This window comes from Cuculus canorus, chromosome 3, assembly GCF_017976375.1.
Source record: "Cuculus canorus isolate bCucCan1 chromosome 3, bCucCan1.pri, whole genome shotgun sequence".
Taxonomy (NCBI): domain Eukaryota; kingdom Metazoa; phylum Chordata; class Aves; order Cuculiformes; family Cuculidae; genus Cuculus; species Cuculus canorus.
In genome coordinates this window covers 74590379-74734557 of record NC_071403.1, presented here as the reverse complement: position 1 = coordinate 74734557, position 144179 = coordinate 74590379, and the positions used below count along the sequence as shown (strand labels likewise).

At 45.1% G+C, this 144179-nt stretch overlaps 2 protein-coding genes across 9 annotated transcripts in view; both read right to left on the bottom strand.

Moving 5' to 3' along the window:
- SLC22A7 (solute carrier family 22 member 7) overlaps positions 1-17182 on the bottom strand; it is a 19697-nt gene extending 2515 nt beyond the window's left edge. For 2 of the 3 annotated variants that reach the window (XR_008449349.1, XM_009562525.2), the window contains exons 1-8: positions 16676-17181; positions 11892-11995; positions 9577-9731; positions 6666-6834; positions 2522-2639; positions 1263-1372; positions 961-1175; positions 128-236 (exon numbers count right to left, since the gene is read on the bottom strand). Coding sequence is in view for 2 of the 3 variants with exons in the window: in XM_009562525.2 (XP_009560820.1) it covers positions 128-236; positions 961-1175; positions 1263-1372; positions 2522-2639; positions 6666-6834; positions 9577-9731; positions 11892-11995; positions 16676-17053 (1358 nt within the window). In the remaining variant the exon portion in view is untranslated. Of the gene's footprint in view, positions 1-127; positions 237-960; positions 1176-1262; positions 1373-2521; positions 2640-6665; positions 6835-9576; positions 9770-11891; positions 11996-16675 lie in introns of all 3 variants that reach the window. The other variant, XM_054063777.1, reaches the window with a different exon arrangement.
- Positions 17183-24792: 7610 nt separating this feature from the next.
- TTBK1 (tau tubulin kinase 1) lies at positions 24793-140836 on the bottom strand. Of its 6 annotated transcripts, XM_054061894.1 has the most exons (16): positions 126839-126978; positions 126039-126140; positions 121286-121444; positions 108612-108759; positions 98356-98429; positions 94103-94243; positions 92340-92444; positions 77182-77247; positions 75522-75614; positions 74358-74483; positions 71861-72015; positions 70425-70644; positions 66447-66622; positions 61504-62062; positions 33994-35582; positions 24793-33111 (listed from the first exon to the last, which is right to left on the bottom strand). In XM_054061894.1, exons 2-16 carry the CDS (start codon positions 126039-126041, stop codon positions 32685-32687), a joined length of 4041 nt encoding a protein of 1346 aa, XP_053917869.1. In that variant the 5' UTR covers positions 126042-126140; positions 126839-126978; the 3' UTR covers positions 24793-32684. The 6 variants fall into 6 exon arrangements, with proteins under 6 accessions (XP_053917869.1, XP_053917870.1, XP_053917871.1 ...); XM_054061895.1 differs by lacking the exons at positions 126039-126140; positions 126839-126978 and adding an exon at positions 140210-140836; XM_054061896.1 differs by lacking the exon at positions 126039-126140 and having other exon boundaries at positions 126839-126922.
- Positions 140837-144179: the final 3343 nt, after the last annotated feature.

Below are 144179 nucleotides of genomic sequence, written 5' to 3'. Positions count from 1 at the left end.
TTCTAGAGTTAAGGCGTCAGTCCTGCAGTATATCCGACAGCACGTCTTGCTGTGCTGATGTGGAAACCCTAAGGGTGACATCCCACCCAGGCTCTGCTTATGTATTCAGACGAGGGGCATCTCTTACCTCAGCACCGTGGGGTAAAGTTCTGACGTGTACAAGTAGACAGTAGTGAATGCAGCTTCTGAGAAGCCTTTGCCCATAACAGCTACTACAGAGCGCAAGGAGGTGAAGGCTAGGAGGAAAGAAAATATGTTTATGATGATGGTCAAAGAGTAGCCACTAGGAAAAAGCTTCTTCTCAGGTACAAGAAGGTTCAATGCTCCTACAAACAAAACAGGGAAGTTCATAGGTCTGGACCTGCTGCCTCCAACGTCTGTTTCAGGAAGTCTGGTAACTATTAGCACAGGTGGGAGCTGAACTGATGAAGAGGTAGGTCCCAACATTTCCCATTGGACAATGTTTATAATAAAGGTAAGCATTTCACCTCATCATGACTGGACCCTTACTAGTCACTTCACAGTGACTGGAGGCCATCTGTTGCCACCAGATGTTAGAGTTATCTCACATTAGCAGCCCTGTCCCACAGGTGCTCTTTAGGTGAAAGACAGGAAGGCTGAGGAGGAGTTCTTTATCTGGGAGTGCAGGGATAGGATGAGGGGGAGTGGTTTTAAGCTGAAAGAGGGGAGACTTAGATGAGATATCAGGAAGAAATGTTTTCCTGTGAGGGTGGTGAGGCAGTGGCACAGGTTGCCCAGAGAAGTCGTGGATGCCCCATCCCTGAAGGTGTTCAAGGCCAGGCTGGATGAGGCTTCTAGCACCCTGGTGCAGTGGGAGGTGTCCCTGCCTTCTATACAGAATTTCCTGTGGGCAAGATCCACAATTCCCCTTCTCTAGCACTGCACAGAATGGCAACCACCCCTTTAGCAAATACTGCATAGAGCAGAAAGGCATCTCACGCTTGGGAATGATGACATTGGCTCCTATGCATAGTCCAGTCAGGATGAGTGTCCACGCCTGACTCTGCCGTCGTCCAGCTCGATTCACCAGCACATATATGATCATCTTGGCTGGAATCTCAATGACACCAAAGACAAACTGGGAGAGGTACATGTTGAGCCCAAAGCCAGTTAGGTTCAGGCTCATGCCATAATAAGAGAAGGCAACACCAAACCTGCAAGGAATTTGTGGAGGTGAGGGTTAGGGAGATCCAGCTGGGAAACTGCAGGACAAATGCCCTATGTGAAGTGACACTGCTTACCACACAACCCCAGAACACAGAGAGATCTTCCGCAGGACTGGTGTCCTGAACAAGCTGATGTAGGAGTAACTCTCTCCTGGCTTTTTGTCTGTTGTCATCCTTCTGAGGGCCTGAGAGGGGTGGAAAGAAGGAAATAGCTCAGCTACTGTACTTTTAGGATCTAGACATGAAATTCTAGATAGGCTGGGGCTTTTGCCTTCCCCAGTCCTGGCTCCACCATGTATAATCCATGCGAAGGAGACTCCAGACAGTCATGATATAGACACCTAATACTGGGAGAGACTAATTCCTCTCAGGACCACCTTGCTTCATCATGTCCAACCAATAGATTAAGTTATGAATCATAGGAAGTCTTGAGGAGAGAGTCCGGTTAACTAGGTACATGTATTCTCAAATCAGCATCCTCTTCAGAGAAAGCAAAGCCAAAGCCTTTTCATAAACATTTAATCCCAGCCACAGAGCTACAGAGAGGGAATCTACAACTTAGATGGATTAAGAGGGCCTGCAGTCTCGTACCAGAGGATCATCTTCACCAGTGCCTTGTCTCCAACAGCATCTTGCAGTGGAGCCTACAGAAGAGCTAGGCAAGCAAGTAGAGATGGTCCCCTAGCAATGTCACTGCCTCCAGCTGTTCAGGGACTTTCTGAGCAAGGCATGTTGTCTGTTTCACATTTTGGTGATTCCTTCCCACATTATCTTGTGGTTTGTTGAACTCACAGTTTTCTTTTATTTCTGTACACCCATGTCTGGATCTGGTAACTTCTGTTAATGCCACAGCATATCTCAAGTACGATATGAGAGAAAATATGTTAACCCTGTGCTATTAATGTTTCGCTTTCTGCTTGCACTGTACCAGCACTTGGAAAACAATACAGCAAGCAAGAAGGCAAACACCAAGCTGCAGAACATGCTTGTGCACCTGCACACACTCCTCTCTGTTATGGGAGTAATGTCTTGCCTTGTTTTTTTTTTCAGGCTGTGCTTCTCTGTCATTGCATATTTAGTCCAGTGCCCAGTGCATGGAAACACAATCCATCTATTGAAGGGACTTTCTTGCCTTCTGGGAGCTGGGCTGCTGCGTTATCTTTAGGAGTTGATGTAGCTGCTTTCTAGACTAAAATGGAGCATGGCATCCTGTGGACCACAGTGCCCCACAGATCACATTGCAGGCTGAGCATTTCTTCAGGTACCAAATAGAAGTATAACAGTGAGAGAAAATGAGAGAGGAAGAACATGTGTCTGGATCTTCAGTTTCTCACCTCTTGTGAGACAGTGAAGTCTTTCCTTCCGTTCATTCTTGCACATCTAAGCAGATTCCTGTGAGCTTGTTTCACTTTGTTGTTGGCTATGAGCCATCGGGCAGACTCTGGGACCCACCTGGTGTGAGGAGAGAAGACAGTGGTCCTCTTGAGTCTCCATGTTTTCCACCCCAGATACATGGCCCTGGCCAAAGAGAGGTGTTCTCCTCAATGAGACTTCAACCTCAGCTAAAAATTGCATCTGTGGTGCGTGAGAATAAGAGTAATGGGCCACCCTTGTTACATGTGCATGCTGTTCTACACTTAAAGTAGACCAGCTGGCTACTTGAAGTATGTCAAGCTAAAATGTTTATTGTGTGATATTTGATCAAAGCTTGACTTTTCTCAGCTGGTTGATATTCAAAACTCTTATCAATTAAAATTGACCCCAGAAAGTTTATATTTAAAGTGTCATGCTTTTAGGGGACTCCTTCAACTTTGAAATTGTGAGGTATAAAAAATTATGATGTAGAAGGGGTTTAGTGAGCTTTATACTTACTTTGTTATTTGCTAAAATTATTTGATTTTCACAATAGGCTTATAGAGTCATAGAATATCCTGAGTTGGAAGGGACTCACAAGCATCATCGAATCCAACTCCTATCCCTGCACAGGACAAACCCAGCATTCACACCGTGTACCTGAGGGCATTGTCCAAATACTTCTGGAATATTGTTAGGCTTGGCACTCTGGCTGCTTCCCTCGGGAGCTGTTCTAGTGCTCCACCACCCTCTGGGTGAAGAACCTTTTCCTAGCATGCAATCTAACCCTCCCTTGGGACATCCTCCTGCCATTCCCTTGGGTCCTGTCATTGGTCACCAGAGAGAACAATAATCAAAGCCTTCAGCACAAGACAGTCAATTTGGGTCTAAGTCATTGCAGCTGTGGCCCCCACTGAAGTATCCATGCTAGTCATTGAGAAACAAGGGATGCTGTACTGCTGTAGAGCTAATTAGCAACTCTGAGACGTTGACTGACTCTTTTATGTCTGTTCCAGCATAAGATCTAGCACTTGTCATAAACCAACTTCTGCAACTCCCTCTCCTTGGACTTCTCCCTGATCTTGCATCTGGCTACAATTCATGGCCCTGTTTGGCCCAGAGATTCCCAGGCCACAATACAGCCCATCTGATCTAAAAAGGATATAGTGTTTTGTGGGTCCTCATAGCAGTTAGGCTCCAGAAGGCATTGGGAATACACCATGATAGTTACATCCTGCTAGAGCAGCCAATGCCTGCCTCCTACTACCCAAACCTTCCCCCAGAGAGAAGTAGGAGACATAATTGGCTGTTCTCATGGAGACTTTCAGCTGGGCATCGTGTGTGGTCAGTGAGAAGACTTACAACCTTGAAGAAGTATATGGGTATGACGTCTACTGAGGTCACGCTATTGTCTAAAACTGTCATAGGAGTCTCCCACTGGAGTGGTCCAAAACCAGATTCCTGTAACCCATTGGTGGTTAATGTGCCTTAAATCAGGTTACAATAAAACTAGTGAACACTATTCAAGCAGTAGATGAAAAGGATGTGTAGAGTAGAAATATTTGCAGAACTGAACTTCTGCAAACTTTTCCACTCCTCCCCAACGTTAATAACCCAATGCACCTTGGGAAATACAAAGTATGAAAGATGGCATTTAGGACTCATTGCAGCCATCTCCAGAGTATAATATTACATCTTTTGTTTGTCTAATGCCTCAACTGAGTTCTGATGCTGTGTCAACAATATCCATAGAGTGTGCTAAATTAGAATTTAATTCTGTACTTCAGGGACTTTCAATTATCTAACAAACACTGACCTCTTGGGTGCATCAAGTTTGATCAGATGGCAGTATAATTTATTGGAGAATTATAATCTCCATAAAAGGCATTAACATAAAAAAGAAAAAAGTCAGCTCTCATGGAAAGGGTGGGTCCAAATATATCTGTGAATTATACCCTTCCCAGAACTCATTTTTTTTATGGCTGGTTGTTCTAGAAAAAGAGCAAAATGACTCAAACTAAAAAAGGTCAGCAGAGCACATAGGATCATAGAATGGTTTGGGTCAAAAGGGACCTTAAAGACCATCCAATTCTAACCTTCCTGCCATTGGCAAGGACACCTTCCACTGGATCAGGTTGCTCAAAGCCCCATCCAACCTGGCCTTGAACACCTTCAGGGATGGGTAAGCCATGACAGGCTGCCCAGGGAGGTGGTTGAGTCACCTTCCCTGAAGGTGTCTAAGGGACGGGTGGATGAGGTGCAGAGAATTAGGGAGTGTTAGGAGTGGTTGGACTCGTTGATCCAGTGGGTCCCTTCCAACCTAGTGCTTCTATGATCTCTGGGTCAGCCTGTGCCAGTGCCTATCTATCTATCTATCTATCTATCTATCTATCATCTAATTTTAGTTGCTTTGGACTTAACCATCAAGAAAACAGATGTTACTTTTTGCCAGAAAACTCTAATCACCAGCAAAAAAATACATCTTTTTTTAGCCATTAATTAACAGCATCATCGGTTTATATACCATCTTTTGGTATTATTTGAGTTTCTTGTGCTAGATCCGTGCAGCAATTTAATCTACTGCTGCATGCTGATAGATAGACATAGTAAGCAAGAAAACCATAGTCTCTAGAAGCCTCTTTGATGGCAAAAATTACTTTGTTGTGTGGTTCAACACCACACCAATGTCCGAGAGGAACTAAACAACCACCCTAAGGAGACCCAGACCTCCATTTGTGGATGTTTTCAGTGTGGTGGTTGTGGGAATACCTGCTTGCTTATTTCAACATGGAACACAGACAGGAAATGGAACTGCTCATTCAAAGAGCTGTTTTGGATCATGGAACAAGTCGATCCAAGACACTTCACATTACAGCCACAGTGTCAGTGAGTGGATCCTGTATACTAATCTGCGTTACTACATGAAAAAAGAAGAAGGAAAATTAGTTTCTTTGATTAAATGAACCATCTCCCATGTTAAGGCTTAAGAGATGTCAAGTGTTTTCCAAATAACACTACTGGGGGGAAATAGTCCAGAGAAAGCGGATCTGTTTGACCCATCAGGATGTTTACACAGCTAAGAAAGGCCATGGGACGTGTAGAGATAAATGCACCTGCAGATGTCCTTGGCTTCTGTTGAAAAACTGGTGCCAAAGGTATCGTCCCCAGTGAGGTGTGGACCGAGGATAACATTGCATATCTTGAGTCTACCAGGGATTAAAGTCGTGAATCTGGCTTGGTCCTGCCTGTCTTTATTGGGATCTCTTTTCTTGCTCTAAGCCACATCTGACAGTGCTTGCAGCACCAAATCCTGTTCTTTTGTGTTGTAACCTGTCCTCCAAATGTCTGGCTCCAGCCCCATCCGAGCTCCTCCTTGTCTCCAAAGACATTATATGACCTTGGCTCTTGGCCTTGTTGGTGGTGAGGAAGACAAATCCTAGGCCACTCCAGTTTTCATAAGCTGCCATGCCTGAACGTGCAGGACGCAGACAAGGCCTGCTTCTCTTTGGGTTGATGCAGCCAATCCTAGTAACAGCCTTGCAATGTTTGCTATGCTTACAGAGCAGAGAAGGCAAATCATAGAATAGTTTGGTTGGAAAAGACCTCTGAGATCATCAAGTCCAACCATACCTGTCTACTACTAAACCATACCCCTGAGCATCTTGTCTACCCATCTTTTAAATACCCCCAGGGATGGTGACTCAGTCATTCTTTGGGCAGCTTTTTCCAGTGCCCGAGAACCTCTTCAGTGAAGAAATTTTTCCTAATATTGAATCTAAACCTCCCCTGGCACCACTTGAGGCCATTTCCTCTTGTCCTATCGCTTGTTACTTGGAAACAGAGACCAGCACCCACCTTACCACAACCTCCTTTTAGGCAGTTGTAGAGAGTGATGAAGTCTTCCCTCAGCCTCCTCTTCTCCAGACTAAACAACCCCAGCTCCCTCAGATGCTCCTCATAAGACTTGTTCTCCAACCCCTTCCCAAGCTCAGTTGCCCTTCTCTGGACACGCTCCCAGCCCCTCAATGTCCTTCTTGTAGCAAAGAGCCGAAAACTGAACACAGGATTTGAGGTGCAGCCCTCTTCCTCCCCACTAGCTGTCAGGCTGCAGGTCACTGCACTCACCACAGGCAGACCATACTCAGGAGACAAGGTGCCGTTACAGCTACTAATAGCCAGTGCCATTCCCGCACAAGGTACGCTACTGTGGCCAGCAGCATGTTCCCAATGCTCCAGAAGATGCTAGTCAGGATCGCAGAGAAGGTGCGGTGCTGTATGTCCACCCACTCCATCCCTGCAAAAGTGAAGCAACGTTCAGCTGGGACACACAGGACTTCTCCAGGAAGGGATCTGCGGGGCTTTTTAACAAAGGACAAAGTAAGGTAACATCTCGTCTTCTCCTGCAGGAAAGTTCCACTGTTTGGCTGACAACTGGCACATTCAGAATATTCATCCGCAATGCTTAACCTCTTGCAAAGCTGTAAGCAACTAAAATAAAACTTTAAAAGAAGACATACTGGACACACAGTAAGAAATAGTGCTAAAACCAACTTAGGTTATGCCTTTTACTTTTTTTCATAGAATCGTAGAATCATAGAATCACTAGGTTGGAAGGGACCCACTGGGTCATCGAATCCAACCATTCCTAACACTTCCTAAACCATGCCCCTCAGCACCTCATCCACCTCATCCACCCGTTCCTTAAACACCTCCAGAGAAAGTGACTCAACCACCTCCCTGGGCAGCCTATTCCAGTGCCCAATGACCCTTTCCGTGAAAAATCTTTTCCTGATGTCAAGCCTGAATCTCCCCTGGTTGAGCTTGAGGCCATTCCCCCTTGTCCTGTCCCCTGTCACTTGGGAGAAAAGGCCAGCTCTCCTCTTCTCCTACCTCCTTTCAGGTAGTTGTAGAAAGCAATAAGGTCTCCCCTCAGCCTCCTCTTCTCCAGGCTAAACAACCCCAGCTCTCTCAGCCGCTCCTCATAAGAGTTGTTCTCCAGCCCCCTCACCAGCTTTGTTGCTCTTCTCTGGACACGCTCCAGAGCCTCAACATCCTTATTGTGGTGAGGGTCCCAGAACTGAACACAGTACTCAAGGTGCAGTCTCACCAGTGCCGAGTACAGAGGGAGAATAACCTCCCTGGACCTGCTGGTCGCGTCGTTTCTGATACAAGCCAAGATGCCATTGGCCTTCTTGGCCACCTGGGCACATTGCTGGCTCATGTTCAGTCGGCTGTCAACCAACACCCCCAGGTCCTTCTCCTCTAGGCAGCTTTCTAGCCAGACTTCTCCTAGTCTGTAGCGCTGCATAGGGTTGTTGTGCCCCAAGTGCAGGACCCGGCATTTGGCCTTGTTAAACCTCATGCCATTGGTCTCAGCCCAGTGGTCCAGCCTGTTCAGATCCCTTTGCAGAGCCTCCCTACCCTCCAGCAGATGCACTCAATGCCTTCATCCAGGTCATTGATAAAGACATTGAACAGAGCTGGACCCAGTACCGAGCCCTGAGGAACCCCACTTGTAACTGGCCTCCAGCTGGAGTTAACTCCATTTACCACCACTCTCTGGGCCCAGCCATCAGCATCATAGAATGGTTTGAGTTGGAAGAAACCTCAAAGCCCATCCAATTCCAACCCCCCTGCCATGGGCAGGGACATCTTCCACTGGATGGTGTTGCTCAAAGCTCCATCCAACCTGGCCTTGAACACCTCCAGGGACAGGGCAGCCACGACTTCTCTGGGCAACCTCTGCCACTGCCTCACCACTCTCACAGGACAAAATTTCTTCCTAAGATCTCATTTAAGTCTTCCCTCTTCCAGCTTAAAACCATTACCCCACATCCTATCCCTGCACTCACTGATAAAGAGCCCCTTCCTAGCTTTCCTGCAGCCCCTTTTCAGTACTGGAAGGCTGCTATAAGGTCTCCCAGAACCTTCTGTTCTCCAGGCTGAACAACCTCAACTCTCTCAGTCTTTCCTCTTATGGGAGGTGCTCCGGCTCTTGGATCATCTTTGTGGCCTCCTCTGGACTCACTCCAACAGATCCATGTCCTTCCCGTGCTGTGCTTTTCTCCTAGTCAATAGAATTCCAATGGTCTTCTTTATCAAACAGATTATTTTTTTCCCTAACCATCTTGCCTGCACAGTTCCCGTTTCTTTGCCCACTTGTTATTCCTGATTAAAGAAATATATTAAGGTGAATTATCATTCATGTAGAATCTATCTGGAGTAGACACTAATGCACATGTGAAGCCAGAACAGATGGTGGTCTCCTTGTTTGCGTGGGCTTTTCCAGTATTGAAACAGTTTTGGGTCGATTTGTCTATATTGGCAAAAATCCTGGAAATCTGCCCTCTTAACTTGCTCTTGGGTACAATGAGTCTTGCCTAGGGCATACCAACTGTATTTACGGAATCATCCAGTGCTTTGTTGGCTACCCTGAGCTTTGAAGCTTGTTTCTATTACATAGTTACCTAAATTCTTCATCTTCAGTTTTGCCTAGCTCTGTATGATATTTTTTCGGGGGAGTTCTTCCCCTCCTTTCTTTCTAAAAATACAAATTGGGAACTTAAGAGAACTGTGAGAAAACTGGGGAGGTAGAAACACCTCGTGAATGATACACTATCCTCCTCCTGCTGGGGGCAAGTCAATGCTGGTGAATTTTCTTAACAGGATGTATGAAGGATAACTTGGGATACTGAATTGAGTATCAGAGGAAAGGGGCAGATACTTCGGTCTCTGGCTTTTATTTTTCTACTGATGATCCTTTATAGGAATTGGGTGGCATGAATTGCAAGTGTTAATGTTGCAATGGAAGTGCTAGTAAGTGATTGTTATATTTTGAAGCATTAATTAGACTAATAGGAAATTGTAATGCTTGAATCCTCCCAAAAGGGATGCTCTTTTGGCTGCCTGTAGTGAAACTGCACGCATAACAAGTTCCAAACTCCCTGCCCTGTCTGGTAGACAAGTTGCTACCTATCCACTGCCTGTCAAAAGTCCCCCATTACAACCGGGTATCCACAAACCCCCATGTACTTACCCAAAGGCAATACAATAAGGGAGACGCCGCTCAGGGCCACCCCAGTGAGGGTCCGTGTGATGGCCATCATGATGTAGGAGACGGAGGCAGCGCTTAGCATCCCAAATATGATAGAGAACATAAGTGAGAGCAGGAGCATGGCTTTTCGTCCGAACCTGCCAGGAGCACAAGCTGGGTTGCAGCAGCTGGAAACCTGTCCCAGGAGTAGGGTTTAAAATGGGACAAACCAGAGTCTTGAGAAGGAAAATGAAAATATTGCCTGTTCTGCAAGGAATGCAAGATGGAATGCCCCTGAGAGGAGGAAATGTCTCCGGATATAGCCAGTGCCACAGTGATGCAATTCTATTCGTAGGGCCATCCTCCCTCATGAGCCTTGGGCCCGGGGCTCTCCCATGGAAAGAACAGCACCAATCAAAACAGTATATTGAGCTCCCCTGTTCCACACCACCATCAAAAGCAGTGTTGGCAGCTTGAAATCCCAGGCTTCTGGCAAACTCTGCTCCCTCCACTGGTTGTCCCTGTGCCTGACTCAGCATGTCCTCCTTCTGTGGCTCACTCGGGACCAGCCACTGCCACCTCTCTCAAAGAGGAGAGAGAACTGTGACACTTTCACCTTGATTCTTGGAAGGAAAACAAAGATCCCAAAGGAAAATAAAAGAATTCCAATTGTCAGCCCATATGGGCAAATAGCCCTGATGCCCTAAGGGGTCTGTGAGGAATCTGCTAGGAGGTTGTTCCCGAAGCATTTTGGAAGTTGTAGAACCATCTCACGCCTGGTGCAGAGTGTGGAGACTATGAAGAAAGACGAGAAGATGTGTGCAGAAGATCAAATACACAGAAATGCACGTGTACAAACACACACAGAGAAAAATATGTGTGTATTTCTATACAACCTATGAAAGTCTAAATGTCAAAATGGAGCACAAGGCCTCAGTCTTCTCTTGGACATCTGCACTGCATGTCACAAAACCTTAGGTTCAAACTGGAGTAGCAAATTAACCCTGTCAAGAGGTAATATTCAGTGTATAGGGACTGAAATCTTGGTCTGATTCTGGCATTAGCACCCTTTTAGTGGCCACCTAAGGAGGATAGTGGTAAGAATGATTGTTCCAGGGGAAAAAGTGGTGTGCTGGGACATAATGCCACAATAATATTCCTAAAACCGATCATAAATGATTTAATCAATCATAGAATCCTAGAATCTTTAAGGCTAGGAAAGACCTATAAGGCCATCCAGTCCAATGTTTGATTGTCAATGCAGCAGCTAGTTAATGAATCTACTGGAGGAAAAAGAAACCCTTGTGGCTTGGGCACAGGCAGTTTGCTGGATCTACTTTGAAATTTAAGCAGAGCCAGTTTGCAAAAGTCATTGTAATGCACCTGAGTTGGAGCAGGAATCACCCACAAACACACCAGAGCTGGAGCTGGCTTCCAGTAGAGTTTAACTGCCTAAGAAAGAAGATACAATTTTTAAATGAAGATTTTTCTTGAAAATAGAGCAAGAAGTATATAAAGCCTTCAGATTCCCTGCAGGGCACAAGGCAGCTATTTATGGACCCATTACTAAGACTCTCTCAGCGATTGCATGCCACCTGCTAGGGAAACCAGAGGCAAGCTGGCAGAATTGAACGGCAGGCTACAGGGAGGCTGCTGGAAATAATGCTGTTAAAACTGTCTTCAAATGGAGAGGCAGAAAAGCACCAATTCTGAAAGATGAAATGTAGAAAATGTGATAAAAGGAGCAAACTGCACAAGTGCAGAAGTTGTTAAAAAAGCCATTTTCATAGATACCCCAATCTGGAAGTCTGCCAAAGCATCATACAGCCAATTCAGTACAAGGACAAGATACAAAAGGAGTGTTTGGTAAAGAGCAGACAATAGCAGAAAATTCCTGCTCTGGAGCGGCTTTGGGCAGCTCAGAGGCCTCTGTTTTAAATCGTAGGATCATAGAATGGTTTGGGCTAGAAGGGACCTTTAAAGCCCATCAGGTTCCAATCTCCAGAGATGTTAAAAAAGTGTGTAGGTGTGGCACTTTGGCACATGATTTAATAGGCATGGTGGTGTTGGGCTGATGGTTGGACAGGCTCACCTCAGAGGTCTTTTCCAGCCTTAATGATGGGCTGCTAACTGGCTGATCAATGAAACATTTAGACCCTGCATTGCTTCCCCATTTGATTTTAACCCATTTTCAAGTGAGAGGTTGGATTCTCCCTTTGTGATCATGTTTCCCTCTGATTGCCTCTGGCAGGTCATAGATTTGTGAAGTCTTGTCATGAAACTGAAGCCCTGGAGGAACAGCCTGAAAGGAGTCAAACCTGTCTGAAAGGTATCCGAATACCACAGCCCCCATCGTAACACCAATGAAGAAGAAGGTTGCGGTTGCCTGGTTCAGTCCACGCTGCTCGCACACAAGGTCCCACTGAAACAGAAGGCCAAGATGACACTTATTGCCTAATTTAGTCTCTGTTGCCTTTTCACACCCCTGACGACACATGGTCGTCAGCCATGGTGTCTTTCAATTTATATTGGCTGAATCTGATTGAGGAGTTAGAATCCTGCACTAAACTGCACACAGTGCCGGAGTTCTGAAAAATGTAAAGCTGCATCTTACAAAACTCGGAGACCTCCCATTTATCTAACCCCACTGTGACAGATTGTCTGTGGGTGCTTGCTGGGCATCAGGAAGCTTTCCTGGCTACCGCTTCTTATGAAGAGTACCCCTTTTTCCTCTCTGGACCCCTGTGATAGCTGTTCGAAACCTGCCCAGGTCCATGTCTCCCCCAGCTCCCTCTGTGGTGCCCCTGGGACTTCCAGGGTGGGCATTTGCATGGTACCACACTGCAGTGAGCTGTAAGATGTGGCTCAACCTTCATTAGAGAATGTCATGTTGATATCCAGTTATTGTTGCCTTGACCTTTGAAGTTGTCCATGCAGGGAGAGGAGTCAGACCATGTCCTTGCCCTTGATGCTAGCTTACTGGTTTCTTACTGAGGAGTTGGTTGAGGCATTCTTCCTAATTAAGTTAATGAGCACTCTTTTACTTTCATGGAGGTGCAAATGTCGCTAATCATTACAGAATGCTGTGACCAAGCTGTAGATTTTATTTTCTATATGCACAACCTTGGCAGAACCCGATTTAATCATCAGCCCAGCCTTGCAGCCTCTCTGACGTGGCCAGCCAGACCTTGAACAACCTTTCTTACTGCAAAAGCAAGAGACTACAGAGAAAGTCCTGGCCCCTTGAACATGTCCTAAGGCCGCTGCACTGTGGGTGCAGCATCCTGAAGCTCCGTGCTCAACATCTGTACTGCAGAGTATCTCCCCTGCTTCCCGCAAGGGTACTTTACAGCTTTCTTCCTGAAGCAGTGTAGAAATCAGGTACAGACCAAGTGCACATCTGATCCTCACCTCCATGCCTGCCAAAAAAACAGTCTGGATTTATGAGCCCAGTTAAATTGTATGAGGTTTAACAAGGCAAAGTGCCTGCACATGGGTCACAACAACTCTACGCAATGCTACAGGCTTGGGGAAACATGGCTGGAATGTTGCCCTGTGGAAAAGGACCTGGGGGTGCTGGTCAACAGTGGCTGAACATGAGCCAGCAGTGTGCCCAGGTAGCCAAGAAGGCCGACAGCATCTTGTCTTGTATCAGAATGGTGTGGCCAGCAGGAGTAGGGAAGGGATCGTTTACCAGTAAGCGGCACTTTAAATCATATGTTCAGTTTTGGTCCTGTCACTACAAGAAGGACATCAAGTTGCTGGAGCATGTCCAGAGAAGGGCAATGGAACTGGGGAAGGGTCTGGAGCACAGTGGTTATGAGGAGCAGCTGTGGGAACCGGTAGTGTTTAGTCTGGAGAAGAGGAGGATGAGAGGAGACCTCGCCACCCTCTGCAACTACCTGAAAGGAGGTTGTAGCAAGGCAGGTGTTGGTCTCTTCTCCCAAGTAACAAGTGATAGGATGAGAGGGAATGGTCTCGAGTTGGACTAAGGAAGGTTTAGACTGGGTATTAGTAAAAATATTTTTACTGAAAGAGTGGTGAAGCATTGGAAGAGGCTGCCGAGGGAAGTGGTGGAGTCTTCATCCTTGTGGATGTTCAAAAAACATGTGGACATGGCATTTTGGAACATATTTTTCCTCCGGAAAAGGAGCCGGCGGGGGGAAAAGCCAGCTTGGTGGAGCAGGGATATCTCAAGAGGTGTCAATAATAAGAAAAAGCTCTATGTGCTTTGGAGGAAAGGACAGGCATCTTGGGTGGACTACAAGGACGAAGTGAGATCGTGCAGGGAAAAAATCAGGAGGGCCAAGGCCCAACTAGAAATAAAACTCGCTAAGTCTGTGAAAGACAACAAAAAGTCTTTCTACAAGTACATTAACAGGAAAAGGAGGACGAGGGAGAATATCCAGTCTCTATTGGATGCAGAAGGAATAACAGTGACAGGGGATAAGGACAAGGCTGAGGTACTTAATGCCTTCTTCGCCTCAGTCTTTAATAGCAAAGAAAGTTGTTCCTTCTGTTTACAAATCCAAGAGTTAGAGGGGCAGATTGAGGCTCCCATGATCCAAGAGGAGGCGGTTAGACACTTGCTTGCCCAGCTAGATGCCCACAAATCTATGGGGCGGGATGGGATCCACCCAAGAGTATTGAAGGAGCTGGCGGATGTCCTTTCCAAACCCCTATCCATCATCTTCCAGAGGTTCTGGCTGACTGGGGAAGTTCCACTAGACTGGAGGCTGGCTGATGTTGTGCCCATCTACAAGAAGGGTTGCAGAGAGGATCCGGGGAACTACAGGTCTGTCAGTCTCATCTCAGTGCCAGGGAAAGTCATGGAACAGGTAATCTTGAGTGCTATCATGAAGCACATGCAAGACAACCGGGTGATCAGGCCCAGTCAACATGGGTTTACAAAAGGCAGATCTTGCCAAACTAACCTGATCACCTTCTATGACAAAATCACTCGACTACTGGATGGGGGAAAGGCTGTGGATGTAGTCTTCTTGGACTTCAGTAAAGCCTTTGACACAGTTTCTCACAGCATTCTGCTTCAGAAACTGTCAGCCTCTGGCCTGGACAGGCGCACACTCTCCTGGGTTGAAAACTGGTTGGATGGCCGGGCCCAGAGAGTGGTGGTCAATGGAGTTAACTCCAGCTGGAGGCCAGTCACAAGTGGAGTTCCTCAGGGCTCAGTACTGGGTCCAGCTCTGTTCAATGTCTTTATCAATGACCTGGATGAAGGCATTGAGTGCACCCTCAGCAAGTTTGCAGATGACACTAAGCTGGGAGGAAGTGTCGATCTGCTGGAGGGTAGAGAGGCTCTGCAAAGGGATCTGAACAGGCTGGACTGCTGGGCCGAGACCAATGGGATGAGGTTTAACAAGGCCAAATGCCGGGTCCTGCACTTGGGGCACAACAACCCTATGCAGCGCTACAGACTGGGGGAAGAATGGCTGGAGAGCTGCACGGAAGAGAAGGACCTGGGGGTGCTGGTTGACAGCCGACTGAACATGAGCCAGCAATGTGCCCAGGTGGCCAAGAAGGCCAACGGCATCTTGGCTTGTATCAGAAATGGGGTCACCAGCAGGTCCAGGGAGGTTATTCTCCCTCTGTACTCAGCACTGGTGAGACCGCACCTCGAATACTGTGTTCAGTTCTGGACCCCTCACCACAAGAAGGACGTTGAGGCTCTGGAGCGTGTCCAGAGAAGAGCAACAAAGCTGGTGAGGGGGCTGGAGAACAAGTCTTACGAGGAGCAGCTGAGAGAGCTGGGGTTGTTTAGCCTGGAGAAGAGGAGGCTGAGGGGAGACCTTATTACTCTCTACAACTACCTGAAAGGAGGTTGTGGAGAGGAGGGAGCTGGCCTCTTCTCCCAAGTGACAGGGGACAGGACAAGAGGGAATGGCCTGAAGCTCCGTCAGGGGAGGTTCAGGTTGGATATCAGAAAACAATTCTTCACAGTAAGAGTCATTGGGTACTGGAACAGGCTGCCCAGGGAGGTGGTCGAGTCGCCTTCCCTGGAGGTGTTTAGGGAACGGGTGGATGAAGTGCTGAGGGACATGGTTTAGGGAGTGTTAGGAATGGTTGGACTCGATGATCCAATGGGTCCTTTCCAACCTTGTGATTCTGTGATTCTGTGATTCTGTGATATTTTAGTAGGCCCAGCGGTGTTGTATGACCATTGGACGGGCTGATCTTAGAGGTCTTTCCAACCTTAATGGTTCTATGAAAAGCAGGGTGGTATGGAGAAGGCACCAGCTCTAGGTTAAGACTTGGCCCTGCTCCCACTGAGACAGCACTATCATTTCCAATACAACTGAGCCCTTTTTGTCTCACCAAGCTGTCTCTTTCCCTAAGAGCTCCTGTGATTTGGACTACTTTTCAAGAAAGGTAAAGCATTAACACCCAGAGGTACCACTGTTAGTCCTAGCTAAGTGTTTCAGAATGTGGACAGTTAATGTTTGATGGGCAGGGACCTTGGGCAGGCTCAAGGTTATGCCTGGCCAGCATGCTGCATCTCAGCGGGAGGCCCATGGAGAGCACATTTGGCTTGACAGCAAGGCACTGGTAGTAAGAGGAGAGAAGCAGCATGATCTTGGGGAGAAAAGGAGGAAGCTGGACATCATTGAGGAGGGGTGGCCAAGGGAATAGAAGTTATTGAAGTGTTTGGAAAATCAAGAAAGCAAATCATGGGCTCATGTGAAATCCTGACAGGGTGCAAGCCTGTGCAAACGCCATGTGGCCAAACAGATAAAATCCTATATGTTTGTCTTCCTCCCCTCCCTATTTCTCAATGACCTGGAGAAATTAATATGCTTATAACAAGAAATTATGACTTCTAACTATCAAGCTACACAAGATGATGATGGTGATGATACTACTACTACTTCTTCCTCTTAAAAAAAAAAAAAAAGTTGGCTTACAACTCTAAGCTTCAGAGAGCTTCCCCATCCCAGGAAACCTCTAAGCAAATAATTTCCACTGGTTAAAAGGCGAAAAGGTGAAGATTCCTTTCTGATTCTGTGCACCCAGCTAACACCTCTCATCTGCTCCCCAAAATACTGAACTAATTATGTTTTTGGCCAGATCACAGGCCAGGTGTTACCTGGGTGGAGATGGTGGAGGTGAACTGTGAGTGGTCATAGACCCATCCATGCTGGCAGTGCTGGATGATGGAGTTGTTCTCCGGTTGCAGAGAGGAGTTGAGCAGCAGGTGGAACTGAGGCTGTGAGAACATCTCACAGGACTTGAAAGTGCCATCGGGCTCCCGAGGGATGCTGATGAGCAGAATTTCTTCCATCGTGAGATTCACAAATGCCTCTTGGTGTGGAATTGCACAGTGATGAGAGGGGGTAGCAGCAAGAAAATTGTGCAGCAGGAAATGCATAGGAAGGTTGATTCTTGGGAGGCAGAGGATAAACAAAATCAAGATCTGGAACCTGCCAAACCCCCCAATTTCCAGCAAGAGATCCTCAAATTTCATCTTTTCTGTGGAGTTTGCTCATTCAGAGCAGCTATGTACCAAGGAGCAGCAACATGAGCATGATAAATGGTCTGTGCCCTTGGAGCCCGTCTTCCTGTGGCTTTTCATACAACCACATTGTTGGACTTTGAGACCTTGCTGAAAGGTTGTCAAAAGCCGCAGTGAAACTCTCCATTTGGGTTAGAGCCAAAGAAATTATCCTTTGTGCACACTACACATCCATTTTTAGTGGACCTAGCACAAGACACCTTCTCTTTTTAGACTCCTTTCCTCCTGTTGTGGCTTTTGAAAAGGAGATCTACATTAGGAAATGAGGCTGTGAGAAGAGTGCTGTGAAAGCACTGTCATTTCTAGTGTAGGGGTACTGTTCTAGTGTGGGTGTCTGTTAGAGTGAGTCCAGAGGGAAACAGAGATGATCTGAAGGCTGGAGCACCTCCCATACGAGGTTAAACTGAGACAGATGGGCTTGTCCAGCCTGGAGAAGAGAAGGCTTGGAGGAGACCTTAGAGCAGCCTTCCAGTACTGAAAGGGGCTGCAGGAAAGCTGAGGAGAGGCTCTGTATCAGGGAGTGCAGGGATAGAATGAAGTGGAATGGTTTTATGCTGGAAGAGGGGAAACTTAGATGAGATCTTAGGAAGAAATGTTTACATGAGAGGGTGGTGAGGCAGTGGCAGAGGTTGCCCAGAGAAGTCATGGCTGCCCCATCACTGGAGGTGTTTGAGGCCAGGCTGGATGGGGCTTTGAGCATCCTAATGGAGTGGAAGGTGTCCCTGCATATGGCAGAGGGTTGAAACTGGATGGGCTTTGATGTCCCTTCCAACCAAAACCATTATATGATTCCATGACTCTACGATACCATGCAGCTTTTCAGGCATTGCAGCAAACTCTGTCTACCATGAGGGTCACCTGCTCATGAGTGTGCTCCAAAGGATGGAAGAATTGAAAATGTTTCCACACAAAGTCCTTTTTTCCACCTGTGAATGTGCTTTCCCAGAACACACACAAGGAAGCGTTGCGAGTTGCAGTGCTGGTACACAGAGGCTGCCTCTGCCATGTGGGGGCCATGACTTGCTCCTGCACCATCACAGCCATGATCTGTTGTGCTCTGGGGACTGATGTGACAGCCAAAGCAGTGAGTGTACAGCCCCTACCAGGGCCAGAGGTACTGCCACCACTGCACAGGCCTTGTGCCATTGTTCTTCCACTGCCTGCTTCAGGGGGTGGTTTCCTGTGACATGCTCTGCTTTGAAGTAGCTCTAATTTGGCCATCCACTTAGAAAGTGGTGATGTTTGACATTCGATGCAGGCACATCAAGAGGACTGGCACAGATGAAGTACCGGTGTTGCCAGCTGCTGGGCACTGCCAAGCATGGCCTGTCCGCACTGCCTCTGCTGCCGGCCTCAGTCCTTGCAGCAGAGGGCTAGCAAGAAAGGGCTGTAGTGCAGCAGGTAGAGATAAAGAGGTCTGAAAAGCTTTCCATTGTGCCTCCTGCAGTGGCTGAATGCCTAGGCTGAGTGTCACCCAGATATTAACTGCTGCAAGGGTAGAAAGCACACTGAGCAGGATAATACCATGGGCTCATGCTTACAAGGCAAAGGATGCCGTGATGTGACCTTAGGAGATCTTCGCTTTTTTCAACAGCATTCCTGGCTGTTCTTGTATGACAAATGTGCTACCCTAGTCTTTGCTATGAACCATTCCAAAGCTCATCCTGAGTTGAGCATACAGAAATGCAGTGGGGGCATCTGACAGCACTGTGCTTTCAGGGTTACAGTTTAATCTGAAGTTGAACTACAGGACAAATTATTTTTCTTCACCACTGGTCTTCTAAGAGCATGGAACAGAAACTCTCATTGACATGCTGTTGCATGTTTAAACCGCAAAGCAGTTCCAGCCTCATTGTCAGAAACAACATTATAGGTCATTGCTTTGCCGCTCCTGGGCTCTGCTGTTCTTTCTGCAATTGCTTAACATGTACATCTTTTGGTTGCTGTATTTCTCAAATCCAAAAGTGTTCATTTAACCAGTCACCAGGTTTAGTTAATGACCAACACGCATACAAATGCTGTGGCTGACTATGCTAACTTGGTTAATTTGACCCAGGACCTGACTCAACCGGCTTGGACTTTACTGGCAGCGGTGAAGGCAGGACTCTTCTGCTGCTGTTTTCATGTATAAAGCTGTGAAGAAGAGTTTAATTTTACTTCACACCTGCACAATTTTCTTTTGCAATCTTTCTTTCTTCTCCTTGTCGTGATGTCAACTACTTGATGATTGGGAAGATTATTAAATAACTTGATCACTAATCATAGAATCATATCATCCTATCCCTGCACTCCCTGATAAAGAGCCCCTCCCCAGCTTTCCTGTAGCCCCCTTTAAGTACTAGAAGGCTGCTATAAGGTCTCCCCAGAGCTTCCTCTTCTTGAGGCTGAACAATCCCAACTCTCTCAGCCTGTCCTTGAATGGGAGGTGCTCCAGCCCTTGGATCCTCTTTGTGGCCTCACCAAGTTTTGTGCCTCAGTTGAAGAAAGCAGAGGAGAGGCCAACAAAGAGGTCCTGGGGCTCCTGAAGGTCCTTATTTGGTGTCAGAAGAAAATTACTTGTGTCATTCTGACTTGATTCCACATTAACAAGACTCTAAAACTTACCATTATTTGCAGGTTTTTTTGCATGCAGACATTTTACTCAGTCAAACATGAAAATAACAACTATTTTGTAAGTAAACTGGTTCTTGCCAAAGCTTCTTTTCTTGCCTGTCAGAAATACAGACATTGATTCTTCTTTAATGTGAAACCATGTGAGCACTCCTACGTCTTCTGCCATGAGTGATTGTGGGTCCAGAGCCAACGCTCGCATCCTGTCTGCACCCTCACCAGAACCCACAAACCTGTCTCATGCCCCTTCCTATCATCATCATATGGAACTATTTTCTTTATATTTTCATCTCCCATATTTTGGGATGTTTAGATTGGAAGTTAGAAAAAAATTCTTTACTCAAGGAGTGGTAAAGCATTGGCACAGGCTACCCAGGGAAGGGGTGGAGTCTCCATCCTTGGAGGTGTTCAAAAAATGTGTAGATGTAGCACTTTGTGAAATGGTTTAGTAGGCACGGTAGTGTTGGTTTGGCGGTTGGACTGGATGATCTTAGGGGTCTTTTCCAACCTCAAGATTCTATAAGTCTATGATTCTATCTCACCAGTGCTGCTGGGAAACTGTGGCCAGGCAGAAATTCAGCCCAAATTATTCGTCTGGGTTTTACTGAGGGAAGGGCAAACCCAAATAACTCCTTCAAGAGCTCAAGGCAGATGCTCGCTAGTTCACGGAGCCACATGAGGAGGTGATGAGCCAGGAGCATGGGGGACCATGGTGCTGGCCATGCCCTCCTTAACAAGATACAGTCCCAAGGGATCTCAACATGGCCGGTAGAGCTAGGAGTGGGACAGGGTCCATCAACAGCCCCAGACACAGCAAGGCAATGAACTAGGACCGAGTTCTGAACCAGTCCGGAGATGGAGCAAGAGACAAGGCAACAAGGCAGGTCCAAGTTCCATGGAGCAGACAGGGCTGGAGGCGGGGGCATAGCTAACACAGCTCAGACAAGGATAGGGGACTCAGGCCTCAGATGAGGTCCTGGCCATAAGGAGGAGGTGCATGGGTTGCAGGTGCAGGGCAGCTACCACCCTTAGTGCCCTTGAGGCTCTAAGATGCTCTATCTTATACAAAACCACAGCATTTTACATAAAAAAATCGGGCATTGCTGCCTGGGGAGCTAGGAGCAGGTTTTAGCTCTGACTGGAATACTGTTTTTGGAAAACCTGTGCAGGCAGTAAAGGTGTGGGAGTGAAAGCACACAGTTACACACTTTCTTCCTCTGAAAGTGGAGGCAGAGCACCTAAATGCTGAGAGTCATTTGTAGGTAATAACTGAGTGGGTGAAGTGGGGTCTAACACTCACCCTGCCGATGTTTCTCTGCCCATATGGCTGTGTGCTCATCACATCCCAGCAGCTTCACAGCTCTGTCTTGCCCTCACTTCCCCTACCAGGCCATTCCAAATGGCTTCCTCCCCAAAAGGAGAAAAGAAAAGCTGCAGTGTGTCATGGGGAGCTGCCTTCACCATACAGCACTGGACCTCCAGCACTGGAACCGCTCTGCCTTCTTGCTCTGATCTCTGGTCGGTGGTAAATGGAACACGAGCCAGCAGTGCCCTGGCAGCCAAGAGTGCCAACTATTTCCTGGGGGCATCCAGCACAGCATTGCCAGCCGGTGGAGGGAGGTGATTGTCCTGCTCTGCTACACACTGATGTGGCCCCACCTTGAGTACTGGATGCAGTTTGGGCACCAGAGGATGAAAAGCTACTGAAGAGTGTCCAGAGGAGGCCACAATGCTGATGAAGGGTTTAGAGAGGAAGCCGCATGAGGAAAGGCTAAAGTCACTTGATCTGTTCAACCTGGAGAAGAGGAGGCTAAGGGGAGACCTCATTGCAGTCTGCAGCTTCCTCACAAGTGGAGGAAGAGGAGCAGGCACTGATCCTTCCTCTCTGGTGACCAATGATGGGACCTGAGGGAATGGCAGGAAGATGTGCCATTAGGGTTAGGTTGGATATTAGGAAAATGTTCTTCACTCAGAGGGTGGTGGAACACTGGAACAGCTCCCCAGGGAAGCAGTCGTGGTGCCAAGCCTGACAATATTCCAGAAGCAGCTGGACAATGCCCTCAGACACATGGTGTCCCCTCAGCAAGTTTGCAGATGACACTAAGCTGGGAGGAAGTGTCGATCTGCTGGAGGGTAGGGAGGCTCTGCAAAGGGATCTGAACAGGCTGGACTGCTGGGCTGAGACCAATGGGATGAGGTTTAACAAGGCCAAATGCCGGGTCCTGCACTTGGGGCACAACAACCCTATGCAGCGCTACAGACTGGGGGAAGAATGGCTGGAGAGCTGCACGGAAGAGAAGGACCTGGGGGTGCTGGTTGACAGCCGACTGAACATGAGCCAGCAATGTGCCCAGGTGGCCAAGAAGGCCAATGGCATCTTGGCTTGTATCAGAAACAACGTGACCAGCAGGTCCAGGGAGGTTATTCTCCCTCTGTACTCGGCACTGGTGAGACCACACCTCGAATACTGTGTTCAGTTCTGGACCCCTCACCACAAGAAGGATGTTGAGGCTCTGGAGCGTGTCCAGAGAAGAGCAACGAAGCTGGTGAAGGGGCTGGAGAACAAGTCATACGAGGAGCGGCTGAGAGCTGGGGTTGTTTAGCCTGGAGAAGAGGAGGCTGAGGGGAGACCTTATCGCTCTCTACAACTACCTGAAAGGAGGTTGTGGAGAGGAGGGAGCTGGCCTCTTCTCCCAAGTGACAGGGGACAGGACAAGAGGGAATGGCCTGAAGCTCTGCCAGGGGAGGTTCAGGTTGGATATCAGAAAACAATTCTTCACAGTAAGAGTCATTGGGCACTGGAACAGGCTGCCCAGGGAGGTGGTCGAGTCGCCTTCCCTGGAGGTGTTTAGGGAACGGGTGGATGAAGTGCTGAGGGACATGGTTTAGGGAGTGTTAGGAATGGTTGGACTCGATGATCCAATGGGTCCTTTCCAACCTTGTGATTCTGTGATTCTGTGATTCTGTGTGAATGTTGGGGTTGTCCTATGCAGGGACAGGAGTTGGACTCAATTATCCTTGTGGGTCCCTTCCAGCTTAGGACATTCTATGATTCTATGAACTGTCTCATGTAAATCTAAGCTTCTCTTAGCTATTGTCTCACATAACGGAGATTTCAGTTTTGATTTTTCTGCCCTGTGTTTGGGTAGGGATCCTCTGCACTTGGCACTTTCAGCAATATGGGAACTGACTTGTGCTTCAATAAGACACTCACATGATACTCCATCTCCAACGCTAGCAAGAAGACTGGGAAAGGATATAGGAACAAGGCATTTATCTAGTACTATTTTTCTAGATGGTCTTCTTGCCTCCAACCTATTCCTTGTTTGAGGATGCATTTTTTTGTGGCTCCTATTAGATGCGTTGTCCCAAACTGGATGCTAAATGATAGCTTTTAATTTACATCTCTGGTCTGGATTAAAATTCCAACATAATTTTATTTTAAGGTAATCTTATATGTTTGCAAACAGGTTGTGTTGTCATGTGTGTAATTGCTGAGAGTAGTGTCATGTAATATAATGTATGTTATTACTGACATGCAATTCATGTCTTTTTATCTGTTCATCCCAGTACTCAAGTTTCTGAATTTCCTTAATTCATGTCTTTTTTAACTGTGTCTTCTGAGCCATGCATTAAAACTTTGCACTCCCTGTCCTTCTGCCTGTCTATCTGTCCCGCATGTGGCATGGAGAATATGTCAGAAAGCTTGGCTGTAGGGAGCTCTTCAGTGCAAGTGTAGTGTGGCCCTTCCTTGGCAATGCTGGCTGTTCCAAAATGTTCTTCCTGCCCTCACCAGCTCCATGTCCACCTGCTCACAGGATGTCCCCTTAAGTAGCTGCTGGGATTACAGAGGTGGAGGCTGTGCAGGGAAGATATTCAGCTGCCTGCAGCATGCGCAGTCCATCCATTGCAGGAGTGCTCATCAGCTCTTGTAGGTTACCAACTCTGCAGATCCCAGCTTTTGCTGGACTCCTTCCTATCATCAGCCTTACCTGCATGGAAAGTTGTTGCTTTGGTCTGCACCTCGTGAAACTGGTCTCTTTTTTTTATTCTTCTTTTTAATTTTCCTTTGTTGCTGAAATGAGAGCTTGGTGGCCTCTTTACAGCACAGACAAACTTCCCTGGGCCTTGTTGGTCCATGCATTTACAAGACTCATGGTGATGCCATGTCTGGGTTTGCAGGGATGGCCCCATTTCAGCCGGCATCTCCCACATGAAGAGTGGGAGACGCTGGATCCTGAGGCCTTTCTCCTTTGGGGAAGACTGCAGGAGAGTGTCTTGGCTTGTTTGCCCTCATTGTAGGATGAACTCCTTGGCTGCTGTTGTGCTCTGCACTGCCACCCCAGTCTCAGAGGCTGGGGGTCACACCTGCAGCCTCCCCGCAGTCTATTGACCAACCTGATGGGACCTCAGCGATGACCGCGCTCTGAGCAGCGGCCTGGACTAGAGACCTCCCGAGGTCTTGTCCAGACAGAATTATCCTATGAGCCTAATAACATTATAACACAAGGTTTAGGACTAGTTTAGCATGTTATTTTAAATCATAGAATCATGGAATGGTTTGGGTTGGAAGGGACCTTAAAGCTCATCCAGTTCCAACTCCCTGCCATGGGCACAGACTTCTTCCACTGGATCAGGTTGCTCAAAGCCCCATCCAGCTTGGCTTTGAACACCTCCAGGGAGGTGTAGTCAATATGTTATTCTCTTAGTCTTTGAGCTTTTTTTTTGTAACCAATGACCACATTAATAATCATAGTAATCATATCGAAACTAGGGTATGTTCCTGGTCCTTGCCAGTATATGTTTTGGCGTTGGTCACAGCCAGCTGAGTTGTTATGATGCAGGAAAAGATAATGGACCTTGGGGGGGGTGGATTTTATGGCAACCTGGGACACAAGTCTGCAGGAGGTTTCAGAGGAAGAATGGGGGCCACAGCTGCCACACAGCTGGAATGAAACCCAAGCACAATCATCACCAAGCTCAGGTAGTATTTCTTGCCAGCAATTTCAGGTGGTATTTCTGCTTCACATGTGGCAACACCAATAAATGGGAGAACACACCAATGAAAAGGTAGACTGGCTTTTAATGGCATGATCAAGAATCCCCTTGTAATAACAAACCTAATGACAACTGTGTCTGATATGAACAAGAAATGGCATCATCATTTATTTTTTTTAAGATGTGATCTGTAGTTATGACAAATGCCAGGTGGATCTGTACACAGACAGGGCTTCTGTGATGCATGCCAGATTTTTATGGCCAAGAAAGTTGCCATGCAGTTGAACCGGATTGTGGTTCCTCGGTCGGAATTGTACATTCTGTTTGCAGTGTGTAAACATTCTCCAGCTGCTTTCCTAAAGAATGCAAAGAAGATATGTAGAGAGATTTAGCCTTGGGACCCAGTCACATTTCCGAGGAGTGGAAGTCCTGCCTCCAGGCCAAAAGACTTTGTCAGACTGTGCCAGAGGCAAAGGAAAACAGCGTTGGTGTGTCAGATAAAATGTCTGAGTGTAGAGTCACATGCTATTGTGTGAAAAGGAGATATACAAAATTATCTGTGTTTCCAGCTTCAATTCCTGTCCAGAGAAGAAGCAGCTCAGGTCCCATAGCACAGCAGTGATGCTGACACTGGTTTTCACTGTTATGCCTGGACTCCTCACATAAACCCCCACGTTCTGCAGAGCTCATCACACCATCTTGCAGGTGATGGTACAGGAGCCTCTGCCTCATCGAAGTGCTGAGTAAATGTCAGCCCTTGCCTCCTCCAGTGACCCTGTGTCAGACCTCCCTACACTCAGGGCAGAGGAAATACAAGGCACGCCAGAGGCAGAGCAGCTACTGGCATGCCCCATGCTGATACCAGCCCAGCAGTACCCTTACCAAAGCTGAGATCCCACTCCTGCAGCCCCCTCTGGTTTAGAACTAAGAACAGGAGGAGTTCTCACCTTGGTCCCTACTGGTAACCAACAACTGGATTTGCTGTGGTAGCTCCCTTCCTCCTTTTAGCACAGAGGACATCAATGCATAAGTCAAACCTGCTTTTCAGACATGTGCAGCTCCAGAAATAAAAGGAATAATATTCCTTCTTATAACCTGGAGCACCAGCCTGCATGGTGCAGGGTCTGCTGTGTAGGCTGATGGCCAAGTCTTCTTCAAGCTTTGCTTCAAGGCCCCAGCCAAAGAGGAACTGACCTGCAGGGAGTACACAGTGACTTTGAAGACAAGGTTTGCTAGAGGAGGTACCTTAGGAATGAGAGGACAAGAGTGTTATGGAGTACAAATTGCTGTCATTTCGTGGGATCCTGGCTGTGCTCAGCATCACGACTCACCACAGCCTGCAACCAAGGCTGTTCTCTGGCCTTGCAAAGACAGAAACCCCAACGCTCACAGAGATGCTGCCAACCTGTCTTAACATCAGCTGGCTCTGCTGCTACTATCAGCATGGTCCCAGCCCCTCAGAGCACAGCAACAGGCTGAAGAAGAGCAAAAGAAGCATCCAGGGTTCTGCAGAGGACCTTGGGCATCCACCCTATGTCAGTAGTATGCCACACACCACAAGAAAAAAGGGCCTGACCAGAAGCCCAAGCTCTCTCCCTTGTGCACAGCTGTTGGAGTAGGTGGAAAACAGATAGAATCAAAGGTGGTTGCAAACTCTCGAGTGGTCCCCATGTACTTTGTGAAACAAGCCTAGGTGGATCAGGGGTACGTTTCAGTTGAGCCAGAAAAAATTAATTGGAAACCAAACTCATGTCCACAACAGGACTTTTACTGTGTTCACAAGGTTAATTTAACAGCAGTTGATTGATGTGTGGGACAAAGCCTTAGATAGGCATCAGTGTCTGTGCACAAAGAATAGTGGTGGGATCATGCCATGGGTCAGCACACTATCCAGAGAAGAAAAAAGTGTGCTAAGGGATCATTAAGCTGCTACTGGTGCTGGTCAGGCTATCAATAGATACTTAGCCCTCTTCTTACAGGGGATCTATATTGAGAAAGTACATCTGTGTTGGAAAGGAATAACATCAAAGGTTTTCTTGCCCCAAACCAACTTGCTTTGGATCAAAGTGTTTCACTAGTGAATGAGGCTTGTTATTAGTGAGGGGCAGCTATGTTAGCAGGGATTCTCCAGCCTCTGATCCATGCCACGCAAAGATGTATGGCAGTCCAGCAGTTACTACAAATCTGATGGCAATCACGATGGCTGCCAACTATCCAGGCTGGTGTGTTTTGCTCCTGGTTCATGCTCAGGTGAGCAGAGCCTCATAGCCTACATGCACTTTGGTAGAGTCATACCCTGTTCCTCCATCCACATCCACTGCACGCAGCAGTTAGTCCTGCACACATCAGAAGTCACATAGCATCAGGGCACTTCTTTGAAGGTAGCAGGATCCTTTTCAACCTTTAGCCACTATATATAATGGGCACTACTAATATTGTATTGTTATAATAATATATATTTTATAATATTCTTTACTTAGAAAAGGCAAGCAAAGTCTCCTGCCTCTCATAGATTCCAAGCACAACTGACTCAGAGAGGTCTGTTACTGAAACACCAAAACAAGCAGAAGTGTTTGTGCTGCCAACCAGATGAATCAGTGAAGCAGCTCCATCCATGTGTTCAAGCCCCTCCATGGCATTAGTCTGGCGCCATCAGTCCTTTTGCTCTCTCTGCTCACATAACCTCTCCTCGCACTGGCTTAGCACTGAGAAGTGTCTGAACTTCAGATTTGTCACTTAGCACATCCCTGCCGTATCCCTGCTTCTTTGCAAAACCTCCTGGCTAGACAGCAGCCACCGACTCGTTTTTACCAGCCAGTGTGCCACCTTCTCAGCTGGCAGATAAGAAAGCAGGCAGGACCTTCACAGACCCCAGCAAAGCAAAGACTCTCAGCAGAGCGTTTGTTTTATCTTATGATACCAGGCACTCCCACAGACACTTACGTTCCTCCCCCTGCTCCCTCCCCAGACACCACAGCATGCACCTCATAGCAAGTCCTATCCGTTCCTACCACCCACGCACAGACACAGGCATGATGACAGCTTGGCCCATGAGTCCCCTCAAAACACCCATGGGCACAACCATCTGCGTCTGACCAGGACAGACCCTGCAGCGTACACTGACGGGAAACCATGAAGCATCAGGGTGCTCCCAGAAATTCCCACAAATATGGGAAAGTGCTGGGAAGCCTGCTTTCTCCTCCCTTGACCCCCAAAAGTTTTCTTTATTCTTCCTAGCCATTTCCTCTGCTCTGGTCAGCTTGATCTTCTCCTCAATCTTCTCTTCTCTGGAGTGAAGCAAGGATGCAGCCACACACATCGCAGTGTTTGAGCAGCCTTGTGTGTCCTCAAGGCCTGACAGAGCTTGCATGCTCTCTTTCGTGGCAGAGAACTGCAAGATTTGGCATTTCATGCCTTTCTGGGATGGGACAGCCCACCATGGCCTGTGTTCCTAGAACTGGATCATGTGGCATCACTCAACAACCTAACTTCTCCCTAATATCCCAGGCCTTGGGCTCTCCTACCCACAGACATGATCTCCTGCGTTTGCTCCAGTTACGGCAGGTGCTCTTCCAGCCCTACCCCTGCAGGGCAGAGGAAGAGAGGATGAGAGGACTCAGAGGAGCTGTTGTCCCTTTCACAGTAGCACTAGCAGAGAACATCACTCTTGGTCCACCTGCCTGCCAGAAAATCCCTTCAGAGAGACACACAACAGGAATGGGAACCTCTGCAATCAGAGTGTGCTCAGCAACCCAGTGACAGGAATACGCTGGGGTCACACTCACCACTGATCAATTGAAGGGACAGAACTTTGAAAATCAGAGTCAAGGAGGAGATCAAGAGTAGCACCACATGACAGGGGCTTTCCCAAGTTCCTCTGCTGACACTTGAAATAGGGACTAGGGCATTACCTCCTGCAGCACGTGGGCTACTAATGGGCTTATAATCTTGCTTGGGCTGGGCAGCACCCTGTGACCAGCTCTACTAGCAAAACCTGGTTCTGAGGACCACCTCTTGCTATGAAATTTTTGATAGCCACTCGACCGGAAGAGTCTGGCACTGAAACTCCTGGAATAATAACTTCAGTGAAGGCAGGGAAGAGTTTATGTGATATCCAGCCAAGATTACAGCATCACTTTTCACTGGGAAAGGAAGCAGGTTTAGAGACCCAAACTTGTGAGATACATTCGGACAGTCAGGTCTTGCAGGAACGACCTTTAGAAACCTTTCAGTGACCGCGCCTGCACAGGCTCTCTGGGGAGAAAGCATCACTGGGGTCAGCCAGCTTTCTGGCACCTGATGCCACAGCCCACCCTCATCCAAAATGACCCAGGGTGCACCATGCTGTTGAAGCACTCTCCTGCTCCCCTCTGTGCCAGGGACAGCTCGGAAGCAGGGTTGTACTGGGGCAGGGAGACTGCTAGCACAACCATGACGAAAGACCACTCATGCTAGTCCCAGATCTCTGTGAATCCAGCTGTTCCTTCAGCCCAGCCCTGTCAAACAACACTGGGAACGGCTGTCATTTTCCACGCTGGAAATCTTTCACTGGCTTTCTGAAATCTGTGGGACCTGTCTGGTGGCTCTCCAATGTGTGACAGCTTTGGCATGTGTTCGGCAGGACTGGGAAAATACTGCACCACAAAGAGAGATGATTCATCGGTGTCCTCAGCATCCTGCCTGGTACTTGTGGTTGAGTCATGGCAGGAAGACTTCATAGAAGACAGCTAGGTTTCTCATAAAACCTTTTAATAAAAGCAAGTCCCCACATTCCTGTGAAAGATTTCACTGGACAGGTGCTTCATAACTAAAAGCCTTCTGATGTCTTCATCTGCCATTCTCAGCTGCTCTGTCTTCCCTGCTTTCCTGTGCCAGATGGAAGATCTCTGCCCTGGAGCTTCCTTTCTTACATGGGTATAACAGTGGCATGGAAAACTCTCCTTTAAACTTTCTCTTGAACAAATACATTGATTGTGCTTTATCGACCTCTCGTGGTAAGGCAGGTTTGCTAACCCTGTTAATAGTCCTGTAGCCCTCTTGCCAAGCTCTTTCAATGTAATTTTTGGCATGAGCATCTAAGACCTTGATGAAGCATCTGGTAAAGGCTCCATGACAAACGCTTACCATCTGAGCACTCTAAAATGAACAGTCCCCAACAAATCAATAGGAGAGCCATTATAATTTACATTTCTGGAAAGAATCTGTGTTTGGGACTATTCTGTTTTCTAGTTTCTAAACATGCAGGGAATATTTAAGTGGCAGTTTGACCCACACTTCAAACTCACATGAAGTTATAGTGCCACCAGACGATGCAGGCACAGTCTCTTGTCCTCTCCTCCCCCCACGTCTTTGGTGTGACCAGTGCTGAACCAGACTGATGAACTGAACCAGATGAAAACTCAACCAGCAAACCAGAGCACTTGGTATCATGCTGGATCACCATTTCCAGCCAATTAACAAAATCATGGAATCATTAAGGTTGGAAAAGACGTCCAAAAAAATCAAGTCAAGCCATCAACACAATACCGACATGCCCACTAAACCATGTCCCAAAGCATCACATCTACATAGTTTTTGAACACCTCCAGGGATGGAGACTCCACCACTCCCCCGAGCAGCCTGTTCCAATGCTTCACCACTCTTCCAGTAAAAACGTTTTTCCTAATATCCAATCTAAACCTCTCTGGTGCAACTTGAGGCCATTTCTTCTCATCCCATCACTTGTTATGTGGGAGAAGAGACCAACACCCACCTCGCTACAGCCTTCTTTCAGGGAGGTATGCAGAGCAACGAGGTCTCCCCTCAGCTTCCTTTTCTCCAGGTTAAACAATCCCAATTCTCTCAGCCACTCCTAATAACCACTGTGCTCCAGACCCTTCACCAGCCTTGTTGCTCTCCTCTGGACACGTCAAATAGCTGCCCCAATATAAGGGTGAGTGACAGTGCAAAAAAAGCAGCTGGAACTTGGAGGCATCACTGCCTTTTGGTGGCATCATCAGCTCAGTCCATCAAACCACAACCTGACCCTGGAGTTCCCAATGCTCCTCTGCAAAGCTGAGGGCACATTTTCAGACTAGAAGCTGTGCTTCTTACTCTATACCAGGGTGAGAGGCATCAATGGAAAACAGCAAACACTTTGAGCTAGATCAAAAAAATTCTTAGCATTGCCAACACTGAGACTGTCTTATAAGGAGGTAATTCCTGTCACCTATTTCTAGACATTTCCCTGTTCAAATGTCCAAGGAATACTCTGTTCTCCCACCTACCCTGTCACAGCTCTCACACTCGCTTCCAGAACAGTTCCTGAAGATGTGAACAACTTCAGGATTCCTTGAACTCGATGGCCACCAGCGTGACTGTTTGTATCTATGTTCAAATAAATCAAGTTTACTACAGTCCCGATTCCTCTATCAAGCTTTTTTTGTCTGCAAATATTATAGTTAAGTATAATATTTGAAGACACATATAACAGCAGCAGTTGCAGCTGTGGGAATGGGTGTACAGAGCAGCTGTATTTTTGTTCCGTCTCATGCAAAACTTTTTTCAGGCATGACAATTGTGTGAAGCCCAAAGTATTTGGGTCCGGAGCATTTCCTCCTGTGCGATGCAGGGAACATTTTGTGAATACTTGGAAGATCTCATCAAACTCAGACAGGTATCAGTCCTCCTGGCTTTAACTTTCAAAATTTACTAATTAATCTAGGGGCTAAAATGTTGGTTGATTTACTTCTAGCTGAGCACTAAGCTTCTGCTTTGATACTATTACTTGAAGAGCACAGCCCTGGCTTTTATGTTCACATTGTTAGTTCTCATTCAACGTGTGAGCTGAGCACCGAGAAAGACACAGACCCGACCTCTGCAACTCAACCCGCTCTGCTCTCAGGTAGAAATGCCCAAGGTACCCACCACGTGTCAGCTTACTTCTCCTCGCAAAGCAGCAGCTTTTGAGTATACTACAAGATAATAATTTCCCACCCTGCCATGTAGGGGAACTTTCAACCACGTGCCAAAATTCACAAACACCAAGAGCGTGACAATAAAGCACAAGGAATTTAGGTGCAAGGGGCACCCAAGCTAAAGGCATCCAGTGACTATTCACATCTTCAGGATGGAGCTGTGTTTGGTGAACTATGGGTCTGTGGCACCGACCATGCTCAGGTCGATTGGAACCACCCATGTTGGGAGATGTGGTCTCCACAGATCACAGTTTAGTATTTGAGACAGAAGCGGCTTAAGTGTGCTCCCTTCTACATCAATTAGCAAGTGCTCTTGATTTCCTAGCAAGCATCCCTACTTCTATCTAAATACCCAATACACAGGCAACTGCTGAAACTGCAGCAGTGCCAGATGGCCTCCTCTGTGGGACATACTGGAGCAGGCAGGAGCATCCAGCGAGACCTGCCCGTCTCCCATTCCCACCTGCACACAAGGACGTATCCATCCCTCTTGGCTGAGCTGGTGACAATCCCTTCCTAACACAGGTAGCAGGAGGTGAGCCAACACTCAGTTAGATGGTGGTGGTCAAGGCTGGCGTTTTCCCAGCAAGGAGAGAGGAGGGAGCTGCCTGGAGGACAGGAACCTCCCACTCCAGCAGGCCTTGTTCTCATCACCTCTGCTCCTCTTTCCAAAGCCAGGGGTGGTGTTGGTGACCGGTATTGCTAACAGAGAGAAGGGAATGCCTGGGGAGGGAGGAGGGTCAGGCACTAGGCAGGCTGCCTGGGTCGCTGCTTGGTGCTGTGCGTTAGCAAGCGTGAGCTGCGGGCTGGATGTCTCCCTTGAAGAAGGCTCCGTGGCTCAGAGGGTTTCAGGCCCATGGGAGCGGATCGCGACGGTGTGGGGTGAGAGTGAGTGAAGCATTGAAGTACAGCTACTGCTATACACTCGTGGGTCCAGCATGGAAGGCTGTGCTGCAGCATCTCAAGTGTATACTATATGCAGAAATTACCCAGTCCGTTGGGCTGGCAAAAGAAGATCATTATCTGGCAGCTGCCTTACTTTCCAGGGACACCTGCTTTCCTTTGGTTGCTGGACTCTGAGTCTGGGTTTTTCCTCTTTGTCGTTTTTTGGCCACACCAGGAGAGGGCAGGGAATCTCCTGTCGGACCCAGGGCCTGAGCTGTGGGCTGAGGTCGGGGGGAAGGAGGAACTCGCTGCAGAGCAGTCCCCGGCTTATGCTGTCGGCAGGGAGAAGGACTTTCCTTCCGAGGTGGCAGCTGGCTTCTAGGGGAAGCACTGGGGTTTCTTGAAGGAAGGACAGGGCTTCGAGGGGATGCACAGCTGGACCTCCGTGAGCTGCTCCGTGGAGGAAGAGAAGTGGAGCTTGGTGAAGAAGGAAGCCGACTTTGTATCTGTGTTGTTCGGCACTCGTTTGGGACACTTCCAGCTGTTCTCTGTGCCTGAAGCCTGCAGGGGAAGAGAATAGGGACGATGAAGGGAAATTTTAGCTTGTGAGTGCTTGTCCCTGATCATCCAGCACCCTCTGGGACAATGTACAGGTATGGCTTGGCCAACAGCACATATCTGGGGCTTTTAACCCACAGCCCAGATGCAGCAACCTCTTTCAAAGCAGGAGATACAATCTGAGAATGTAGGCACGAGCTGAATTGCACCAGTTGGCCTCTGATGGTAACTGTGCTGGGATATAAACCAACCCACAGGGCTGCCCCACACAGATGCCCTCCTTTTACCCCTGTCTCTGAAAGATCAGATTTTGCTGCAACTGTGGCAGCGCTCTGCTCTTGAGTTGGACTTACACCCCCAAGGCCAGGCAGAAAAGCCAAACACTGGTGAATTAAGAAGGTCCACCTCCACTTACTTAAATCTCTGTGCTTATTTGACAGAGAGCCAGGTACCTCCAAAAAAAATCAAGGCACAGAGATGTGTAAGGAATTCACACTGTGCAGAGGTGGCCCATGCCGTTCCAGTTCCCTGGCAAAGCTCATGTGTGTTCACCTCCCTCTCTCCAGCTCTTTGCATGCTGGCCATCTTCTGAGGCAACCACAATTGGCATGCAGCCCTTGCAGCTCTAATCACAATAGCCAGGCCAGGTCTCCCTGCAGGGACATGGCCTAGCATGCTGAGGGCTCAAAACCCTTTGGCCAGACTGAGCCAAGGGAGACAGAGGTGGGTGTTTCACACACCAGTGAGCTGAAATGACTGTAGGAAACAGGGATGGACCACGCATTCAAGAGAAGGCAAGGGTAAAGCAGTGGGAGGCGAGCAAAGTCTTGGCTGTACCTCCTTAACAAATTCAATATTTTGCATTGCTCACTGTTGTGGTCTTACCTGGAGGCAACACCCGCATCCTGCGGAGAGCTACATAGCACTGCCATGGCCATGGAGCTTTCAGACTTCGCTGCCTCTAGTGGTGTTTTCACTGGCGTAATGGGCCGAGGAATTCTGCTCTTTGTGCTTATGGGTCTCTCTTCTTTCCCGAGGAGGGCAAACTTAGTCTTCCCTGCCTTTCTTGGAATGGAGTCATCGGAGTCATGGGTGTCCTCCTCAGAACCAGTGGCTGACAGGGTTTCTGAGGCCCGTCGCCTCTCCTCACTGGAGGATGCTGAGGAGGAGGCTCCTGAGGCCAGCCGCAGGAGGCGGTTTTGCCTCTTCTCCATCACTAGGCGAGCCAAGTCAGGTTGCTTTGCCCTTTTATAAAACCTCTCTTTGGCTGAGAGTGAAGTTGAAAGGTCTGAGCCAGTGTCCTCCTCGGAGAATAAGATGGGTATCCTACTTCGATACCTGGAGCCCAGAGGTCTCCTGGGGCCCTGCTGCGGTGTGTCGAGGAGAGTCTCTGCTCGCTTAAGATGTTCTGCCACTGATGCTGATTTTGCAAGGTCAGGCTCCTTTGTAACCAGCTTGCCAGGCTCTTCCAAATCCAGTGAGAGTGCCACTTTGTCAGAGAGCTCCAGCTTGTCCTCAGAAGGCTTTGCTATGCCACTGCGAAGGGCCGGCTGCTCCCCTGTTGTGTCTGAGGTGGCTTCAATGGGATTAGCTGAAAGCGCACAGCTCTCCGTCTCTGCCCCTTCTAGCCCCGAATGTATGCTTCCATTCTCTACCAGCACCAGGTTGTCCTCCAGCTCTTCTTCGATAATGACCTCCTCAAACTGGCCTGGAGGGCAGTATTCCTCGTGCCTCATCAGCTGGCCACTGGAAGACATGACATTTAAGTGGGTCTTTTCAGCAATATGAACAAATGTGCGCTCAACTTTGGTAAAGGGGGAGGAAGCTGTAGCCACTGCCACGGGAGGCTTTGGTTCAGATTTAAGGACTGAGGACAGAGTCCCTGGCTCAGATACATCCAGTTGGCTACCCATAGGCTGCGGCCGCTCGCTCTGAGGTGTCAGTGCAGCAAGAGTGCCCAGATCAACTTCTGGAGCCAAGTCTGTGGTCACCGGAGACTTTTTCAAATCACCTGGTGAAAACAGCACTAGTGTCTTTGAGCCTTCCTCCAGCTCCAGGTCCCCATCAGCAGTGGATGCTCGACCCTTGGATCCCTTCTGATCATCAGCCAGGAGTGTGGATGCTGCACACTCCTGGCTGCGTTCTGTGCTTTTTTGACTCAGGTCACTGCTGGAACCACTCTGCATATCAATCTCATCCCCCTCCTCTTCCACCTCCTCTTCCTCATCTTCCTCCTCCTCCTCTTCTTCCTCATCTTCCTCCTCCTCCTCTTTTCCATTAATTTCCAGATAAGGTTCCAGAGGTTTGCAAGGAGCAGTCAAGACAACATTTGAGAAATCAACTTTCTTTATCCGCTGGGACACCCTAGGCTTTTCCCAGTAGTCTGACAAATCTTTTCTGAAGTCTTGATAAGGCAAACTTAAAGGCACCGCCTTGGGCAGACCATTCATTTCAAATGACCTCAGCATGTAGGCCTGCAAGAAGACAGATGTGACAAGAGAGTTAATAGTCAGACATCACACTGACAAAGAAGGCAGCAGGATCAACAGCAGAGGAAAGCATCTAGACCATCCAAAATACATTCTTGAGCAGTGATCACTTGATCATTAAAGAGGGCCTACAGGAAAGCTGGGGAGCGGCTCTTTATCAGGGAGTGCAGGGGTAAAATGAGAGGGGACAGTTTCAAGCTGAAAAATGGGAGATTTAGATGAGATCTTAGGAAGAAATCTGTTCCTGTGAGGGTGGAGAGGCACTGGCACAGGCTGCCCAGAGAAGTCATGGCTGCCCCAGCCCTGGAGGTGTTCAAGGCCAGGTTGGAGAAACCTGATGCAGTGGAAGATGTCCCTACCCATGGCAGCAGGGACTTTCTTATTGGAACCATTCAGCAACTCTCTTTTATGCTCAGGTTATTCATCCCTCTCTTCCGCTCCCATGTCTCTCCAGCATCTCCCAGTTCTGGCTTCTACAGGATTCTGTTTTCACTAAAATGATCAGCAAGTCCTGAAAGCTAACAGTATCATTGTTAGACTCTGGGGTGTCCAACCATGGAAAGCAATAGGAGGAGAGGAGAGTTGGTGGAAGCAGTGTTTCTGAAGCAGTGGTCCATGATGGAGAGACTGCCTGTAAGGTGCCACGAGCAATGGAAAAGCAGCAGCTCATACACACATGAACACACTTGACCAAACAAGCAAAAAAGGGCAAAATAAATATGAAATGTTCATTGACATTTGGCCTAATTAACAACTGGTTGTGAATGAAAAACCACATCAGCACCACTCTGCTAAATGGATTTAAAGAAAACCATTTAGGTCACCCTTCTATTAAGAGGGCTGGAAAATGAAAGCCTTTCCGCGAACTCAATCAATCAATAACGTATCACGTTAACCTTGAAAAGTCCTAATTGTGAGTAATAGGGATCCAAACATCTGCATTTTGACAGCAGCAGAGGATATTTAGGCTACAGGACTAAAGAAGCACCCATTGAACTGTATGGTCTGTGGAGCTGCCAACAGCTCACACGTTCACCTGGCTATGGGAAAGGATCTTTTTTCTCCAAGGGTGGGAGGAAAAGCCCTCAATAGCTTTTTAGTCCAATTACATTCTCACATTGCACTGATCATTTGCATGTTATGCTGTGCAGAGCAATCGCCCTATTAGTATGCCTGAAAAATCTAAGATCTTCATGCTCATGTATAACAGGGATATTCCAAATAGCTTGATGGGCAGCATCAAGCTGTCATGCATGGTTATAAGTTGTTATCCATTTGATATTTGGCTTTATATCTTACAAATTAAAACACAGGCTGGTTTTGGCAATGCCTCTGGAGTCTAAAACTGCTTCTCTTCCTTCATTAAAGCTGAAGCCTGTCCCTGAAGATGGCCCTGTATTAGCCTGGTTTGGGCTTTCACTGACCCACTCTACCTTTTGTATCAGGACCACAGATGTGGAACTTCGACAGGTAGGAGGCACTTACCACACTTTAGAAAGGAAATTACCCACTTGGCTTCCTCCCTCAGGCATTTCTGGCAAACTGGTCCATTCAGAAGCCTAAGATGGAATTCTGCCTGTTGGCTGGATTTGGTTTTCCCAGGAAATACCTCCCTAGAGTCCTAATCAAATAGATGTGCTTCCCCAGTGGGAGTGGTACCTGATAAAGAAGCCATGACCAACATCTTGTCTTATGCTGGGCCTGCCACTGGAAAGAGTACCCCACCTCCAACAACAGTGCACCTGCTGCTCTACTTCCATTTTCTAGATGCTGTGGTTAATGGTACAGTTGTAGGATTACCATTTTCTCTTTGCACATGTAAACCTTCAAATCTCTCAGCTCTTAGGAGCTTGTGTCATATCGTCTGCTTTTTGGTCAAGGAGAACTGAATCCAGTCCTGCAGTGCACACCCTATAGAGGCCAGAGATATGGTTTCTGTGCCCTGCAGCCTGTCCCACCCACAACCCTGTCCCCAGCAACCCCTTCTTCCTCAACAGCTCTTTCCCTTGCAAGACATCAGGAATTTTTCTGAGATGAGATTGCACTAAGGAATAAGGTATGACATGAGCTGGACAGCATGGCCAAGCATTGGAAGAGGCTGCCCAGGGAAGTGGTGGAGTCTCCTCTCCTGGAGGTGTTTAAAAAAAAGAGTAGATGTGGCGCTTTGGGACATGGTTTAGTAGGCACAGTGGTGCTGGGCTGATGGTTGGCCTGGATTGATCTTAGAGGTGTTTTCCAGTCTTAATGATTCTATGATGTTGCTGTAATAAAAAAAATGGTTCTTTCCTTCTTCTGCTCTGATGCCCCTTTGCTTTCATCGAGTTGTGTAGTAGATACCTTTCTAACCCCCACATACTTCTACTCCTGGCTCTACAAATTCCTTGTGGTATTTAGCAAATGGACTGCCTTTCTGCCTCTCATTTAATTTTCCCCATGTATTTTCTACTGCTCTGGGTGGACACCACATCCTAAGCACAACAGGGATTGCTTGGCTTCTACTGACCCTTTGGAGACTCATATTGCTAAAGCTGTTGCATGGAGTACCCCAAAATTGCCAGAATGCATTTATTAAAGCAGCCTGAGACTCTGATTGTTTTGCCACTGGAAATGCACCATGGAGAAAAATCCAAAGAACGAAAATATGCCAAAAAATATGAAGGACAGAAGCCATCTACAAATTCAACTAAAAGAAACTTTGTTGAAATGTCTTTTGGGTCAAATATTATCTTAACACATATTTTCTTACCTTCATTACTATCATCACCAGAAGCTATTAACAATGAAGACTGTCCTAGGTCATCAAAGTCTGAAACTGTCTTCATTGTGGGGTTAATGTGAGCAGGAGCTGGCTGAAAGTGGACACCCTGCTGAACAAGGAGTTACCAGTTTGAACCTCTCACTAGAGAAGCTTCTGTCCTCTCTTAAGAGCACAATCATAGCTCTTCCTCCCAGACAGTCACCTCCCTGTACAAAGCACTTTTTGCCTTTGAGGAGGTGGGAGTCTGTGCTTCTCCTGCAAGGGGGAGTTTCCTTTTCAAGGTACCAGAGCCTTTGCATGCACCTAGTGCCTGCAGCCTTGCTCTCCAGCAGATTTTACAAAACCAATGGATTAGTAACTGTGCACTTCACACCAAGGCAGACAGAGTCTATTGCCATCTTTCCTCTTCCAACCTGACACCAGCCAGACCAACGGCAATTGGGGTTGAACCACGTGTTGCTCCACAGCAGAGGCTGCTTTCAAATGAGTCACGTTGAAAAGTGGACCATGGTCAGATTCATCGAGCAGGAATCTGTTACCTGCAGGACAGCCAAAATTTTGCATCCATCTCCCTGGAGTTTTGTAAGGGTGGGTGGGCTGGAAGTTTTCCAAACGTTCTTAAACACCTTGTCTCCCTTAGGGGAGACAGTGATCCACCTACCCTATGCACAGTGGGCTGCCAGCCAGGAGAAGATGCCCAGTGTGAGAAACCAAGAGAAATGGGATAAAGTGTTTTTGCTGCATTCATAGGTGTTGAATTGTAACAGCTTAAGCATAGACAGTTTGGATGCTTGTAACCATCAAGGCAGAGCTCTAGAAACTTAGATAAGGTGGGGCTGTGATGATATGACCACTGCAGCCAACGATAGGACTCAAGGGAAGTCCTTGCCAGGAAGATGTGCTGGGGAGAGTTAGGTTGGATATTAGGAAAAGGTTCTTTACCCAGAGGGCAGTGGAGCACTGGAACAGTTCCCCAGGGAAGCAGTCATGGTATCAAGCCTGACAATATTCCAGAAGCATTTGGACAATGCCCTCAGACATACAGTGTGAATGTTGGAGTTGTTCTATGTAGGGATGGGAGTTGGACTCAGTGATCCTTGTGAGTCCCTTGCAGCTCAGGACATTCTATAATTCTATGACTGGGTTCAAGTCAGTGAAACTGGTATTAGCCTTAACTTACATAAACTGAACTCACACTATGGCCTTCCCAAAGTGCATGGAACACATCTCCAACAGTCACAGAACTTTGTTTCTATTCCCAGATCTGTTTTAACTGCAAGTTTTCAGTGATCACATTAGTAAACAATAATTCCCTGTTCTACCAGAGCTCCTTCATCTCCCTGCCTGGTGCTCCCATGTACCCAAGGATGAGCAGGGAACACCTTCCCAGAGCTGCAAAGCAAAGGGAATAGAAAAACAAAGCAAGGAACCAAACAAAAAACCCAGCCATAACCAAGGTGCTGCCTTTGATTCTTTAATAAGATTTTGGTAGTATACAAGCTTTTTTTTCCTTTTCTTTTTTCTTTTCCCGATTGTCTGGATTAACATACATGGATTTAAAAAAGGCACAAAATCCATTGCACAGCTTCTGTTTTGTTTGTTTCTGATGACACTGCCTGTTCATTGTGGTTTCAAGTGTAGGATTTTACAGTACTCTGCAGCATTTACAGCATGGTCTACATACAGGTAATCAATGCATGCTTTTATACAGGAGACAGAATTCCAATTCTCTCTCAGTATTTCTATATACACAATAATACAGTGTTTTTTCTTCTGAAAAAAAGCTTTAAATTGGTCTTGCATGCTCGGTGTGCCAGAAGAATTAGTGCAAGCATATATTACAGTGTTATTGCAGTACAAAAAGGGGTTGACCTTAGGCTCTAGAGGGATTGGATACAGGAAGAATAAAAAGACTCAAGGAAAACAAGCTTTGGATCCCTTTAATCAACTACATCCTTCCAAATGGATCCCTACTCAGTACCGCCTTTAAAGCTACAGCAGGCTGCTTCCCCTGTCTCCCTGCTGCCCTCCCTCTCAGACGAACTTCCACAGCTTCTTCAAAGCTTCTGTCCCAAGCGATGAGGACTTCTGGCAACTCGAGGAAGCCCTTCTGCTGCACCTCCTAATGCTGGAGATCTGCTTGAAGGGGACTTCCCTGAGATCCACTCCTTCAAGCTAACTCAAGTCCCAGCAGATGAAGTTTCTCAAGCAAACCTGGAAGTACAACCAGGTTACCTACTGCTTTTGTCTCAGTCAAAATGACTCCAGAAACCACATTCACCTACTACTTGGATAGCATTTGGTTAAACGTGATTTGGAATCTCTCTTGCTTAGCAGCAACAGAAGTCTAACAGATGACACAAGGTAATGCAAAGGAAGGATATGCTGGTCCCTGAGATTCTTCATGGGAGCTGGGAAGTCCAAGAAGCAGAAATCAAGTTCCCAATATGACATTAATTGTTCCATTGGGAATGGGAAGAGGCCTTTAGTCCTGAGAGATGCAGATGGCACACAGACAGCAAGAGCCGTAGTCCGGTCTTCCCTGTAACAGCTTTGATTTGGATACTATCAGGACCTTAGCATATCCTGTAAGTGACATTATCCTCTGCCAACATAGACTAAGCTTTGTGGGACTGGGAGACCTAGCAGGATTGGCAACAATGAGTGGAAAAAACCCTAAAATCTGTGTTTCTGAAGCAGCTCTTTCTTCAAACCAGCATCAGATGAGGTAAAAGTAGCAGGGGTCTTAGAGCTGCCACACTTGCTTGCAGGATCAGCACGTTCCAAGAATCAGCACCATAAATGTCAGAGAGATGTTCTTCTTTCCAGCATCTTTACCATCAAATGCTCCACAGCGCTTCTCTTCCTTTTTTCCTTACCAAGGTGAGTAGGACAGTCCAGTCCTATGCTGGATAAGTGCTCTGCTCCTCCTTATTTGTGCTTTCAGATGTTATTAGGTTTGTGCCAGTTTTCCTAGCGTCTTGGATGGAAGCAATAGCTCTGTAAAGGTGGAATGCCTGCCATTTCGCTTCCCACCTTTAGACCCACCAGTGTCTCCAGCAAGAGTCAAATGCAGAGCTCCCTGTCTGAGCAGACACAGAGACCACCTTGTTTTTACCACTTCTATGAGACTCAGGAAATGACAAGCAAAGTGGAAGGAAATGATAATCCAAAAATTGTTGTACTCCCTAATTGTAAAGGCAACTTAATAGCAGCAAGAAAGAAGAAGAAGGAGATTCTGAAAGCTAAACATCTTCCTTAGTCATATAAATAACCAGAAGTCAGCAGTGCTGAATAAGGACCTGATCTGGCTTGCTTTTAGAAAGGACCAAGCTGAAGGGGCAAAAGTCCCACATAAATCCTCTTTATTGGACTTGTTTAGAGGAAATTTGCCATTTCTGTGTTTTGCGTTGCCAGATCAATTAATTGCACTCATAATTAAACTGAGAAACTTGTTGGAGTTCTTGGAGGAAGCCCTGGGGATTCTTATGAGGCAAGTGCCCTAGATGAGGTAACCGACTTGAAAACATTTTGCATATGAAAAAATAAAACCTCCAAACATAAAGCAATTTTCTTTTCAAACACTTGAAGACATGCAAGTAGGGGATTGCTTCCAATCCCCAAGTAACATGGTTAGCAGCTTGTTTAAAATATACATTCATCATAACATCATTTTTCCCATGGCAGATGTAATACAAAGGAGTTGCAATACATCAAATAATACCTCAAAATATTGCCCAGAAATTAATCTTGGCGCTGTCCTAGGGAACTGTGAATACAGGTCTGTGTTACAGCAACCCAAACACAAGACACGTGGTATAAAAACGCAACAGAAAGGAAGGTAGGACTGCAATGATCAGCCTTTACATATTTTATTCAATGTTTTACTATTACCCAAAATAGGCATTTGCATACTAATAAATTATGTCCCAAGTGGCAGCACCATTCCTGTCACCAGAATGCTCTGCCACCAGCTGATGGCGAACGGAGGGATATGTTTGCTACAAGACACTGAATTAAGAAAACCGGGCTGGGCCAGGTTGCCGGAATCAGATCTTTAAGGTGAAAGGAGGCCAGGTGTGCCTTTTCAACCAGACACCATGAGGATACCTTCTGTAACTGACTGAGGTTTGTTCTTTGTAATTGCCTTTTGAGCACTTGGATGGCCCATTGGATGGGCACTTTTGAGCACTTGGAGAACACAAAGTTGCCCATTACCGGCACAGAAACACATCTGTAAGGCATGACCGTGTGTGGCCATTCACACTCCACATGCGGGTCATGAACACATAGAAACATACATACAATCAGAAATGGAAGCTCCAGCAAAAACCATCCCAATGCCACTATGGGGACAAGAGCGACATCAGGAAGCACATCTGGCTTACTTTGGTCAGCCCCTCCAGAAAATGTTATCTTGTCCAGTCACTCTGGGGAGAGTTGGCAACTTCAGGGGAAGCAGGTCAAGAAGAAAAGCACCCTATGTTCTCCAGCTGAGAAATATCTGGGGTAATTTATTCACTATAAATACTCACAGGAGTTTAGGGATTTGCAAATTATCCATGATTTTCAAAGCTTCAGACCTTGTTTGCTAAGAAATATAATCTTATTCTCTTCAGCTGGCCTCTGGAAGCCCATCTGTTACTGCCAAGCAGAGCTACACAAATATACGACCGCTATCTCTAAATAGTTCTTACCCATTTGTCACCAAAGGAAAAAACAGCAAAGGAAAAATAAAAGCTTCTCTTTTGAGTAGATTGGGATTAAAGAGCCCTTTCTTATTCAATATGAAAGTCACAAAATGGTTTCAGCTCCACATAAAGTGAATAAATCTCCACTGACAACCACTGATAAAATGTGTCATTCATCTAACACAGCAGTTTACAATGAAAATAAATCAGGTCATTTGTGCAGTGTTATGGGGCTGTAATACAAACGTGACTGGATAAAACAGACTCCACCTCACCTAAGGAAGAGATGCTAGACCCACTGGACAAACGCGGTGGCTATCTGTCACCAATCCCTCCTGATGAGCAGTAAAAAGTCTCCTTAGATTTTTAAGAATAATCTTTTGCCACTGCCAGGCACTCAAAATTCCACATACACACATCATGGACGATTAATTGGCAGAGGTGTGAGAGGAAGGACACTAGAAAACAGGAAAAGGACTGAACACGTCTTTCCATGCTTCCTGATCTCCAGTCTCACAGTGCATCTCATTGTTGAGCTATTTTACAATGCAGGACTAAACTAGCAATGGTTATGTTTTCTGGCCTTGATTTATTTACATATGATCACAGCACCAGATTCAAATAGTGCATTTTTCACATGAGAGAGCAAGTGAAGTTCCTGGGAACTTGCAGTCAAAGAAATGCCTCCATGATATTGTATTTGGTATAAAGGTCCCACCCACTGTCCTGACAATTTACAGATAATGAAACAATATTCTGACTCCTGAAATTCTCTCTGTGCAATCAAACTCTCATGTCTGGCTTCATCCTGAAAAGGCTTTATTTGCTGCTGACTTCCACTAACGGTCCTGCATGCCTAACAGCAGGGAAGTGCCTCACAGGGAAAATAAAGCACTTGGGGAATCTGTTGGGTTAAGAGGCCAAACAAAGGTGCAAGTACTGTTTATCTGTGGAGGTGTTCAAGGCCAGGCTGGATGAGGCTTTGAACAACCTGATGCAGTGGAAGGTGTCCCTGCCCATGGCAGGGGGGTTGGAACTGGATGAGCTTTAATGTCCCGTCCAACCCAAACCATTCTAGGATTCTATATATTAACTATTCATATATTAACTATTATAAACTCTGGAAAAGCTAAATTGAGGTGTTTGCCCTAATCTACCATCTGACTGCAGAAGACTTCTGCTACGAAACAAATGATCAACCCTCTCAGAAGAGGCCTTGGGGCAGCGTAGCTAATGATAAAGATGGTACCAAAGCCTGGAACAAAAGACAAATGCTGCTGGAACAAAAGACAAATGAGGTAGTTAAACATTCCAAAGTGAACCCTTTGGAAGAAATGGTTGAAGCAGGGAGCAGAGAAATGTCCCAAACAACATTTGTTTTGCTAGAAAAGAAGGAGTATGTTAACTGGCTTTGAAGTCACCTTGGGAAAACAAACACAGCCCAACTCCTTAAGAGTCACTCAACCTCTCTGCCTTGTGAGCAGCTGAAGGAAGCTCCTGCGGTCACCTTTGCTTATTATCGCTGATCAGCTGGAAACAATAGGCCTCTTTCCAGAAGTCCTATATACAAAAAATGTAACAAAATTGATTTTTTTTCACTTCAAAAAGGAAAAAAAGATTGTTGACTGGTTCTTAAAGGCACGCTGCTTTCTCACATAACACCTGGGTTTGACTTCCACAGAAGCAGCTGGGGAGAGCTACCTGCCAAATGGGATTGCAGGAGAAACACTGAGCTTGTTTAAAACAACAAGACACTTCTATGGCCTAATGCCAGTGGGACAGGCTGGATAAGGAAAGAACTGTCATTGTACATGCCAAAGGAAAGAACACCAATCCCCAAGACAAAAATCCACTATTCTGCCATACCTCCAGATAAGACAGGCAATGAGAGGAAACACCAGTGAGATAAAGTTTAGAACTAATTAACAAAGTGTCAGCTTCATTGCACTTAAAATTGCAAAGTGTCCTGTCATGGCTGTTTGAAATATCCTATTTTATTTCTATTTTCATCTGGATCCCTGCCCTGCTCCCCATCTCCCAGGTCAGAGAATGGGGACGGCCACTTTTACCAGCCCAGAAAAGATCCAGTTGGAAGAGCTTGTGCTATTTGCAACTGTAATTGAGGCATTTGCTCACTCTCAGAGACTTTGATGGCCATTTAAATGGACCTTGGGAGACAAAGTCACAACAAAAGAAGTGGTGCTTAATCAGCTAGTTGTATGGTTTGCAATCATAGATGGTAGCTCTATCTTAAGGCAAAGAGCATTGCCAGCTAGCTAAATTTAGCCCCTCGTGTACACAATAGTTTTTGGGAGTTTGCCAAGTCCTAAGCATTACAGGATTTGAAACTCAAGGAACTGTCCTGAAAATGGAGGGCATCTCCCATTACCAGATGACCTGAGGTCTGGGGCACCTCCCATATGAGGACAAGCTGAAAGAGTTGGGGTTGTTCAGTTTGAAGAAGAAAAGGCTCCAGGGAGACCTTAGAGCAGCCTTCCAGTACTGAAAGGAGCTACAGGAAAGCTGGAGAGGGGCTCTTTATCAGGGAGTGAAGGGATAGGACAAGGGGTAATGGTTTTAAGCTGAAAGAGGGCAGATTTAGATGAGATCTTAGGAAGAAATGTTTTCCTGTGAGGTTGGTGCGGTACTGGCCTCAGTTGCCCAGAGAAATTGTGGCTGCCCCATCCCTGGAGGTGTTCAAGGCCAGGCTGGATGAGGCTTTACACAACCTGCTGCAGTGGAAGATGTCCCTGCCCATGACAGGGGAATTGGAACCGGAGGATCTTTAAGGTCTCTTCCAACCCAAACCATTCTAGGATTCTATGATTTTTGAAATCAAACTGCCTTTAAACAACATGATCACTATTCCTCACACAGACTCCATGTAGAGCTGAGACTGCTCCAAGTGCCAAAATATGCCTTTTTTCTGTTTTCTCCAAGGAAATTAGAGGGAGAGAGATCAAAGAGAGGACGATCAAACTGCTATTGGGACTACATGGAGCAACATGAGATATGCAATGCAAAGGAAAGTGGTGCAGATTCTTGGGAAGAGCAAAGGCAGGAGGTAGTGCAGATATCCAGGGACACAATAAGGATGCAAGGGATGAAATATCATGAATGGCAATAAGGTAAATCACGGGAGCAGGTGAATATGTGGACTGGGACATGCATTGGCAACCATGGTAGAGTAAAAAGTTTTGTCATATGGGAAAGAGAAGAAATAGGCAAAGGAGAAAAAAGAGGCTGCTAGGTCTAAAAGAGCTTCTCAAGCAGTGAGGTAAAGATGAGGAGATTCTGCTTCCTCATCACATTGTACGTGAAGCCTACCAACAACTCAGGGCTACAGCTGACTGCTGCTGTTCTTCCATCCAGATTCAGGTTTAAACATAAGCTCAGCAGCAATATCTCTTGTTATGGAGCAGTGGACAAGATCCCAAAGGAGAATGTCAGCCAGTTCTGGAGTCAGCTGCCTTATCTCAACCCAGTCTGGAGGTCAACTGTTCAAGTACAGGTTCTTCCTTCTGGGCTGGGAAGGTGGCAAATGTCAACATTCTTCACAGCTCAGGCAGCACCTACTGCTTCCCTGCAATGGAAAGGAGAAGGGGTGCTCCAACTCTTACCCTCAGCTGAAGATAGAGTAACTGAAAGGCAGCTAGAACAGCTTTCTATACGCTCCTCAAAAGTAATCTGGACACAGGATTTGAGAGGTGGGTTGATCTGCCTCTGTTCTTGGGGTCCCTTAAAGAATCACTTTATGAACTACAGGAAATGAGCTAAAGGTCTTGCAGTCAACATCTACCATGCGGAAAGGAAAGCATCAGTCCAAGTCGGGAGTCTCTAGGAACCACAAAGACATTTAGCCCAAGAAATAAACTTTTGAAACAGTTTGCACCTTTCAGAGTGACAGTCTTGCAGCAGCCTTGACCACCACAATGTCCAGGTTCAGATCCACAACAAAGAGAAGGAGTGGAAGAGCAAGAGGGACTTTCATCATGAAGAGGTAGCATAGGAATGGGACCATATCATCCGTATAGGGCATTTCTACCTTACATTTTGTCATCACTGTAACAAAAGAGACTTCAAACAGTGAAAGAGGTGATGCAACATAACTCTTCCACTTACCTGGTCCTCAACACTGGCGAAAAAGAACAGGAATGACGGACAAAGTCAAGTTCACACCAAGGGACTTGTGTCTATGTGGGTATATCTACAGGATACTCATAATGCAGATGCATTAGCATCTGCAAAATCGTACATTTATCAATATAGTTTATATACAGCCACCCCGTCCCACCAAACCTTCCTCCACTGAAAGTGGATGTGCGCTGGCGTAACTGCCTTTACTCAATTCACGGTAGCTTAACCCAAGCATTTACAGTAACGTTATCACAGAAATCTCATCTCATTAGTTCCTCCCTGGGGAAAGGACATTGGGGAGAGAGTGATAAATTGGACACATCTCCCATTCTGCATAGAAAGAAAGTGAATCGAACCAAGAGACCAAGATATAAAAAGATGGCTTTTGTATGTATGTATATAATTGGTATGCATTTGCTCGCTGAAGGAGAGTATGAGATCCTAGCAACAGCTACCTGTCCTTCTGAGGTATCCTCTCTGTATTGTAAAGGAGGGGAAAATGCTCATTCCAAGCCTTATTTTAGATTCTGAGGAGAAGTGCTATGTACAATGGGAAGTAAACCCAAGAACATCTCTTTCAGGATGCAAACCCTGGTTTTGGATTCACCTAAGAGACTGATGCTGAAAGGGAATTTAATTTCACTAGTATTGATTTACACTGACTTAACCCAGCTGAAGTATTTAAGGAATCTTATCATGCCCCATCCCTGGAGGTGTTCAAGGCCAGGCTGGATGGGTCTTTGAGCAACCTGATCCAGTGGGAGATGACCCTGCCCCATGGTGGGGGGTTGGAACTGGATGAGCTTTAAGGACTCTTCCAACCCAAATCATTCTGTGATTCAGTGATTATAAAATGAAAAATAACTAGGGCAACTAAGTTTTCAGCCCCATGACCACTTTTCGCATTGACAGCCCTCCATCAGACGATTTTCCCTGCTATCCCTGCTTTGCCAGTGCTGTTAGTTGTGCAAATGGAACCAAAACAGGAAACAAACTAAAGTCGAAAACAACTTTCCTTCTCCCTGTGTAGGTCCATGCGGCCACGTGAACATCAGCACTGGTACTGGGGAAGGGGCTGGATGGGATGGGGTGGGGGTAGGAGGGCACCTCTTGGAGAAACGACGCTTCTGCTCCCCTAACTTGACCACAATAGCGCAGCCTTCCGTGGGAAATGGCTGTTTGCCACTTCCTTTAAGCTTTCTAGTAGTTCAGTGGGGTTTTTTTGACAACTGTTTTTGGACATATTTACATTTATAATTGCAGTCATTATAAATGAAACACAATAAATAAATGCAATATAAATGTAATCTACAGAGGTGGTTTTTAGAATTGCACTGTAACTAGTTTTAATATTAATTTATTACACTTCCATATATATAAAAAAAGAGCTATTTTCACATTTCTTTAATTTGCCAACTGTTCCTCAACAATATAGTGGATTCCAGAGCAATTATTACAGCATTAGATAAAGATGTTAAAAAAATAATCTGCAAATTGACTATTTTTAATACTCTTTGCATACTGCTGTAACATCAGGATTCCAGCCATTAGCACCAATTAATTTGTTTAGAATTAAAGTGTTAAAGCCATATTGATCATGAAATAAAACTTCCCATAAATCCCAGGCGACAGCAACATGTCCAGTTATTTGGGTATAGAGCCCAAATGTTATGGCTTAACAGGATTGGTTTAGAAATCAATATCCCACCTTATACAATCTCAACAGCGAAGAATTCAGTGTCTTTTAGTAAGCTATTTTAACAGTTTATCACCCACCTATATCCTTAAAATGAGCATCTGACTTCTAGTTTGACCTTTGTTACTTTATCAGGGCCACAAAGTTGGTGAAGGGTTTGGAGGTGAAGTCATATGAGGAGCGGCTGAAATTACTTGGTCTGTTCAGCCTGAAGAGGAGACTGAGGGGAGATCTCATTGCGGTCTGCAGCTTCCTCACAAGCGGAGGAGGAGGAGCAGGCGCTGATCTCTTCCCTCTGGTGACCAATGACAGGACCCCAGGAAATGGCAGGAAGATGTGCCAGGGGAGGGTTAGGTTGGATATTAGGAAAAGGTTCTTCACCCAGAGTGTGGTGAAGCACTGGAACAGCTCCCCAGGGAAGCAGTCCCAGCGCCAAGCCTGACAATATTCCAGAAGCATTTGGACAGTGCTCTCAGGCACATGGTGTGAATGTTGGGGTTGTCCTGTGCAGGGACGGGAGTTGAACTCCATGATCCTTGTGGGTCCCTTCCAACTCAGGACATTCTATGATTCTATGATCTGCAGGCGCCTAAGACCCACATCTCTGTCTGGCAGGTGACAAACTCATCTTGCTCTTTCCAGGCAGGTACTCCTAACAGCAATTATGTCTCTTATTAGCTCTGTCTTTAATGACAGACTGCATTTCTTCAAGCAGATTCTACAAGACAGAATCAAACCATTCTTGTATTGCTTCTCCTTTTTCAGGTTCTGAAAATCCTTTGCAAATTAATTCTCATACAAGACAGGGATATGATGTCTGGCAGTGATCTCACCAGTAAAAAAAGATCTCCCCTCTGCTCACATCTTAATTTTCCTGCTGATATATCAAACTCTTTTTTTTTTTTCCCCTACAGCAGCAAAATGAGAACTTACATACAGCTCATTATTTCTCTTAACTCCCACCTCATTTTGGGACACGTCACATCCCTGAGCACTGTTTCTCCCACTCTGTGCATCTGATCTATATTCTTCCTACTTGAAACATGACCTTGTCCCAAGCCAAATGCAATAATTAGTTTCAATGCAAGCATCTTATCAAGTGATCCAGATCTTCCTGCAGAGCTGGCCTGCCAGTATTATTTTATCACCACCCTTCTCCCTGTCACTGCAAACCTTCCCCTCAGTGATTCCTTTTTTTCTTCCTGACAACCACTAAAGGCATAGAATAGCGCTGAGCTACAGGCAGGAGATCAAGAGTCATGAAACATGCCCACTTGTAAGAGATGCCAACATATAAACTTTTTTTTTCTTTGTTAGCTGGTTTTCAATTTATTAATAATCTTAAGTAGAAGAAAGGATTACTGAAGTCTGTATAAATCTCTATAAATAAACCTTTATCAATTAGGCTTCTGAATGATGAGTAGCATTAGATAGATAACTGTACTTTAAATTTTATGTACGCAGCTATTAATGGCTAGTCCTTTTTTGTCTGAAATGGGAAGGTCAGAGTTTATAAACACCTAGTTATCCTGTTTGTTCCCTTTCCTCACTGGCAAATTAAGAATTGCATTTTATAATATAAAATTGCAGAAATTTTTGTTCCTAAAATTGACCTTGAAAGGTGAAGATCAGTGTTTTGGACACTATGAACTAAAAATTATTAAGAATTACTAAATTTAAAATTACTTCTTTCTCCAATTCCATTTTCTCTGGAATTTGATATTCTATTAATTCTTTACTGAACATGGGAAAAGTAACATCTGAGTCTACTTAAGCAAATCATCCCTTCTCAGGTCACTTTGAAAACAGCACAGCCTTGCTCTTTCTGGTTTCTGTGCTTGACAAGAACTGCCAAACAGGATTAGGCTACTGATTAATTCAGTCCAAGTATTTCTGGCAATGCCCGGTGCCTTTCTTAAAAATAAAACTGATCAACAAATTGCAGATAAAAATTGACTGGGCAGCAAAGTGTCCTGTTCGCTCAGGACTGAAACTGATGTCACTGATTCAAGAATGCCTGTGGGAAAAGACCAGTCATGCCGACACTGAATCTCCTCAAGGAGGGTGTGCTGTCCCCTCCATCTCCATCCCTGCATCCACCTGCTCTGTGGGCAGGCAGGAGGCAGCATACGCCCACAAGCACATCCTGCGCTGTGCAGGCCAACTGGGCCAGGTCCTATGGGCTTCAGAAAGCACCATCCAACTTGCCTGTGGTTGCACTGTCTGATGTTGCTTATAGAAGAGCGTATCTGATATTAAGAGAGCGTCAGGCAGTGCAGATATACTTACAGAAATCAGTATTGGAGGGAAGCATTCATTCTAACTCCACTGGAAACACCCTACCTATGCAGTAATACCTCCAGGTCACAACTTTCTTCCAACACCCATACTTATCCCATTCAATTTTCACATCTGCCTGAGCTTTCCATATGTTTTCTTGTCTGCATCCTCTGCTTATATACTTTCTGCAGAGTATTTTACTTTGGACTTGCACTTTCCTAAAGCCCTGAGCACCAGCAATGACCCCTTCTTCTTTAACCTTAACATCCATACAGTTTCTTCTACCAGAAGACAAGCAACAGGAGAAGAGGAAATGGCCTCAGGTTACACCAGGGGAGGTTTAGACTGGATATGAGGAAACATTTCTTTACCGAAAGAGTGGTGAAGCACTGGAACAGGCTGCCCAGGGAAGTGGTGGAGACACCATCCCTGGAGGTCAAAAAGCACGTAGACATGGCACTTCAGGACATGGTTTAGTAGCATTGGTTGTATTGGGCTGATGATTGAACTGGATGATCTTAAGAGTTCTTTTCCAACCTTAATGATTCTATGACTCTAAGACCAGACCAACAGCTCATTTCCATAGAAGGCAATTACTGCGTTCACTTAACTACAGAAGGTCTTCATACAGCCTGGTGTTTTGCACTTCGGCTATACTGAGAAGGGCAATATATCCCTGCAAACCTCGGAAATAAAAGATACATATGACAATTTAAATTAGCTTTGATCTCCCTTTTCCTCTGAGATTTGTCACTTTTAGACAAGGGGCTCCAGGGCCTCTGTATACCAAGTGCTGAGGCCAGTTTATTTCTCCAGTGAGATCTGTTATCACAGGCATTTCCAAGCAAGGCCAAGAAGCAGGGCTGCTCTGCCATTGAAAAGCTGCAGGTGCCTAAAATGCCTGGAGTTTAGAAACAGTGTAATATACGATTGGATCAGCAGGAAAATCCTTGCTATCCAACTCTTGACAGTCAGCGCCTCTGGAGGAAGGCAGGCATAACGGATTTGGAGCAGCTTAGGAGTGGAGAGCAGACAAACAGGTCCACTGCCACAGAACAGAGGCAAAGCCAGAGAGACAGAAATATGTGATCACTGCGTGGAAACCAAACCGCAACAAAAGCAAGGGCATTTCCAAAGCCAAAGCAACAAAGAGATACATAATCGTAACTCCTCAAGAGGGACAAATCCTGAGGTCCTGCCTCAGGTGAGCTTCCAGTGGGAGTCTGCCTATGCCTAGATGGAGTAAAAACCACCTACAGATTTGGCCCAGTGTAAGATACCAACAAAGATGCTTGAACCGCTTTGCCCGGGGAAGGTAATGCCTCCACGGTCTCTCCACTCCAGTCATAATTTGACAATGTTTGTGGCTTGATTGCGTGTGTTCAGTGAGGCAGTCCTGCACTTCCTACCCCAAGGCTGCAGGATGCGTGAGCGAGTCTCTGAGATGAGCCCTGGCATCCACCTCTTTCACACATCACCCGTTCACCATCTGCATTCTTATCTTCGGCCATGCTGCCGCCCCTCGCCCAGGTTGTTGGGAGGTTTAGAAAGACAGATGTTTTCAGTCTCTGTGGGGTCTGGTTGCAGGGGCTTTGGAAGTTACAGTACCTTAGGCCAGTGTTGTCTGGGATTCAATATTGCATTAGTGGTGACACATTGTGGGCAGGTGGGATCTATTATTGCATTATGGAGGCTGCTGCTTCCCTGAACAGGCTATGTTTTGTGTGTGAAGCGGGCCCACACCTGCTGGAGCTGGGACCTGGATATGCGGAGGACGGAAGGCATGAGTCTGTGGTTTCCTGCCGTGAGGGGCATATGCCTGCGGTGGGGCATGCGCACGGGGCTGCTCTCCGCTGAACGGCTGCGCTGTATGAAAGTGCCACCAACGTGAGGGTAGTGTTCTGTCTCCAGGGTTGAGGAGGAGAAAACGGAGGACGCCAGTCTTCTCAAGGGGCTGTACCTCGGGAGGGAGTGCTGAGAAGGCCTGTCCTCCTCCAACTGAAAAAGACCAAGAAGAGTGGAGGAAAAGGTGTCAGGCAAAGACTTGACTCGCCCCTGGTTTGTGATGCGCATGCTGCAGACATCTTCGCCGGTGGAGAAAAAATGCTTTTGCTCTATGTGGGACCTACTTACTGCTCTGTGTCTATAAATTCCCAGGGATCCTACCGGCATTGACATTACACTCTCCCCAGCCACAAGTAGACATGAGCGACACCAGCAGTGTCAGGCTCTGCTATGTCAGTTCCCCTCCTCTGGCTCTTCAGTTCACCTCTCTGTTCCTCTGGCATCACTCATCTTGGCACGTCATTAGGCTACTCATACATCTCACGCATAGGTAACAGTCAAACTCTGGACACGCTTGGGAACCATCTGTATGAGAAAAGGTGAAATGCCTGGCACTAAAATCACAGAATCATAGACTACCGTGAGTTGGAAGGGACCCACAAGGATCATGGAGTCCAACTCCTGTCCCTGCACAGGACAACCCCAACATTCACACCATATGTCTGAGGGCATTGTCCAAATGCTTCTGGAATATTGCCAGGCTTGGTGCTGGGATTGCTTCCCTGAGGAGCTGTTCCAGTACTCCACCACCCCCTGGGTGAAGAATCTTTTCCTAAAATCCAACCTAACCCTCCCCTGACACATCTTCCAGCTACCCCTTTGGGTCCTGTCATTGGTTGCCGGATAGAAGAGAATAAATGTATTTGAAAGTGAAGAATCTCAGTGGCTCCACTCCAGGGATTTGTAAAGGCAACTTTGGGGGCTGTTAGTGAACTTTTCTCACACTGCTAGCCTCTCCATACACTTTTATATTGAGTACCTGCAGGGGGAGTGTTAATGCTTCCAGTTTGATTAAGTGGAGTACAAGCAGCAGCTCGAACAGCAGGCAGAATATAATTCTTTTTGCAGTGAGAAATTCCAAACACAGAGCCACGGGAGGACATGAGGAGAAGATGCACTCTTAGGTCTTGTGTCTGCTTCTGTGATCGTGGGATGGCCAGGAGAGGGAGGAAAAAATACTCACAAAGCTTGTGTCAGGATGAGATCACAGTCCCTACCTTCCCTTCATGCACTGACTGGAAAAGAGAGGCATGACGGGAATGACTTCAGATTCTTCACCCTGAAAATGCTAAGCCCTTCTGCCCCTTTCTGCCTCTGCTATGAAACTCACACTTTCACAGAGGTCTGCAACCTCAGTTTCCAAAACCTGACAATTTTTCCTGGAATTACATATTTCCTGTAAAATCCATTCCCTTCCTTGTGCTTAATTTCTTTTCAAGAAGTCTATGCAGGTTTCAAAATGTAATTGGGAAATGTGAAAAGCCAATATTGTATTTCACAGAACCATAGAATGGTTTGGGTTGGAAGGGACCTTAAACATGATCCAGTTCCAACCCCCCTGCCACACGCAGGGACACCTTCCACTGGATCAGGTTGCTCAAAGCCTCATCCAACCTGGCCTTGAACACCTCCAGGGATGGGACACCCATGACTTCTCTGGGCAACCTGTGCCAGTGCCTCACCACCCTCACAGGAAAACATTTCTTCCAAATATCTCATCTAAATCTCTCCTCTTTCACTTCAAAACTGTTCCCTCTCATCCTATCCCTACATTCCCTGATAAAAGGCCCCCACCTCAGCTTTCCTATAAGGCCCCCTTTAAGTACTGCAGAGGCTACTATAAGGTCTCACTTGAGCCTTTTCTTCTCCAGGCTGAACAACTCCAACTCTCTCAGCCTGTCCTCGCTGGGAGGTGCTCCAGCCCTCGGATCATCTTCATGGCCTCCTCTGTACTTGCTCCAACAGATCCATGTCCTTCCTGTGCTTAGGACTCCAAACCTGAATGCAGGACCCCAGGTGAGGTCTCACAAGAGTGGAGTAGAAGGGCAGAATCCCCTCCCTCGCCCTGGTATGCACACTTCCTTTGAACTTCCTTTCCTTAAACCAACACTGCTCTTCTTACCTTACTAGAGATGTTGCCCTTGCAAATGATATGAGAAAAAAAGCTGAGCTTCATCCAGTCTCATCTCTTTCCTGTCATCTTCAATACCTCTGCAGTGCTTTGAGACGGGTATCTTATCTTCATAAGTGCCTAAGAACTACTCAGCTCATTGCGGGCATTAAATGTGAAAAGCAATTATTCACAGTCCTAAATGTACTGCATAGATCAGACTGTCAGATAATAATAATGTAATGCTGTTGTTACACAGAGTATTTGGGAGAGAGAAATAAATTCTAGACAGCAGCTCTAATTTTTCATAAAGGCAACCACCTCTTTTGTGTGTAGATGGTGTAGAAGTTCAGTTCTGGGTGTGCTGCTTGTAGGCTGCACTACTAAGTATACTGTAATGCTTATTATTACTTCTTGCTCTGTGTTTGGGCTCAGCATATTGTATGATTTCCAATGTATATATCATCCCAACATGGTAAAGCCTTCTCAGATCAAAAGGGATCACTCCAACTACTCAGATGGACCTCTTTTACAGCACAGGACCAAGGACTTTGCCCAGGCCATGAAGAGGCAAGCTGCAACACCCCACCAGCAAGCACCCTTCAGTATTTCTGTGTCCTGGTTGAAGCTGAGGTTAGAGATGCCACTTCTCTTCACTGATGCTCTAATTCTTAAATTACTCAGTCACTGCTGGAGGTGCTGCCCCCTTTTATCCCTTTGCGCTTGGCAGCAATCAGGGTGGACCACCTTCCACCCTGCCTGTTCTGCTCTGTTTGGACAGAAGCAGTGTGACACTTCTCAAGTGAAGTCCTAGAAAAATATGATGTTGATAGAGGTCAGGATATTTTAAACATCATAGAATCATGGAATTATACAATAGTTTGGGTTGGAAGGGACCTTAAAGATAATCTAGTTCCAACCTCCCTGTGATGGGCAGGGACACCTCCCACTAGATCAGGCTGCCCAAGGCCCCATCCAACCTGTCTGTGAACACCTCCAGGGATGGGGCACCCACAACTTCCCTGGGTAACCTGTTCCAGTGTCTCACCAAAATGTAATTAGGAATTTCTACTAAGCTTAAGGTTCTGATTGTTATGACCTGAATATACATAATGAGCACATGTGAGCATTACTTCTTTTACAGTATCACCCTTTTGCTGATCCTTTATTCCTAAGACACAGAGCACCTTTCCATATCTCTTTCTTTCAGTAAGTCCACCTGTGGCATTCTCCTGGCTTTGGAAGGTTAGCTGTGGGAGAAAAGAGGCCAAGGGAGATATTTTTAAGAGTGATTCTAGCAAGTCAGCTAAGTTGGTGAGGAAATAGACCAGTGCCTCTGCACACTGGGACTTTTCTAAAAGATGAACTCTTGGCTCTGGGAGATGGACTGTAAGACAGTGTAAGCAAAATGCTCTCTGAGCTCTGCAGAACAAATCCAAGAAGAGGTAAGGAAGAGTTAATATCTTATCTCCCACTACTGCTTCACTTTTGTGTTTTTTTAGATGCAACATGATTTGGACAGGTGTGTTTTAGGCAGGCAAGTCTTAAAACATTGTATACGATGCCAACTGCACCAGCAGTAAGGGAGGTTCAGAGTCAAGAAAACCTAGAAGGACAGACCTACAGTCAGAATTACTAAAACTCAAAGACAGATGAACATTAGTATTTCTTTCCACTGCAGAAAGCAGCAGTAAGTTACCATCTCTGCCAAATGACAGTGAATTTACTCAGCATATTTAAAGACTTGACAGATTTTTAAATTATATTGCTAGGTGCAGATATAAAAGATCTCCAACAATAACTGTAGAATCATAGAACCACAGAAATGTTTGGTTTGGAATGGACCTTAAAGACCATTCAGTTCCAACCCCCCTGCCATGGGTAGGGACACCTTCCACTGCATCAGGTTGCTCAAAGCCCATCCAACCTGGCCTCGAATACCTCCAGGGATGGGGCAGCCACAACTTCTCTGGGCAACCTGGGCCAGTGCCTCACCACCCTCACAGTATAAACATTTCTTCTTAAGATCTCATCTAAATCTCCCCTTTTTCAGCTTAAAACCATCCCCCCTTGTCCTGTTCCTGCGCTCCCTGATAAAAGGCCCCTCTCCTGCTTTCCTGTAGTCCCTTTCAGTACTGGAAGGCTGCTCTAAGTTCTCCCTGGAGCTTCTCCAGGCTGAACAATCCCAACTCTCTCAGTCTGTCTTATCATAATAGCAGCCCTATGTCATGATTAATATGCAAACAGAAGTACAGCTTCAATCCTTTATCCCCACTCAATTTTAGGCATTTCTATAGCTTTAGCTGTACATTAGCGTGTAAAAATAAGTAGAGATTTATTAGTACATTTCTGAAATGCACCCATTAAAGCAAAAAGTAAGAGCTCTGTTGAACAGCTTGCTGGGTGCTGCACTGAGTGGAGCACCAACAGAAGGGCTTGAACAGGACATAATTTCTCAACAAACCTATTCTCCCTCTATATCAGGACTCGCCAAGAGGTGTAGGTTCCACTGCAGCTGGCTTTTTTTCAGCTGAAATGGGGAGATATCTATTATGTGAGGATATTTGGGTCAGAATTACCCCCAGGCTGTTCAGAGCCTTCTCTGTACTTCACTTTCCCCATAGCAGCATCTGTTCATACTGTGCTCCTCCTTACACCCGCACAATTTCACAAGGATACCACCATCCATCAAAATCGCACTACAATATCTTTCTTCCAATAGATTCATATGTTTGAACAAACATCTGAGCTCTAAATCAGCATAACTGAGAACTACAGGCTGGTCAGCCTGGAAATGGCATGGGGCAAATCTTCCTGGAAGCTATTTCCATGGATATGTAGGAAAAGAAGGTGAATAAAAGCAAAAGTGTGTAGATGTGGCACTTTGGGACATGGTTTAATAGGCATGGTGGTGTTGGGCTGATGGGTAGACTTGATGATCTTAGAGGTCTTTTACAACCTTAATGAATCTAGGATTCTATGGCATATGAAGGGGAAACCATGCTTGATGAGCCTGATGGCTTTCTGTGATGAGATGATTGGGTGAGAGGTTGTTTACCTTGACTTTAGTAAGGTTTTTGACAGTCTCCCATAACATCCCTCATAGACAAGATGATGAAACATGTTCTAGATAGGTAGACAGTGAGTTGGACCGAAACTGAGCTGTTTGGCTAAAAGCATTATGCTTAGGGAAACAAAGTCCAGCTGGAGGCCAGTCACTAGTGGCATAGCCAGGGGCTGATACGGAGGTCACTAGTGTTTAACAGCTTGAAGAGACGGAGAGCACCCTCAGCAGGTTCAGAGATGATACTGGGAGGAGTGGCTGACTCACTAGAGGGTTGTGCTGATGCTGACAGGCACCTGGACAGGCTGGTGAAATGGGCAAAAAGTATTTTAATGATGTTCAACAAAGGGAATTGCAAAGTTCTTCACCTGGGGAGTACGCACTGGGGACCAGCTGTCTGGAAAGCAGTTTGACAGAGAACCTGGATGTTCTGGTAGACACTGAGCTGAACACATGCCAGCAAGGTGCCTTTGTGACAAAAAGGGCTAACAGCCTTCTGGGCTGTATTAGGAGGAGTGCTGCCAGCAGGCTGAGGGGAGGTGGTCCTTCCCCTTTGCTCAGCACTGGTGAGGACACACCTGTAGTGCCATGTTCCAGTTCTGGGCTGCCCAGTACAAGAGAGACATAGACATACTGGAGATACTCCAATGAAGGGTTGCAAAGATGATGAAGGGACTGGAGCACCTCTCATTTGAGGAAAGGCTGAGAGCTCTGGGACTGTTTAGTCTAGAGAAGTGAAGGCTTTGAGGGTTCTTATCAACACTTATAAATACCTGATAGGAAGTAGAAGATGGATCCAGATTCTTCTTAGTGGTGCCCAGTGAAAGGACAAGAAGAAATGGGCAGAGATTGAAATATGGGAAATTCCAGTTAAACATAAGAAAAATGATTTTTACCATAAGGGTGATTGAACATTGGAACAGAGTCTCTCCATCTTCAGAGATATTCCGACTGGACACTGACCTGCGCAACCTGCTCTAGTTGATCCACCTTGGAGCACAGGGTGGGACTAGATGATCTCCAGAGGTCACTTCAAACCTCAACCATGCTGTGACAATCCAGAGGTCACTGCCTTTTTGAATGAGGTTCCAAATCAGTACAGCAAGGTCTATGACCTTAGTCCTGGTAGTTTCTTATTTAGTGACATTTTTACCTATATTAAAGGCTGAGTTCATATTCCAAGATCAGGAAGATTTACTGACACACACACTACCTAATCACAGTTTCAGTCAAACCCAGAGAAGCCCAAGCCTGGGCTACAGGAAGCACCGCTCATTGCTAGTGAAGCCTTCACTATTTTTATTAGTTAAATTCCTGGTCAACTTATTAGCATCCCAACCAACTGTCCCTTCATCTCTGTTGTACGCAAGAACAGGCTTCTACTTTCCATAAGGCACCAAGTCACTTTTCCTTTGAGAGTTAGCAGCTAGGTTTGTGACAGCAAACGGAAAATTAGGAATGTCACTGCAAAACTGTGCATATAGAAGCAACTCAAGGATCCAGACATCAAAGGAAGCATAACTAATTTCTGGCCAGCCAAAAAGTCCAGTATTAATCTGTATGTACACAGCTAGGCCCAGGAGTAACTAGAGGGTATTTCAGAATATAGGAGCAAAAAGAATGCACTGGAGAACGAAGGCTGTCTAATATATTAGCAGTCATCACTCAGAGTCCCGTTAAATTTACCTTTTTTGCCTGCTTTTAAAGTACCCCAGTGCAGTGATAAGCAGCCTTCATATTGCATCACACCCAACTCCCACATCAGTATTATGCGCTATGGCTGAGAAGGCACCTCCAGCCTTCTTTAACTATGCTAAATATGCCAGTGAAGTTCGTGCCATGTTCATCGAATCTTGCAGGTCTCACACATTTTGCACTGACCAGACTAATAAGTGTACAGATAGAGCAAATTCAGACACAGCCCTGCCAGTCTTGCCTATGCGATCTCTAGATATCTGGGGCATTCAACATATTGGTTTTATACAGCAAATATCTCCACCTTGCAATTGGACACAGTCTCCATGAAAAGCGTATGCTGCTGCTATTCCGTGCTCAGCAGGACAGTCCCACCAGCGCCTGCTGTCAGTATTGCTGTTCTTCCAGTAAATGCTGCAGCCTCATACATGTTACAAGGAACATCCTGCCTGGCGGGCAGGATTTGGTTTGATTCTTTTTATATAGTTTCTTGTATCACTCATGTTTTGCTGCCAAGACTAACAGTCTTTTTTGTCATGTACCTCCCCAGGATCCAGAGAAGAGAAAAGTCTGGGTAAGGCCCGAATGGAAGAATGTTCTTTTAATGAGCTCCAGTGAACACTCCTTAAGGAACAAGCTCATGAGGGAATGGGAGATGGAGTTATCATCTTCCATATGGGAAAAAGCAGACTGCATAGACCCCTGCCATAGGAGGGCATCATTGTCTATACGTGACTAGAGACTTGCCTGCCCTTTGCTGTGCTTTTGGATCCCACATGCATGAGAGATCTTCATTAACATACAAATACAGAAAGCCCTCAGGAAAACATTTTATTGTCTCTTGCAGTAAACATTCTGCGACAATTGTCTTCTGAATGTCTGAGAAATGAAGATTAGATATGACAGAGGAACTCTGAGCCTATATCGTGTTTCTCCAGGTAACCTAATAAATTACCTCCCCCTAAAAACTTAACTTCTTTATATCTTTAGAGAACCACAGAAAAAAAACAAAACCAAAAGAAAAAAGCCCTCTACAACTATCTGGAAAAAACACAGTAGGTAAAGAACATTTCTATGAGTAAATACCTGGTAACAGCAATGCCAGTCACTGAAGTAAGGTTGACAGGATGTGCGTGCTGGTTAATTGGAACATTTGATTTGGCATTTAGAAGAAAGTTTAATTTCAGGGAGTTACTTCATGATCTGTGTTGCTGCAGGCCTACCCAGTGCCAATGTGTGATTAGATTAGAGGGCATTTTCTTGCCATACACTGCTGTTGCTGCTGAGAAACTACGTGGAGAAGATTTGCTAGGGACATGTTCACGCAACTAAGTAGATATCAACAAAACAGCAAAAAGGGAACTGATTAAAGATACCTACAACCACAACTGTGCTCTCCTCCTGTCCCCGTGCCAAAATGGCTGAAAGTTCTTGCTAACAGTGTGTCCTTAGTAGGGGACAACGTTGCTAGCTACAGGGAGCACTTCTGAGATGTTCACAACATTTGCAAGCACTGTCAGAAAGTTTCACAAGCGTATCCATGCTTGGAGTCACAGACTTCTCCAGCACAGCTGAGATTTCCCAAAATGATGCTATGCTAGGCAACAAGATACAGACCCAGGGATCTTACCTGTCTCTGAGGACCCGTAGGTTCAGATTCTCGTCTTCTTTGTCGGATAGCTGGTGCTGAATGTAGGGGGGAATGGGCTGGACTTCCTGTCTGCTGTTCGTGTTTACTGTCAGATACTGTTTGAGAAGGTCCTTCATGTCTGTGGGAACTGTCCTCCTCAGTCACAGGCTGCATGCCCCGACTTCGCCCATCATGTGTCTTCGGCCTGACTGCAGCATCTGCCCCCAAGCGCCTTCTCTCCTCACCATCTTCAATAGGTCTTAGTTCCTCAGGCTCCTCATCTGTGGTTCCAGAAGTGCTTGGCTCAGCACCTGGGTGAAAGTCCTTCAGCTCTGTCTCTTTGTCAATGATAACCCACTCCTTGCTATCAAAGTCCTCCTCCTCTGCGAGTGGCACTGAGCGGAAAGCATTGCTGAGGGCTTCATGTTCCACTGAAGCAGACACATCCATCCTACCGCTTGCCTGCCGGTCAGCCTGGCCAGTATCAATGGACAGCATCTGGGCTGGCTGGGAGGAGCATACGAGCCGTGATGGAGAGCCAGGTAAATCCATTCGAGATCTAAAGACAGAACACGAAGCCGTTAAAAACACATCAGGTTTGTGGTTAAAGATAGGGATCATAAGAATCGAGACAAATCCTGTATGGTTTCTCACTCATTTCTTTGATTCAGAAAGACAGGCTTAAGCAAAAATGTATCTTTAGAACCTACAATAGCATAAAGATTTTCCCCCTTAAGTGCTTCAGCATGACAGCCGATTCAGCATCTCTCTTCCTCATAGATGACAGGATGAAAACCAGTTTTCCCAACACAACCAATATACTCTTTCCCCTAGTTCTACTGGGTTATGAAAAAGAAACAAATCAAAACAGTCCTAAATCACCTACTAACAGTGACTCTGTCGGACTTCTATAACCCCTTCAGCTGCACTGTGCTATCTCTATGGTGGCCACTGAGGCCTCTAAGGTGGCCAAATGAGTTCTTGGAAGACGGTAAGAATCTTTGATCTCACTGTGCATAGATGACGTCCAAATACTTTGGAAGAGCAAGAAAGAAATACGGCAAGTATGCCTTTCCAAAGGGTAGTATAATGTTCAGTGGTTCACAGTCTAAATAGCAGCAGCTTCTGCAGTCATGCAGAAATACATTTCAATGAAGCCCTGGAATCTCCCTGTGTCCCAACAGCCCCAGCAGCATCTCAACTAGAAAAGCTAGTGGCACTTGTGTCTTTCTGCTCCACAATGTTATGATCCATGCTTCTCATTTGACCTTGTACCGGCTTTACTTTTCTGCCACACAGACTAGCAGCTTGTTGCACAAAGCTAGAGCATCTGCTGTGCAGAAAAGGACAGCTGCAATGTGTTTCACAAAAGGGTTTCAACAAGGACTATACAGGAGCCTAATCTGGGAAAAGCCTTCCATGTTTGAGAAAGCATGAGGAGAAACAAAATCAGAGAATCATAGAATTGTTAAGGTTGGAAAAGACCTCTTAAGATCATCACATCCAACCATCAACACAACAGCAACATGCCTACTAAACCATGTCCCAAAGCACCACATCTACATGTTTTTTGAACACTTCCAGGGATGGAGACTCTACCACTTCCCTGGGCAGCCTGTGCCACTGCTTCACCACCCTTCCAGTGGAGAATTTTTTCCTAGTATCCGATCTAAACCTCCCCTGGCTCAACTTGAGGCTATAAAGTGACTGACCACTGGGTGAGAGTTGCTAAGGAAAACCGGGTATCTTTAACACAGTGGAAGGTCAGGGGTGAGATGGAAAGAATTACAAGAAAAAATGAAGACTTTTCTATGAAGAGAGGGTAATTAGAGAAGCAAAGGAGCAAAACCAAAAGATCTCAGTGAAAGCAGTCTGATGGGTCTAAAAGAAGCTAGGCCACATTTGTTAAAGTCTTAAGCATATGTCATCGTGAATAGGGAACACTAAATATGCAAAGCAAGAATGAAAAATGGCCTACACTGTGTGTGTAATGAAGAAATGGATTTTAAAGAGCTGTTGCTAAAAAAATAAAAGATACTCTGGGATCAGCCAATCTCTTCATTTACCAATAGAAGTGACATTCCCGGCAGAGAAGAATTTACGCCAGAAAGCCAGAAAAACTTCCCAATGCTGAGAGTCAGGTCTGCATTGTGAAAAGATGAAAACAGAATGAAAGGAAGACTATGGCGGAGCGGGACTGTATTTGCACCGTACCTGGTGCAGGCTACTTGGAAGATGAAAAAAGATCTTGATTTTAAAAACAGGAGCTGAGGGAAGAAGTCAGGAGAAAAGGACGTGTTTTGAATAATACACATTTTCTGCATTAATTTAGCATGATACTGAGTAGACAAAGAGGAGGGGGAGAAATAAAGATAGCAGAGAAAAGCATTCAGTGAATATACTGGACTAATTTTCCTTCTGTTTACAAATCCAAGAGTTAGAGGGGCAGATTGAGGCTCCCATGATCCAAGAGGAGGCGGTTAGAGACTTGCTTGCCCAGCTAGACGCCCACAAGTCTATGGGGCCGGACGGGATCCATCCAAGAGTATTGAAGGAGCTGGCGGATGTCCTTTCCAAACCCCTATCCATCATCTTCCAGAGGTCCTGGCTGACTGGGGAAGTTCCACTAGACTGGAGGCTGGCTGATGTTGTGCCCATATACAAGAAGGGTTGCAGAGAGGATCCGGGGAACTACAGGCCTGTCAGTCTCACCTCAGTGCCAGGGAAAGTCATGGAACAGGTAATCTTGAGTGCTATCATGAAGCATATGCAAGAGAACCGGGTGATCAGGCCCAGTCAACATGGGTTTACAAAAGGCAGATCTTGCCAAACTAACCTGATCACCTTCTATGACAAAATCACTCGACTACTGGATGGGGGAAAGGCTGTGGATGTAGTCTTCTTGGACTTCAGTAAAGCCTTTGACACAGTTTCTCACAGCATTCTGCTGCAGAAACTGTCAGCCTCTGGCCTGGACAGGCGCACACTCTCCTGGGTTGAAAACTGGTTGGATGGCCGGGCCCAGAGAGTGGTGGTCAATGGAGTTAACTCCAGCTGGAGGCCAGTCACAAGTGGAGTTCCTCAGGGCTCAGTACTGGGTCCAGCTCTGTTCAATGTCTTTATCAATGACCTGGATGAAGGCATTGAGTGCACCCTCAGCAAGTTTGCAGATGACACCAAGCTGGGAGGAAGTGTCGATCTGCTGGAGGGTAGGGAGGCTCTGCAAAGGGATCTGAACAGGCTGGACTGCTGGGCCGAGACCAATGGGATGAGGTTTAACAAGGCCAAATGCCGGGTCCTACACTTGGGGCACAACAACCCTATGCAGCGCTACAGACTGGGGGAAGAATGGCTGGAGAGCTGCACGGAAGAGAAGGACCTGGGGGTGCTGGTTGACAGCCGACTGAACATGAGCCAGCAGTGTGCCCAGGTGGCCAAGAAGGCCAACGGCATCTTGGCTTGTATCAGAAATGGGGTCACCAGCAGGTCCAGGGAGGTTATTCTCCCTCTGTACTCAGCACTGGTGAGACCGCACCTCGAATACTGTGTTCAGTTCTGGGCCCCTCACCACAAGAAGGATGTTGAGGCTCTGGAGCGTGTCCATAGAAGAGCAACAAAGCTGGTGAGGGGGCTGGAGAACAAGTCTTACGAAGAGCAGCTGAGAGAGCTGGGGTTGTTTAGCCTGGAGAAGAGGAGGCTGAGGGGAGACCTTATTACTCTCTACAACTACCTGAAAGGAGGTTGTGGAGAGGAGGGAGCTGGCCTCTTCTCCCAAGTGACAGGGGACAGGACAAGAGGGAATGGCCTGAAGCTCCGTCAGGGGAGGTTCAGGTTGGATATCAGAAAAAAATTCTTCACAGTAAGAGTCATTGGGTACTGGAACAGGCTGCCCAGGGAGGTAGTAGAGTCGCCTTCCCTGGAGGTGTTTAAGGAATGGGTGGATGAAGTGCTGAGGGACATGGTTTAGGGAGTGCTAGGAATGGTTGGACTCGATTATCCAATGGGTCCTTTCCAACCTTGTGATTCTGTGATTCTGTGAATGTTGCTGAATGTTATTCATGTGAGGGTGGCGAAACACTGGCACAAGTTGCCCAGGGATGTAGTGGAGGCCCCATCCCTGGAAACATTCATAGTCAGGTTGTATGGGGCTCTGAGTAACCTAATTAAATTGAAGATGCCCCTGCTCACTGCCAAGGGGTTGCACTGGATGACCTGTAAAGGTCCCTTCCAACCCAAAGCATTCTATGATTCTATGAAATGGCTTTTTTCCTTTTTGTCCTTCCTATTTTAAAGAGCCTTTCTTCTGAGTAAGAAAAAGAAGTAGCAAGACCCAAGATTTGTTCAAGATTCAAACCCTAAATTATTAATAGCAACACAAACAAACTTCCCTGAATTACAGAGAAGCATCACAGCTTCCCCCAGCCATCCAGATTAAAACAGTACTGGAGGCGAGTACCAGTGGCTCATCTTCCCAGTTCTCATCGATGCTTCTTCATTTCCAGCTACCATGTCCTTGTGACTGTTCTTTCTGGCTGAAGTCTGTCAGATTTTCTCTGAGAAGGTCTGTCTCTTCCCTACCTCTTTTAGAGGGGCCACTTCACCAGTATGTCCTGCAACCACACTCCATGCCCTGACTTTCAATGGGAAGAGCCAAAAGACTTCTGACTGTTTAAATTGTCTCCAATCTGATGCTTTGATTTCCCTCTGGCAAAGGTCCCTCCTTCCATAGGAGTTCTTCCCATCCAAGGGCAGGATAAGAATGATTCCCACTAACTCTCCTTATTAACAGACATGAGTGTCTCAACAGAACGATCATACAACCCATGAACAACCACACAGAAATGAACTTCCAGTGCCTGCTGATCTAATGATTAGATTGGTCTCAACAGTCAATCCTTGAGACACTGTTAAAACCTTTAGGAGGCTACAGAGGGGGACCAAACCTTCTTTCATGTAGATCTGCTTTGCCGTCAGCAGTGGAGAGGCGTTCTGACTCAGGGCTGTTCACACGGCGGTATCTTAGGGAGCGCACTTGTGTGGTAGGGGACTCCGGAGGCACTCGGACAGGGGAACTGGGGCAGACACCATTTCTCTGCTCCTCTTCCACCATGCACTGAGTCTGTAGGAGGTAAACACAGAGAACCTCAAAATCTGACCAAAGAAATTGGTTTCCCATGTTTCACTGTTGGTCTGTGCTTTCTTCCAAGATACAATTACATAGAATCACAGAATCATTAAGGTTGGAAAAGATCTCTAAACTCATCCAGACCAACCGTCAGCCCAGCACCACTGTGCCTACTAAACCATGTCAGAAGTGCCACATCTACATGGTTTTTGAACACCTCCAGGGATGGAGACTCCACCACTTCCCTGGGCAGCCTCTGCCAATGCTTCACCACTCTTTCCATAAAGGAATTTTTCCTAATATCCCATATAAACCTCCCCTGGTGCAACTTGAGACCATTTCCTCTACACAAGCAATGTTTGAAGAAACGCAAGGGCCCATACACCCTTGCAATTTTCTAGTATTAAAACAAGGTATGGCTTCTAAACAAATTCAAATATTTAAACATCTTTACAAGGTGGCCTTTGCATTTCAGTTCCCCTAAATAGCTGATCCACAGGAGTGAACATGGGCTAACTTACTGCTTGCATAATCTCTGATTGCTTATCCAAGATGTCTAAAAGCTCTTGTTTGTCAATATTTATCTATGCAGGGTTTTTTTTGGTTTTTTTTTTTTTTAATCTTGGCCCTCTAATCAAAGTCCTCCAGGGCATAAACTTAACTACAGCATCTGTACGAGCTTTCCACAGATCTAACATCATGCAGGGGCCTGAACATGCTTGTGGACACTTGTGTGCATTATGTGTTCATACTCTGCTACTATAGTTTCTGTTTTCATATGGCCTTAGTGAATTTGATTTCTTTCTGAATTTAGCAGCAGACAAAGGAGCAAAATTCTGCCTTCTGCCTCTACTGTGCTGCTTCCTCTTAGAAAAGAAGACCTGCTTAGCAAAAGCATAGAGGCAGAATGGTCCAAGGCTACAGCAGCAGCCTAGGATTTGCATTCAATGCTGCTGTGCTGCCAGCCACGCAACATCAGCTGCTACACCCTGCCTGTGTAACGATGTGCATTGAGATTCCAGTGCAATTTCCTAGCACGCAGAGTGTTTACCCTTCTCTGCAGCATGTCCTACATTCACTTGTCCCCTCTTAATGCCAGAGGCTCTGAGTGCAAGCAGGCATCTCAGTCAAATGCTGCTGATGCACACAGTTGCCTTTGTGCGTGTACTGTGTATATGGTCAGTGACCATAAATCAGCAGCTCTAAACCATCCAGGCTGGGTTTGGAATGAATAACTAAGGAGCCTTTGCAGCTAGGGAGAGTGTAGGGGAACTTCCAGGCATTACAGAAAAAGGGGAATAGACAATAATGATTTAATCTGTAATCCATTTGGGCTAGAAGAGTTTAGTGACAAAGGAAGGTCAAATATGTTTGTGAAAGGAGCAAAGTGCTGATTGAACTGTAAGGTAACAGGCAACTTGGTAAGATCCAAGGACAGAGAACTGGGGAAGGGTGTGGGAGAGAAGGAAGAAGCTTCTGAAAAAAACACAGAATGTGTTTTTTTTTTTCCTCACAGAATGAGGAAGTTCAGCTACAGCTGAATAGTCGATTAATATGTAACATGTTCCCTTATTCTGTGCTTTTGGAGGAGTTTGAAGGTGTAATTAATCAGGATCCAGCACTTTCAAAAATGAGGACAGTGATTTACTGCTGCACAACACGGGAGCTGTGCAGAGATCGGGTTTTAGACACGGTTGTACCCGTTCTTCACTAAGGTTATGAGCGAGAAAGGAAACATCTCCTGTTAGCACCGACTCAACAGACAAAGCAGCTGAACAGCCATGGTGTTGGCAAACCAAATCCATGCGATCAAGGGATTGGGAACCTTGAAACAGTAAAATAAGAGGAGGAAAGAGATCCCGTGGAGGAAGGAGAACCAGGAGGAGGATTTAGAAAGGTTAGTGACAGTAAGTGAGGAATCCATCCTTAGCACTAAAATAGGAGAAGTGGGACAGAATGAGATCTGAACTGCATGAACAGAGAAACAAGGATTACCATAGAGAGGTACTGGGGAGAAAAAGCACTGCAAGATCTACGCATCATCTAAATACAAAGAGCAACACAGAGAGCCAGAGTGAATTCTAGTGCTACAAGACTGGAAGATGAAGGATGGTGAAGCTGTGAATGGCAGAAGGGTGTTTTACACACCAGCTGTCCTTGCAGTTTGAAGAGACAGAAGGGATGCCTGAGATTACAAGCAGAGGTGACGCTATGCCCTTACACATCAAATCCACACCTCCTCTTTTTCACTATGCGGTGGCTGTGACTGGAATAAAAATGACTCTCTGAGAAAAGTCAGACTAAAGATAATAAACCTAGCACAGCGAAAGGAGAGGCAAGAGTCAGACTAAAGATAGCAAGCCTCGCAGTGAGAAAGGATAGACTTTAGCTTTGGAGAACATGATGCCCTGGGCTCTATTTCACAGACTGCTATGTAGCTACAGAGCTTGTCAGAACTGAAGTGCTCATTGCCATGCTGACTGACTCCCAAAGCTCCTTTGCCAGTAAACTGACAAGGAATAGCATATCCCTTGACAAGGGAGTCACTTGGTCATGCTGTGGATCTTGTAGAAACTCCTCTGCCTCTAGCTGCTATGATGACAGGGCTCACGAATGACAGCGCTGGGTACCTAATACATGACATATAACTAGCATGTAGAAAGGACATTTAGGACTCTCTTGTGCACATTTCAGTATGACTGAAGAGGATCAAGGCACCTGCTGGTTCAAAGGAACAGAAAAATAGACTGGAGTTACCAGGCTTTTTCTGTAATACTCTTTTTTTCCTGTGTTGTGAAAATAGAACTGTCCCACTCTACCAGGCTTTCCTAATTCCATGTGCTTTAAGATGAGAACTTCTGGGAACGCCGTTTATCAGTGAGAGACAAAGAAGCGATTTGAACTTAGTTTATAATTCTCAGTATTGGGGAAGGCTGCTGGTAATTTTCCATATATATTGAGAAGAGCAATGAAGCTGGTGAACGGGTTGGAGAACAACTTAGGAGGAGCAGCTGTGGAAATTGAGGTTGTTTAGTCTGGAGAAAAAGGAGGCTGATAGGGAACCCTATCATTGTCTACAACTACCTGAAAGGAGGATGCAGCAAGGAGGGTGTTGGTCTCTTCTCCCAAGTAATAAGCAGTAGGACAAGAGGAAATGGCCTCAAGTTGTGCCAGGGGAGGTTTAGATTGGATATTAGGAGACATTACTGAAAGAGTGGTGTAACACTGGAAAAGGCTTTGAGCGACCTGATCAAGCGGAAGGTGTCCCTGCGTGTGGCAGGGGGGTTGGAACTGGATCATGTTTAAGGTCCCTTCCAACCCAGACCACTCTAAGGTTCTATGAAATACAATATTGGCTTTTCACATTTCCCAATTACATTTTGAAACCTGCATAGACTTCTTGAAAAGAAATTAAGCACAAGGACGCAGTAGAATTTTGGTTTAGCATTTCCAAAGCTGGGACAATTCTAATAACATATCAGCTATGCAAGGACTAGAATTCCATTGCTTGAAGAATCACGAACCTAGATAATGTTATAATGATCGTAGGAAAGATTCACTCTACCACTATCAGCCTCAAAAATGATATTTGCATAAAGATCGAAATTAATTCCAACGGTTTTTAGTATGTGAAATAATTTGTTCACAATTTCCCATTCCCACAGGGAAATTCCACCGTGCTTTTTGGGCTGCACTACATAGGATGCTACATCAGTGGATCTGTGTGGCTTCTAGCAGTCTAAGAATCCATTGCCCTCAATCCAACAGCCATGGGAGATAAACAAATGTTCTTTACTTTGCTGATGCTGATCCTGAGTTTGTTGCGATTCACATCTGTCTCTTCCCAAACTTCAGCCTCATTGAAAGCAGCATTTGGAGTCTGACCAAGACCTTCTGCTGGCCGGCCTGACAGGATGGGAGGAGCATTCTCTTGATCACTCAGGTGTTCACCCTGTAGGACATCCTCAGTGTTCTCACGAAGCAAGTCCCCAGGTACTGGAGTGACATTAACAACCCTACGGAAGAGACAAGAAGAGAGGAAATGTTATTAGTACTTAAAGAAGGAGGCCTATCACACCGCCCCACAGAAATTCCTTAGCAGCTTTTAGGGTATTACCAGGTTGGAAAAACAGGCAGTCTGGCATTTTCACCAGTTATGACAATCTGAAACAGAACAGGAGCATTCCATCCAATGAACAGGCACAAAGACAGTGGGACTGATCAGTGAGAGCATCTTACAACCCCTGATGTGCTGCAAACTTCTTCAGAAGTGTTTGTTACACAATATTTAGCTTAGAAGAAACTTGTCCTCTTTGCATGAGCAAATGAGGCTTAATAGGTCTCATAGCATTTATTTCCTATGATATCAAGCTTTTATCTTCTATAATTTAATATTACTGTTATCCCTTTTTGTCAGCCCCTTCAAAAGTACCGAGACAGACCAGTGAACTAAGCCTTGTCAACTTTTGTTTGGACTCTTTTCCACCTCTGAGCACCAATGTCTGTGGACCTTTGCACCAGCACATGCAACACCCAGTAAAGGCTGAGAAGCTGTGTTTGAGGCATGACCAGTGCATGCGCTCTGCTGCATTCAGCTCCCCATCAATCACAAACCCACCCCACAGCAAGACAACAACTGCCTTACAGCAGGAGCTCTCACAGAAGCTCCAGCAACGTGTCCCACATCATGTGCCAAATATACAAGCGTATGGGCTCCATCAATCCTGAACAAAGGTCTTAATGCGACTCCAACCCACACACTCATCTCTGGTAGAAAATATGCTTTCAGGACAGCAAGGGTCTGAAACTGGGTTCCACCACCTTAGATATATATGAAGTCAAATCAAGTGGTGGCTGCCATGCAGTTCCAACTTGCCAGGATCATAACGGCCTTGAAATCTTTCAAAAAAGAATTTCTTACTGAGCTTGAGCTTCTTACGAAGAGAGAAGATTTAAGTTGAATATTAGAAAGAAATTTTTTCCTGTGAGGGCAGTGAGGCACTGGCACAGGTTGCCCAGAGAAGTCATGGCTGCCCCATCCCTGGAGGTGTTCAAGGTCAGGTTGGATGAGGCTTTGAGCAACCTGATCCAGTGGGAGGTGTCCCTGCCCATGGCAGGGAGGTTGGAACTGGATAACTTTTAAGATTCCTTCCAACCCAAACCATTCCATGACTCTATCATTCTTGTTAGTGAGGATGCCCACAGTCCAACCAGTGCAGTTGCAATACTCACCCAAACATGGCTGCTGTTTGCCTGGTGTTCTGCTGCGGTGGAGTAGAGGTGCTAGTGGACAACAAGATATCTGTACCAGCCTTCTCCCAGTCGAAGGCTTCATTTTCAGTGATACCTCTTTCTTTCATGCTGTTCTCGAAAACGGACATGATTAGCTGGAATAAATTACAAAACCAAATTATTTTAAGTAGCTGAGAGTGACTCTCACAAAAAATCTAAAGTCCAAGTTCAGTTGATAATCTCCATTTTGCCTACAAAAGGTACCAAGAAATGAAAGCAAATGTCATAAAATCGTATGAGATGATTCTCAGGCTGTTTTCTGCTTGGTAACTGAAATTTCTGTATATCTACAAATGAAGCACATGCAACATTTTGTTACTGATTTGATGCAGTCTTGTAGTTGCCTTGTTACTCTGAAGACTTAACTCCAGCTCAGCTTTCCTGTAGATCAGACACATGCAGAATAGTAGATTTGATATGTACAGTTCAAGGGCTGCCGGAAGATGTCAACATAATAGAGAAAAGCAGCTCTGGGATGCAGCCTCGTTGCAGTGTCTGGCTCAAACACAGCTTCGTCAGGAGCACTGTGATATCCTTATACACAAAGTGACCTGCCACCTTCAGCTGTGGAAGAAAATAAACCTATAAAAGTGATGATACAATTTCCTTTATAAGACAGTAGGTGCAAATGCTCATGCTGACATAGTTTATGCTTCCTAAGAACAGAGAGACGTGGCACTTTGAGACATGGTTTAGTAGGCATGGTGGTTTTGCACTGACTGTTGGACTGGATGATCTTAGAGGTCTTTTCCAGCCTTAATGATTCTATGATTCTTTAGGAGAAAAGGAAACTACTGACAACAGTGCTCTGTGCACTAATGCATTATTCAGGGAAATCTGATGTCAAAGGGAAACTGGGTGCTCTAGGCCAACACAGCCCCATGTGAGGTCCTGCTTTTCTAATACAGTTATTCAGCTAAATAATGCAGAACTGAGTGAATTCACCCTAAAGTTTAAATAGAGAGAGAATATGGTGACAAATACGTTTGGTTTATGGCACAGAATCAGCACTAAGTTATGAATAAAAATTACCATGGCCAACCCCCATACTTGTTTACACTTACATTCCAGTTCTGTTTATCCATGATCAGAAGGCCCATAGAACCTGCCATTTCCTACTCTTCCACCACATTGCGGTCAAATACCTATTTGCATCTTTCACTTGAGCCATTTTTTCCCTTGTTTTTGTAACCTAGAATCCTAGAACTAGGTGTTCCACTCCAGCGGTGGAACTGCGTTTGAATAAAAGAACTCCCAGGGCTGGCTGTTGGTCAGACCAAGGAACAGGTAACATCTCTCCAGAAAGCTGACATGACATGACAGCAGTAGCAGGACTGTTTCATCTTGTTAGCCTCACGTCACAATGCCCCCTTTAACCTCTGATGGAAACAGGGTGGAAACATCTGCTGCTGTTGGCAGGGAATTTCTTGCTCAGAACTGAATGTAAGGAACTAAAAGGTCACAGTCTCGCTTTTAGTAAATGCATTTCTGGTATTTAGTAACCTTAGGTGGATGTTCTCATAAATTTCCCTCATTAATTATGGAATGCATAAGCTTTCAGACTACACCAATCTTATGGCAAAGAATGCACCAATTCTGTGAACCATCTTCTTCGCTCATCCAAACCTGCCAACTGCTAATTTCACTTGGCAGTTCCACATTTTCGTACCAGAATAAGCAGAAAACAACCATTCACCATTCACTTTTTGCCGCTCTGTCTTTGTTTTTGAAGATGTCGTGGACATGTCAGTTCTCTCTACTCTGCCCTGTAATCCCCAACACAATAATGAAGACTAAATATTAAGCACACCTCTTAAGTGCCAGGTGTCCCGTTTCTAGGACAGGCACCCAATATGAGTTTGCAAGCCCTAGAAGGATGTCTGGGGAGAAAACACTAATCCAAGTCTATGACAGAAGACTTCCTGTAACTTGGCCAGTATGAGAACACTCAGATTGGCACTGGTTGTCCACAGAGTCTTTCCCAAATGCTCTGACAATATCTAATATTGACTGGGTCTGGAAGGAGGAGTTCCATGTAAAAGCTATTACATAGGTCTGTATGAGTCTGCAAGAAAACAAAGGGGTTGGTGTGCACTGTTGAGCTGTTGGCATAGGCTCTTTGTAGACTTCGCAAGCTTGCTAAAATTCCATCACAGTTGGAGTATGTCAAAACTTCTGTGTTGTAATGAAAGTCACAAGTACTCTGTTACTTGGGAGGAGCTTTCTGGTCTGGATTACAGGATTATTTTGGACAGGATGTGGAAGGAGAAGAAAAAACTTTCAAGATGTTGAAGAACAGTACAGTCTGACATTTTTCTCCTGATCCTAGGAAGGCAATTCTTCAGCCAGATATGAACAAGTGCATGGAAATGTTAGGAAATCCAAATGCCAATGCAGAGTGCCATGCATCAGACTGGTAACAAAGAAATGCTCCTACCTGATAGTCTGGCTTGGTGAAGTAGTCTAAGCTTGCAATATGATCCAGAAAAAGGTGGAACTCTGAAGGCATGTGTTTTAGCAGCATTCGGTGTTCATACTTTTCTTTTATCATGCCAACCTGCTCCTGGAAGAAAGAAAATATCTCAGAACCAAGAATCTCTTTTATTGCTTCATATTCGTACAGTCTTATTCCTGGAACACCACCAAGTCTCATTATTCTTGGAACACAGCTTCTCAGACTCTGCACTGTCTGCACACTTCTGTTTGGTGTCCCCAGCAAAGTGAGGGTGATCACTGTCAAAGGGGAATCCTGAGTTGCAAACGCCCTTCAGAAGCTGTTGCTCTAGCAAAGCCTTCTGCACAGGATGCCTATTTCTTTCCAGGGATTTTTTTCTCTAGCACAAAGTATTTCCAAGACAACATGAACATTTAGCTTTACTCTAACTTCCACTTGCAATTCCCATTTGGCTTGCATGACATGGCAAAGCATTATCCTCCCACCTTTCTAAACGCTCTGTTTATTTCTTAATAGGAGAGCTCAGCCTTTCCATTTCTGTTGTTTGCTTTGTAAGAACAAAGTCAAAGTCATAGAATCATAGAACAGAATCATAGAATAGAATCATAGGAATGACCTTAAACCCCATCCAGTTCCAACCCCCCTGCCATGGGCAGGGACACCTTCTACTCCATCAGGTTGCTCAAAGCCTCATCCAACCTGGCCTTGAACACCTCCAGGGATGGGGCATCCACCACTTCTCTGGGCAACCTGTGTCAGTGCCTCACCACCTTCACAGGAAAAATTTCTTCCTAATACCTTATCTAAATACCCCCTCTTTCACCTTAAAACTGTTCCCTCTCATCCTATCCCTGTACTCCCTGATAAAGAGCCCCTCCCCAGCTTTCCTATAGGTCCTCTTTAAGTAACTTGATCAAATATGATTAACAAAGTGCATAAGGAAATGTCTAGCTCCTCCAAATCAGATAAGCTCCACACTGTACATCGAACAGACAAAAGCAGGTTAGCATCGTGCAGCAAGATCGGATGAAAAGCAGGCTCTGGCTATGTTTCACCGAGAAGCTGCACTGAGCTGCAGGAGGAATAGGAGTCGTAATAATAAAAATGTAGCACCCCATCTTAAAGCACAGACACCAGGTTTCCTACCTTATCTTTGATCTTTCGCCACGGAAGCTGACCAACTGCAAACTCCACCAACATATAAAAGAGGGACCACAGGTCATCATGTCTACCCATCTCCTGGAGAAAAGAGAGACAAAGACTGAGGAGCAAAGTTCCATGCTGCTCAGTAGACCAGGTGTACTCTCCAGATGAGTTAACTCATTTTAAAAAGCAGGAAGAGAAGTCATACTTCCCATTCAAGGATTAAAGACTAAAGACACATTTATTAAACTGAGCAACATCAATATAGTCACCTGAATAACCTAATTCGTGAACAAATTAGGAAATTAGGATATTTTTGTGAATAAATTAGGAAAGGGTTTATCTATACAAGAAAGCACAAGTTTTCCAAAGGACTCTTCTCACTCAGTATACAGAAGTGGAGTATTTATTAATGGGATGTGGAATAACCTAGATTAAGAAAAAAAAATGAACTGTGCCTAGAAAGTTACTATTGGCTGTTATTTCTGAGCTAAGTATCATTGAAACTCCTTTCACAAGACAGCATTTATTCAAGAGCTTTTACAAAACATTCATCATCAAGCACCACAACAATTTACAGGTTTAGAACATTTTCACATACTGCTCTCCTCCTGGCCTAGCAAATGGGAATTTGAAACATGGGAATTAAGGCTGAAATTATCAAAGCACATGAAATCATTTTTAGCACTCACCATCCAATGTCTAGAGCACGATTGCTCCAATTAGCATCCATTATACAGCAGTTTTTGGGTCTAAATATACCTTCGGCTGATGCCAGCTACAGCTGGCACTATTCAGCCCTTCAAAAAATTACACCTCGCGTATCTCCCAGGAAACAGAATGAATTCATAGAATCATAGAATGGTTTAGGTTGAAAGGGACCTTAAAGATTATCTGATTTCAATTCCTGTGATGGCATTCAACTGCTCTCTCCCATCACACCTTCCACCTTCTGCAAGCAGTAACTTCTTTCCCTAAAACAGCTTGAAACTTCTTCATATGTCACAGGTTGCCCTACAGACTCATGCCAAATAAAGCCAGAAACCTGGAGATACTGCAGGAGGTCTGATAGTCTCTGTCTGGCAGGTGGCAAGCACTAGGTAGTAAAACTAGACCTTAGTGCGTGATGCCTACACAGGAACTTGACTGAAATAGGACACATGAGCGCTTTGAGAAGAACGTTGGATGAGACTTCTAGACATGTTCATAATGAAATATAGTATCATAGTATCATTGAGGTTGGAAAAGACCTCTAAGATCATCAAGTCCAACCATCACTTGATGGCATGATGTTAATATTAAAAATTCCAGGTGGAAAATAGATTTGGGGGCCTGGCACGTGGTAATTCATAGCCAAGTTCTGCTAGAAACTAGCAGCAACAGTCTGGAACAAACCTGATTTCCACCTTAGTTTCTGGGGCTTTTTTCCCTTAAGAAGCGCCTGATAATGCAATAATTACAATTATTAAGGCTGCAAACTAGAGAGCATCTAATAGCCAAATAACAATTTTGATTTTACAGTCAACAGCCTTGGCCACCTAATGGAATTTATCTGGTACGCTATAGGTAACAAACCAGAACCTTTTACTCCTCTGTTCCTGAAAACAGGTTTCTGAGGAGAAATAACCTTGCTGTTAACTCCTTCTAACCCCAAAATACTCACTCGGTTTTTGTGTGCATTCACTGAAGCGTAGCGGACCGTTCCTCGAAAACCAGCAACGTTGCGAGGCTGAAGGGAGATAACAGAAAATTTCAGAGACACAGCAGGTTACTGAGTCCCCTGTGCAGCTAACTCCTGAGGCCTTCTCATCTATACCGTCATTTCATATGTACCAAAAGGATACAAAGGTCTTACTGCCTTCACCTGCTTTAGCAGCCAGGTAAACAGACGGCATTCTCTCATTCTGCATTTCTAGAAGAGCCTATTTTATGGAGAGGACAAGGTGGTTACAGAGATAGGTTAGAATAGCAAGAGTCTAGGCATAGTGCTAAGAATGTTATCGAAGATAATGTTTCCCTTTTCAAGCTCCAGGTCAAGGGAAAAGTCAGTATAAAAGTACAAGTGCATAAATGAGTCATGAATAACGTGAGCTAAGCAAAGCCTGAGGGCAGCCTAGTCAGGACAAGAATGAGGATCCCCTCCTCTGCCACAGGGTAGATGAGCGCACATTTGCTAACACTGCTCATCAACATCCTCTGTAAGAATTGAAAAAAATTAAGAACCTCTGACTTCTTGCTTTATTCCAGATTCTTCCCACTATATCCTAAACCATGTATCTTTATTTTTTCTTTCTCTGATTCTCTTGTTCTTCAGGTCCTCAGGAAGTGAAGGCTTGATATAGTGGCCTTGAAAGTGAACCACTAGCAGGTGGTCCTCCTATGACTACTCCTTCAAGCTGGAGGCTCTCTCTGTTCTGGGGGCTGAGCAAAACTTCCAACTCTTTCCATTTCCACAAGAACATTAGACCATGTGAGTTCACTTATTGAAGATGCCATTGTTCTGAAAAAAATTGCATTTAAATAATGACATCCACCAAATCACAGAATCATAGAATGATTTGGGTTGGAAGGGACCTCAAATCCCATCCAGTTCCGCTTGCTCTCTCCATGGACAGGGACATATTCCAGTGCATCAGGTTGCTCACAGCCTCATCCAGCCTGGCCTTGACCACCTCCAGGGATGAGGCATCTGCGACTTCTCTTGGCAAACCTGTGCCACTGCCTCACCGTCCTCATAGTGAAGAATTTATTGTTAATATCTAATTTAATCTCTAATCCTTTCAGCTTAGCTAGAAGCACCAAAGTTAACAGAAGGGCTTTCAAAATTCATGTGGCAAAACTGGCTTTGGGGTCAGACATCTTCCATTATAACTAAGCTTGGGCAAAGAACTAAACATACTCATAATTAAAATCCTACTCTTGCAGAAGTTTGAGCACAGTAACAACAACTCTAACTGAGTAACTTGACCCACTTCAGTCAGTTGATTCATGTTTATTCTTTCAGCTGTGCCTATGCTTTCAGAACTAAGCCTATAACTGTACTTCTATTCACAGTCACAGAATCATTTAGGTTGGAAAAGCCTTTGAAGATAATCAAGTCCAATCCTTAACCTTACACTACCAAGCCCACCACTAAACCATGTCCTTAAGCACCACATCTACATGTCTGTTAAATATCTCCAAGGGTGGTGACTCTACCACTTCCCTGGGCAGCTGTTCCAGAGCCTGAGAACCCTCCATGGGAAGGATATTTCCAAATTGCCAATCTAAACTTCCTCTGGTGCAACTTGAGGCCCTTTCCTCTCATCCTACCACCTGTGACTTGGGAGCAAGTCTTGCCCAGTCACAGTTTCAGGTGGTTCTGGGAACTGCATGCTTGATTCAACTGGTAGATCAGAGCAATGCCCACCCTCCTTTCGGCTTAAATACGTATAATCCAGTTGCTTCCTTTTGGGTACAGGGAAGTTGCTCTGAGTTTCAATACACTTAGAAAGAACAAATCTTCAAACGCTTTTTAAACAAGTTCATGGACACTATGTCACTAACACACACCTGAATGGTGAATGCAAAAAATGCTACAAGGCTACATTACAACTCCTTTACGTGCATCAAATAACCCACAAGGAGAACATGTATGCATATCCCATGTACTTAATGCAGCATTTAGTCTTAGAATCAGATAATAGAATCATGGAATGGTTTGGGCTGGAAGAGACCTTAAATCTTATCCAGTTCCAACCCCTGCCATGGGCAGGGACACCTCCCACTGGATCAGGTTGCTCCAAGCCTTATCCAGCCTGGCCTTGAACACCTCCAGGATGAGGCATCTGCCACCCCTCTGGGCAACCTGTGCCAGTGCCTCACCACCCTCACAGGAAAACATTTCTTTCTAAGATCTCATCTAAATCTCCCCTCTTTCTGATTAAAACTGTTCCCCCTTGTCCTACCCTTGCACTCCCTGATGAAGAACCCCTTCCCAGCTTTCCTATAGCCCCCCATCTTGCAGTACACCAGCTTGAGCTATGAGTTACCTATTTAGCAGCAGGTAATAATCCAGATATTACAGTCATGATCATGTACTTCATTCCTTCTGGAGCACACATTTAGGATTCCCCCGACAAATGATTGCAAGATACTTTTCAGAATCCAATCAATTCACTGATGTGAGTTCCTGAAAACCACCATTCTGGCCACTGGAATACATCTGTTGTAATCAGACATCACCATAAATGTCCTCTATATATTCAAAAGCAAGAGGACATTCCTCTTTTCCATTATGAATGGAAGATAGCGTGTTTGGATACTTTTCACGAGTCAAAAAATACAAGTGTATCGTGAACAAGTCTAGTGTGTAGCCTGTAATGTTATCAGAACAAATATTGTTAAATGTTTGTAGGCCATGAGAGTTTGTCTTTCATGTTCTTCCCTCACTCCAATGTCTTCAGTTATCAACTGTGCATATACTGAACCAAGTACCACGTGTGCTGTTTTCAGCATAGCTGGCACCGTCTCTGGAAATCTTTTTAGATCGATACCTACTATTTATGGCAGACAGGCTATTCTTGCAGTCTTTAATTAGATCTACTCCACAGCCAGCTCTAGGCTGTTTGCAAATGTATTCCTCTTCTCTTTCAGAAGCAAACCAAAAGCCCAGCCATCCTTTAACTGAGCATCCGTCCCACAGCAAACACGGAATGGTTCACCGAGCCAGCCCTGCAGCTGAACCCAAAGGGCTTTCCCTCCTGTCCACTCTCACATTGAACCTCAAGGCAGGGAGAGCACTGCAACCAAGCAGGACTGTGCAATTGTTTCGACAGGAGCTTTGAACAAAATAGGCAGATGCTAACTGTGTTAACAGCATCTTTTTCTCATAAAGATTTCACCTCTTTTAACCATATCTGACTGCCCTGCCAGTCACAAGGCAATTAGTCATGTTTTTTGACTATGTCAATAATCGCTGCAATCAAATATTTCCATGGCTGTGAAAATACCTTGGTTTTCATCCAAACAAACAACTCCTGCCTAAGCATTTATAGTAGCACACACTGTATACCCAACTGTTATTGAATTTTCTTCTGAATTCATTAACATTAATTTTCCAGATGATTTCTTTACACAGTTCGTTTCTCCTGGTTAATAAATTTCATCCCACCACTGCATTGTGCAGCAGTGGACAAGAGCCTGGATAAAGAGTCCTTGCTGTCCAGACTGGTCCATATTTCATAGAATCATTTGGTTGGAAAAGACCTTTGAGATCATTGTGTCCAAACGTTCCTGTCTACTACTAAACCATATTCCTGACCACGTCATCTACCTGTCTTTTAAATACCTCCAGGGATGGTGACTCCACTACTTCCCTGGACAGCTGTTCCAGTACCTGATAACCCTTTCAATGAAGATTTTTTTCCTGATATCTAATCTGAAGTTCCCCTGGTGCAACTTGAGGCCATTTCCTCTCATCCTATCACTTGCGACCTGGGAGAAGAGACCAGCACCCACCTCACTACAATGTCCTTTCAGGGAGCTATAGACAGTGCTAAGGTCTCCCCTCAGCCTCCACTTCTCTAGGTTAAACAGCCCCAGTTCCCTCAGCTGCTTCTCATAAGGCTTGTTTTCCAGCCCATCCACTAGCCTCATTGCCCTTCACTGGACACGTTCCAGGACCTCAATGTCTCTCTTGTAGTCAAGGGCCCAAAACTGAAGACAGTATTCAAGATGCAGCCTCATCAGGGCCGAGTACAGGGGAACAATCCCTTCTCTGATCCTGCTGGCCACACTGTTTCTGATACACACCAGGATGACACTGGCCTTCTTGGCCGCTTCTGCACACTGCTGACTCGTATTCAGCCGGCTGTCCACCAGCACCCCCACAGAACAGACATTGTAGCAGTTACGACCTTCAGACTATGGAATCATATATCATCCAACTGATTTGAACGCTCAAAATGATAAGAAGGTAAAAGGTTAGCAAGCTGGAATACAATTGTAAACCACATGTTATTTACTTTTTAATTTTTTCACATCAGTATTACTATCAGAAATGTTACTCAGTATAAAGTGCATCTCTTTCTGCATTCAGATTGTGTCTAGCACAAAACTAAAGTAATTTACTACACAGAGCTATCAGAGAGATGACTGAGATATGAAGTATATTGCATTGTGTTAGAAGCTTGGTTTAAAATGAGTTTTAGCTTGGGAGAGTGTGTTAGATCACACATATTACACTCTGTTCCTTTCAATATATTCACAATGTATACCACCTCACAAAGATGGAATTAGGTAACAAAATCCTGTATTATTCCAGAATCTGGTCTTCTGCACCCATAAGCTTTGCATAATTCTCTACTTCAAACACTCACGATCATTTGTATTTTAGGTGCTAACAAATTCTCCCTCATTATTCACATGAACTCTGTCTTTCCTAAATATGCTCCTTTTATTTCAGGAGTCCTCATATTTCCTCATTAATCTAAATCATAGAATCACAAAATGGTTTGGGTTGGAAGGCACTTTAAAGCTCATCCATGAGCCTCCCACTGCATCAGGTTGCTCAAAGCCTCATCCAGCCTGGCCTTAAACACCTCCAGGGATGGGGCATCCGTGACTTCCCTGGTCAACCCATGCCAGTGCCTCAGCATCCTCACAGCAAAACATTTCTTCCTAAGATTTCATCTAAATGCCCTCTTTGAGCTTAAATCATTCTCTCTCATCCTATTCCTGCACTCCCTGATAAAGAGCCCCTCCCCAGCTTACCTGCAGCCCCTTTAAGTACTGGAAGGCTGCTATAAGGTCTCCTCAGAGCCTTCTCCTCTCCCAACTCTCTCAGCCTGTCCTCGTATGGGGGGTGCTCGAGCCCTCAGATGATCTTCAAGGCCTCCTCTGGACTCGCTGCAACAGGTCCATGTCCTTCCTGTGCTAAGCACTCCCTCCTTACACCATGTTCATACATAGAGATTAAAATCTTTCCTCATGCCTCCGTGGTCCCTAAATTGATATTTTGAAAGTCTTGTTTTTCAGCTTCCTTCCTAAAAACTTATATTTGGATGCCAGTACTTTCCTCCTGCCTTTTCTTATGCCTGTGGTACTGTCAAGGAGCACAACCTTTGGTTCCTCCCCAGACTTTTGGAAGCCTGAGCAAACATCTCATGACATCCACCACCTTTGCTCTCAGCATGCCTGCTGTCACCTAGGATCATGAACCCACCTCCCCTGGAAACAGAATGATTTCCAGCAGGAAGAAAATGAAAAGAAAGTTAGTGTAGATCGAAGAGAAGGTGGTAAAGGGAGAGAGGAAATACCATAGATCATGGGAAGCACTTGGAGATACGTCTTGGACTGAAATGATGTGTAGGAAAAGCCATGATCAGAAGGAAAAAGCAAGAGGAAGCTTTAACTGAATGGAAAGGAAGCATCTCTGTGACTTCTCGGAATCTGCTGTTCCCATCAGTGAGGCTCATGGTGGAGACGCAGGGATATGCACCTCCATCTCTTCTGTGGTGATAAGTTCTGCACCTCTTATCTGTGTTTTGACTCACTAACATACACAGCAGCACTTTTGTAGAACCATTAATGACAGCAGCATATTTTATCCCAATGGGGAGTCAGAGATGAATAGAGGGAGCTGGAGTCAAATATATCAGATGAGAGAACTCTCCTCCCCTTCCCTCAGAAACCACAGAAGTGTCCAAATCCCAGTCTCTGCCACCACCCAAATGTCTGCCAGCCCCTCAGGCAGAATCCCAAGTGTCCTAGGCCTCTGCATCCCATTTAGGCAGCTGTCAAGATCCTGCTGAAAAACAAACATATCATAAGGGGAAAAAAAGAAAACCAGGTGTCATTTGGACTTCCATAATATAACAAAAGCACAAATCAAACTGAAAAACCAGAAGCATGGTGATGGCTCACTCACAACTCATAGCAGAGATGGTTACGAGCAGCGGATGGGAAGCCAACGCATCAAACACAGCCTCAAAAGAAGAGCCCAAAAGAACTGTAAAACAGAGAGAAACCCAAAGAAAAAACATGATAAAAACCAACAAAACAAGAAAAAAAATAAACAGAAATTAATTAAAAAACAATTCAATATCTTATCCCCCCCCGAAACCTGGGTCTCTTGTTGAGCTGTTGCCATCTCCCAGCAACCTTTCCAGCGCTGTTTGCCTGTGCTGTATTTAGTTTTGTTCAGACACAAATTGTTGAGTGAGGCTGTGTGGTTTTTGAGCGCTCTGCAAGGCGGTGAGAGGGGTCCCTCTAGGGACCAACTTCCCCCTGCTCTCATTTCACATCTGATAGTACAGGAACCAAAGCTGAGAGCAGAGATGCGTACAGCCTAAGCACAGGTCGGTCAGTTGTATGGTTCTACCACGATTTTCCTTCCTAAAATTATACCTACACCTTCGCTTGGGTTCCCACTCCGGGCTGCTTCTGCAACCACCACCTTGCTTTCTCACCAACAATCTCCATACAATCACTGCCTTGTGAATGTCACAGCTGCCAGCTTCAGGCTTCTTCCCCTTTCCCTCAGGATTGCTGCAATGTTCCACCTAGAAATAGTGAGGTGTCTGCTGTTGGTGGTGGGATGCAGTGTGGTGGTTTAAAGAGGGCAGAATGAAAGTCAGTCCTGCTTTTAGGCCACACGAGCAGTCACTGTATCTTAAAACGTGAATCGTACAGCATGGAAACATGATGGCCACCCTGATCGGAGGCAAGAGCTAATATTATATCAGTTTAAAACTCAGATTGGTAAACTAGGAAAGCTCTCAGCTGAGAGAGACTAATTCCAACAGAAATTCAGAAATCAAATGCAGTCAGCCCCGTGGAGTTTCTTATTTGAGTCTCAATATTCCTGAAAATGTGCAAGTTCTAAGAGTTCCATGGATTTTGCACTAAATTTAGTTTTGAGAATGTTACTCAATAGTCTCCCACTATTCTTTCCAAAGCAAAAGACCCAAAGGACATGAGTTAAAATGCCATCTTTCTGTCTTTACTTCACGAGAACTCAAATTTTAGAACAAATTTTAACATCAGAAAAAACCAAGGGAACAATTTTCTTTCTGAATAGCATGTGCCAACTGTCTCATCACGTGATTCCTGTAGCAGAACTTGGGCTGGAGAGGAGGATGCTTTTCTCACATTAGAAACAGGACTAAGGATGAGTATTTTTTTATCAAAAGTTTATGCCAGCTGCAACCCTATCATTCAATTATTGTTTGATTAATAACAAGACAATTTTGGCTTCAGAGCTGCACTTCTTTTTCTTACATGCATGGTCCCATACAGAAATAAGTATCACAATATCCCCTTGGAAAGTACAAGTTTTTCACGTGCTTTAACCCAGAGCAGTGGAACCACTGAAATGGCAGTGATATGGAGAGCCTGTTAGTCACAACTCATTTGGGATTTATAGCTCATTATGCTCTCTTGTAGTCAGATAGAGAAGATGGTCCCTTTTCTGCTGAGAGGAAGAAGACCAAAGACAGTCATGCCAATCACTGAGATGTAGCAGAGCCAACTTCAGATCTGTCCACTCTTTGCACTCCTTGGAAATCATGTTTTCCTCCTCACCTCAAAGCCATTCAGTGCTTTGAGGTGCAAGTGTAAGAATATCCATGTTGGAAAAGATCCCTTTGGCATAGAATAGTTGAATATTTATTACCAAGAGAGAAGATGCGCGACAGGCACTCTGTGACCTGGCAGCAAATGTACTTACCTGATGGAAGGGAGACTTGACCTGCAATCCAACTAAACATTCACTTGCCTGGGGAGTGAAGCCCCTGTTCCCTCACCACCAGACACAGTAATAGTTTTCTGTTCCTCTTTCTGCAGTCCAGTGGGAAGAATAAGCAGAGCTTCAACAGAAACAGCATCGACCAGAAGAATGACACATTTAGAAGTACTGTATACCCTCTGCAATTCAGCAGTTAAGGCACTTGGAAACGGAAAATGGGATCTCAGTTCCCTGCAGGCATGTATGGGATTTGAGCCTGAGTTGTTCTCCTTTTCCCCCTCCCCCTTGTAGCACAAGAGCTCCAACCGGAGAGCTGGTACATAAAACAAATGACCAACAACCTGATGTAGATGATCTGAGCTCACCCTCACTGAACTTGGGCTTCCAGGGTAGGAAAGCAGAGAAAGAGGGAATTATAACAAGATACAAGAGTCCCTGCTTGCTAACAAATTTTCACATCCATCAACTGCCTTACTTTTCATACTTTTAATTTCATCTACACTGGATTTCTGTAGTAGCAACGTTTTAAAACAGAACAAGAGCTCCTTTTCAAAGTCCAAATTTGCTCCTCCAACAATGAAAGCAATGACGAGAACCTTGACATAATTTTTCTGATTATGTTTCATAACCAACCCATTCCCACATAAGTGCATTTCTATAATATACTAAATACACAATATTTTTAAAGGCACAGGTCCTACTTTTCCCTTTTCCTCATCTCCGTGTGAGCCAATGTGACTATGGTCTGCTTTCAGCCTTTCCTCCCATTACCTTTTGACAGTAAAAAGCTGGAGATGAAAATTATACCCCTTCCTAAGGAAATACAGTACTCTGAGCACCACAGCTTCACAAATTTGTTTATTCTACTGCAAAATGCTCATCTTCTATATAACATCACAGCTTTACATATATTTCAAGTACACAGGTGGCATAAAAGCTACTGAGCATCTATGTTTGAATATTTGGGGGTCTTAGGGTGTAGAAGTTAATATCCTTTATGTTATTTTATAGCTCATTTTCCAGCAAGGGGGAAACTATTTAGTAGAAAAACACATCATAGTCTCCTCTTCTAATACCTTGCTCACTGCAGCAAAGTTTATTTTTAACACTATGCGCAGACATTTGGAAAATAAATACCTTTTTTTCTCATCTGACAATTCTGCAGCCTTCCTCATGCTCATCTAAACAGGCTATGCACTGTCCTGCCTACAGCATCTTCTTTCTGCCCACTGACTCTCAGAACCGCCCTCGCACATGTACAGCATCTTCAGTGAGGCACTGCAAACTACTGCAGTGCAGTTGGAGCCACGAGGAGACCGCGAGCTGATCAATGGGCTGCAGCTGACTAAGCTAAAAAAATGCTTGCTGAGCATAAGAGCCCAGCGTCAGATCCTGCAACGGGAGAGAGACTCCAGGAAAACCACAGCTTCTCCTGTATTTTCAAATAAAGGCCAAACTGCTAAATCCTTGATCACTCCAAATTAATATTTCTGAAGCCATGGGGAATATGTTTCTAAAGACAGGATGTCACAGACAATGGAAAAAAGCAAAATGCTTTCTATACTGCACGCTAGTCACAGAACAAGCAGAACTGAACAAAATCCAATAAGGATCAAGGAGTTATTGGCTAAAATCTGACCTACGTTAGCACAGAAGACCTTTGTGACTCAGAAGATCTCTACTATACAGGCATATATTGTTCATCATATTATCTGTATAGCAATGTTTATTTCTATTCCCCCCTTCTCAGCCTTAGTTCTCCTTATCAAACACATTCTGCTTGTCCAGCTCTCTGCTATAAAAATTAATGCAAGCTGAAAATTGTGCCTTGTATGCTTGCTATAGAAGATACTTCCACAAACATCTAAAAACCCAACTTTTCAGTGCATTCCCCAGCTGCTTAGTCCTGTGGTCCTAAGATGTGCATCAACGCTGACCGATCTATACCACTGCCTGACAAGGGCTGGGTTGTACAACCAGGACATTACAGTGAATAAAACTGCACATGTCTTTATCTGAAGCATGGAAGAAGGCTCCGTGTCTGAAAGCACTTATTAACTAGAGTTTAACTAACAGGTACCCTCCATAAGCCACCTTTTCTTAAGTGGATCTCCAAGCCTTCCATGTCTGAGATACACATGAAATGTAATGAGGGCGAGTGCTGGATTTTGCACCTGAGACACTGCAGCCCTGGATGTCCATATAGACTGGGGGCGGGTGAGGCTTGAGATCAGCCCTGTGGAAAGGGATCTGGGGGTTCTCGTTGACGGCAAGTAGAACATGAGCCAGCAGTGTGCTGTGGCAGCCAAGAGGGGAACCGTGTCCTGGGGGCATCCACCACGGCACTTACAGCCGGCGAGGGAGGGGATTATCCTGCTCTGCTCTGCACTGGTGCGGCCCCACCTTGGGCACCACAGTATGAAAAGTGTGTAAAGCTACTGGAGAGTGCCCAGAAGAGAGCACCAAGTTGGTGAAGGGTTTAGAGTGGAAGCCAAATGAGGAGCGGCTGAAGTCACTTGGTCTGTACAGCCTGGAGAAGGAGAGACTGAGGGGAGATGTAGTCTGCAACTTCCTCACAAGCGGAGGAGGAGGAGCAGGAGTTGATCTCTTTTTTCTTCTTTTTTGAAGTGAGCTCTTTTAATAGCAGATAGCAAAGATGGCCTATAACCACACAATGACCCCTGGGACCACACAATGACCAACGCAAAGAGAAAGGCTCTTTGCAAGAAGACTCAGATGAGTTGAAAGTTTTCACTCAGGTACACTACAAGAACTCTACAAAGCCATCTCTATCTCATTAAGGGTCACAACAGTGATCCTAGGTTTGTCCTGTATTCCTTTCCCAGTGACTTCTAATGTTTGAGTGTTTTCTTGAAAGCCGTTGAGTACCAAGTCCACGTTTTCATGGAGCTATTCCATAACATCAAAGCCTCACTTAGCAGCAATACCTGTCAGCTCAGAGTCCACTATCATGTATGTGAAATGAGAAATTTTCTCCTTGCTTCCAAAACACACCATGAGCATCACTGTTGATCTCCACAAGATTTCACCTGCCAGTTTATAGCCTTCCCCTGTTTCATCTAGCCGATCCTTACCTTTACCAGAGAGAATCACAGAATGTCTTAAGTTAGAAGGGATCCACAAGGATCATCAAGTTAAACTTCTGTCCCCGCACAGGACAACCCCAACATTCACACCATGTGCCTGAGGGCGTTGTCCAAATACTTCTGGGATACTGTCAGGCTTGGTGCCATGACTGTTACCCTGGAAATCCTGTTCCAGCACTCCATCACCCTCTGGGTGAAGAATGCAGCACACTGTCCCGTTGCTGCTATTTAGACCAAACAGCCTCCAACCTGCATGCACGTGCTGCATCACTCTTCCAAATGCATGCTGACTACCTGTGGCAAGTGATGCCTCATGAATAAATGCATCCTTTTACTGGCTTAAATTTATCCCCTTTTTCACTGAATATCTTGTTCCTGTGTAACCAAGGATAACAGAAGCTCTCTCATTTGCTTTTCAAGATTTTGTAGTATTTTACCGACTTCTATAAAATTCCTTTTATTCATCTTCTTGCTCAAGTTATAATCACAATCTTTTAAATCCCTCTTCTACTGAGTTTGTCATTACCATCTTCTGAAAACTATTTAGATTTGCAATACCTTCTCCGAACCTAGATGGGTGGTATCTTATGCACCAACAATTGGGATCTCATCTAGATTTGTATATAAGCACTAAAAAATGTTTTGTAGCTTTCATCATCCTACTACTTAGGGACCATAAAATCACATCATTGGTTTGATACATCTCACCTGGTAACCTGCCTCCAGTCCTAAAGAAGGTGCTTCTGGATCTCCTACACGTAGGATACATGTAGTTGGGCAGGTGCAGTCCCCTTGCCTTCTGTTTAATCTGGCATGTACAATACTTATGTTTAAAAGGTGTAACGTTGGTGCTGATCCCCATGCAGCAGAACGAATACTCAAAACTCTCCTCTCCTACAGGAGTTACTGCATTTTCAGCTGACAGCAGAGTATCATGTATTTAAGCCACAGGCAGAATGGCAGTAGACTTATCGCGTTCTCTCTCATCTAAGCTTTAAAGTTTTGGACAAAATTAAGACATATGCCTTAGAAAAGGGACCTTAGGAGTATCACAGCCCTGGAGACAGCTCTGTTTACTGCAAGTAATTTTTCCACTCTCTATTTCAGTAAATATATAAGTATTTAGCACCAAAAGATGTTACAAAGGAAGGGTAATGGACCAGGAATCCTATCGCTGAGAGTGTTCCTTTGAGAAATCGGAAACTCCAGGTCAAACATACCCTGCTGAATGCAGACCACAGATCTTAACCACTATTTGCTACCCTTCAAGCCAGAAGAGTGGGGCTTAGAAGAACAGTAAAGAAATCTGCATCTCCTCTAGCAGTTTTGCCAAGCTGCCTGTCTTTTCCTTCATTTTCCTGTCCTCGCAAGTGTTTGTAAACAAAACCCTCTGGAAATAGTAGGGTTTTTTTTGCACTAGCAGTCTGTCCTGTTTACCACAATAGCTGGAGTCCCCCCTGCTAGACAGGATGCTGACTCTGATCCAAGTGCCAGAAATGCTGAGGGTAGCCAAACTAACAGCTTTCATCCAGGCCCTAAGCAGCTCTCAACAAACCATGGACACCAACTGGCTACTGGGCTAAGGCACATCTGCTGTACCTGTCCAAAAGAGTAACCATCAAAGGCCGACTTCTACAACCCTCAGAGAATTATCAAGCAATGAGACCGCTGAGAACAGCTGAGTTCCACTAATTGCTAACAGAGGGAAAAATTGTTGTTGATGTTTTCTGACACACCTTCTGGCTCCAACCATCTTCTGTCTTTATGGTGCAGTGTGGGGGATCTGGCATTATCTGGCAAGGGGCAAGCTGCAGAGGGGTGAGGCCATTTCCATGAAAGCAAATCTATGCAACAACAGCTTTTCTCCAAAGACTAGCATTTGTGCACCTAAGTTAGATCAGTTTTGTTTTCTTAGAAGCACAGAATAAATTCAGATTCAGAAAAAGACTGGATTAAGTCAAGCCAAGTGGCCCATAATTTTCCAAATGCTGAGCAATCAAGTTGAACTCTCAGATAGCCATCTTCTGTAAAAACACAAAAACCAAATACAGAGTGGTCATCAGAAACTTAGCAAGAGTAACAGCTCTCTAGGTAAAAGCTACTGCGGCAGCCTTTGAAAGAGGGCCTGAAGGACCTCTGGAGCTGATGATGGACGATCCTCATAGAATCAAAGAATGGTTTGAGTTGGAAGGGACCTTAAAAATCATCCAATCACAACCCTGCGGTGATGGGCAGGGACACCTTCCACTGGATCAGGTTACTTAAAGCCTCATCCAGCCTAGCCTTGAACACCTCCAGGGATGGGCCAGTCATGACTTTTCTGGGCAACCTGGGCCAGTGCCTCACCACCCTTACAGGAAAACATTTCTTTCTAAGATCTCATCTAAATCTCCCCTCTTTCAGCTTAAAACCATCACTCCCCATCCTATCCTTGCAGTCCCCGATAACGAGCCCCTTCCCAGCTTTCCTGTAGCTCCTTTCAGTACTGGAAGGCTGCTATAAGTTCTCCCCAGAGCCTTCTCTTCGCCAGGGTGAAGAAGCTCAACCCTCTCAGCCTGTCACCCTCACCAGCCTCTCACCCTCACAAGGGAGGTGCTCCAGCTGTCTGATCATCTTTGTGGCCTCCTCTGGACTTGCTCTAACAGATTCACATGCCTCCTGTGCTGAGGACTCCAGAATTGAATGCAGGACTCAAGAAAGAAGTGTTTAAACAATGGAACTTGAAATACAGACACAGAACATCTTTGTTTCATTGAAGCAATGAAGACATTTTGCAGAAAAACAAATGCCAGTTTTAGTCAAAACAGGCTTGAATTCTGACTGCAGGAAGGGGAAAGGACCATGGCTGCATTTTGAAAAGGCCAATATGGAGAAGCGTTATCCCCAAACACAGCAGCATTGGCAAGGAAAAACAGCGGTACACCGTGTGTGTCTTGTTAAGAATAAGATGCAGACACACTGGAGCTACTCCCATCTACAGCTAAAAAGTAAAAGCTTGAAATGTCCCACTGAAAAGACATAACAAAAAAAGAAAACACAGAAGAAATACCCTCCAGCTCTGCTCATCTGCTAAAGACACAGAATCTGCTCACTCATCCTTGCTTTCTTACCACTTCCCAACCATATCCTACACTAAAGAGTCTTTGAATTTAGCTTTCACATTGTCAATATCTTCAAAAACAATTATCTTGTAGATGGAAAATATGTGCAGGCCAAAAGGTATTAGCTGAGGATGATAAAGAGAGAGATTGTCTGAGCCCTCCCTGCTTGCGCTGTGCTCCAAAATAAATCTAGGAACACTCTGACTGATATCTAGAGTATCTGTAGCTTAACGTATCCTTATGAGTGACCCTAGATAACACAGTGCTGGTAAAAGGACTCAAGGACATGCATGCCAAGTGACGCAAGTTACGCCCTCTGCCCTTACCTCCCCTCCAAGCAGGCACACTGAAATACTACTGCTAAGAAATCTGGACGGGGGGGCAATATACACAAACCCAAAGCCAGGCAAGGGTGAGAACAGCATTACAGGTTGCAGTTCACAGAAAGCTCGGCCCCAGAGATCAGGTCAGCATCCAACTACTAGCAATTTTTGTAAGAATGCACTGACCTGGTTCCCCAGACCACAGTGAACTGAACTAGACCAGTTCTCCGAGACTACAGAAGTTACATGGCCAACATTAGGCTCATCCTCTTTCCTTGGCCTTAATGTACACAATAAGTATTCCAAGCCTGTAGAAAACATTATTATCCTAAAGCATAATAATGGGGTGGGGTGTGTGTAGGCACACACCTTGTAACACAAAAGCAAGCATCCTTTCTTAGATTCCCAAATCATTTGAAGCCACCTGCTGCTTCTTACCTTGCAGAAAATGCGGTCCAATATAATGACCAAGCAGAACAACCACAAAATAAAAAAAGTTACAAAACCCTTCCCTGCTGAAGCAGTTGCAGAAATGAAAAAAAAATTACTTAAACTCTACTTACTGGCCGGACTTCCCCAGTAGTGTTGGTATACTGACGGGCCAGCCCAAAGTCTAACATGTAGCACTTCCTGTAGGTTGAAGGTAAGCGGCCCATGGCAAAATTGGACTGGAGAAAGAAAGAAAGGAAAAAATCAATTTGGTACCAGCATCTCGGGGAAGAGTGGCCATTTGTTAACAAAACTTCATTATAAAGCCTCACACAGCTCTGGTGGGAACACAAGACAAAGTGAAGAATTTTAAGATTACAGAATCACAGAATGGTTTGGATAAGAAGGGACCTTAAAAGATCAATCAGTTCCAACCCCCCTGCCATGGGCAGGGACACCTCCCACTGGATCAGGTTGCTCAAAGCCCCATCCAACCTGGCCTGGAACGCCTCCAGGGATGGGGCATTCACCACTTCTCTGAGCAACCTATGCCAGTGCCTAATCACTCTCACAGGAAAACATTTCTTCCTAATACCTTATCTAAATGTTCCCTCTTTCAGCATAAAGAGGCTAATTAGAGAATCACTGCCACGTTAAGAAGTTCGGTTTGCAGATAAGTGATTGTGGAGTCTCAAAATAACTACAATTCACATTAGCTTAGCTAAATTTCAGCTGCTATGATAAAGAGCCATATTTAACATCACTAGCTCTGCAGTGAGAGTTCCATCACTTGCATAACAGGTTGGAATTACTGTAGACAAATGCTTCCGTTTGTAGTTCAGCTGCTAGCACGCATTATTCTGCCCTAACCCTCATCATCTCCACCCACTCTGTTTCGTACCTAAGTTTATCTCAACATTCAGATATCTAAAAAATGCTGAGTTTACTTCTTAGAATCATCAAACGGTTTATGTTGGAAGGGACCTTAAATATCATCCAGCTCCAACTTCCCTGCCATGGGCAGGGAGACCTCCCACAAGATCAGGTTGCTCAAAGCCTCATCCAACCTGACCTTGAACACCTCCAGGGATGGAGCATCCACAACTTCTCTGGACAACCTTAGTAAATGAGCTGACAAGAAGCAAGTGAAGCAGCAATTTTTTGACCCTTATCTTAAATTTGTATCATTTACCATAATTGATGGATGCTAACGGATTTGTGGCCAGTCACATTAGTGACTGATTTTCAGCTGAATACGATCAGCCAAAACCAGCCAATTTTAAAAGCAGCAAGTGATTTTTCTGAAAGGAAGATAGTCTAAGGAATGAGACAAGTAGTCAAGAGCTGCAGGAAAAAGACTGGCTTGTACAGTGAGACTTGGAATTATTGTGCCTCACCTAGACAGATGACCAACACTGTGACTGAATTTCCAACACTAGAAGCTGTGCTCCAATCTTTTTTGGAAATTGCTTAGAAAAGATCAAGAGGACTATTTAGTTACGTCAAATACATGAAACAACTTTTATTCAAGTGATGGTTCATAGAACAAGACATCCTTTCTGAACTCCTTTTATAGTAATAATCAGTTGGACTCCAAATGATTGTTCAAAATTAGGTTGCTTTGTCATGTGATATGGCTGGTACAAGTATGCCTGCAGCTACTACCCATCATGGAGCAGCCTCTGCTGATAGAAACTAGTTTGCTACGCACTTAAAGAATGACAATACTGTATCACTAATCTATACTTACAGAAGATAGCCAATGTATCCGACACTGGGAGTGTGCAAGGAGGACTAAATGCCTCCACTGAGATCTGCCTCTATTCAGACTGTCTTTATTGACTCAGACACAGACAAGCAGACACACACTAAAAAGAAAATTTCCAAACCAACATACAGGCTTGATGTCACGATGCAGGAATCCCACCGAGTGAATGGCTTCTATTGATTCCAAAATCTGTTTCCCTAATCGCAGCGTTGTGCTCAGAGTGAAAGTCCCTCGAGGCTGACTCCTTCTGAGATCTGCAAGATTCCGGCCCTGAAAAAAAAATCAATAAAACACTTGAACCATCACAGTAAAGCATAGTATTTAACAGCTGCAGGTTCTAACACGCATCCCTAAAAAACCCAAAAATGCTTATCAGATAGGATCTCATCTTATAGCTGCTATTATTTCTTGTATGTGATCCTCCAATACCTCATTTTAAGGGATGTATTTGCTGCTAAGAAGACACCAGACCACTATCTTGGGAAATTAGCTATGTACTATCTGGGATATGGGGACAGCATGGACAGCAGTGCCTGAGACTGTATGAACCCAGCATCTCCTTACTCTGAAACCCAGACTACATAGAGGCTGATTTGAACAACTTTGACTGTTCTTGGGGCTGCCTAAAGATTAAAGGAGTACAGATATGATAAATAGGTCATGAAGCCACTATGCACTACAGCTCACAGAAGCAGTTTCATCAGAAAGTCCCTAGCACACAACTGCCTGGCTCAATCTCAAATCAGTATTGTTGTGGCAATGCTACAACAAGTCGTCTATCCAAAGAATCAGACCCAAAATCAGGAAAGGAGGATTCTTCCACTGACATAAAAAACACCTATTAAAAAAATCAGTGATTTACCTCTAGTTAATTAAATTTCTGGGAGGAAAAAAGTCTACTGTATCTGCATGAAAATAAAGGAGAACAGACTGAAAACCAGAGGAATCAATGTTCTTTGATCTCTGTCATAGCAGTTTTGTCTATCCCACTTTAGATTTGTAAAGAGAAAGAAGGTGTTAAAATGGGTATATTCTATGGCAGAGTACCCCTCTAATCCACAGAACTAATCCATTTATCAACTGACCAAAACCATTAGGAATAAGAGTTTGCTGTTTCAGAGAACATGCATCATGAGCAAAAGTTATAGGGACATACTGCTTATCACTATACTATAGAATCTCTTGATGCTCTTCAAAACAGAAGATAAACAAAAGACTCTAAACATTTGATGAGAAAACAGAGATTGCTCTCCAAACCGGTGAAATGAAATCTATTCATCCACCTACTTCACAGAACCCTAAAAGGGCTTGGGTTGGAAGGGACCTTAATAATCATCCATTTCCAACCCCCCTGCAATGGCAGGGACACCTCCTGCTGCATCAGGTTGCTCACCACAATCTCCCCTCTTTCAGCTTAAAACCATGCTGCATTGTCCTATGCCTGCGCTCCCTGATAAAAAGCCCTCCCCAGATTTCCTGTAGCCCCCTTTTATTACTGGAAGGATGCCATAGGGTCTCCCCGGAGCCTTCTCTTCTCTAGGCTGATTTGCAGATGTTAAAGGGCCACCTGCAATGAGCTCTTCCAGTCCATGACTACTTTCTCAAAATTGGTTTGACCCATGCTTTACCTCATAGTAACCCTTAACCAGCCACACTTGACACACGTCAGCAAATACGGATATCCAACCCACAGCAACCAGCCCAGGTTTGCTTCTTAGCATGGACAAAATAAGACTAAGCTGCTTCTCTAGTGCTTATCATTTTTAATTTCTGTGACAGTTTACTAGAGGCAATACAGTTGCCTCGTTGTTATCCTGAAAGATCCAAGTTATTGCATTGACAGCAGATCCCTCTTTCCACTGTAAAGTGATTCCTTGGACACCAACTCTCCTATCCAACAGCAATAGGGAAAGGCAGGTTGTTTTCAGAGCTGCACGCTGAAATGTGCCATAATTTTCCCGAGTTGGTTTGGGAGATTGTTTCAGACACCTGCTCCCCAGAAACAACCCAAGGCATGTGAATATCCAATGTTGCCCCCAGGAAAAGACAGAAAATGAGCATTATTTTTCAAATAAACACCATCAGAGAAGATGAAAAGGCAATGAGATGCAAAGCTTAGAGTGGAAGCCTCAGTCCCAGTGACTGAAGAGACAGAACTGCAGTACACAACAGTCAGAGGGACACAAGATAAACTACATCTCAGCAGACTGTGAAGTTGAAGGAGAATTTTTGCCTGAAGAGTGATGGTGAAAAACTTGCTAATGCTTTAAGTATCAAAGTCTTCATTTGCAAATAATGAAACGACTTTTAGCTCTGTCTACTCTACAAGCTCAGCTATGTAGCCAGGAACAGCCTAGGAAGTTAGAGATTCTGTGCAGAGAGATTTTCCAAAGTATAATCATCTCCATCAGGCTGTTAAGGACAGGATTGGGGGGTTAGAAACATTGTTGTTCCATGGGCTCCAGAGCAGCCCTTTCAAGAATCATATTCACTCACATGCTGCAGCAACAGCCAGGGTTGGTTAGAGAGCAAAAGATTCTTTCTGTCCACAACAACTGATGCGTAAAAGGCAAAGGCAAGCACCAGGAATTTACTGGTTTTATACATGCACCTCATGAAGTAGAACTGCACTTCAAAAGAATCAGAAGTTTATTTCAAAGAAGCATCAGGGTCTGCTGGTGTCTGTTTTACTTCATTCACCATTCACTAATTAAAAATAACCTTCCAATTTATGTGGCAGCTCACTTCTCATTACTTAGTGCTTTGCCATTGTCACTTTCCTTCATTACATTTATCATCCAAATTATACATAAAGAAACACATTGTGAGCTGTAAGCTCTTCAGGGGAAGGGTACACTTGTATTGTATAATTACATAGTGCTTTGCATACCAAAGCCCTGATCATACAAGCTGCAAGAGAGAGAGGACAAGTTCCCTGTGAACTCTTATGTCAGGTGCTGAAATAGGCCAACTTCAAAGGCAGAAAGAAAAACCTTTAGTTTGAAAGTATTAGCCTCCAGCCAGGGACAATCTCCCTCTCCTTAAAGGCCTTTCTTCTGTGTGGTTTTGGCTCAGCCATCTCTTCCCACTCATTCCCCTCCAACTCTTTCTCCCGTGGCTGTATGATGTAAAAGAAAGCTGCTTCTGTGAAAAAGAAAGCTGCTTTCATGACAGTGCCACTAGATCTGTGCTCTGAAGATCTAGCTATTTCTGTTTTCTCGGTGAAGATTCATGCTGAACCATGCAGAAGTCCCTGGAGCTCCTGCTGTTACTGTGGCTTAGCAGACACCTATGTAAGACTTCAGCTGATTAACTCTGATAAGAATCACAGAATCGTAGAATGCTCTGAGTTAGAAGGGACCTTTACAGGACATCCAGTCCACCCTTGCTGCAGAAGCGGGTACACCTTCCACTGGATCAGGTTGCTCAGGGGCCCATCCAATCTAACCCTGAATGTTTCCAGGGATGAGATCTCTGCTACCTCCCTGAACAACTAGTTCCAGTGTTTCACCACAGTCATTGTAAAAAAAGTCTTCCTTATATCCAGTCTAAATCTCCCTCTTTTAGTTCAAAACCATTACTCCTTGTCCTGTCACAGCAAAAAGGTCTGTCCCCAGCTTTCCTGTAGCACCCTTTAAATACTGGAAGGCTGTTCTAAGGTGTCCCTGCAGCCTTCTCTTCTCCAGGTTGAACAAGGCCAACTCTCTCAGCCTGTCCTTGTAAGGCAGGTTCTTCAGCCCTCGGATCATCTTCACGGTTTCATCTGGACTCGCTCTAACAGATCCATGTCCTTCCTGTGCTGAGGACTCGAGAACTGAACACAGGACTCCAGGTAAGAGTAGCTGGCTGTCTAGCTGTACAGTGACCGTGTGCCAGCTACCTAAGGATTTGCCCATATTGACTTCATATCAGCAGTGTTCAATGGGAGAAAACACTTTCACAGGAGAATCCAAGCTACTGCTGAGTTTGGTGGACATGGGGGAGCCAGAGATCACTCCTCTTCATAGAGAAGGCTGTTCTGCTGGTGTGACACCACTGGCTCTCACAGCAGTCTGAGATCTGATACAAGACATATATTTGGAACGCTCCATCACAGAGCTCAGCAGGAGATATTTCCAGCAGCTGCCATGGGTAGTTCCTGCAAGCATTCGAAACTGAGTTTTCCCCAGATAACTGACAGAAAGCAGAGCTATGAAATACCTTCGCGCATCCTGACAACTAGAGCTATCCCGAGAGATATCACAGCAACATCAGCCCTTCTCACTGTCTCCCACTCGACCCACTTCCCATGTACAGGAAGGTTTCTACACCAGTGCTTGGCTTTATTCCCTCACCGTAAATCCTTTCCAGGGAAGGGGGGAAAGGGAAAGCACAGAACTCACCTGGAGCTGCATGACCACATAATTAAATTTCTCATTCCTTCCACAGCCAATAAATCTGCAAACATGATCCTTCCCTGAAAAGAAACAAAACCACACTGAATGTAACATTAAGATAACAACTCTGTAATCATGATTTTTAGAAAAATTATTTCTGAATGAGAGTTCATAACCATAAGTGGCATCAGGCAGGGAGTTTTGCAGAACAGGCTGGTTTTGTTTCTGCTTCCCAGTCTCGTAGCTCAGGAGAGTAATGACACTCAATAAGAAGACTGCCTGTGAAATCAGGAAATCAGTGCCAAGGATCCTCAAATCCTCCAAGTGACACAGGGCACAAGTGACAGTGTGACAAACCATAGTTATACCAATACCAACGTAGAATTATGGAGTCATTAAGGTTGGAAAAGACCTCTAAGATGATACAGGCCAACCGTTAGCCCAACACCACTGTGCCTACTAAACCATGTCCTGAAGTGCCATATCTGCACATTTTGTGAATCCCTCCAGGGATGGAGACTCCACCCCTTTCCTGGGCTCTTCCAGAACTTCACCACTCTTTCAGTAACTAATTTTTTCTAATATCCAATCTAAACCTCCTCTGGCACAACCTGAAGCCATTTCCTCTCAGCCTATGACTTGTTACCTGGGAGAAGAGACCAGCACCACCTCGCTACAATCTCCTTTCTGGCAGTTGTAGAGAGCGAGTAGGTCTCCTCCTCAGCCACCTCTTCTCCAGGCTATATAAACCCAGTTGTCTCAGCTGTTCCTTATAGAACTTGTTCTACAAATCCTTTGCCAACTCCTCTGGACACGCTCCAGCATCTTGATGTCCTTGTACTGAGGGGCCAAAAACTGAACACAGGATTTGAGGTGTGGCCTCACCAGTGTCATTTAAGCACGCTCATTACACTAACTTTACTCAGTAAATGTTGACTTTCATGCACCACCACTACACTTGCCTATCAGCTTTGCTTACCCTACAAGAGCTAAATTAATGTCACTTCAACACAGATGAACCTTGACTTTAACAGTCAGAAACATCTGGAAAAGAAAGATAATTACGGAAAAACTCCATTGAAATGTTAAAGCAATTTCCGAATAAAAGAAGGAAATAAACCTGGGCAATTTCATGTCAAGTTCTGGTATGCTGTTAGAAGTACGAACTACAAAACCGACCAGCCACTCTACAACACTCAAGGTCATTCTACAGAAAGAAGGTATTATTTTACCAAAATAGTGGTGAAGCATTGGAAGAGGCTGCCTAGGGAAGTGGTGGAGTCTCCACCTCTGGAGGTGTTAAAAAAGCATGTAGATGTGGCACTTCACGACATGGTTTAGTATGCACGGTAATGTTGGGCTGACAGAGATCTGTTCCAACCTCTATGATTCTATATTTCTATTCTCTGTGGTACAAAAGTGCTGCTGCACCATCTCTACTTCATCATGTGGCACCAGAAAGGAACTATCTTAAAAAAAAAAGGCAGAGGGAGCGGGGGCTGTAGTTTCAGATCCTGACCTGTAATGGATTTGTGATGGTGCACTCTCTTTATTAGCAAAAGGAGAAGTATAAGGCACATGTTCCTCTAACAGCAGACTGCTGATAACAGAGAAAAGGTGGATGCACACCACAACAGTGAACATTTGGCTCCTGACAGGGTTTCTAAGCAGGGAAGAGGGTATCATTGCATAGCTTTGTCCTGTATTTCTTTGTAGCACATGTCCTCGCCTGGCCATTACTAAGGAGGGACTGTGAACAAGCCTAAACTGTCTTACGTGCCTTCCTGCCATGGGTTGCAACCTGAAGGGAGCCTCAAAGCTAGATTTGCGGTTACAGAGTCAGCATATCTGGAAAACTTCAGAAAGAATCGGTTATATTTCTTTAGGAGCTAGGACACCTGTGTGCTTCAGCAAACTGGTACCCTACGTAGGTCTCAGGCTGGATAGACAGATCAGCACAAGTCTACATTCATTCCAGACCTGACTTTTTCAAGTCCATACAGATTCACACAGATCAGCCTGGCTTACTTAAAAACAAACTGTGAGTCCCACTGTGCTTTGTTTTGCCTTTCAGACCACCAGGAGGTGGATAGGTAGGCAATGGTCAAATTGATAACTGTTTCTACTGGCAATGAGAGCTTCTGTGTGGTAAAAGAAGGGTAAATTGCCCCAATTTCTACTTGCTTTTATTGTTTTGCATAATTGGAAAGCACTGATAGGCAGGACACCATGGGCTTTTTATTGCTGTAAAACTATAGACAAGAACATTAAAACCCAGTCCTCTGGCAGGGAGAATCTGGCCACCTAAATCAATCATTTTTATGTAATAGGAGCAGTAGTGTCTAATGCACTTCATTGTGAACGGTGCTATAATTTTTTACCATGATGAACTGAGAGTTCTTGATGACCCACATCCCCAAACTGACTCAATTTTATATTGAATCCTCCTTTCTAGCCTAAAATGGGCTCCTAAGTGACCTGTTGGTCTTGGGAATTTCAAATTTCCCTGGAACAGCTCTCTCATGTGCTATTCTGCAACATAAGCAACACCAGGAAAAGAAGAAGAAAGGGAAGGAGGAAAGACTGTGCCAACTCCTGCATGAAACAAAAGGAATCTAACAGGGTGTAGAGAAAGCAGACCATATTTAGAGATGGCCAGCTGGTCATGTAGATGGCATAAACGCTTGGAGTACCAACCCCTCCAGGTTTCTGAGGCTTTTACTCATTTTTCACCTAAAGGAGGCACCAGGTTACAACTGTTTGCTCTCTCAAAGAAGCTCATTCCAGCTCAAGCAGCAGATGGAGGCTGACAGTCAGGCATGACTTCGGGATTCCTGCAGATCAGTCCTGAGGCTGACCAGAATGATGAAGCCCACAAGAACAATCATGTTAATAACCTTTTGCGCAGTCAGAATGAGAGGACTATCAGACTTTAAAGCTGAAAGAAACAGCCCTCTTGCCTCACACATGCCCTCTTCAAGCATGAAGATCACTGCACAGAGAGCAGCAAAGCACATTTTAACCCAGAAAAGGAAGAACTGTTTTAATGTTCATACACAGAAAAATATTCCTTCTATTGCTGCCTTTAAACTAAAATGAACACAATCCTCTCCCTTGCAACACGGGGTAAGAAATACAAATATTTCAGTTACTAGTCCTTATTCTGAAGGAACTTAAAAAATACAGTCAATAGCCATGTATAAAAATAACTTCAAGTGCCTGGAAACCCCTTCCATGCTAGGACAGATATTCACGACCTTGTAGACATATGATTAAAACCCTCATGTTAATACTTAAAAACTTTCATTACACAGTGCTTAAAGAATTAAATGATGATCCTTTTTCGAATGTATTTTTCCACGAGGATCAATTTCAAACTGCTGGAAACCAATATTCATTCCAATCTTCTACTTGTTTAAGTTCTAAAATATTCCTAATGTATTTCCAATACAGGAATGAAACTAATCAAATCACAGAATCAGAGAATCACTCAGTTGGAAAAGACCTTTGAGATCACCAAGTCCAATCATATATGTCTATTACTAAACCATATCTCTGAGCATTTTATCTACACATCCTTTAAATACCTCCAGCGTTGGTGACCCAATCACCTCCGTGGGCAGCCTGTGCCAGTGCCCAATAACCCCTTCAGTGAAGAAATTTTTGCTAATATCCAATCTAAACCTCCTCTGGTGCAACTTGAAGCCATTTCCTCTCATCCTATCCCTTGTTACTCGGGAGAAGAGACCAGCACCCACCTTGCTACACCCTTCTTTCTAGGCACTTGCAGAGAGTGATGAGGTCTCCTCTCAGCCTCCTTTTCTCCAGCCTAAACAATCCCAGGTCCCTCGGCCACTCCCATAAACCAAGTGCTCCAGTCCCTTCCCCAGCTCCGTTGCCTTTCTCTGGATGTGTTTCAAGCCCTCGATGTCTTTCCTGCACTCAGGAGTCCAAAACTGAACACAGGATTCCAGGTGCAGCTTCACCAGCACTGAGTGTAGGGGAACAACCTCCTCCCTGCTCCTTTGTATTGTGGGGATACGGAATTCACATCCGTAGAAATCTTCTGAAATATGGAGGATCCATAAAATGAAATTACAGTTATTTTCAGCATCTTCTAACTTTACTCGGAAATGGTGTCTGTGGCTTGGCAAAGCTGACTAGCATGGTTTTCTTTCCTTTGCAGTTACTGAGTTTCATTTCTGGCCAGACAAACCAGCTGACTTCAGGGACTTGTCAACTCAGCTGGAGACAAGGTTTTTGAACATGAAAGAAAACAAATTCTGTGCTGGATTGCTAGGATTTAATCAACTGGGTTAACCTTGCTAGTGCTTCCTTAACAAATGAACGAACTAATGGACATAAAACCAAAACGGTGGTTGTCATCTTCTAATTGAATAGTAAAAGGCAAACTGCCTGACCTTGCAAGGTGAAATTCCTCTACTTGTTTCCCCAGACCACTAAAAACTTTCTGATGAGAACCTGATAAGAGATTCCACACAGGGCAAGGAAGAATGGCCAAAGAGCAAGAATTCAACACAGCCTCAAAAAAAGTGTGCTTTAAATTCCCGTTCATCCATCCCATGGCCTTCCCCCATCCCGTGACACTATGGTTCATACAGAAAACACACGGCCAATGCCAATTCATTCAAACACCCAAAAGAGTCTTCCACATGGAAAAACACAGTGCTGGGCAGAACCTAGAACTACATCAAGTGAAGGCGAAGTGCCAGGTCCTGCAAAGGACCTGGGGGTGTTGGTCCACAATGGCTGAATGTGTGCAGTGTGCCCAGGTGGTCAAGAAGACCAACAGCATCTCAGCTTGTATTAAAAATGGTGTGGCCAGCAGGAGTAGCGAAGTGATTGTCCCACAAGTACTCAGTGCTGGTGAGGCTGCAACTTGAATCCCATGTTCAGTTTTGGGGCCCTCAGTATAGGAAATACATTGAGGGCTTGAAGCATGTCCAGAAAAGTGGAATGGAGCAGGAGAAGGGTCTGGAGCACAGGAGTTATGTGAGCGACTGAGGGAACTGGGGCTATTTAGTCTGGTGAGGAGGAGGCTGAGGGGAGACCTGATCGCTCTCTACAACTGCCTGAAAGGAGGTTGTAGCAAGGTGAGTGCTGGTCCCTTCTCACAAGAAACAAGTGGTAGGACTAGAGGAAATGGCCTCAAGTTGCACGAGAGGAGGTTTAGATTGGATATTAGGAAAAATTTCTTCACTGAAAGGGTTATCGGGCACTGGCACAGGCTGCCCAGGGAGGCGATTGAGTCGCCATCCCTGATTTAAAAGATGGGCAGATGAAGTGCTTAGGGATATGATTTAGTAGTAGACAGGTACAGTTGGACTTGATGATCTCAAAAGTCATTTCCAACCCAGAAATTCTATGATTCTGATATTCTCTGATTCAATGATTCTAAAAGTCTGAATCCACCACCCTGCGACAGCCTGAAAACCTGGCAAGTGTAATTTACACTGCTCCCGAGTTTTAATCTTTAAAGCTTGGTTACATCAACCTAGCCAAATACTAGAGAAACACATAAAACATGACTACAAAAGTAACATAAACTGAATCACAGAGAGTTAAGGCACCACTGTAACAGGAAAAACTGACATTTGCAGAAAGAAAAGACTAGGACTGGCAAATGAGGTAAAAAAAAGCAAGATCCCTTTTCTTCCCTTATTTTGTTAGGAGACGCTTACCTGTCCAACACTTGGCAGTAAACGAGAAACAAGTAACGCAGATGTGCTTCACTATCTGCTGTAATAAAATCAGATACTCAAGAACTACAATGCCTGTGACCAGGCTGCATCTTGCACAACTACTCAATATGCAGAAGATCTCTGCACTGCAGAATAAAATTAATCAGAGTCCTATGCAATGAGATTGGTTACACTAAAAAGAAGGCATTTACAAAGAAAATGGCAGGCTGAAGAGAGTGCTTTGGAACAGCTGGCTGCCAAGAGAGGTCAAGGGCAAGTATATGGGGCTAGGTAGCTTCACAAAAGGGCAAAATTGCCACTGCAGATGAACAGAAGAGAGTGCTCAGCATCAGCACAATACAGCCATTTTAACTGACAATTTAAATGTTAGGCTGCCCCAAGGAGTATCCCAGCAAAGGAAACTGAATTACAAGGCCAAATCCACATTTTGAGGAGCCTGTGGATCAGAAGGCATCCGAAGTGCACACCTTGTGAGAGATACTTTTGCACCATCCTAGTCTCACCAGTCCTTAGAGGGCTCCCAGAGAGTAAGGAGGTGGGTAAGGACAGGGAGAACTCTTTTGAATTCAAAGCATCTGCTGCTGGGCCTCACACAGCCCTAGTGAGCATCTAATGCAGACACAGTGCCTGGTTTGGCATGTAAAGGTGGTTTCCACGTCCCTCTTTGCAGCAGCACAAAAGCTAGAGAAATAATCCACTAGATTCGATCAGGGATACTGATTTACTCTTTCTGCTGTTTGAAAAGCAGGCTGACCCTGAGAAAGCCCAACCCAAGCACCTCAAAAGCCATGCAAAAGCTATTTTAACAGAGCTGTTCTGTTTTGATTAACCTCCAAGACCCCAGAGCTGGGAAACAGAGTCTGGATAGTATTTCACTATCAAATTTCCTTTGCCACCTCAACATTGCTCCACAGCAAGCCCAGGGTGGGAAAAAAAGTCATATAGAGAGCAGGCAGTTTCTGTCTGTTTGTGTTCCAAAGGGTTAGAAAAGCACTGAATATATGGAAAAATATCTGCTTTTCTAGAAGTGACAGGACTCTTCCTTCCATATGTTAAATGATAGGAAATCACATTATTTTTTCTCCACATGATTCCAAAGGATAGCAGTCTGAGAGACCTGGTTTATAACAGCAATGAGGTTTCAAAGCAAGCCACTGCACTGCCTTAAATCACCACAATTATCAAGTGTCTGCGTTGTTCAGAGCGGCTTTGGGTCACGCAAACTTTTTTGAGCAAACTGACCCAGAAGCTCCATTGCAGGTGCACACTAAATAGTCCCCAAATCCAAAATGAGACAGTCCAAATCAAGAACTGGTCCCTCAGACAGTGGCATAAGATTAAAACTAACCCAAAACACATGCTGTTTATTGTGTGAAATCTCCAAGCCATATACAGAGACATAGAATGCTTTGGGTTGCAAGGGACCATTACAGGTCATCCAGTTCCAACCCCCCTGCCATGGGAAGAGACACCTAAACTGGACAAGGTTGCTCAAAGCCCCATCCAACCTGGCCTTGAACACCTCCAGGAATGAGGCAGCCACAACTTCTCTGGGCAACCTGGGCCAGTGCTTCACCACCCTCACGATAAAAAATTTCTTCTTTCTATCCAGTCTAAATCTACCCTCCCTTAGTTTAAAACTGTTCCCCCTCATCCTATCCCTGCATTTGCTGATAAAGAACCCCCTTTCAGTACTGGAAGGCTGCTATAAGGTCTCCCCAGAGCCTTCTCTTCTCCAGGCTGAACAAGCCCAACTCCCTCAGCCTGTCCTCGTATGAGAGGTGCTTCAGCCCCTGGATCATCTTCGTAGCCTCCTCTGAACTTGCTCTAACATATCCATGTCCTTCCTGTCCTGAGGACTCCAGAACTGAATGCAGGACTCCAGGTGAGGTCTCACCAGAGCTGAGATGCTGGAGATGCACAGGCCAGAGTCACTGCTTCTGTCCACTGATCTGCTGGTACTACATCGCTCACTAACGCAGACACAACTTAAAGGGATGAAACATAGAAAAACCAACAAAAGTCCTTCTTGCTCTCCTGATAAGCAAGCTACTAATTCACTCAGCCATACAGGTCTTATTTTCATTAGCTTTTTAATATATGTGATCAAAAGACTTGTCTACACAGCAAAAGACTTGCAGATACAGCTAAACCCACAACCTGCTCTGCTAGAGACAACTTGTATCTGGAAGAAGTATTTTGTCAATGAAGCTTAGGCGTGGTTTCAAAATGCTTGACTACAAAATAGAAAACCCCAATAGGTTAAAATTATGTGCAAATGGTACAATCATATAAAATTATCTCACTTAAAGATAATTTTCAGTAGTGATTAATGTAATAAAAGATGGGCTTGACAGTAGAATAGTTTTTCTTTGACAGAGAACCTGACAGAGAAACTGTATTTACGCAGGAGTTCCCTGTGCAGATGTGCCAAACAATCCTGGAATTTGTTACAGGTAAGAATTTTGTCCCTATTATGGTAACTCTCTGTTAGCTGTCTATAACGTATTTTTTCTTTTTCTATCTTTTCTCATATATTCCTTTGTTTTATCAACCCTATACTTACCAATTACAAACATACATTTCTTATTGCAGTACACCATGAATTTTTCATCTAATTTCCATATTGTTTGTTACTTATTGCGCTTCTTAGAGAGAAATAAGTATATAAGAATCAAGAGCTACTGTACTGAGAGGTCAGGCTGCACCCAAATCAGGTCCCAAAGCAGGTCTTGAGTATGCCTTAATGGTCTGGCATTAAATCTCCCCCAGACTGTGTGAAGCTCTAGCAACTTGCACACCCCGATCACAAGCTCTGAAAAGCATCTCATTACTCCTTTAATAATAAACACAAACCAAAAAAGCTGTACTATTTAAGAGGGACCGCAATGTTCCATTCTACCAGACACATAGAGAGTAATTTTAGACAACACTGTCCCCTTGCTTTCTACCTTGAAAACCATGAACTGACTCTATCACCTCAAGTAATACCATCAACTTCCTCCATCCACCAACCATCTGGATAACGTCAGCATCTCCCTTTCTGAAATGTTTCTCACCTCTTTGCAACAATTCACAGTGCAAACATACACAATACATGATTCCCGACTCTTTCAACCTTATTTCTTATTTTAACTTTACCATTTATTTCAGTGAGGCATTTGGGGATTAACTTTAAACCAAAAAAGAGAAATTCTTCACAGAACAGCTTGATTTGACAGTTGGACTGGATGATCTCAGAGGTCTTTCCAACCTTAACGATGCTATGATTTGTAAAAATGTGGCTGAAGTAATTTGTCATTCTCAAATGCAGGACAGCTGATGCATAGCCAATTCTGCTGCTTCTGTCTCTTCCGTCCTTTAATAATTGCTAACTGCACTGCCAAGGGACTTCCCTCATTCCACACACCACCACTCCCTCTCCTCGTTTACCAGGATCATGCTGTGTATCACTAACTGTGGGTGTTTTTTCAAGCATTTGCTATTCTCAACTATTTTCCAGAAATAAACGCTGATAGCAGAGCACAAGTATTAGTCATCTTCTTGCACGTTTTTTGATACTACTTCTGATGTTGGGACTTCAGGTCATGCTTTTCAAGCATTCTCTGCTCTGGATGCAACACACTAGCCAGCATGATACCATCATCTCTTGGTATTCTAATAATCTGCTGTTCTGCACAGTCACACCCTCACTCAATTCAAGCAGGGTTGGACACAAATCAAGGAAGGCTCCCATTTTGCTGCTTCCCAGTTTGAAACCTGCCTATGAGTTTTGCGAGATTCACCTATAGAAGTCAATGGTCCCAGGGCTGACTTTTACATCCAAACCTACATAAAGTTATGCTAAGGAAAATTAAGAATAAGAGTATCATTCAAATTAACATCATTCAAAACCACCACTCCCAAAATCAAATACCTAAAATCACTTCACACTTTGCCTTCACACCAGTCAGGCACATGAAAAATTAACTAATTGCCACATTCCCTATTCTTCATGTTACTCACTTTTTGCACCCATTAACCATTTTACTTGGAGACTGCATCACGCTTGCAGTGCTATAGTCACTAACATTGTGCTGGTCCTCCGGGAGGTGATCAGGTCACCTCATTTCTTAGTCAGACATTGCTTGCTCTATTCCTTGTCATCTACTCAGTATCACGAGACCACACAGATCAGTGTACCAAAAGTTCAGTTTAAATCTCCTCACTGTTCTTACAGCCTGGTGGACAAAAACAGTCCTTGCAGTCAAAACTCACTTGAGAAGGGCACTTTTGCAGAACATAACAGAAACAGTCCTTGCAGTCAAAACTCACTTGAGAAGGGCACTTTTGCAGAACATAATAACAGAAATAGTCCCTGCAGTCAAAACTCACTTGAGAAGGGCACTTTGCAGAACATAATAACTTTCTGAGCTCAATGACTTAATGTAACATCACACGCAGATGGAAGCTGAAGAGAAAATTATAAAGAACATTTGCAACTTCCGATTCTAATTGTCATAATGCATAGTGACCTTAAAAAGGAGCTTTCTGCCTTACCTTGCAACTTTTTCAGGACAGCCACTTCCATCTTGAGAACTTGCTTTGGCTGCTGGGCTGATTCCACCTTCAAGGCCACATTCTCACGGGTCAGCAGATCCATTGCCTCATAGATCTCCCCAAAGCCACCACCACCAATCTTCTTCAACTAGAAAAGTACAAAGAGGTTTGGTACGACGTACAAGAGGGACAACATCAAACTAAGCCAGCTACAAGCTTCTTCACTACATAGGGAGAACAAACTCAGCTCCCAGTCTGTGCTGTGCCTGAATTCCTTCACTGCACAGCTAAGCAGAAGTCCAGCTGCCCACTCGACTGTGCTATAAATTCTTTGCTGTAACAACAAAGAACTAGCTGAGCAAGTGATGTCATGTGATACATTTAGAAGCAAATGATAATGCCTATTACCTCAATAATGTTCTTGCCAAAATTCAAGGAAAGACCCTTCAAGGAGACAGCAGAACCACCATGGCAGATAAAAAAGTCATTACCTCTCAACAAATACATCTCTACAGTAAAACACAACCCTGGTAGCCAGAACTAAGGCTTTTAAGAAATAAATTAAATTAAGTTTATGTCTCATTCATAGGATTTTAAATACAGAACAAAACACCCACTGGAATATTTTACAAGGTGCTTGACCTGCTTTGCTGCTGAGGTTACTCCAGTGTCACATTTTATAGAGCTGCCAACGGCATTACTTCAAAACGTGTAGGTACAAGCCACAAGTACAGCTCCATTGCTTCTCTTTCTATCTTTCTTCTTTTCTTTTTCATTTTAAACCACACCAAACGATGTCTTTCCTGTCTCTGAGTGAAATTAAGAACTGTTTCACAACAGAAGGATATCACTACTTGGAAATCAAAACACTCAATTGACATGAACTCAAAGCTAAAGATGTCAGCATCTTGCATCTTATAACTTGTAGCCTCAAGCCCTAGAAAGGTAAATACCTTCACAGCCATAAAACCACAGTCTCATGTCCTCAGCTCTAAAGGGAAAAAAGTGTTTTGCCTCTTAGACACTCTGAATCTGTTATGGTTCATGCAGCTACAGGGCAGAAGCGTTCATTGTTCTATTTCAAGGAAGTTTTGCAGGCTTAATTAAAGCTGCAAGTCCACATCGCCAAAATGCCCTAATAATCAGTCCTGTGGTTTCAGTCTTGCAAGGCATGGATGCAAAACCTGAACTTTCCTCTTATCGATACACAATTTTTCCCATTTCTTTTCCCATTTCAGTTCACATAAATGAAGCAGGAACCTCGGGAACCTTAATTTCACTTTACTTCAGGAACTGCTAGCATCTTTGTTATATATTTCACAATCAGAAGTTAGACCGCTGCGAACATCACTTTGTCACCTTTCACTATTACCGAACGCACTCAAAAAGGTCTCAAAAACAAAGTAAAATTTACATTTCTTGCACTAGAAGACTTCTTGGGCTTACTGTACTTCATCATAGAGACCAGCTCTCCTTGCTTGTCAAAAAAAGTACATTGCTAGATTTTCACCAAATAATTTACTTGCTTCTTGGTTCACTTGGGACTACATAAGCATGTAGATGTTAGTTGCCAAGGGGAAAAAGTGCCTGACATTGAAAATAACACTCAAATAACAGCATTTTAGCTCCAGTGTACAGTTTCAGCATATTTGATGTGCACCTGCTCAAGATAGATCGCCTGCCTGTTCTAGAGTAGCCACCCACTCAGAGAGCAAGCTGGGATTCTCTGCCTTTCCTGGAAGGTGATTCCTTGATTCTCCTTCTGCTGTGACTTGACAGCATATGCACATATAGTTATACTTATGCATGTATAAGACAGACTCCTAACGTGTTGCAAGTGTCGATATCCATGCCAGGAATTTTTTTTTATATTTAAAGCATGCAATGCTGCCCAGGAACAAATTCAGGCTTATAGCACAGCTAGATCAGGGCTCCCTTGATCTGTTTAGCACTTGTTCATTGAATCCAGCTGCAACCCTTCCCTTTGGCATCTTGTGTTCCCTCTATTTGCAACTGCTCAGAAAGCCTCAAGCACTGCTTATTTCCAAATGCAGCAATGACACTTTAAGAGAAAAAGAAGCTGAAGTCAGGCAGCCAGTCAAAAATCTACCTCACACGACGTTTAATGAGGTCTAGATGATATTTTAGTGTCTTCTGTACCACAGAAGGCCTGTCATAGAATCATAGAATATCCCGAGTTGGAAGGGACCCACAAGGGACCCACAAGGACCCATTAAGCCCAACTCCTGTCCCTGCATAGGACAACCTCAACATTCACATCATGTACCTAAGGGCTCCTGGAATACTGTCAGGCTTGGCACCATGACTGTTTCCCTGGGGAGCTGTTCCAGTGCTCCACCACACCCAGATGAAAAACCTTTTCCTAATAACGAACCTAAACCTCCCCAGCACATCTTCCTGCCACTCCTTTGGGTCCAGAGGGAAGAGATCAGCGCCTACTCCTCCTCCTCCCTTTGTGAGGAAGCTGCAGACTGTGATGGGGTCTCCCCTCAGTCTCCTCTTCTCCAGGCTGAACAGATCAAGTGAGTTTAGCAGCTCCTCATACAGAGTCCCCTCTAAAATATTTGCCGGCTTCATGGCCTCCTCTGGACACTCTTCAGTAGCTTTAGAACCTTTTTATCCTGTGGTGCCCAAACCTGCATCCAGCACTCAAGGTGGGGCCACACCAGTGTGGAGCAGAGCGGGACAATCCCCTCTCTCAATCAGCTGGCAATGCAGTGCCAGATCTGTCCAGTCTTCTGAAAAAAAGGCCCCTGCATCTCAAGGGCAGGTTTTTATTTCTTCTTGTGGTGTCCCAAATTACTCACTTTCCCGGCTCCTGAAGAAAAACAGCTCTGCATGAAGAAGGCAGTACTTTCTGTATTAACAGCCTGACTGTTGTCTCTGAAGCCATTTCTTGATAACCCTTTGAGAGTCACTACCTGCAACCATTCTTCTCCTTCTACTTGTTATTTTTCCTCACAACCTTCCACCAGGCTAATCAGGCATATTCCTACAGTAAAGAGCCCCATAACTAGGTCACCACATATTATTCATAAATTATTACAGTGCGGCCCTACTTCTTCTTGGAACTTCACACAGAGTGAGCTGGCTATTAAACATCTTTCTATCAAAACAACGCTACATTCAGCATAGCAACAACACACCAGCTAATACCTCGTGAATCAGTTGCCTGAATGCCAAGGTCTTACATTGCCTGATGCGTTGATGACAGAGAATGGGAGGGAAAAGGGACGGTAAAAGCTGCAGAAGGTAAAAAGTTGGGATCTGGAAGGACTTTTCCTAATTAAGAAGAGTGCTGTATAGTAACTGGAGTCCTGTGTTCAGTTCTGGAGTCCTCAGCACAGGAAGGACATGGATCTGTTAGAGCGAGTCCAGAGGAGGCCACAAAGATGATCTGACAGATGGAGCACCTCCCATATGAGGACAGGCTGAGAGAGTTGGGGTTGTTCAGAGTAGAGAAGAGAAGAGAAGGCTCCAGGAGACCTTATAACAGCCTGCCAGTACAGGGGCTACAGGAAAGCTGGGGAGAGGCTCTTTACTGGGGAGTGCAGGGATAGGACAAAGGGTACCAGTTTTAATCTGAAAAGGGAGATTTAGATAAGTTATTAGGAAGAAGTTATTCACTGTCAGGGTGGTGAGGCACTGACACAGGCTGCCTAGAGAAGTTGTGGATGCTCCATTCCTGGAGGTGTTGGAGACTAGGCTGTATGAGGCTTTGAGCAACCTGACGCAGTGGAAGGTTTCCCTGTCTATGGCAGGGGTGTTGGAACTGGATGACATTTGAGGTCCCTTCCAACTCAAACCATTCCATAATTCTGTGATTCATTGATTCTGTGATTAAAAGAGTCTCAGTGGGAAAATGGGTAACAAACCAAGCAAAAGTCAACAGTCATAAACATAACACAACATAGCTGGGATGGAGAAGAAATACAGGCTACCCAGATATTTCACTGGGTTAAAAATTAAAGAAATGGATCTGGAGAGAAATAGTGCTGAGCCAGCACAGATGCACAGAGTGATCCTTTTCCATTCCCTGGCCTTAACAGGGACAGCTCCCACATTGAACACAGCTGTCAAAAGGCAAAGCTACTATGATATAAATGGAACAACACAGTAATACAATTAGGATAGCGGTACTCTAAGGATCTGAAGGAAGGTCTAGTTGTGTATAATGCACGAGATCCATCACTTTGCTGCTAGAGGCTCGCACTGAGTTCAGAATGGCTCATTTCAGGGTGAAAAGAATGGTCAGGAGACTCTATGGAGACTCATAGGAAAATCTATGGACAGACTAGGATTGCTACCTCAGATAAAGCAGAGGAACATGTGCACCAGAGAAGCAGGTTCTGGAAGAAAGATATGGGTATTGAGAACACTCAAGTGGGAAAACAACCAAATCAGAGAACTCACATTCGTCTACAGAGCACAAATGCAAGATGACATGAGATCAAGATCAGAGCTTCTGCTGAACCAGAAAACTGGGTTTAAATGCACATTCCAGCTAATGGATGCTCCTTACTGTCCAAGAGCCCTCAAGCTGCCTCTGCTTCCTCACATCCTTTCGCACCCTCTTATGGAAATTATTCTCTGGCATACTTTTCCCAGAACACCAGATGGTCCTAGTCATCATTACCAGCACTGTCATCCTCCTTGATTTTTCAGCAACATCCAGAGGCTATCAGCAGACACTTCCTTTTCTTTGTTGCAGAGCAAGCTGTTATCCTGCAACTCAAGGTCTTGGCTGAGGTCAGGGGCTCACTAGGGCCCCTGAGGTCAGAGGCATTTCCTCATAGCTTGGGCACTCTGTCTAAACTGAACGGAGCACAGCCATCTGCACAAAGACCATACAATCATGGAATCATCTGGGTTGTAAGGGACCTTAAAAGATCATCCAGTTCCAACTCCCCTGCCATGGGCATGGACACCTTCCACTACATCAGGTTACTCAAAGCCTCACCCAGCCTGGCCTTGAGCACCTCCAGGAATGAGGCATTCACAACTTCTCTGGGCAACCTGTGACAGTGCCTCATTGCCCTCAGGGTGAAAAATTCTTCCTAATCTCTAATCTAAATCTCCCCTCTTTCAGTTTAAAACCTTCCCCCTTGTCCTATCCCTGCACTCCCTGATAAACAGCCCCTCCTTAGTTTTCCTGTAGGCCCCATTTAGGCATATACCACTCAGGAAAATAACAAATAACGAAACTGATAAACAAAAAGTTGAATAACAGAAGGGAAGTCTAAATAATCATGAGCCACATGCTCATGCTAAACGTCACTGCTGTGGGAATATTCTCTTCTCAACCTATTTACTACCTTCCACCAGTCCATTTATTTTTAAGAGTAGGATACAGGCTGACAACATCGGCAGGATTCATTCTACCTAAATGCACAAGCCTACAAGTGAGCTGGATGTCTAGGTTTCCATTACAGTCTCTGGAGTCAAATGAACAACTCATAGAATCATTAAGGTTGGAAAAGACCTCTAAGATCAGCCAGTCCAGCTGTCAGCCCAACAGCACCGCCATGCCTACTAAACCATGTCCTAAACTGTCACATCTAAATGGGTTTTGAACACTTCCAGGGATGTTCCTCCATCCCTTCCCTGGGCAGCCTCTTCCGATGCTTCACCGCTCTTTCAGTAAAAAGATTCTTCCTAATATCTAGACTAAACCTCCCCTGGTGCAACTTGAGGCCATTTCCTCTCATCCTATCTCTTGTTATTTGGGAGATCAGCACTCACCTCACTACAATCTCCTTTCAGGGAACTGTAGGGAGCGATCACGTCTTCCCTCACCCTTCTCTTCTCCAAGCTAAACAATCTCAGTTCCCTCAGCTGCTCCTCATAAGATTTGTTCTCCAGACCCTTCACCAGCTCTGTTGCCCTAATTCATCTCATCAAACACAGGTATCTATTTTGACTTTTATACAGACAACCAAAATTAAGTAAGCCGCATCTCAGTCATGATTTCAGTCCTTCCAGCAACCCACTAATGGCCACACCACCATACAGCTCATTGCAGTGCTTCTTCCATATTCTAAGAGGTTCCATGCCACATTAGTCCTTTGGAATAAACTGTTACCAAAAAAAACCCTCTACTTGACCCCACAGTGGGGCAGTCTACAATTATGTGGTTCCAGAAATTCCCCAAACTGGACCGTCCTCAGGATTACCAAAACAAAACGTCCATGTCCTGAAGGGGGAAGCCGCTTCCAAAAGCCCCTGGGGATTTATCAGTAGTTACACAGGACATAGATGGCTCCCTGTAAAGTGTCCTTTAAATATCCTGAAATATAAAACTGAAAGAGGGGAGATTTAGATGAGATCTTAGGAAGAAATGTTTTTCTATGAGGGCAGTGAGGCACTGGCACAGGTTGCCCAGAGAAGTCATGGATGCCCCATGCCTGGAGGTGTTGGAGGCCAGGATGGATGGGGCTTTGAGCAACCTGATGCAGCTGAAGGTGTCCCCACCCATGGCAGAGGGTATTGGAACTGGATGGGCTTTAAGGTCCCTTCCAATCCAAACCATTCCATGATTCTATGATTTTCGATTTGTCCTGAAAAGACTCTTGCAGCACAATCCTCCAGAGCCCATTAATAGAAGATAAACAACACACAGTCTTCCCACTAAGCACAAATCAGTACTCACAGAGGGATTGTCCAAAAAATCAAAGCAACACCCCCAACCAAAAATAACCTTCAATTACAAATGTAATCTATTTTTTCAGCAAGTGTATAAGACACCGCTGCTCAAAACAAAGTCTGCCTTCCAAGGATATTATATAAAGACTAGACCTTCCCAGGAAAATATTCCAGGCATGAGTTGTACAGTCTCAGAACTGGTGGCAAGGTCAGGAATGAGAATATGAGCTCTGATCCAGAGCAAAAGACCAAATTGAGAGCCAGGGTCAAGACTATCACCCACAAGCTTCAAATATTGACAAGCTCATACAGTGACTACCGTGACTGTTGTTTAGGAGCACTTGGGTAGTCAAGCCTGCAACTCTTGCAGCCCAACTCAGTGGGCTACTTGGTCCTGAAATGGCCAGCAGGTCTCCTCTGACTTTACAACAGGTGAGGAAGAGTGGATCTATGTTCACCAAACTCTCAGAGTTCACTCAGCTGGGTTAGGAAGACTGGAGTTCTACCGATCTCAACGGAAAACTACCTTCTATAAAACACGCATGAACTGAGAAGCCAACCAAGGAGAATCAACATTCTAAATCACCTGAAGCCACATTCTAAATCACCTGAAGACCTGCCAAAGCCCATTTAAAGCAATTAGGCACACCGTGAGACCAAAACGGCCCCCAAGACCAACAAAACACCTCCCTTGTCCCAAGTTCCCTCTTGGGAACTTGGCCATAAATGGCCTTTGTCACCAAGATAAGGTGAAGACACCACAAAAGGTTGTGTGGATTGCAGAAAAGTTCCCAAAATAAACAGAAGAAGGACAAGTGTAATCAAAACTTTAGTTCAAGAACCTCTGAAACCTGGAAGAAACCAAAGCATGAACTGCACCTGAAAAACAGTATACACATCTTCAAGAGTCAACACTGGTATTCAAAACTCAGTGCAGGAGCTGCTGACACTGTCTTGCTAATAAGACTCAGTTGTGAATCCCCAATAAAAAAATGTTTAGGTGAAGTAAAGAGATACATCCATTCAGCCTTAACCTCTATACCTAGTTCAAACCAAGTAGAATGTTTTACTTTGTTCCCTGCACTGAACAAAGCAGTTCACGTCATTCACAGCTCATGTGCATCAAGTTACCCTTTGAGGTCTCAGCAAAAAATAGATTCATAGAAAAGTTTGGGTGGGAAGGGACCTTAAAGGTCATCCAGTTCCAACCCCCTGACACAGACAGGGACACCTTCCACTGGATCAGGGTGCCTAAAGCCTCATCCAGCCTGGCCTCCAACACCTCTAGGGGTGTGGCATCCACAACCTCTCTGGGCAACTTGTACCAGTGTCTCACCACACTCACAGCAGGTAATTTCTTCCCAAGATCTCATCTAAATCTTCTCTCTTTCAGCTTAAAACCGTTCCCCTTCATCCTGTCTCTGTACTCCCTGACAAGGAGCCCCTCCCCAGCTTTCCTGTAGCCCCTGTGCTAGAAGGCTACCATAAGGTCTCCCCAGAGCTGCCTTTTCTCTAGCGTGAACAACTCAAATTCTCTCTCAACCTGTCCTCATATGGGAGGTGCTCCAGCCCTCTGATCATCTTTCTGGTCTCCTCTGGACTCGCTCTAACAGATCCATGTCCTTCCTGTGCTGAGGACTTCACAACTGAACACAGGACTCCAGGTGAGGTCTCACAAGAGCAGAGTAGAGGGGCAAAATCCTGTCCCTCACCCTGCTCATCGCACTGCTTTGGATGCAGCCTGGGACACAGTTGGCTTTCTGGGCTGCAAGCACCCAAGGCTGGCTCACGTTGAGCTTCTCATCCACCAGCACTCCTAAGTCCTTCTCCTTAAGGCTGCTCTCAATCCATTCTCTGCCCAGCCTGTATTCACTCTTGGGATTGCTCCGACCCAGATGCAGGACCTTGCACTTGGCCCTGTTGAACTTCATGAGGTTCCAGTAAAAAACCCCAAAATCACATGGTTCCAGCACTGTGCAAATTTCATCCAGTCAAAGCATCAAAAATACTGGCAAGTAAAGAATGATGCCAGGGTTGGATGAGGCTTCAAGCTATATGATCCAGGGGAAGGTGTCCTGCCCACGGCATGGGGATTGGAAGTGAACGATCTTTAAGGTCCCCTCCAACCCAAAACATTCTGTGATTCTGTGATGGCTCAAAAATTTTGATAAAAAGCATAAGCACTCCCAATCCATGCCCTTTTCCAAAAATAAGAACAAAAATATCATTGCTGTCAGACGGCCAAACTTTACTGAGTTGGAGCGACAGGAAAATGAACTACCAACAGGCTAACTGCAGAGAACCCACATCTTCATTTGTCAAAACCCTGTCAGCCGGCATACGGGAGAAGATGAGGAAAGGTATTCAAGGAATACATTACACTGATCTAAAATTAGCAATCAGCTCAATACTGGAAGTACGCCAGCACTATGAACTACAAAGTTCAAGCAGATGCCCAGCCAGAGACAGTCACAATGGGAGGACAAATTACACAAAAAGCCTTCTGGCAGCTAAACCCCAGCATCACATAAATATGCCACACACCTGCTTGAGCAGGATCCATCGCTCACAGCAAAACTTGGACTGTCCAACTTGCATGCTATGGGTGAGGTTCAGAATGGTCTAGGATTAAGAAAAAGATCTTACAACCAATGTTACAGCTGTATGCTCACTTTTAAGCTACGCTCTCTTTTTCATCTGTCACTTGATTATATGCTCTCCATTTCCCTGGACCAACAGAGGTATTTTTATGTGTTTTCCAGATTACTTTGAAACCCATAAGTGAAAGTTCTGACTGTTCGCCCATCAACATCAAGCACAGCAAGGGGACAGCACAGAAGTCATGCCTAAAGGCTGTGCACCTCTAGGAGTAAGAAATTATGCTTATAGAATCATAGAATGGTTTGGGTTGGAAGGGACCTTGAAGATCATCCAGTTCCAACCCCACTGGCACGGGCAGGGACACGTCCCACTGGATCAGGTTGGAGTTATGTTTTTAAGCTGAAAGAGTGGAGATTTTGATGAGGTATTATGAAGAAGTTATTCACTGTGAGCGTGGTGAGGCAGTGGCACAAGTTGCCCAGAGAGGTCGTGGATACCCCCTCTCTGGAAGTGTTCAAGACCAGGTTGGATGGGGCTTCGAGCAACCTGATCCACCGGAAAGCATCCCTGCCCATCGCAGAGTGGGGCTGGAACTGGACGACCTTTAAGGTCCCTTCCAACGAAAACCATTTCATGATTCTGTGATTCCTTTGTGCAGGGAGGGTCAGATAAAAGCTGCAAGTAGTATTTTCTGAGACGTCCATAAGCACAGAGCCTGTTTCCAGTCCCATACATCAGTTAACCTACACACGTATCATCCTGCCAAAACAAGTATACATGCTGTAGACCAGAGTGCAAGAGCACAGCAAGACTTCAGCTGTGCCAGAAAGCTTTGGGAGGGGGATAGGGGCTGTCTCCATTTTGGTATCTAATCACAGAGAAAATTGAGATTCTCCATCTGCTCTCAGGAAGCATGGAGAATGAAGAGCAGTTTGAATTGCTTAAATATAAATAGGCTGTTCAGGGATGGGCCAGAAAAGCTGACGAGAACAGAAGCAAAGTACTAGGATGAATAGAGTCAGTAGATGGGGGAGTTCAGAACAGGAATGGAATGAACAAGGTGGAATCATCCAGGGCAACAAAGAGAAACAGGCATGAGGCAAGGCTAACGAAAGCATAATATGCTGTCTGAAGCAGGCTGCTGAAAATAATCTATCCACAGCCTGGAACTGAAGTGAGTTCAGAGCCCTGAGTCGCTTTAGTCCTCGTCTCTTCATAGCCCACTGCAAAACTCACAGGGCAGCTGCACAGAGAAACAACTCAGTGCTACTACTACAAATCACTTGTGCTTCAAACTAGCAAGGCTGCTGCTGCGAGTTTAATGATTCAGACACTACTGGGAATCCAAGTTAGAAACCATGGCACACATAGGATTTAGTTTTCTTTTTTCAGCTTTCTTAAAAGCAAATCTTTTAAATCCAGAAAGCAAAAACTCTCAGAGAAGATGTACAAGAATCATATGCTACATTCCAAGAATTATACAGAAGTTTCAAGAATTTAAAGAAGTATAAAAGTCCATGATCTTTTCACGTCTTACATTCAAGTTTATTTAACTGAGGTGATAACACAAGGCTACTTCCCCCCACCCCCAGAGACCTCACTTTGCGACTAAATAGAAAGCCTTATATACATAAAAGCACTCGCATCCTCTGAACAAATCTGGTGAGAATGAAACACATGTCTAAGGATGGGCCCTGTGTCTCTACCACAGCATTCTTGCATGATTCTGGTCAAACTGCTGATGTCTCTGCTCACAAGCCATCATCAATCACATGCTGGGCGCCTAAGGCAAGACAGCCAGGTCCAGTCTATAGAAGCGATGAGCATGCCTAGATGCACATGATGTCTAGCAGAGTTGTGCTTTAGTTATAAATATTAAGTGGTCTGTAAAAAAAAAATAAAAAATAAAGACCTAACTACATATGAAACTATCTGTAAAAGCAAGCTCATAGTTCTCTCTTGTTTCACCTGGTAAAAGCACGAATATATATATCTGACACAGATACTACAGGAACAAGGAACAAAGAGCTGAGTTTAAGTGGCAAACTCATGCCATGAATTTAAATGGACAGTGAGAACTACAGCCATACAACTAACACAATAGAAAAGACTGCTAAATCAGTGTACCCCATCCAGCTTGCACAACAGATGAGACAGTTGTCCCACAAAGAACTCAAACTCTTAACATGCGATAGTATAATTTTAAAAAGTATTCTAATAAATTTACATAGAAGTTGTACCAATAAGCTAATGATGGAATTTCTGACTTTGGAAGTGGCTGAAATTCCAACTTTCAACATTTGCTTTTGAATTGTTTTACTGTAATGCAATTTATTTAGAATCATAGCATAGTTTGGGTTGGAAGGGACCATTAAAAGGTCCAGTCCCATCCAGGCCAACCCCTGGCAATGAGCAGGGACATCTTCAAAGAGATCATGTTCCTCAGAGCCCCATCCAACCTGACCTTGAATGTTTCCAGGGATGGGGCCTCTACCACCTCTCTGGGCAACCTGTGGCAGTGTTTCACCAGCCTCATCATAAAAAATGTATTCCTTATGTCCATTATAAATCTCCCTTCTTTCATCTTAAAGCCATTATCCCTCGTCCTATCCCTGCACTCCCAGATCAAGAGCCCCTCCCCAGCTTTCCTGTAGCCCCTTTAAGTACTGGAAGGCTGCTATGAGGTCTCCCTAGAGTCTTCTCCAGGCTGAACAGCCCCAAAGCTCTCAAGTCTTTCCTCACAGGAGAGGGTTACATCACTCTGGTGATTATTTTTATGGCTCTCCTCTGGACTCACTCCAACAGGTCCACATCCTTCCTGTGCTGAGGGCTCCAGAACTGAATGCAGGACTTCAGGTGAGGTTTCAAGAGAGTGAAGTAGATGGGACAGAATCCCTTCCCTCTACGTCACACTGCTTTGGATGCAGCCCAGGATACGGTTGGCTTTCTGAGCTGCGAGCACACATTGTTGGCTCATGCCCAGTTTTTCATCCACCAGTACCCCCAATTCCTTCTCGGTAGGGCTGTTCTCAATCCATTCATCCCCTAGCCTGTATTGATACTAAGGATTGCCCTAACCCAGGCGCAGGACACCTTTATAGGCATGCCTGTAGTATTCTTTGCCACTGTGACTTGAAAGCTAAGTTTCCTACTAGAACATGACTCAGTCTGCTGCAACAGTTTAAGACTACCTAAACATTCTTGGCAGGTTTAGTCTTCTAAAAATACCAGACAGTGTTAAACCCACTAGAGCAATATTAACCATCTTCTTGCAGTATCTTACCTACATGTCAAACCACTCCACTATAGCTTGCCAGAGCCTGGGATTAGTCAGACAAGTTTCTATACTGCTACACGAGGAGGAGATCTGTTTGGACCACCAAAGAAAGCACAAAGCCAGAGCTACTCACCACTTTCCAGCGATCTTTGACCACATAATTGGCCGGAAGAATGTCGACCTGTTCCCCTCCTCCACTCATGTTTGGTTCGTCCTTGATGACTGCTGCTAGGCACTGCATTTGCCAGCCAGAGAGTATTTTAGTAGCTCCCAATTTAAATGAGCCATTTATCTGGGGAAAAAAGGGACGGGAGGAAGGAATGACAAAATTAATACAGGTCATGGCAGAAGTACATGCTACATTTCCATAGGCTTTGCTTATGCCTAAATCAGAACCGGTTTCTTTGGAAAGAAGGCAAACTCACCTTGCAAACACCTGCGCTCACTCCATGCATAAATTCAGCAGACGAAACCATGCTTCAAGTCAGCAGCACAAACCAAAAGGATGCCAATTACCAGCTCTACCATGCAGGAGTCCATGGGCCTGACAGCCAACAACTCAAAGATAATCCAATGCCAAATGCTGCAAGAGCTGTCATTGTTACCAGGCAAAAAGGTCTTGCTTTAACAGAGCAGCTGCTACACAAGCAGTTTTTATGGCTTTCGTTGGATGACATCCAACACAAATCAGAAAGGTCTGTCAGGTATTGCGTTCAATAAGCCTAAAAGCATCTGAGTAGGGTAGAAGGGCCTTTACAGAGCCAGGCTTACAGACAGTGTGATGAACAGCCAAGCAAAGAAGACGGGGAGAGTTAGAAAGGGACTCAGCCATGTATAAATTAGTCCTTATTGCATATACTCAGTGCTAAAAATTAGAATACAGAGAGATATCATGTCCCTATGGTGTTTGCATGCCTTTTCCCCCTGATTTTACAGGGAGCTCCAGAGAGCCTAGGCTGCAATTAGTTTTGTTTTGAGGTCTTTTCATTATAATTCATCTGCAAAAATGAATTTCAGATACACATTAACTCCATTTTCCTGGAAGAAAATGCATTGAAACGGCACTATTAAAAGATCTTCCTAATGCATTTCGGCTCTTCCTGTAAGATATTTTTCTGGCTTTAGAGGTAGGCCAGTTCTTTTATTAAGCATGGATCTTTCATTAAGCTTTCTTGGCAGTTCTATCGTCCTTCCTCCAGAATATAAAATATTTTCCTTCCTAAAAACTAGTATTACTGTAGCACTCAAACTGCAGTCTTAAATAAGATTAACAACACACATATCAAATTAGAAAAAAGGGCCAGAGATGGTTATTCAACTATCTCACTTCTTCAGGCCCCTAAAAAGGATAAAATAAGTCACCAGCGAATTATGAGCTCAAGTACAGAAAAGAGCTCATTCCCGAGCAATAAAAGGGCTGAGAAGGAAGGATAGGAAGTGACCAGCACATAATGTGCACAGGGAAGCAGCAGGCAGATGTATGTCAAAAGTGCAAGACATAGAGGATGATCAAACAAAACCAGAACAAAAGATCTCAAAGAGATCTTCACAAAAGAAGATTTCATTCTAGATAGAGAAGATAAGTACATGGAAAAAAAAAAAAAGGAGCAGACGACTAATGCAATAAGAGGGCTGCTGGGAAATGTTCATAAAATCCAATATCTGCTAGAGTACAATCGAAATGAAAGAGGAGTACTGGGAAGAAACTGTATAATAAAGAAATTCAGAAGAAAGGGGCTGCAAAATGCTCCGAATTCTCAAAGAAAGACTCCTGCATCTGTATGGGGTAGCAGCCCTTTCATTCGGCAGGTACTGAATTAATGGAAAGCTCTCCGATGAGAACGAACACACTGTGTTTAGCAGCACAACATTTGTACTGCTTCTTCCTTCCTAACGAGCAAGTCTAACGCCATCCCTGGGCTCCTTTATGCTCACCAGAACATCTGAACTGACCATCCCTGAGCTACCAGTGAGCTCTGTGTGTGCTGTGCATCCAGCCTCCTGGCACATCAGTGCAGAACGCACAAGAGAGGCAATCCAGGCAAAAATCTCTTCTAAGGCTTCTGTTATTCAAAGGAATTAATTTAATTATAGACTGTCCCAAACCCTCAGCATTACAAAACCATAAAGACCGCAGTATTGAGTTACAGGTACAGAGGCAGGTATCCCCATCCTACTCTTTAGAGTCTGTTGGCATCCCTCCTTGCAGACAAGTACAGCACAATGCAGACTCTGGATTGCAGTGGACACAAAGGCAGCTCAGGATCTGGGATATCGGGTGGTGGAAGTAACAGAGACAGAGAGAAAAAAGTCCAGGAGTTTTCCAGGGAAAGTCAGCCATGCACTATTTTTCATGTTGAAGCAAAAAACCTAAAAAGTCTGGTACAGGATATAAGCATTAGTGATGCATACGCATAATCAAATTTCAGTCTAGTGACCAGTGGTAGAAAATAATCCCAGGGCATGAGACAGAGCGTGAAAGTCTATTGAGCACTCAAAGCCAGGCAAGGTAGAAATGCTTTCCCTGCTGCACTATTCCACTTTCATCTATCAATGTTCTAATGCACGCGTACAAAGATAATATGTTGGACTGGATGGTCTTCAAGGTCCTTTCCAACCTTAATGATTCTATGTTTATTTTTTAAAGGAGTCACATAAATCTTCACCGGCTGTGAAACAGAACAAAATCCTCCTGAGCACTACCGTGAAGAGCTGCCATTTGGCAACACAGAATTACAGAACTAAGTTCACAGACATGTTTTGGTATAGCCAGAGTGATGCAGCCAAACCAAAAAGCCAATTTAATTACAGTTTGAGAAAAATTTCAAGCTGTTTTAGATCAGAAGCAGCACAAAACAATGTTAATATATTAAAAAATGAGGCAGTACTAATACTGTGGAACTGTGCTATGGACCAAGGGTTTTTCTCAGTAACACCAAAGCAGTGCCTGCACCCATGGCAAGACGTAACACGCATTAACCTAGATCTCCAGAAGTGTCACAAAGAAAGAGCAAAAGAAGGGATGAAGTTACCTTTGGGCAAAAAAAATAAGAACATTTAAATGATGCTTTTAACTTATGCATGATTGTAATTCTTTCCAAATCAATAAAACATAGCGTAAATACTGTTTGACTCTATCAAAGCTTGCAGCCAGCTGGATCTGCTGTGTAGGGAGGCAGCAAAGGATGGTCAGTGCAGGAGAGGTAATGCACGAACTGTCACTTCCCCAACCTACCGCAGAGAACATCATTTCTGCATGTTAAATGTTAAGTGGTGTTAAGAGGAGCTGGAGGAGAGATGGAAAGATTATCTCTCTCCAGCTCCAGTGAGCTGTTCCTGATTCAAACAGTGAACAAACATATGAACTTCGATAGATTTGCATCACTTTTAGCTTTAAAATGTGCAGATTGTAGAAACACACAATTGATAAGACTGAGAAGACAAGAACTTTCAGCTGGTCTTTTCCTGTAGGAAACTCACAGAATGTCAAGGAATGATTGGGTTCCTGTCCTGTGAAGACAGGCAAGAGAGCTGGGCAATTCTAAGATGCTGTAATACTGGCTTTCTAGAAACAGCAAGTAAAACAGAAATGAAAACAGCTGTGAGAAGGAGACAATGACAGCAGGACGAAATCCCATCTCTTGGCCAACCTCAGCAAGAAGATTCATAGAATGGTTTGGGTTGGAAGGGACATTAAAGATCACCTAGTTCCAACCATATTGCTATCTCTTCCAGCCCACACTGGAGAATCTTTATAGCTTTATAAATTTAGTCTTAGCCTTTAAAAAAAGACATAATTTAAAAAAACATGCTTAAACAGGCTAATAAGCCCTGTTACATATTCTGATGCACTGCTCTGCTAGCTGTTCCTTCTGTTTGGCATCAAGACAGTTCCAGTCAATAGCACTCACGGGTAAATGGTCCCATTTTTAAGGCAGCTTACAAAAATCTGATGCACTATAGCAGCAATCATTTAGCCAACATGAAAAATCAAGACTTGGCAGAGAAGCAAGACTGGGATAGGCACAGTAACAGGAGGAAAGCCTGCAAGAATTTCAGTGCAAGGCCTGATGTTGCAGTAAGTGAGGCAGTCTTACATCAAAGGCATCTGCCTTGTTCACGCGTGTGTTCATCACGAGACAAACTAGACCAAGCACAAGTAACTTCATACAGGTTGTTAAGCTGAAGAGCTCTTCGCTGCAGATGCTAAAAGCTTAAATAGAATTTGTCAAGTCACTTTTTTAATCACTACTACAGCTAAACAGTTACATACAAATATTCCATCTTTAGCCTAGAAAGTCTTCAACCGACAAATCACTGAAGGTGGAAGAACATTGTCCAGAGTAATTTTATATGCTTTCTTTGCTCTTTTCTCTACCCTAGACATCCACTCTTGGCGAGTTTAGGACTGGATACTGGCCTAGATAGCCCTGTCATATCGCTCAGTATGGCCAGACTTGTGTTTTTATCAGCTACTTTCAGAGGAACAAGTGTATATATAATACAAATGTCTCCTTTACCCCTTCAAGGAGGTCAGAGAGCAGAGAATAAAGATTCAATAAAAGTCTCATATACACAGCCCAGTTACCCATCTTACAATGTCCTCTTTCATGCAAACAACATTTTACACAGTTTTATTGGAAACAAATATTTCCTAATTTTATATGATCATAGCACTTTTAAAATTAAACTTACAAATATGGAGCATTCCCTGTGGAAATTCCTAACATATAAATAAGATTTTTTCTATGTTAGCTTACTTCAGTCTCAATACACTGTAGTAGCAGTGGTCAAAATACAGCCAAACTCAAACAAACATCAGGCTGAAAACTAAGACACATGGTGGTTATTAAAGAGCAGAACAAAGCTATGGAGGTCTGTCTCACCATCTCACTAAAGGTCCTGGATAATCTTAAGTGTCTTAATCTCACTGCGGAGGAACTGCAATATCCCACTTTATTTCAGGACACATCCTCACCTCTGGAAGCCTACAAATTAGAACAATTAGAACAAGTGAAGTTTATTTATATTGCTATAGCCAGTGACTCTCTTTACTTGGTCAAATTCCCCACCATGAAATCAGGATCCACCTTAAGGGCAGATCCCAATGGTGTTTTAGAAAGCTGATGCCAACTACAGCTTTTTAGATAAGACAAAGCTGGACATCTGCAAAACCAAAAGTAATTCCAATAAATTGCAGCCTAGAAATCAGATCCATCTTCCTGTCCCATACTTGCATGGGAGTAACAAACAATAAAGAGGTGTAAACAGAATCGAAACATAATTTAGCTATTCCCAACATGAACTTCACTGGCATTAAACCAAAATGAAACAGGTGGGGAAGAGAATACAAGTACACTTGAGAGTGCTTGGAAATGAGAAAGAAAAACAGTGGAGCTTCCAAATGCAATTGAGCAGCAGAACCGGGTCTCAGTTAACGGCAGCATCAACTCTACGCACTCAGCATCACTCACTGTTTTATAAACGTCATCTGCTTCCAATACCAATTATAAAAATGAAATCCCTGATATTAAACCACCCAACCCCTCCTTACATCTTTGTATAAATAAGTTATACCATGCACAAGCATCCTGTTATTAGGGCAGAAATGCATATGATAAGTTGATCAAAAAAAAAAATACAGTGTCCTGGACTAACATCCCTTCAGTCCGGGAACACATCGTACCTCCTGCTGAACTTGAAACAGCAATTAAAACCAAGTCACACGCTGTTAGGGTAGGTCTGACAGCAGGAGCTCGAAAGGTTCTGAATTGTTCCTTGAAGACACATATCTTGCTTCATTGCCTGCCTCTGCAGTAGCAAACTCAGCTCAGAGAGCAGGCTCAGCTCCTAGCAGCTGCCGCTTAAAGTCCCCTCTGTCACATATTCTTCTCCTAGGCATGCAAGGGCATCAGCCTTAGAGATGCTGGATTTGCTATTCACAGCATTTCGTTTCTGTAAAAAACAAAACATCTAAAGGTGAGGTTGTGAGATACTGGGACTGTTTTTTACCTTGGAAGGGTTTATGGCCATTAAGGACTGATCTAGCTACGACCGGGAGAATAAAAATTACTCAAAAAAGCAAAACAAACAAAAAAAAACAGCTCCAAAAAAAGCTGCAATCGAGACAGACAGGTTTGGATTTCCTGCTAACACCAGGCTGCACTGAACAGAACACACATAAATATATTAAATAGGATAACAGATGCACCCTGACAGTATTATTCTGGCTACCTGGCGGCACAGTCAACTGAATGCATTATTGTCTGTGCAGTGACTTACAAGTGAAAGCAAACGACCTAAGCATGACAAACCAACCCCCAAACCCATAATTTGACACTGCCAGTGTCTGAATTCATACACTTTACAGAGCAGCCAGTGATCCCCGCACCAAACCCACCTACCTACAGGGAGAATCAGCATGGTTAATTATGACAACAAATCATTAGGAATACACATCAGGTAAGCACATATGCCCCACCGGAAGTTTATGTGATCCTAATCCTCTTCAGCTGCATCCTAATTTTCTCCAACTACATCTCAGCAGCAAAGCTAAAAAAAACGGGGAGCAGGAGAGGAGAGGAAAGTCTATTCCTTTCCACCAATCTCCCTGACGGAGTTGTTCCAATTTTTGATCCAAGCAGAAAATTAAATCCAACACCAGGGAATCCCTTTAATATCATAACCATCTTAACCTCTACTAATCGAACAGGCAAACAATATGGTCTGGTTACAATAACCATGTAACTGCAGCTTAAGTGTATATACCTGCAAAGTCAATACAGATCACTTCTTGCAAAACTAGAGTAGTCTGCTAGTAGCCAAACAAATATAGAATGGTTTGGGATGGAAAGAATCTTAAAGATCATGCAAGTTTCAACCCCCTGCCATGGGCAGGGACACCTTCTACAGAATCATGTTGCTCAAAGCTTCATCCAACCTGGCCTTGAACACCTCCAGGGATGGGGCATCCACAACTTCCCTGGGCAACCTGTGCCAGTGCCTCACCACCCTCACAGGAAAAATATTTCTTCCTAAGATCTCATCTAAATCTCCCCCCTTTCAGCGTAAAACCATTCCCCCTCTTCCTATCTCTGCACTCCCTGATAAAGAGCCCCTCCCCAGCTTTCCTGTGGCTCCTTTCAGTACTGGAAGGTCTCCCTGGAGCCTTCTCTTCTCCAGGCTGAACAACTCTCTCAGCCTGTCCTCATATGGGAGATGCTCCAGCCCTCAGATGATATCTAGGGCCTCCTCTGGACTCACTCTAACAGTGCTGAGGACTCCAGAATTGAATACAGGATGCCAGGTGAGCTCTCTCAAGAGCTGTGTAAAGGGTCAGAATCCCGTCCCTCTCTCTGATGGTTCCACTGCTTTGGATGCATCCTAGGATACAGTTAGATTTTCTGGCAGCCTGAGATCAATCATTTTAAAACTCCATTCCAGGGAAAACAGTGCTCATCTTATCCATCAAAATCATTTCATTGTAGATGCAGTCACCATAATTATCAAGGTATAAATAAACTTGTCAAAAAGCTATTCAGAGGTAACATTACAGTAGGTTCCATATCTAAGTTTTGGTATTTTGATTCAAGTTATGGAAGGCAGGGTATTTGGCAGGGAAAAAAATCAGTTTTTTATAGATTTGCCACTAGACTTCATGTTACCAAGCCCTGAAATTTAGTAACAATTAACATAAGTGGGGCCACAGTCACTTGCTGCACTAGTACAATGTATCAGACTGAGTAAGACTAAGTGGGACCAAAGTTCTGCAGTTTTCAAGCCCACTGCTGATCAGAGCAGAGATTCTATTTATAATTACACAGAAGAGATTTCCTGGGGCTGAGAGAAAGGTTTTACCATGCTAAGTGTTAGATACTTAAATCATCTCTCTATATTCCTTCTGTAACCATTTTTCCGGTTTCTGTAAGGAACTCTAACCCTTAGTTGGAGTATGTTCAACCTTCCTCTGCCCTGCAGTTCCATTCTTTCATCTGCAGCTTCACCATTTTTCAGTTTGCAGACAGCTGGTGCCTTGCCCGAAGGTGATGTCCTCACAGCTGACCCACTTTTTCTTCTCCCCTTGGGAAATCCCAGTGCAATCTCAACCATATTCAATGGTTCCCTGAGGTTTTTTCTCAAAGACAAAAGTCCCCAGAGGCGTACAGTTCTAGAGGAATTCTTTTCCTTTGCAGCTAATATCTGAAGATAATACTAACAAAGAATACAATAATATCAAGGCAGATAATCCTGTTTCGCTCTGTACCTGAACAACCTAGAAAGACATATGAGAACTCTTGTATATGCAAGCATGGTCTGTTTAATTCCCTTCTGCGCTGCTGTGTGAGCCAGTTTCCAGAGGAAAATGGTGTTACCAAGATTACAGAAGAGTTTTACACGCCAGTCTGGACTGCCTCTATACGAGCTATTTCCACATGTGTCAATGATGCTGTCTCATCCACAACTGTCAGCACCTGCTTGTATTCTCCCAGCCCATGCATATAATACTTTCCCATCCATAAGCTTGAGTTAGGAAGTCTAAGACTTAGGCATGTGTCTTGTCACTCTGCTACCAGATCTTACAGCAGCTCATTGTGCTGGACAGAAAAATTCCTTGAATATTCTTCCCCGGTGAAAAAAATAACCTTCAAAATGTGTTCTTCAGAGCATATTCATCGTAATAAACCATAGCTGTACTTGGATCCTTAATTTGCCAGTGCTATGTCAGATAACTAAATCCTGAGAATTTCCTATTACAGAATACAGATGGTTGGAATTTGTTTCACTAAAGAATCATAAACCTTATGTCATATTTGAATATAAAAATAATTCTAATTCTATTCATAGCTGTAATAAAGTAAGGGAAAACTGAATTTGCACCTGAACTGGCCTAAGCTCATAACAATTTTTCAGCCTGAAATGCGTAAGGACATATTCTCATGCTCAACTTGCCAGAGGAAGCTGGCTACTGGTGAACATTTCTAATAAAACTCCACAGACAGAATAATTACTGGATTAAGCCCAGCCTAGGATGTTTTGGGGGGGGGGGGGGGCGGAATGCCTATCATTTCATCCCAATCAGAAACACAGGAGGTAAGGCTAAAGAAAATCTGTTTTGCGAAAGAAGCAACAACCGCACTAAAAATACCAGCTTCTGAGTTGCCATCAAACTTAAAAATAGGCTGCAGAGACCTACGCAACCAGCCAGCCCGAGTCCTAGAACCCAAATGCCTCCTGCCGCTTCCTCAAATCAACTCTCACAAGAGTGAGAACACAAGTGACTACCTGCCTTTTGCATCATCACCTTTCACACTGGCTCTTCTTTCCTGTTGGTTCAATGGACAAAGCCCCTCAAGCCTCATCTCTGCTTGATAAGCACTCACTCCCAATTCTTTCTAGACATGGAAAAGAAGAGCAGAAGGAAAAAGTGCATCTTCCATAGAAACCTTCTTAATACAACCAAAGTCATGCTCAGACATCTATGAGTAAGTCACATAGAGCATAGCATTGCTACAGAGAGAAGAAGAGAAATAGGGAGACAATTCTGTCCTTTCCTGGGGAGAGGCTGGAGTTTGGGAAAGAGTCAACATCCATGCCTTATGGTTACTTAAAAACTCAGAGCTAAGGAAAGGCTGAAAGATGGAGGAGGGCCACAAAGATGATCTGAAGCACTTCCCATCCAAGGACAGGCTGAGAGCTGGGGTTGCTCAGCCTGGAGAAGAGAAGGCTCAGAGGCCTTATAGCAACATTTTAGGTCTTAAAGGGGCTACAGAAAAGCTGGGGAGGGGCTCTTTATCAGAGAGTACGGGGATAGGAAGAGAGGGAATGGTTTTAAGCTGAAAGAGGGGAGATTTAGATTAGAGGTTAGAAAGAAATGCTTTCCTGTGAGGGTGGTGAAGTGCTGGCACAGGTTGTCCAGGGAAGTTGTGGATGCCCCATCTGTGAAGGTGTTGGAGGCTAGGTTGGGTGAGGCTTTGAGCAACCTGATGCAGTGAGGTGTCCCTGCCCATGGCAAGGGGCATGGAACTGGATGATCTTTAAGAACTCTTACAACCCAAACCATTCTTTGATTCCATGATTCTAGCCACCTGAAAACTAAACTCTTTAAAATGCATGTATCTTATCGAAAGGAACCCTGAAAAGCAAATGAATGTAGTGCAGAAGTATGTCTCTATGATGAAAATTTAAGGAAATGAAAGGCTCTTCCATTTTATAATAGCTCATCTTCTGCTAGAAGCTGAAGCCTGACAATTGCAAATTGGTTTTTCATGAGAGTTTTCCTTAAGGACAGGACCTAGAAGAAGGGAGATAGTAGATTCTGGATTATTTTTTTGATCAAAGCTTGGCACCTTTAAAAAGGCAGGCTTTACCTACTGCAAATTTTACTAAAAACACCGCCAATAAAAAAGAAAATGATAATCCCCAGTTTTGGGTGCTCAGACATTAATGAGTGAAAGCTGAGACTCAACAGAAGCACTGCTACATCGTATTACTTACTTGTCCTCCTCCATAAAGCCTACAAACTGATGCTGATCCTGGATCCACAGCTCTGGGTTCCTGGTTAGCCAATCTAAAAACCTCCCAGAAATGACGCTTCCCCTCTCTTCTGCCAGCTTTGAACCCCTGCATGCCAGATTCCACCATGGGCCAGTTCGGTGACTTGTACCAGCAGACAAACTATTCATCTTCCTAATAACTAAGGTTATTCCTTGGCTTAGAGCTCCCTGAATTGGTTCGTGGCAGGGTCAGTCGAACGCAAGTGCCAGCACAACAGAGGAGCAATGCCTCAGATCCTTTCCAGCTTCAGTCAAGCTGCTCTCTGTGTTTGTCTCCACAGCAGGAAGCCCTCAGCTTTCCATGAGATCACAGGATTCAGCCACTTCTGCTTAAAAGCAGTAGAGGAACTCTGCCCGAGGCAAACTTTTTGTTTCAAGGAAAGCAAAATTTAAAGAAAACAGTTAGTTTCGGTAACTTACTTGCAGAACCCCTAAACTAGTATATCTGAGTCTAAGACAGCTAGGTTCTGTTTAAAAAACTCAACACGTAACTAAATCACAAAGCTCTACATCTCTTAACACAACATCATTACAAAAGTGACTTCTGTTCTTTGACTGAGGTACTTCAGCATGCAAGCAGCTTTCTCCATGCAACAAGGAAAACAAAGCACACTATTTAATGGAGTATCTCATAAAAAGGAGCATCACACTGATGCCTACAGGACTGTAAAAGTACAAGACAGCTACACCGTCCTCTTGTTTGAGTGAGTAGAACATGTACCAAGAATTTAAGCTATATGTCAAGACCATGAACTTCCTAGAAGTGAAACAAAAAAAAGTGATGCTAATAGTAGAGGGAAATAACAGAACTGCCTGCTGAGTGCTCTTCGCTACCTTGAAAAAGGCCAGAAGCTGGGAAGTAGGCAGCAGTGCAGCAGAAAGGCGAGATGGTTATAGCCTGCTTCAGTTGCTGCATGTTCACTTGCCTACCTCCAAACAGATCTACATGCTCCCTGTAGTCCTCAAAACAATACATTGTTTCCTCATGTTAGGGATGGATAAACTGCACCCGATTGAGGGTTGGGGAATGGGTAGAGAAGAAGCTCAGGCATGTTCCTACCTTCAGACCATCCTCCTACCAAGGAGGGGGAAACACCTTGCGGCAGTAAGTCATAGGGTGACTAGCAATGACCCTGCTGATGAAATCTCCTTCCTGGATGGCGGCATCCCATCTGCTTGCACTAGGAATACCCAGCAAAAGGAAGGCTGTAGCGGCAACTTGGATATCAGGCAGGCAGACAGCCAAATTGGACCAAAAAACTCCCCAACCCAGCCAGTAGAGGACAACTGAACACGATGACAAAAATCTCTGACCAAAAGAAAAACCCTGGCTGAGCATTGAGGGAGCACTCCAAGCAAAGGACACTGCCCACTAGCTCCAACCTCCAGTTCTCTCCAGGCATTCAGTGTTAGTCATGGTCACAGTAATACGCCGAGTGGTCTAATCCAGAACAGCCCTCTCTGTATCACCCCAGCGAAAAGGTGGCAAGCATCATCTGTATGGCTTTCAATGGTACAAAGGCCAAGAATGATAGCCTGGATAAACCCCCCAAGTTCTGTAACTATGCAGGATAGGGAAAGAATAGGCAGAATTTCAGAAGAAACACTACCCCATGCCCCTGAAGAGGGGTTTTGGGGGGAATATGATATTTAAATGGGAACCTAAAATCCAAACAGATGAAACGGATCTCTGAAGCAAGATGAGGAACGAGGATGCATGGAGAACATGGAGATAACAGGTACCCCAGGGCGGCATTCTCCAGTGCTCCAGGGAACACGGTACACAGGAAAAGGCCAGGTCACACAAGGGGAGGAATGGTACTACGCACTAAAGAAAGAAAAATAGACTCCAATGAGATCGATAAGTTAATAATATCAAGCCTAAATGGAAAAAATGTAGAACTGAAACTATCCCACTGGAGCAGAACAAAGCGGCAATGGTGATTCGCCATGGAAGAAGATATGGGCTATGCCTTTAGGAAACAGGCTACAACAGGGAACTTCAGTTTCCTCATGGAGATCAGGACATGTCACCAAGACTAAATTTTAAATAGTAACTTCATAACTCAACAGTAACTCTTGTTGAGTAAAATTAGAAATATAACATCTTTAAAAAAAACAAACAGAAAAAAGTCTTTGTTCAGTGCAACTACTGCTTGGTCCTTTAAATTACTCAACTTTAATTCTAATCAACTTATTATATAAACAAAAAGTCTTAAAATAGAAGAGAAGGCTCCAGGGAGACCTTGTAGCAGCCTCCCAGTACTGAAAGGGGCTACAGGAAAGTTGAGGAGGGGCTCTTTATCAAGGAGTGCGAGGATAGGATGAGGGGGAACAGTTTTAAGCTGAAAGAGGGGAGACTTAGATGAGATCTTAGGAAGAAATTTTTTCCTGTGAGGGTGGTGAGGCATGACCCCAGGCTGCCCAGAGAAGTGGTGGAATTCCACATCCCTGGAGGTATTCAAGGCCAGGCTGGATGGGGCTTTGACCAACCTGATCCAGTGGAAGGTGCCTCTGCCCATGGCAGGGGAGCTGGAACTGGATGGGCTTTAAGGTCCCTACCTACCCAAAACATTCTATGATTCTATGATTCCATGATTCTAGTATGTGCAGAAGAAAAGAAAACAGCACAAAATCTTCTAAGTTAAAGATGACATTCTCTTTCTTGATGATTTTAAAGAGATGAAGCACATTCCTACAGATATTCCTATGTATTTTCCACACATACCTCTCCTGACGGGAGGCCAGCCAGGCAGCCTGCTGGATGACAAACAGACAAGGAATAGAATGACTAAAGAGAGAAAAGATAAGAAAGAAGATGCCAAGGATTTTTGGCTGTTGTTTATTTTAAAGAGCTCTGCAGAGGATCTGGGAAACCAGAGCCTCCATTCTGCACCAGACACATTCAGAAAACTGAAAAGGAAAAATGAAAGTAGTAGGCAGGGGAGAGAAGTCATGATGCATAGATCTATTAGGAAGGGCTAGGTGCTTTTGGGGAGACAAGCACACAGATGGGGCCAGCTCACTCGTAACGTCTCTGGAGAGCCAAAACCTTCTGGAATAGTTTCAGAGCAAAGACATTAAAAATTAAGACGTCCTAGGATAAAATTGAAGTTTCTCTAAAACGAACAACTGGCTAAAAGAGAGGAGAATACGGTGGAATGCACAGCTAGGTTTCACAATGGAGTGTTGTGACCAGGGGAATGACACCCCTTGTGTGCATACTGAATTATTCAGGCTAATGAAAAGACTGAAAAAACACAGGCTGCAATACCAAGAAGGGTATAAGTAGCAAGGAAATCATCCTTTTCGTCTCAGCCTTCCCTTAAACATCATCTTTTGGTCACTGGTGAAAAAGGGCTGGAGCAATCTGGGGTTTGCGCTTGAGCACTTGGATTTATAATCCTATAATCAAACCTTTTTCATAATTTTATAGAATCACAGAATGGCTGGAAGGGACATAAAGATCATCCGGTTCCAACACAACACCTTCCAATGGATCAGGTTGCTGAAAGCCTCATCCAACCTGGCCTTGGACATCTCCAGGGATGGGGCATCCACCACTTCTCCGGGCAACTTGTGACAATGCCTCACCACCCTCATAGTGAATAATTACATTAGATATTAGGAAGAAAATCTCCCCTCTTTCAGCTTAAAACCATTCCTGTACCTGCACTTCCTGATAAAGAGCCCCTCCCCAGCTTTCCTGTAGCCCCTTTCAGTACCAGAAGGTTGCTATAAGTTCTCCCCAGAGACCTCTCTTACCTGGACTGAACAACCCCAACTCTTTCAGCTTGTCCTCATATAGGAGGTGCTCCAGCCCTCTGATCACCTTCATGGCCTCCTCTGGACTTGCTCCAAGAGATCCATTTCCTTCCTGTGCTGAGGACTCCAGAAGTGAATGCAGGACTCCAGGTGAGGTCTCACGAGAGCAGAGTAGGTGAGGAGAATCCCCTCCCTCGCCCTGCTGGTCACATTGCTTTGGATGAAGCCCAGAATATGGTTGCATTTATAGGCTGCAAGTGCACATTGCTGGCACATGTTGAGCTTCTCATCCACCAGCACCCCCAAGACATCAACTTAGACATCAACTTAGACATCAACTCTCCTTATGACTTTTGCAATCATCTCATATCCAATTCTTAGGCCACCAAGACTTTCTCCCTGCTGACAGTGAACCTCCTAACACTGACTGTATCATAGACAACAAGGAGTCTGCTTCCACCTGTCCTGGCTGACACCAAATCTCTTTCTTAAGGCTAAGCTGCCCCACTTCACAGGAGAAGGGGAAACTGGAGCCCACAGTCATTCTCACTGCTCACAATGTGACTGTATGGTTGGAGTCAGCCCATGATCTACAGTTCGTTCCTTTCATATGTTCACCAAATTAAAGATGACATGGCTTGACACCGAAAGGAAAGGGTTTCCAAGCACATCTTATCTGATTACATCTACAGTCCATCATGCTGTCAATGTTTTCCTTCTCAACTACAAAAAAAAAAGAAAGACCTTTTTCCATGCAAACAGCTCTTGAGTAGTGAAGGAGACTTAACAGAAAACTGTGGAACTAGGTATAACCAAAAAGGATTGTGAGCCTGATGGAAAAAGCTAGTGTGGCAATTTCCCCCTCCCCATCAAGTTGAATATATTGATGTATCTGCTGATCTCCAACTAATGGAAGAGCTCATGTGAAAAAACATTGAGTTCCAACTCCCATTGCTATTGCTAGATTATTTCTCCTGTTTTCCAAGATAATGGCATGTGTCCCAGCAGTGTGGAAGTATATTTGCTGAGAAGGTGTTTAAGTTGTGGCCATTCTGTATCTCATTAAATAAACTAGCACAACTAGTGGTTCCTTCCCTTCCTTCCATCAAAACTTCCACAATCACTCCAGTAAATACCAGGCTGTGGCCTGCAGTGTTCAAGGGAGAAGATACCAACAACGCCAACAAGCCCTTAAAAATGATGGAACAATTGAAAAAGCCCTTAGAGACTTTATAGAGACATATTCCTCTATAAGGCCCTATTTTCTGTCTTCTGCTTTGTTTTCAAAGTGAAGCGATGTTACTGGAAGGTCATTATGGAGCTTTTGCAAATGAATCTAATCTAGGACCTTCCCAGGATGGGGAGCCGTTCCTGCATTCCTAATAAGCTATAAAGTGATGTGGTGATCTTTCTGTAAGAGAGGACAAGAAGCATTGTGAAGGGATCCCAGCACTAAAGATAAAGAAGAAAGAGAGAATTAGCTCTTCCTGGATCTGTCTTATCACTCCTGCTTTGGAAAACAATGACGACCAACTGCTTCCATGAGAGGAGAGCTCCATACTGCCTGTTGCAGTGTAGAGATACACTTGCCTTGGCCACCAAACACTGGGATTGGGACAAAGAGGGAAGGGGGAGGAAATCCACACATGTGCCACGAGTGCCACTTCGTTAGCATCAACCCTGGCAGCTGGCGAAATAGATTTCTTAACATCAGAGACATTCCCGTGCCAAGGGCCAAGTGTATTGATGAAGATCCGACTAACCTCTTACTAACTACTACAAAGAAGATAAGGTTAGGTGGGTATCCCCAAGACTGATTCTGACAAAACTGTCCAACAAGCGAATGTTAATTCCAGTGGTTTTCTTTGCCAGATAGAGAATCATGTAATGGTTTGGGTTGGAAGGGACATCAAAGCCCATTCAGTTCCAACCCCACTGCCATGGGCAGGGACACCTTCCACTGCACCAGGCTGCTCAAAGCTTCATCCAGCCTGGCCTTGAACACCTCCAGGGATGGGGCAGCCACCACTTCTCTGGGCAACCTGTGCCAGTGCCTTACCAGCCACACAGGAAAACATTTTTTCTTAAGATCTAACCTGAATCTCTTCTCTTTCAGCTTAAAACTGTTCCTCCTCATTCTATCCCTGCAATCCCTTCTTCCAATGTGGAGGAAAGAGTCCCTCCACAGCTCTCTTGTAGCCCCCTTTCAATACTAGAAGGCTGCTATAGGGCCTCCCTGGAGCCTTCTCTTCTCCAGGCTAAACAAGCCCAACTCTCTCAGCCTGTCCTTGTACAGGAGGTGCTCCAGCCCTCTGATTATCTTTGTGTCTCCTCTGGACTTGTTCCAACATGTCGATGTCTTTCCTGTGCTGAGGACTTCAGAACTGAACACAGGACTCCAGGCAAGGTCTCACAAGAGCAGAGTAGAGGGGGAGAATCCTCTCCTCCGCCCTGCTGGTCTCACTGCTTTGGGTACAGCCCAGTTCCCAAAGGAATGAGATTGTCATAAAACATGCAGAAGCGCACAGAACACAAAAGGAACAGCAGTGGACACCATATACACCATTTACAAGCATTGCATCTCAAGAATTTCTGATCCCACATACACCAGCATGAGAATGCTTGTTATGAGCTTGATGATCTCCAGCACAAAGAAAAAAAGGCAGAACATTAACATGTGATTCCCAACCTGCCCCTCTTATACTGAGAGTTTCAGAGGTACTGAGGCACGTTGCCCTTTAGTCACAGCACCTGTGCAGGCAAAGCATTTGTGCTGAGGGACCCTCAGCACCTGTATTACACACACAATGCGAGGTTAAATTTCACACAAAGAAAAAGCTTTCAGGGTGAAAATCTCGCCTGTCTCGACAAGAAGTTTGTTGCTAAAAGGCAGCACTTCCAGTGACAGCATAAAGGAATTCATGTGCAATGGTAAAATCAGGAAACCTTTATTTCTACCTATCAAATTGTCTATGCTCCCTCCTTGCAAACTGAAGGAAATTAAAACATAGAGAAGAAAGATTTTATGACACAGCTCGTTCAGACTGATCAGAACCATAATACCAACAGGCACTGAAATCCCCACTCCATAAAAAAACCCAGGGGGTCCTGAACTTGGCATGCACGTGTTCTAGCAACACTGATGGAGTGGCAGTGTCAGTCTCATGTTCTGTATAGCACACTGGCTCCTTGTTAAATACATGATGTGCTTCAAGGTCATGGTGTTCATCTTGAAAGTTCTCTGTGGGTCAGAGCTGATGTATGGGGTCCCTCCTCTCCTGGCACACGGAGAAAAGCATAAAGACAGCATTCACGTTCACCAGTGCACACCTGGGCACCACAAGTGATAATAGCACAATGGCAGAAAACCTACAGCTACAACGCTACAGAAGACATGGCAACACAGGAGGAAAATCTCCCATCCTCAGCTTTCTCCCTCGGATCCAGGTGCCAACAAGTTATCTCAAAATCATAGAATGGTTTGTGTTTGAAAGGACCTCAATGCACATCCAATTCCAACCCCACTGCCATGGGCAGGGACACCTCCCACTGGATCAGGCTGCTCAAAGCCCCATCCAACCTGGCCTTGAACACCTCCAGGAAGGGACCATCCACTACTTTTCTGGGCTACCTGTGCCAGTGCCTCACCACCCTCATAGGAAACCATTTCTTCCTAAGATCTCATCTAAATCTCCCCTCTTTCAGCTTAAAACCATTCCCCCTCATCCTATCCCTGCACTCCCTGATCAAGAGCCCCTCCCCAGCTTTCCTGTAGCCCTTTTCAGCACTGGAAGGCTGCTCTACAGTCTCCCTGGAGCCTTCTCTTCTCCAGGCTTAACAAGCTGTTCCCATTCTGTTCTAAGTACATCTCTGAGCACAATTCTTTTTGGATTATGGGAATCCTCGGGACTGCAACACCAGTTGACCTAAGGATGAGTGCCGTTCCCACTCCCTAGGCGCCTCTCAACACGGAGCCCAGGACAGAAATCAATGAAAGCCTATGTAGGTGTGTGTTTTTCCTCACAGGAAAGCATTTCTTCCCAATATCTCATCTAAATCTTCTCTCTTTCAGCTTAAGTACCACAATGAACGCGCTCCCTCCCCAAACGCTCCTACGTAGAGTGTAGCGTTTGGGTACCAGACACGCCGGTGCTCGGCGAGTGATGCTGGCAGCACTACCATCCCCCTCACCCACCAGCACCGCGGGCCGGGTCGGCAGCAACCGGTGGGGCCTCGCCCTCCCCGGCGGGGCCGTGGCTCAGGCCGCCCGCAGCCCCTCACCACCGCCCGTCTCCAGCCCCGAGCCCCGGGCAGGAGGCGGCGGGCAGCGAGAACGGAGCCGCCGCCCCGGGCCTCCCCCCGCGGAGCAGATGGACGCGCCCGCCCCTGCACTGCAGCTGCCGGCACGCCGTCCCCCTTCCCCCCCACCACATGGTTCGCCCCACCCCAGCTCGCCTTCTCATTGGCGGAGCCTGACCGTCACTCCGCTTCGGTCCCGCCCGGCCACGCGGGGCACGTTGGGAACCCGAGTCCTCCGAGAGAGACCCTTCAGTTCCTGCAGGCGGCGCCGGGCGGAGGGGCGAACTACATTTCCCACAGTGCCCCGCGCGCAGCCCCGGAGCGGGGCTGCCCGGCCCGGCGCGGCGCGGCCCGGGGCCCCGCACCTTCCCGGCCGCCCCGCGGGGCGACCCTCCCTCCCCGGGCGGCGAGCGCGGCGGCCCGCGCTTCCCCTGGCTCACCTGGCCCCGCCGCCGGCGGCGCCTCCCGCTGCGGGCGGCGGTGGCAGCGCATGCCCCGCGCCGCTCAACGGGGCTGGCAGGGCAGGGAGCCGCCGGCCCGGCGCGCTGCGGCTGCGGCTGTGGGGCGGGCCGGCCCCGGGCGCATCCTCCCCCTCGGAGCCGCGGCGGGCGGCGGGATTCGCCCACAATGCACCGCGCGCCGCACCGACAGCATCAGCCTTGACATCACCCGCGGGCCGCCCCCGCCCGGCCGGGACCGCCCCGGGACCGCCCCGCTGCCGCACGGCCAGGGGCTGCGGGCGGCACCGGCACCGGCTTTCGGGGCTGAGCACCGCCCTGGCACCGGGATCGGCATCGCCGCGAAGGGGACTGGTGCAGGGTTCGTCCCTGCACTGCTGGGGTCAGCGCTGGCGTCACCGATGTGGAGCTGGGCACTGCAGAGCCCGGCGACTGGGACCAGCGTGGCCAGTATGCACGTAGGCACTGCAGGGACTGGGACCAGTATGGCCAGTATGCGCCTAGGCACTGCAGGGACTGGGACCAGTATGGCCAGTATGCGCCTAGGCACTGCAGGGACTGGGACCAGTATGGCCAGTATGTGCCTAGGCACTGCAGGGACTGGGACCAGTAAGGCCAGTATGCGCCTAGGCACTGCAGGGACTGGGACCAGTGTGGCCAGTATGCGCCTCAGCACTGCAGGGACTAGGACCAGTGTGGCCAGTGTGCGCCTAGGCACTGCAGGGACTGGGACCAGTATGTGCCTCGGCACTGCAGGGACTGGGACCAGTGTGGCCAGTATGCATGTGGGCACTGCAGAGCCCGGGATTGGGACTAGCACTGCCAGCGTGTGGCTGGGCACTGCAGAGCTCGGAAACTGGGACCATTATGGCCAGTATGCACAGACACTGCAGGACATGGGGATCAGCGTGGCCAGTATGCACCGGTGCACTGCAGAGCCCAGAAACTGGACCAGGATGGCCAGTATGCTACCTGAGCACTGCAGAGCCCGAGGACTGGGAGCAGCATGGCCAGTATGCACACAGACACTGCAGAGCCCAGAAACTGGGACCAGTGCGGCCAGTATGCACCTGAGCGCTGTAGAGCCTGGGGGCTGGACCAGCACTGCCAGTATGCACCTGGGCACTGCAGAGCCTGGGACTGGGACCAGCACCTGCACTGCAAGGCCTGGGGATTGGGACCAGCACTGGCATTATCTACGCATTCCATTTTTTATGCAATCACATTTATGTTGCAACTTGTGTCTCTTGTGTTTGTATGGATCTGGATATTTCTAAGTATTGTTTTCCCCCTTTGTCACTCAGTATTTATTACACAGTCATAAATGGAAATGCAGCTCATCTTTTTTTTTTTTTTTTTCTCATGCTGTTTAGACATTTGTTCCAGGTGTGGCCGGATGTGAACAGATGTGGCAAAGGTTCTCGCCCCCGATTAGCTGGAGTCCTCCACTTCTTCAAACCCTCTGTTTCTTTAGATCCAAGCTCTGTGCTGATTTGTGCTTCTAAGTTAAAGTGGTACCTGAACAACTTTATTTTACCCCTGCACTGAGCCTCCCTCTGAGCCTTCTCTACAAATGGAACAGAATGGGCCCACAACCCCACTGGAACAGCCAGCAATTTCCTTGGAACATGTGAAATTTCACCTGCAAGCCAAATGTAGCTTAAAATTATCAAAAGATTTTATTAAAATCTGGGTAATTGTGACTTGGGAAGAACCAGGGGAGGTTTAGATTGGATATTAGGAAAAATTTCTTTACTGAAAGAGAGGTGAAGCATTGGCAGAGGCTGCCCAGGGAAGGGGTGGAGTCTCCATCCCTGGAGGTGTTCAAAAATCATGTAGATGTGGTACTTTGGGACATGGTTTAGTAGGCACAGTGGTGTTGGGCTGGTGTTTGGTCTGGATGAGCTTAGAGGTCTTTTCCAACCTTAGTGATTCTATGATTCTAAGATTTGTGCACAGACCAATGTGTACGTGGCTCTGTAGTGATGTTTTTACCTGTGCCTCGCCTTTCTTTGTGGGGCCAGATATCAGCTGCTTGCATGTCCTGTGGGAAGATTGCTGGAAAGCACATTTAGGAGCAGAACAGTGGTAACCAAGTGGCAGCCATGCACTTTGCCATCGTATTACTTTCCATTTTAGGGTGTTAAGGGACAAATAGGGAGGTGGGCAACTGGGAAACCATAACTCAAGGCAAAATCCTGCTTTGATAGAAGGCAGAGAAAGGCACAGCCAAGCTGTCAGAGGGCACTGGGGTGTGTGCACATAGGGTAGAAGTGCCTGGGAGGGGGGCACAAGCAGAAATCCCTGGATATTCTTACCAGAGAGAGCAAGAGGTAGTCTGTAGGTTACATGCAAAATGAGCCCATGGAGAGTTACGGTGGCATGGAGTCTGTGGCTAGGATTAGCCTACCTGGTACAGTCCCAGCTCTAACTTGGATGACTGCAGCTGGAGGCTGAGGCTTCAAACTGTCTCCAGCCGGTCAGGTAGCGATGTGGAAAAGCCATCCAGGCTTGCTAGGATAGAAGGTGCTCTTTAATGCAGCAGGGATGAAAATTCTGTGCCAGAGGGCTTCCAGTCGAAGGTCCTCATCCCACAAACACCTCTGCCTGTGCTCAGCTTTATGCTGGCACTTTCAGGGCTGGCACATTACACAGAATAAGTCTCGTGTATGTTGGCAGGATCAGTAATGAGGCCAATAAATAGCATTGCTGGTAGCAGTAAGTATAGGAGTAGAAACGTGGGAGATTGGGCTTTTTTCGGGGTTGTTTATTTATTTATTTATTTATTTGTTCCAGTTCTAATCACCAGATATCCACAGCCAAATTCAGCCCCTACTCAAGCAACTTCTGCCTTGATTCATCAGTGCCTGCCATGATATCAGCATAAGACCCTCAATATAGACACCAAGGGCTGCAGCTATTCAGCAGGTGATCCTGTTAGCTGCAGGATCTCCTTGCAGGGCAGCAAAGTTGTCTTGCTGCATTGGGAGGCCGTGCCAGGGGACTTGTCTGCAGGAGGGAATGACTTCTGCCCTGGCAGCCACAAGCCTTTGGGAGCTGCCATAGAGAGGTGGCATTTGCAGATCACACTAACTGGACTTCCCCAGTGCTGGTATGCCAGCATTGCTGTTTGGATTCCATAATGCCAGAAGCATCTTCTGGACATAGACAGGGTGAATCAGAGAATGGTTTGGGCTCGAAGGGACCCTAAGGCTCATCCAGTTCCACCCCCATGCCACGGGCAGGGACACCTTCCATTGGATCAGGTTCCTCAAAGCTGCATCCAACCAGGCCCTGGAGACCTCCAGGGAAGCAATTCCACAGCCTGTCTTTTATCCAGCACTAGCCTTTCCTGGCATACTCAAGCGCTTTACTTAATAATGAGAATTGTTATAACACCCCTTGGTTCTCAAAAGTCAACAGTCTGATGCCAGTCTTCACCACCAGAAAGTCTTGGCTGGGACAAGTAGGCGTTGCGAAATCTCAGGGACTCAATCTCCTCTCTCCTCAGCTCTCTTAGTGGCAAGAAAGGAGATCTGGGGTTGTACTTGTCCTGCCCAGCAGCCCAGCAGAGTAGAGAGGTCAAGTGGCTTCCAGACTGGATTACATCTGAGTTGAGTTGATGATGGTCATGGCTTTTTTTGAGGAAGATGACAGTCAAAACTTGAGGGTGAAGGGTGGCCTGGTGGTGAAAAAAGAAAATCAGCCTTATGTGGAAGAAGACCGGCGAAGGCCATCATTCCCAGAAGTTTTCAAAGTCTGCAAATGAAACAGCCAGGTTTTCAGGCTGAAGAGTTTAAATTCATGTTCAATTTTTTTTTTTGACAACTCATTCGCTTATTTGTGAAAAGCATTCCTCTGAAATCCTGTGTTATGGGGGTTGAAGATAAATAACCTGTGATATAAAACTTCTAGCAATCCTTAAGCAAATCAAGTGCAAGATGAAGAGCTA

Bases quoted from the DNA above. Each gene is read 5' to 3' on its own strand.
- TTBK1 (XM_054061891.1), bottom strand. From the start codon at position 125,321: ATGAAGTTACTTGTGCTTGGTCTAGTTTGTCTCGTGATGAACACACGC. The intron at 77,248-92,339 runs GTAAGTAGAGTT...ATCTCCCTTCAG, and splicing joins CTACTGGGGAAGTCCGGCCA to CCTCGCAACGTTGCTGGTTT. The intron at 35,583-61,503 runs GTAAGATCCCTG...GTCTTCTTGCAG, and splicing joins CTACGGGTCCTCAGAGACAG to GCCTACATGCTGAGGTCATT.